This window comes from Aphelocoma coerulescens, chromosome 2, assembly GCF_041296385.1.
Source record: "Aphelocoma coerulescens isolate FSJ_1873_10779 chromosome 2, UR_Acoe_1.0, whole genome shotgun sequence".
NCBI lineage: Eukaryota > Metazoa > Chordata > Aves > Passeriformes > Corvidae > Aphelocoma > Aphelocoma coerulescens.
Window position 1 is genome coordinate 1,056,295 of NC_091015.1, and position 121,955 is coordinate 1,178,249.

At 55.8% G+C, this 121,955-nt stretch overlaps 9 protein-coding genes across 18 annotated transcripts; 4 read left to right on the top strand and 5 right to left on the bottom strand.

Moving 5' to 3' along the window:
* Positions 1-1,536: 1,536 nt before the first annotated feature.
* Positions 1,537-6,382, top strand: LOC138105566 (uncharacterized). Of its 4 annotated transcripts, none has more exons than XM_069005703.1 (5): positions 1,537-1,649; positions 2,841-2,967; positions 3,584-3,658; positions 3,855-3,953; positions 4,160-6,382. In XM_069005703.1, exons 1-5 carry the CDS (start codon positions 1,632-1,634, stop codon positions 5,188-5,190), a joined length of 1,350 nt encoding a protein of 449 aa, XP_068861804.1. In that variant the 5' UTR covers positions 1,537-1,631; the 3' UTR covers positions 5,191-6,382. The 4 variants fall into 4 exon arrangements, with proteins under 4 accessions (XP_068861804.1, XP_068861805.1, XP_068861806.1 ...); XM_069005704.1 differs by having other exon boundaries at positions 4,163-6,382; XM_069005705.1 differs by lacking the exon at positions 3,855-3,953.
* Positions 6,383-9,162: 2,780 nt separating this feature from the next.
* Positions 9,163-10,225, top strand: LOC138105567 (cathelicidin-B1-like). The gene is made up of 4 exons (XM_069005707.1): positions 9,163-9,405; positions 9,638-9,742; positions 9,839-9,922; positions 10,025-10,225. The coding sequence occupies exons 1-4, from the start codon at positions 9,163-9,165 to the stop codon at positions 10,151-10,153; spliced, it is 561 nt and encodes a 186-aa protein (XP_068861808.1). The 3' UTR covers positions 10,154-10,225.
* A 1,213-nt stretch (positions 10,226-11,438) lies between these two features.
* Positions 11,439-13,148, bottom strand: CAMP (cathelicidin antimicrobial peptide). The gene is made up of 4 exons (XM_069005708.1): positions 12,957-13,148; positions 12,298-12,405; positions 12,123-12,206; positions 11,439-11,579 (listed from the first exon to the last, which is right to left on the bottom strand). The coding sequence occupies exons 1-4, from the start codon at positions 13,128-13,130 to the stop codon at positions 11,469-11,471; spliced, it is 477 nt and encodes a 158-aa protein (XP_068861809.1). The 5' UTR covers positions 13,131-13,148; the 3' UTR covers positions 11,439-11,468.
* A 324-nt stretch (positions 13,149-13,472) lies between these two features.
* Positions 13,473-14,421, bottom strand: LOC138105569 (antibacterial protein PR-39-like). Of its 2 annotated transcripts, XM_069005709.1 has the most exons (4): positions 14,178-14,421; positions 13,987-14,091; positions 13,829-13,912; positions 13,473-13,723 (listed from the first exon to the last, which is right to left on the bottom strand). In XM_069005709.1, exons 1-4 carry the CDS (start codon positions 14,334-14,336, stop codon positions 13,550-13,552), a joined length of 522 nt encoding a protein of 173 aa, XP_068861810.1. In that variant the 5' UTR covers positions 14,337-14,421; the 3' UTR covers positions 13,473-13,549. The 2 variants fall into 2 exon arrangements, with proteins under 2 accessions (XP_068861810.1, XP_068861811.1); XM_069005710.1 differs by lacking the exon at positions 13,987-14,091.
* A 2,184-nt stretch (positions 14,422-16,605) lies between these two features.
* Positions 16,606-35,910, bottom strand: KLHL18 (kelch like family member 18). The gene is made up of 10 exons (XM_069006080.1): positions 35,863-35,910; positions 25,275-25,405; positions 24,957-25,097; positions 22,576-22,774; positions 20,472-20,632; positions 20,230-20,366; positions 18,908-19,130; positions 18,132-18,236; positions 17,825-17,936; positions 16,606-16,992 (listed from the first exon to the last, which is right to left on the bottom strand). The coding sequence occupies exons 1-10, from the start codon at positions 35,908-35,910 to the stop codon at positions 16,606-16,608; spliced, it is 1,644 nt and encodes a 547-aa protein (XP_068862181.1).
* Positions 35,871-55,853, top strand: KIF9 (kinesin family member 9). 5 transcript variants are annotated; one of them, XM_069006188.1, is made up of 23 exons: positions 35,871-36,198; positions 36,462-36,530; positions 36,970-37,106; positions 37,852-37,939; positions 38,505-38,670; positions 38,797-38,903; positions 39,775-39,999; positions 41,046-41,129; positions 41,263-41,355; positions 42,108-42,255; positions 43,023-43,087; positions 43,670-43,747; positions 44,992-45,060; positions 45,687-45,791; positions 46,082-46,137; positions 46,554-46,695; positions 47,444-47,571; positions 48,960-49,121; positions 51,663-51,871; positions 52,285-52,464; positions 53,907-54,022; positions 54,844-54,948; positions 55,745-55,853. In XM_069006188.1, the coding sequence occupies exons 1-23, from the start codon at positions 35,950-35,952 to the stop codon at positions 55,850-55,852; spliced, it is 2,889 nt and encodes a 962-aa protein (XP_068862289.1). In that variant the 5' UTR covers positions 35,871-35,949; the 3' UTR covers position 55,853. The 5 variants fall into 5 exon arrangements, with proteins under 5 accessions (XP_068862289.1, XP_068862290.1, XP_068862291.1 ...); XM_069006189.1 differs by lacking the exon at positions 48,960-49,121; XM_069006190.1 differs by lacking the exons at positions 54,844-54,948; positions 55,745-55,853 and having other exon boundaries at positions 53,110-53,997.
* Positions 55,854-65,876: 10,023 nt separating this feature from the next.
* SETD2 (SET domain containing 2, histone lysine methyltransferase) lies at positions 65,877-109,937 on the top strand. Of its 2 annotated transcripts, XM_069006194.1 has the most exons (20): positions 67,373-68,907; positions 72,542-76,938; positions 77,874-78,005; positions 78,825-78,953; positions 80,291-80,414; positions 81,462-81,539; positions 81,783-81,880; positions 83,275-83,401; positions 84,686-84,820; positions 85,179-85,307; positions 86,409-87,062; positions 95,430-95,478; positions 95,950-96,130; positions 98,463-99,138; positions 100,117-100,251; positions 100,370-100,509; positions 101,460-101,571; positions 106,106-106,186; positions 106,295-106,396; positions 109,280-109,937. In XM_069006194.1, exons 1-20 carry the CDS (start codon positions 68,866-68,868, stop codon positions 109,439-109,441), a joined length of 7,683 nt encoding a protein of 2,560 aa, XP_068862295.1. In that variant the 5' UTR covers positions 67,373-68,865; the 3' UTR covers positions 109,442-109,937. The 2 variants fall into 2 exon arrangements, 1 of the variants encoding a protein (XP_068862295.1); XR_011148911.1 differs by lacking the exons at positions 98,463-99,138; positions 100,117-100,251; positions 100,370-100,509; ... (2 more) ...; positions 106,295-106,396; positions 109,280-109,937 and adding an exon at positions 89,968-90,212 and having other exon boundaries at positions 65,877-68,907; positions 95,950-95,990.
* A 996-nt stretch (positions 109,938-110,933) lies between these two features.
* On the bottom strand, positions 110,934-113,930 carry LOC138106070 (tumor necrosis factor receptor superfamily member 16-like). Its single transcript, XM_069006081.1, has 6 exons — positions 113,786-113,930; positions 113,014-113,124; positions 112,875-112,934; positions 111,993-112,167; positions 111,779-111,918; positions 110,934-111,233 (listed from the first exon to the last, which is right to left on the bottom strand). The coding sequence occupies exons 1-6, from the start codon at positions 113,928-113,930 to the stop codon at positions 111,085-111,087; spliced, it is 780 nt and encodes a 259-aa protein (XP_068862182.1). The 3' UTR covers positions 110,934-111,084.
* A 907-nt stretch (positions 113,931-114,837) lies between these two features.
* On the bottom strand, positions 114,838-121,141 carry LOC138106131 (D-serine dehydratase-like). The gene is made up of 8 exons (XM_069006195.1): positions 121,027-121,141; positions 119,485-119,634; positions 118,054-118,334; positions 117,396-117,582; positions 116,126-116,247; positions 115,855-116,044; positions 115,677-115,782; positions 114,838-115,011 (listed from the first exon to the last, which is right to left on the bottom strand). Exons 1-8 carry the CDS (start codon positions 121,068-121,070, stop codon positions 114,922-114,924), a joined length of 1,170 nt encoding a protein of 389 aa, XP_068862296.1. The 5' UTR covers positions 121,071-121,141; the 3' UTR covers positions 114,838-114,921.
* Between the last annotated feature and the right edge of the window lie 814 nt (positions 121,142-121,955).

A 121,955-nucleotide genomic window follows, 5' to 3' on the forward strand; every position in this document is an offset into this window, starting at 1 on the left:
GATCGGGATCTGCCGGAGCCCGGGGCTGGGAATGCGGGCAGGACAGGGAGCTGCCCATGGAGCGGGAGCTGATGGGAAGCCCCCGTCCCGCCGCGTCCTCCCCGCTCCCCCCTCGCCATCCCCGTGGGATCCTCTCCGGCTGCGCAATGCCGCGAGGGGCCGGGAATGCCGAGCCCATCCTCTGCAGGACGGGGAGGCTGGAGAAGCTGCTCCCGTGCCGGGATTTATTCCGGGCGCTCGGGCAGGGTGCGGGGCCGGGGGCCGTGTCAGGCTGTGCCATTTCCCCTCCCGCGCTGCTCCCGGCATTCCCGGCCCTGTTATTCCCAGCTTTACCCCTCTCCCTGCACTACCGACCTCTCTCCCGCGTGCCACCATCCTGGAGCCGCCGTGGTCAGCTCGGGCTCCAGCCACGGCCACAGCGGCCACGGCCACAGCGCAGAGCAGCCACAGCCTCATGGTGTCACTGCCCCGGCTGGACCTTGGCCCCTGATGGCACCACGGTGACCCCGAAAGGTCAGTCGGAGCCGGGGCTGCCGGACACAGGGAGAGGAAAGGGCCGGTTCTGGATAAGGGCCGGAGGAAACATCGCCCCAGAACCGTGTCGGGGGGGTTCCTGCTCTCCCTGCACTCCTCTGGTGGAGTCCTGGAATCCTGGAATGGCCCGAGCTGGGAGGGAATTGAGGGATGATCCAGTCTTTTACCAACAGCAATTCCACATCCTGCTGCTGCTGCTCCAACAAACCCCACAATTCCGGATTCTGGGATTGTTCTGAAACCAAACCATGCTCGCTGTACCCATTTAGTGATCAGTGATTACTCCTGGCCACTCCTGCGGGTCCCTAGGATACGATGGAATTGGATTCATTCCAATTTTCTGGCTTTCAGTGGCGCAGGTGTGAAGGGTCCAGGCAGGACACAGGAATTCCATAGGGAATTCCAGCGGATAGATGGAGACTGCTTGCACGAGGTTGGTGGGAAGGGAATTAAGGAGAAGCTGCACACGGGAGAGGCAGAATCGCCGGGAACTTTATCCGAGAGAAGAGGGCAATCCAGAGGAGGCTCCGCCAGGAGCCAGCGCGGAGGGATGCGGGGGCAGCGGGAGGCACGGCCTCAGGTCTCAGGGAAGAGCATGGGAAAACCCGGAGTCTGGGTGGGATCTGAGATCATTTCTGGTGCAAAACCTGACACCTCTCCTGCTCAGTTTGGGATTTCAGGAGAACCGATGACTCTGGAGGCCTAGCGGGATGAGAGCGGCCTCGATGCCGCCGGGCTCGGGCTCTGCTGCCGGGGAACAGGGACGGGGCAGGAGGAAACGGCCTCAGGGAAGGGCCCGCTGGGACACCGGGAAAACCCCTGCAGGAAGGGGCTGTCCCGCCGTGCCCCAGCTGCCAGGGCCGCGCTGCCGCCCCGTTCTCGGCGCGATTTAAACGCCCCGGATCCGGGAATCACGTGCGGGGTCACCGCGGCGCTTCCGGGGCCCGCGGGGGGCCGCTTCCGGTACGGCAATGGCGGCGCTTCCGGCGTGGGCGGGGCCCGTACCGGAAGCGCGTGCGGGAAAGGCCGCGGAGCCGCCGGGACCCCCCGGAACCTCCCGGGCCCCCCCCCGAGACCCGCGGAGCCCCCCGGCCGCCATGGCGGGGCAGGCGCAGGTAGGAGCCGGGCGCTGGCGGGGGGAGCCCCGGGCTGCCCGCGCCGCCGCCCGGGCCCTCGATGTCCGCCCCCCCCCGAGCCCCCCCGGATCCGAGGGGGTCCCGCAGCGCCCCCTCCGATGCTGCTGGCGGGGCTTGGCCTCAAATGGGCAGGGACCCCCCAACCCCATCATCCCCCCATCACCCCTTCAGCCCCACCCCGAAAACCCAAATACCCCCCCAAATCACCCCCACGTCACACCCCCGATCCCACCCCATCACCCCCTCCATCGCCCCCTCCATTGCCCCCCACTCCCATTAAATTCCCCCCGAAGACCCCCATCCCTAACGCCACCCGTCACTCCCCACCCCGTCACCCCCCCAAAATCCCCATCACCCCCCAAAACCCCCCATCCCATTCCCCCAATCCCCCCCACCCCAAAACCCCTACCACCCCCCACATTTCTCCCCCACATCCCTCCCCTCCCCACTGGGATCGATCCCGGGGGATTTCCTGGGATGTGCTCTGGGGGGTCACAGGGGGCTGCCTGGAAGCTCCCCCCTGCCCAGCTCCAGGTGACCTGGGGGGGTCCTGGACTATCCCAGTCCCATGGGGATCATGGAGTGCTCCCAGTAGGAACGGTAAAACATATCCCGAGGAGCCGGATTCCAGTGGTTGGCACTGAATTCCAGCCTCTCCCAGATCCGCAGCTCCCCCCAGAGTGGGGAATGCACCTTCCTGGGATGGTGCCATCCACGGCCTCGTGTCCTGGGAGCTCCCCTGGCATGGGAGAGGCTTCTCCTGTGGGAGGGTGTGATCCCTGGGGAAGGTGTGATCCCTGGGGGAAGGTGTGATCCCTGAGGAGGGTGTGATCCCTGGGGGAAGGTGTGATCCCTGAGAAATCCCTGGGGAAGGTGTGATCCCTGGGGAAGGTGTGATCCCTGGGGGAAGGTGTGATCCCTGAGGAGGGTGTGATCCCTGGGGAAGGTGTGATCCCTGGGGGAAGGTGTGATCCCTGAGGAGGGTGTGATCCCTGGGGGAAGGTATGATCCCTGAGAAATCCCTGAGGGAAGGTGTGATCCCTGAGGGAAGGTGTGATCCCTGAGGGAAGGTGTGATCCCTGAGAAATCCCTGGGGAAGGTGTGATCCCTGGGGAAGGTGTGATCCCTGAGAAATCCCTGGGGAAGGTGTGATCCCTGATCCCGTGGCAGGAGCCGGTGACCTTCGAGGACGTGACGGTGTTCCTGAGCCGGGCGGAGTGGGACGCGCTCCCGGCGGGGCAGCGGGAGCTGTACCGGGATGTCGTGTCGGACACCTACGAGCTCCTGACCTCCCTGGGTAATCCCGGGAATCGCCCCGGGCAGGGGTCCCCTCGGGTGCCACCCCAGCGGGGCCGTGCGGCTTCCAGAACACTGAATCCCAGAGTCGAGGTTGGAAAAGGCCTTGGAGATGCCCAAATCCAACCGTTCCCCAGCACAGCCAAGGCCACCACTCATCCATGTCTCCAAGTGCCACGTCCACGTGGCTTTCCAATCCCTCCAGGGTTGGACAACCCTTTCCATGAGGAGTTTTCTCTAATAGGGGCTGATCAGGGAGTTTAGTGCTGGAAAAGGCAGGATTTGGGTCTGGGTTTGAGCACCCCTGGAAATGATTCCCTAAGATCAGGGAGCACGGTGGGATGTCCCACCCCTGGGAGCTGCTCCCAGGATGAGCAGGAGACATTCCCTCACTGGGAACGCCCGTCAGCGGAGCTGGGAGCTGACTCCCACATTTCCATCAGGGCTCTGCCTTCATCCTTGGGAGTAAATCCCTCTTGGGCAGCAGCTCTGGTTTCTCCCTCACTTTTCCCACATCCCAGAGGTGTTTCCATGCACGGTGAGGCACAGCCAGGGTGGCCCAGTCCTTGGTTTTCCCGTGATGAGGGACAGCACAAGGCTTTCTGTTCCATCCCCAGGTTATCCAGGCCCCAAACCCGACATCCTGCACCGGCTGGAGCGCGGGGAAGAGCCGTGGATCTGCCCCTCTCCAGGTGAGCAGCAACATCCCGACCCTGAGGGATGGAATTCACATCCAGGCTGGGCTCAGGGCTCCCTCCTCCATCCCCATGGCCAAGGAGCAGCTGGGATTCCTGGTGGGGACAAGGACAGGGCTCTTCATTCATTCCCATGGCCATGGAGAGTCAGGATTCCCGGCCTGGCCGGTGACATGCGCTGTTTTCCCTGCAGGACACGCCGGGAGCTGGCTGGAGGAGCCGTCCTCTGGCTGGTGGCCCAGAGCCAGTGGGTGCCAGGAGCTGGAGGAGGGGCCAGAGCCCTCGTCTCCAGGTGAATCCTCCTCCCTCCAGCCCCATCCCTGAGGAGCTCCAGCCCCATCCCTGGGCCACCTCCAGGGCCTCTCCCACTGCTGGGCTCTCCTGACATCTGGCAGAGGTTGGGATGTGGAGCCTAGGTGGTCCCGGACCAGGAAGAAGGGATGTTCCTCTTCCTGCTCCAGCCGGGAAGAATCCAACCCCTTCCCACCCCTCTCCCAGCAGGATGGAGCATGTCGTGCTGTCTCCAGGCCAGGAGGCTCCTGAAGAAGTTTGGCTGTCACGAGGGAAGGAGCAAATTCCTGTCGGAAGCGGACAGTGGAGTGGGGAGCCAAGTCTGGCCATGGCTCGTGAAGGAGGAAGTGGAGGAGAAACCTGAACTGATGGAAAACCTAATCCCGAGCGAGACGTTCCTGCTTCATTCCGTGACGAAGCAGCAGAGCGTGTGTCCTTGGGGACAGCTGTGGGATCGCGCTGAGGAGAGGAATCACGGCCACGCCCGAAACCACGGACACGCCTCGGGAGAGGCGACGCTTCTCCTGGGAAACCGGGAGCTGCAGGTGGAGGAGCTGCGAGCGGCCGTGGCCAGGGACCACAGCTACTGCCTGCGGTGCGAGCCAGGAACGCCCTGCGCTCCCAGGCCGTGCTCGCTGTGGGAACACGACTACTTCCAGAGGCCCCGGGCCAGGAAGATCTGCAGACCCCACAGGGGTGGGGCCGCGCGCTGCCGGGTGGTGCGGCCGCGGTCCCGCTTCTGCAGGATGGTCCGGAAAGCCAGGGAGATCCTGCGGCGCTACCGGCCCTACAGGAGGTTGGGGTTGCCGTGGGCAGGCTGCTCTGGCTGCCACGCTGCTGCGCAGGGGACAAACCCCGGGGCTTCTCTTCCGATGGATGCGGCTGCGCCGCGCGGCCTCCAGAGCGCCGGGAACGCCAAGGGGGCGACGTCGGAGGCGCGACGCTCCCCGAAGTGGATTTTGGGAACTGGGGCTTCACCCCCCGCCCCAATCCCGGCTGCAGGGGCGAGGAAGGGAGCGAAGCCTCTGAAGGATCCTGGAACCTCCTGGAAAATGAATGGACGTGTGGAATCCCAGGGGGGGTCGCTGAAGGCCGTGATCCGGCGTGCGCTGAGGTCTGTCAGGTACATGTTGAACTCCATGTGCCAGAAGTTCGAGCTCCAGGACTTCTCCCAAATGAAGAGCATCTGGCCCATCATCATCAAGATCGACAGCTTGGGGGAGATCGGAAAGCCCTGACTCCCGGTGGGAATCCTGGGATTGGATTCCCTGAGGCACAGCGCCCAATCCCCCACAGCCCCGGGGGCTTCAGGAGGAGAAACGTGGCAGAGGCGGATTGGGGGGGTTAAAACTTCCCCAGCCCTGAACTGGGATTGATTGAGAACCTTTGGAGAAAAGCAGTGGGAAAGGGGAGAATCAGTGTGGCTCGAAGGAGGAAAGAAGGAAAAGTGAGCAAGGGATCCTGAAATCCTGGACTCTGGGAATGGGATGGGCTGGAAAAGACCTTAAAAACCCACCAGGGATCGGGCTGTGCTCCCAGGGATCAAGGGACAAACGGCCTCAGGCTGTGCCAGGGGAGGCTCAGGCTGGGGTGGGTGTTGGGGTGGGTGCAGGGAAGGACAAAGGAAGGCTCCGTTCCAGTCGTGTGGAAGCATTTTCTTGGGACATCCAGGCTGCCTTGAATTCCCAGCAGCTCTGTGAGCCTCTGGAAATGGGTCATTAGAAGGAAAAGGTGATTTCTGGGATGTTCTCCAGTGCCCTTCCAGGGGGGCAGGTGCTGTTATGGGGACAGAAGGAGGCTCCAGGGAATTAAAGCAAACGGAACTGTGGAGTCCTTAATTCCCCCACTTTCCGTGCACATGGGGGCGGCAGGTGGAAAATCTGGGATGCTTGGATTAGGGATGCTCCCACCATGGCTGGTGCTGGTTCTGGCAGTGGGATGTTCCTGGCAGCTGCGGGGGGTTGACTTTGGGGCTTTCAGCATTCTTCTTCCAGCCTCCCAAATAATTTTGAGGGAGCTGGAGGGGCTCATCCTGGAGAAAAGGAGGCTCAGGAGGCACCTTCTGGCTCTTGGGAATTCCTTGGAAGAAAGTCGGAGCCAGGAGGGGTCGGGCTCTGCTCCCAGGTGACAGGACAAGAGGAAACGGCCTCAAGGGTAGGCTCAGGTTGGATATTGGGAAAATTCCTCCTGGGAAGGGCTGTCCAGCCCTGGCACAGCTGCCCAGGGCAGGGGTGGAGGCCCCATCGCTGGAGGGATTTACCAGCCCTGTGCATGTGGCTCTTGGGGACATGGGGCAGGGGTGGCCTTGGACTCGGGGATCTCTGAGGGCTTTGCCGACCTCGACAATTCCATGAGTCCGCAATTCCCGTAAGGACAGTCCCGCCTTGTCGGTGCCAGCGGACAGTGAAACGGGACTTTAAAGCCAATAAAACCGGCGAAGTATCTCAGAAGCCGCTTTGTCCTGGCTCCAGGTGTGGTTTCAGGGCCTGGGGGGTTCCCGTCTCCTCCCCCATTCCCCAGCTCCCCTCCCTCCCCGCCCGCACCGGGCGTGGAAGCGGCGGCACCGGCGCCCAATGGCAGCGGGAGCTTCAGGTCACGTGCCGCGCTCCGCCAATCACAGCGGCGCCGCGCGGCCCGGGTGCTGTGCGGCCTCCCAACATGGCGCCGCCCTGTAAGCGCGGGGAGCGCGCCACTTCCGGGTCGAGGCGCGAGGCGACGTTGGGGGCGTGGCCTAGCCCCGAAGCGCGCGCGCGCGTGTTTACAGGCGTGGCCACGCCCCTCGGCGCGGTTGCCATGGGAACCAGGGCGGGGCCGTTGCCGTGGAAACCAGGGACGCACCGGGGCCTGGAGCGGGAAACCGGGACACGGAGGGACCGGCAGGGACCGGCAGGGACACGGAGCCGCTGGAGAGAGCCCAGAGGAGGCCCCGGAGCTGCTCCAGGGCTGGAGCCCCTCTGCTCTGGAGCCAGGCAGGGACAGCTGGGAATGTTCCCCTGGAGAAGGGAAGGACACAGGGAGAGCTCAGAGCCCCTGGCAGGGCCTAAAGGGGCTCCAGGAGAGCTGGAGAGGGACTGGGGACAAGGGCTGGAGGGACAGGACACAGGGAATGGCTTCCCAGTGCCAGAGGGCAGCGATGGATGGGAGATTGGGAATTGGGAATTGCTGGCTGGGAGGGTGGGGAGGGGCTGGGCTGGAATTGCCAGAGCAGCTGTGGCTGCCCCTGGATCCCTGGCAGTGCCCAAGGCCAGGCTGGACACTGGGGCTTAGAGCAGCCTGGGACAGTGGGAGGTGTCCCTGCCCATGGCAGGGGGTGGAATGGAATGGGATTTAAGGTCCTTTGCAACCCAAAGCATTCCAGGACGATTCCATGATGGACCAGACGTGCCCTCCCTTCAGTATCCCTGAATCCCTGACCTGCTGGGTTGGAAGGACCTTAAAGCCCATCCAGTCCCTCCCCCTGCCTCGGACTGGGAACCTTCCAGGTCAGATCAGGGTCTGGGTGTGGGAACAGCTCCAAGACAAACCCGAGGGTGTTCCGGAATGAGGAGCACGTCCTGGGAAGGGCAAATAAAGCCCGAGTCAGATTTATGAGCAGGGCAGAGCAGATTTATGAACCCTGGCTCAGGGCTCAGGGTTTGGTTTTGGGGGGGATTTACTCCCCTTCCTCTCAGAGGTGGGAGATGCCCGGGGAGTCACAAATTCCCAAGGAAATCTCACTGAATTTTCCCTTTTTTAGTCCCAAAATGGCCTCCAAGGATTTCGTGGCTGTCTGGAGCCTGCTCGGGGCTGGCACAGGCACCTAAAAATGAAATTTAAATCTCTTACATCTATTTTGAAGCTGTTTCTCTTGCTGTTAAATCCTAGGTGGGATACATGGGGAAAACGGGAATAACTGAGGAGTTTGGAAGGAGCTGGGAGAAATTTGGAGGGAATTCAGAAGGAATTGAAGAATTTGGAGGGAATCTGGGAAGGAACGGGGACAAATTCGGAAGGAATTGGGAAAGACTTGGAGGGAAGCAGAGACAACTGGAAGAGGTTTCTTCTGATGGAAGAGTCCAGGGAAAACGGGCTCTGGGAGATGCTTTGTGTCCACTGAGGTTGTCCAGAGAGACCAGTCAGTCCCTGGGGAGGTGTTGGAATCCCCATCCCTGGAGGTTCTTGGCGTGAGCCTGGATGTGGTGCAGGATAATCCCACCCGAGGTCCCTTTTCCATGGAAGGTTGGACCTGGAACGTTCCGGGGTCAGGCGGGGTTGTGCTGTGGGGCTGTGACCGACACCGTCCCTCCCCGGGGACTTCCCGGTGCCACCCCCTGCTTTGTCCCCGTGTGATTTACGAGGGTGTTTTCCATGGCCTCCACTGATCCCAGCTCCGAACCCTCTGTGTGGCTCCAGGGGGGGCTTGAGCCGAGGGTCATCCTCCGGGCAGGATCCTGGGTGTCCTCCTGGAGCTTCCTGCTCTCCTGGGGGAAGAGCGGCCACTCCCACGTTGGTGTTTGGTGAAACCCACCCTGTTTGCAGAGAGGGACAGGCCATAAATCAGCCCCGGGCTGGAAAACCCCATCCGTCTCCAGAGAATCAAGGAATTGTTGAGGGGAAAAGTCCTCAGAGACCGTGGAGTCCACCCAGACCCCAGCACTGCCAAGGCCACCCCTGCCCCATGTCCCCAAGTGCCACATCCACAATGGCTTTTAAATCCCTCCAGCAATGGGGACTCCACCCCTGCCCTGGGCAGCTGTGCCAGGGCTGGACAGCCCTTCTGGGGAAGGAATGCTCCCAATATCCAACCTGAGCCTCCCCTGGCCCAGCCTGAGGCCGTTCCCTCTCCTCCTGTCCCTGTTCCCTGGGAGCAGAGCCCGACCCTCACCTGGCTCGGACCTTTCATCCCACCACGCCCTGGACCATCCACGGCCATGTCTGTCACCTCTGTCACCCCCGTCCTCGCTGTCACCCCCTGGTAACACATTCCCTGCCCTGGTGACCCCCATGGCACAGGGACCCCAAACCCTGTGACCTTCTGCTGACCAAAGGTGACCGAGACACCCATCCCCGCTGACCCGGGGACCAGAGCGGGCTGGGCTGGGCTGGGCTCTGGGCCCGATTCATCCCACCTGGAATGTCTCGGTGTCCCAGCCCCCTGGAACGCCCACGGCAGCTCCCATAAAAGCGCTCCTGGCCCGGTGGGAAGCAGGATCCAGGATCCAGGAGCCAGGATGGGGCCGTGCCGGGCGCTGCCACTGCTGCTGCTGCTGCTGCTGCTCGTGGGGCTGGCCGGAGCCTCCACGCCAGGGCCGCAGGGATCCACGCCCGGATGGGACGGATCCACCCTGTCCTCGCTGGGACCCCGGGCCCTGAGCTACGGGGACGTGGTGGCGGCGGCCGTGGAGCTGCTCAACGCCAGGGCCGTCAGTCCCCACGTCCTGCGGCTCCGGGAGGCTCAGCCCCGGCCCGGCTGGGTGAGTGCTGAGCTCTCCCTTTCCAGGAGAAGCTCCAGGACCGGGCAGTGCTGGATCCAACCCTTGTGCCCCGTTTTGGGTCTGACCCCCACGGGATTGAGCGCAGCCGAGTCGGGGCTGAGCCTGACCCGTTCCAGGCTGGATGTGGCCCCTCCTGGGGCTGGCTCCGGCCCGTTGCGGGGCTGGGCACTGGGGGCGGTGGGGCCCTGATGGGTTCTGTCCCCTTTCCCAGCCCTCGGACCTGCAGAGCCGGCAGGAGCTGAGCTTCACCGTGGAGGAAACCACGTGCCGGACACCGGGAATGGACACCGGCAACTGCAAGAGCCGCTGGCTCGGGGTGAGGCTTCGTCCTGTGGCAACTGGGGATTATCCGGTGGGGAAACTGAGGCACGGGGGGGTTGGGCTCGCCCGTGTCCCCTCTGTGTCCCCACAGGCGGTGACCTGGTGCCAGGGCTTCGTTTTCCTGGAGGAGCAGCAGCCCACGGTGGAGCTCTCCTGCGAGAAGGCTCCGGCCGCGGTACGAGGGGGCCGCAATGGCTCCGTGTCCCCCCGGCTGCCGGGGGTGCCCCCGGTCCCTCCTCATCCTCCCAAAGTCTGACACCGCTCCTTGTTTTCCCAGTTCGGCCGGACCTGGAAGTCCAAGATCAAGGATTTCTTTGGCAAGGTCAAGCAGCGCTTTCGGGGCTTCTTCCAGTGCGGTCGGATTTGGATCCGGGACAGGCTCAACCTCAAGGCACCCAAACCCTGAGGGGACCCTGCTGTGTCCCCTCCCTGTGTCCCCTCCCTGTGCCCCCCACGCGGCTGCTTCACTGCCAATAAACGTCCCTGCATCGCTCCCGGTGTCACCCTGAGTGTCCCTGCGCCCCAACGGGGACCCCCGAGCGCTCCCGGACCCCCAAAATCCCCCCTGTGCCCAGCCAGGGAGCTCTGAGAACTGGGGACACCCTGCGGGTCACGAAGTGGGGCTGTCACGAGTGAGCGGCACTCAGTGGGGCGGATCTGGGGTCCCCCCAACCCTTCAAGGCCGTGGAGAGGCAAAGGGACCCCCCTGCAGGTGCCGCCAGACCCCCCGAGAGCCCCTCCCCAAATCCAGCTGCTTCCCGGCCCTGCTGTGCCGCCTCCTGCCATTGTCACCACAAGGGGGACATGGCGCTGGGATGGGGACGGCGCTGATGGCAGAGGGTCCCGGGGATGGGGGGAGTGTGATCAGCCCCCCTAAAACGGGCACGACACCGTCCTGGCCCCATGGGCACCACTGGCTCCCGCGGTCTCATCCTGGCACCGGCCTCCTGCAGGGACTTGGACCCCCGGGATTGTCCCTCCATGTCCCCAGGACACCTTGGGGGTCCCCTGGAGTCTCTGGGGCCCCCACAGAGGTGTTTGTGGGGTACAGACCCACAGGAATATGGGGGAACAGGAGGGCCACCCCCAAGGGGCTGCAGCCATGACCCTGCTCTGGCCACTTTTGGGGCACAGGGGTCCCTGAGCCCCCCAACTCTGCACCCCCCATGTCCCTGTCCCAAACTGGGTCCATCGTGGGGGTCCCCTCGGGACCTGAAACCCCCCCCAGCCCCACTCTTGCTGCTCCCCAGGGGACTCACGGTGTCCCCTGTGTCCCCCCCACCTCCCTTTGCCATCACTGCTGGTTTGGGGGGGACAAGGTTCAGGGAGGACAGTGACACTGTGGGGACAGTGACAGTGACACTGTGGGGACAGTGACACCGTGGGGACAGTGACAGTGACACTGTGGGGACGATGGTGGCTGGGATGTGAGCGGCCCCTTTTATGGGTGGGCCCCTGTGGGCTCCCCAGAGCAAACCCATCCCTGTACCCAGTCTGACCCCACATCCCTGACCCCACATCCCCTTGGGGACAACGTGGGGGAGCAGCCCCGTGTGCCAGCCGTGCCTCAGTTTCCCTGTGTGCCAGCCGTGCCTCAGCTTCCCCGTGTGCCAGCCGTGCCTCAGTTTCCCCATGTGCCAGCCGTGCCTCAGTTTCCCCGCGTGCCAGAGACAGGAGGAGCCCGGTGCCCACACGGCCATTCCCGATGGCCCTTTTATTGCTCAGCCCAAGCCCACGGAGCCCTTCAGGTGCACGTTGAACTTGACCTTGGGCCGGAAGTGCCGGATCTTGCCCAGGAAGCGCCCGAAGCGGCCGCGCTGGATCAGAACCGGCTGCCGGAGGGATGGGGGTCAGGGGGTGTGCCACCCCCCCCTTCCTTGGGAGCACACCCGGGACCCCACCCAGGACCCCATAGCAGGGACCCCACCCGCAGGATCCCACCCAGGACCCCACACCAGAACCCCCACTCGTGTCCCCCCACCAGGGACCCCACACCGGGGACATTTGGGACCCTAAATCCAGAATCCAACACTTGGGACCCCACCCATGTTCCCACACTCAGGCCCCACGCAGGATCCAACATCTGGGACCCCACACCCAGCACCTGCCGGGTCACTGCACCCAGGACTCCCCCAGGGCCCTGCACCCCACACCCAGGGCCCAGGGCCCCGCCCCATGGACTCTGCACCCAAATTCCCCACCCAGGACCCCACACCTGGGACACCCCACCCAGACCTGCGAGCTCCCCAGGACCCCCCACCCTCCATCGCGGGGGACGGAGCCATCGGGGTGTCCCTTTTAGGGGATGCGGGGCAGGGGGAGGAACCCTCCCACCCCACCCCACCCACGGGTGCCCCCCGGGGCCCCCCACTCACGTCGGAGGAGGCGTCGGAGCAGCGCAGGTCGATCTCGGGGGAACTCTGCAGGAGCTGCACCGGCCCCGAGCACTCCTTGATGACCTGGGGGGACACGGGGACACGCGGCGTCACCCCGGGGATGGCACCGGGCCCCCGTGTCCGCCTTCCTCCCACTCCTCCCTCTCCTCCTCACCCCGTTCTCCTTGAAGTCGCAGTCGTCGGGGTTGACGCGGGCGCTGGCGGCACAGTCCGTCTCCATCATGGTGAAGTTGAGTCCCTGCAGCGAGCTCAGCTCCATGCCCTGGGGACACGCGTGGGCAGCGGGGTCACGAGCGGGAGGGGCAGGAGCAGGGGGTCATGAGTGGGGGGTGTCCGGTGGGGGTGTCACTGGTAGGGGGTCACCAGTGGGGCGGCAATCGCTGGCGTGGGCTCAGCGCTGAGGGCTCACGGGGTGGGGACCGTGAGGGGTGTGAAGGGAGTGTCAGAAATGGGGGGGGGTCACGAGTGGGGTGACACTGCCCGGGCGGGGCGTAGGGGTGGGCGCTGTGCACCCCGAGTGGGGTACCACGAGTGGGGGGGACAGGAACAGCGGGTCACGAGTGAGTGGAGTGGGTCACTCGCGGGGGGGATTCACAGGGGGGGCTCAGGGGTTGGACTTGGGCAGCCCAAATCAGGAGTCATGAGTGGGGGATCACGAATAGGGGGTCCCGAGTGGGGGGCACTCACCGGAGCGGCCTCAGGGTCGGGCTGGGCAGCCCAGGTCAGGCACCACGAGTAGGGGATCACAAATAGGGCATCCCGAGTGGGGTGGGGGTGTCACCCGTGGGGGGGTCCCGAGTGGGGGGCACTCACCGGGGCGGGCTCGGGCTCCGCGCTGAGCAGCCTGAAGGCGTTCCGCACCTCGGGGCGCTGGTTGTAGGAATCCACGGCCTGGGCCAGCGCCTGCGTGTAGGCGAGGGGCGCCGGGGCGGGGAGGGCGCAGGCCCCCCCCAGCACCGCCAGCACCAGCACCCACGAGCTCGGCATCGCTGTCCCCACGGCCACCCCCGGGCTCCTTTTATCCCCCACGGGAGGTCGGGGACCCGCCCCGGGGCTCGGCTCCCCCCCTTGGGAAAGGCCCGGCCCCATCCCGCAGAGCGGCCGTTGTTTGGGGGGGGACACGCGGGGCGGGGGGGGCCCAGTGTGTCCCCGTGGATGGGCGGTGGCATCTGAGCCCCTCGGGGGTCCCCACCCTTGGGAGCCCCTTGGCTGGGCACGGGGGGGATTTGGGGCGCAGGCCCCCTCGGGGTCCCCGGTGGGGCACAGGGGACACGTTGCCCGTGTCAGGTTGGTGCCCGCGGGGTTGCACAACCCCAAACTTGCCCCATCGCTGTTGCCCAAGGCCGAGGGTGCCCCCCGGGTCCCCCAAACTGTCACCCCCATACACGCACACGTCCGAAATCTCTTTATTCCAGCTCCGTTGGGGACAGGGCGCGGCGGGACGGTCCCCGCAGGGACGCGCTGGGAGGGGGCCGGGGCCGCGGGGGGGAGGATGAGGATGAGGATGAGGAGGAGGATGAGGATGAGGAATGACCTGGGTTGGTGCCAGGGGAGCGGGGCTGGGCGCTGCCATCGGGCTGCTGCGGGGAGAAATAAAGTGGGTTTTCACTCCAGAGCCAACAAACCCCCCCCAACGTGAGCGGGACACGCGTCCCACCCCCGGCGCGGGCTCCCGGCGCCCTCACCGGCTCCCGGCCGCACTCCACCATCGAGAGCGGCACGTCGGGCAGGAAGGTGAACACGGACACCTGGGCCGAGCAGCGCTGCACCTGGGGACAGAGCGGCCTCAGCACCCCGGGGACCCCCCGCGCCCCCGGGTCCGGAGGTCCCGCCCCACGCTCACCCTGCCCGGGCGGCCCCGGCAGCCGCGGGGGTCCGGGGGGGGCCGGGGGCAGGGCGGCTGCCGGGCCGTGAAGTTGATGCTGAAGTGGGTCCCCCAGTCGAAGCTCTGCCGGGAGAAAAGCTCCGTGGGGACCCGCACGGGACGGGTGCCGGAGCCGGGAGCACCCCCCGCACCCGCACCCCTTCTCCTACCGTCCTGGCGACTCCCAGCAGCCGCAGCAGCCGCAGCTCCTGCCCGTGCGTCTCCAGCACGGAGCGCGCCAGCTCGCGGGGCGCGGGCACGGCCGGGGGCACGGCCGGGGGCACGGCGGCGCCCGCCGCCAGCAGCACGGCCCCGAGCACCAGCGCCATGCGGGCGGCACGGCCGGGAATGAGCTCGGGATCGGCCCCGGGCTCGGGATCGGCCCTCGGCCCGGCTCCAGGACAAACAGCGGCCCCCGTGCCGCGGGAAGGGATCGGGTTGCCGGTGTTTTCCTTGGCCCGGTGCCGCGGGGGGAAGCGCGCCTGGACCTGCAGGAGATGCGGCGATGCTGGAGCTCGGCAGGGCCGATCCCCCCTCCGTGGCCCCTTCCCTGTGCCTGCTCCCAGTTTCTTAGCACGCTGGTCCCACCGAGATCCTGCTCCTCCCGAGCCGGGAGCGACAGCATCCTCCTGGCTCCCACAGAGAAAAAGAAGCAGGAGCCCTCTGCCCTCTCCCGATTTCTTTACGCTATTTTTGGTTTTTAAGATCCCTCTCACCCTGCTCAGATTCATCCAAACACCCTATGCCCAGGTTTTCCTTGGATTCAGGAACACAGGGTTTGGCGAGGACTGCACTGTGTGGATCCCGCTCTCCCAGTTTGCCTTCCCTGGGTGAGCAGGTCTCGTTTCCCCAAAATTCAGTCTTTTCCTGTCGCCTTTGGAGCCAGGAGCTCCCCTTTCTCTTTGCTTCATTCACAATGGAAAAGCAAAGAGATCCCTGGGGAAGGAGTCCCAGGAAGCACATCTGGGAGATACCTGAGTCTCCCAGGATCACCGTGCCTGGGAGCAGCGCTCTGGAAGCCCAGGGGCCATCAACAGCCCCGGTGACAGGGAGCTGCTGCTCTTCCAAGGGTATTTGATCCAATATTCCCATTCTTACGGACACGAGCCCCAGGTGGGAGATGGTGGGAGGGAGAAGGGATAACAGAACACCAGGAGAGCAGCTCATCAGAGCCTCCTCTGCCCATGGAGATGGTCGGGATGGGTCCTGGAGAAGATGCCACAAGCAACAACTTCATTCTGATCCAAGTATTCCTGTTTTTTGTTTTTGTTCTTTTTTAAAGTCTGAGCAGCACAGAAAAGTCCAAAGGATTCCCATTCCTGGGAAGCCAGCAGTGGATAGGTGTGGAAGAAATGGATATGTGCTGATAGATCACATTTATAGCCAGATATGCTCATTATAGACCCTAATATATACACAGTACCCCAGTATAGACATCCACATGTACAGCCAGAGTCAATCCCAGGGATGCTGGGGAGCAGGAATGGACACGGGGAGCGGGGCTGGGGGGCACATCCCGCTCCTCCCAGCTCCCAGCCCCTCACAACGCCGGGATGGGGCCGGACACAGGGGGAGATCCCCATTCCCCGGCAGCTGGCATCAGGTCACATTCCTGCTGCCTGGCCCTGCCTGCCCGGAGGAGGTATGGCTGTGCCCAGGATGGCACGGGAAGAGCCGGGCACGGAGAGCTCCGGGGGGGATGGCGGATCACGGATCATGCAGGAGGAGGGCTGAAGGGCTGATGCAGGGAAGATGCTGCCAGGCAGCTCTTTGGCTCTGCCAGCATTCCAAAGTTTCCTGGCACAAAACCCACGGCAAAGACCTTTCCCAGCAGAGCACGACAAACTCACGTGTTTTCCTTGCCTCTCCTAAAATATCCCGGCCTTTCTGCTACAGCTGCCTCTTAGCCTTGGAAAATACCTCAATATTTAATTTAAAGGACATCCTGATAATCTACTTCCCATTTTGAAACCCTCAGGCTGTTGCCTGGAGTCGTTTCCAGCCATCCTTCTCCAGAGCTTGCCCAAACAATCCTGGTTTAACCGACCTTTTCCTCTTCCTGGTTTCTCCATCCTGTGGCTCTTGTGGAGAAGTTTTCCACATCAAGCTGAGAAAAACACGAGAAACTGGGGGGGGGTCTTGTGTAAGAAGCTCCTGGAAGCAACAGCACTGTTTGTCCCATTTGGAGACCCCCCTGTGTGACCAGGACCCCCCAAATCGCTGCTGATGCCCCTGGGGGGGCTCAGGTGGTTTTGCTGCTCCAGAAGATGCCGATGGATTTTCCAAGTCCTTGAAGTGGCTGTTTTTATGTCACAATGAAGCCTGTCCCCCTCCCTCAGCCCACAACGGTGCTTCCCAAAGGCGCAACCGCAGGAAAACCGATGAGGGATGGATGGATGGATCTGCTCGGCCACGGCTCCGGGGGAGGCCGAGGGGTCTTTGCTCGTACATAAACTCACCATATTTGACCTTTCAGGACCTTCAGCCCAAAAAGTTACAGGCGGGGGATTACTCTGTCAAGTTCCTTTGCGTTTGGATCGAGCACCTGGAAATCGTGGCACACTCGCTGACGACGAGATGCCCCCAAAATCCCCCGCGTCAGATGGTGAGCAGCGGCACGCAGCCCACGCCCACCCCGCCCTCGTGGCACACCATGGGCGCCATGAACGTCCAGCGGTTGGTCTCGGGGTCGTACATCTCCACGGAGCTGAGGTTGGACTGGCCGTCGTAGCCGCCCACGGCGTAGAGCCGGCCGCAGTTGGCCACGAGGGACACGCGGCTGCGGCGGGTGTTCATGGGCACGATCAGGTACCACTGGTCGGCCATGGAGCTGTAGACCTCGGCGGCGCTCAGGAAGCCGGAGCCGTCGTAGCCGCCGCACACGAACATGCGGCTGCCCAGCGCGGCCGCGCCGTGCCGGCACCGCTTGTTCAGCATGGGCGACACCGCGTGCCAGCTGGACGTGTGAGGGTTGTAGTATTCCACCTGGGATGGAGCACAGAGGGAGTTAGGGACGCTGCCTTGGGAATCAGCCCGGGACAGTTTCCCGCTGTGGTGGCACTGCTGTGGCACCTCCAAACTGGGGGTAGTTTGGGGTTGCTCGTGACAAGGCAGTGAGGGGCTTCCCAGGGAAGGGAATGGGGCTGGGGAAGGGTTCGGAGCACCAGGAGCAGCTGGGGGAGCTGAGAGGGCTGAACTGCCTTCAGTTAAAAGTTCAGCTGCTATGGGATTGTGCCTGAAGAGTTTGGGTTAGAAGAGACCTTAAAGCTCATCCAGTGCCCCCCCTGCCATGGGCAGGGACACCTCCCACTGTCCCAGGCTGCTCCAAGCCCCAATGTCCAGCCTGGCCTTGGACACTGCCAGGGATCCAGGGGCAGCCACAGCTGCTCTGGGCACCCTGTGCCAGGGCCTGGCACCCTCCCACCCAGCAATTCCTTCCCAGTATCCCATCCATCCCTGCCCTCTGGCACTGGGAAGCCATTCCCTGGGTCCTGTCCCTCCAGGCCTTGTCCCCAGTCCCTCTGCAGCTCTCCTGGAGCCCCTTTAGGCCCTGCAAGGGGCTCTGAGCTCTTCCTGGAGCCTTCCCTTCTCTCCCAGCCTGGCTCCATATCCGAGGGGCTCCAGCCCTCAGAACATCTCCACGACCCCAAGCAGGGAGAGTCACTTCTGTTCCACCTCAGGTTTTTCGGTCATGGGTGGAAGTGACACAATTTGGTGGCGCAAGCACTTGGGGCCGTTTGGGTGCACAGGGAAAGGACACGGAGCCTTCCAGCCCCAGCCTGAGGTGCAGCGGAGGAGCCCCAGCCCAGGCCCTTACACTGTTGAAGATCTGGAGCCCGTCGTGCCCTCCGGACACGTAGATCCGGCCCTCGAACACGGTGACTCCGGCAGCGCTGCGGTTGGAGCTCATGGGGGTCACTGCTGTCCACCTGGGAGGGAGAGGGGAGAGCTCAGCAAGACTCCCACAGATTATTCCATGGTTTTCTAGTGCTGGATTCCACCAACTCTCCTTTCCCCACTCCTTATTCAAACCATCCTCACAGCCCAGATGCCCAGCGGTGCCAGGGCACGGAACACCAGAGGAGAAGCTCCTGGGAAAGCTCTGGGACATGAAGGGCTCTTACTTGTTTGTTTCTGGAGAGTAGGACTCCACGGAGTTGAGGGATGAGTTTCCATCGTATCCACCGCACACGTAGATCTGCCCATCCAGCACCACTGTTCCCATGGCGCTGCAAGGAACAGCAGGGCCCCGTGAGATGGCTGGGGGTGCTGTCACCCTGTCCCCAACACTGTGACCCTGCACACTCTGCCTGTGTCATCCCACCAAACCCCCTTTGCCCTGGATTCACCTGCACACTGCTCAGTCCCACCCGAACTCTGAGCTCACAAAGGGGAAAGGTGCTCATGGGAGGAGCACCTTGAATCCTGGCTTTGGATTTGGGCCCATCACAACAAAAAAATGAAGACATTGAGGGGCTGGAGTGTGTCCAGAGAAGGGAATGGAGCTGGGGAAGAGGCTGGAGCACCAGGAGTGGCTGAGGGAGCTCCAGAGGTACCTGGTGAGGGGCACATACATCCTCCACCCCTGTCCTGGGCAGCTGTGCCAGGGCTGGGCAGCCCTTTCCAGGAGGAATTCTCCCTATATCCAACCTGACCCTCCCCTGGCACAGCTTGAGGCCATTTCCTCTTCTGTCCTTGTTCCCTGGCAGCAGAGCCCGACCCCCCCTCGGCTGCACCAGAAATTAACCAAGGAAATCCCAGCTGCTTCCACACTGCCCCACTCCTCCTTTCCCATTTTTCCCCCCCCACACATCCTGCTGGGCACCCACTCCCGCACTCTTCCTCCAACCTCCTTTTTCCCTGCTTTTCCAGAGCTCTCTTCCCTGTGAGCTGCACGTACCTCCTCTTGCTGTTCATGCTTTCCACTTTGGACCAGGAGTCGGTGTCTGGGTTGTAAACCTCCACGGTGCTGAGCCTCAGCTGGCCGTCGTAGCCGCCGATGGCGTAGAGCAGCCCGTTGACCACGGCCACGCCGACGCGGCTCCGCGCCGTGGCCATGGGCTGGCACTTCTCCCAGCGGTTGGCAATGGGATCAAACACCTCCACCACGTTCAGAGAGTCGCCTGCATAGAAATTTGCTACTCAAATTAAAAGAGGGAGACCTGATGAAGCCCTGGGATAGGGAGCGGGGTAGAGGGGTAATGGGGTGCTGCTGTGATCCTAAAGATGGGGTTGGCATGGGGAACCATGTTTAGGAAAACATCTGGGAAAAACATTACATCTGCTAGGGTGGGATGGCATCTAAAGGGACCTGGACAAGCTCGAGGAGTGGGAAGCTCATGAGGTTCAGCAAGGCCAAGTGCAAAGAGCTGCACCTGGGTCGGGGCAAGAAATTCTGCCCTGTGAGGGTGGGCAGGCCCTGGCACAGGGTGCCCAGAGCAGCTGTGGCTGCCCCTGGATCCCTGGCAGTGCCCAAGGCCAGGCTGGACATTGAGGCTTGGAGCAGCCTGGGATAGTGGGAGGTGTCCCTGCCCATGGCAGGGGTGGGAGTGGGATGATCCTTAAGGTCCCTTCCAACCCAGCCCATTCTGGGATTCTCTGTCCTATCCTGGGGTCTCACATCCCATTCCAGCCTACCTGCTCCCACAGAGACATTTCCCAGCCAGATAGCCCTGCTCTCCCACAGAGCTCCTGCTCTGAACAATTCCCATTGTTCCCACACTCAGTACCATCAGGGAACATTTCCAAGCTCTCCCGTGCTCTGCACCAGGAGCCCCGACAAGTTCCCTCTGTGGAAGTGGCACCTCCACTGTCCTCCGAGGGGCAGCAGAGACCTGCAAGTCCCATCTGTGCTGTCGCTGCTTCCCGGGAACGCAGCTCCTCCACAGAAGGTTTGTCCTAGATCATTTTCTGTTCCCTTTTTACAGCACGGTGAGGCTCATGGCACCACAGCGTTGTGATCCCACAATGTTGTGGAGATCCCTGCAAGTCCTGCTTGGGGCTCCAGCCAAGGACACCATCCTCAAAGTCTTAAACATCCTGAATAAGCCTCACCTCGGCAGGATTTAGATGGAAGACGTTAAACTATGGGCACAACCACCCCGAGGGTTTCACTGGAAGGGTCGAAGTGCTGCATGGAGGAGGAGAAACTGCTCCACGCTTCCACAGGGGGGAATTCCAGCATCCCACCCAGCCCCTGGTGGTCTTTCCACTGCAAGGTACCTGCTGAGTTGAGTCCCCCCACGGCGTAAATCAGCCCTGCGATGGACGTGCAGCACCGCGGCCGCGTCTTGAACGCCGGGAGGTGCGGCCGGCGCTCTGGCATGAGGTGGTAATCCTTGGCTTCGTCAACCAGATCCCTGGAATCCAATCAGGGAATCATTAAAGAGGAGATCTGACTGTCTGGAGCCTGAGAGTGAAGGATTTAGCTTTTCCAGCCTGCTGACTCCATGTCCCAGCCTCACCTGCACTTGTGGCAGCACCGGACCAGGTCATCCTGCTGCACGCGGTCCGTGAGGAACTGCGGCCGGCACAGGGGGAGCCGGATTTTGGACAGGAGCTCGGGCAGGAAGGGCTCCCTCTGGTCTCGGTCGTACCGGATCCAGGCCAAGGCAGCTTCAAACACCTGCCAGGAGACAGGAGTGGGAAGTTGGGAGTTTTGGGGTTGTGCAAGTGGATGGGAAAGAAACGACATTAAATCTTGGAATGGTTTGGGTTGGAAGGAACCTCAAGGATCATCCAGTGCCAGCCCTGCCATGGGCAGGGACACCTCCCACCGTCCCAGGCTGCTCCAGCCTGGCCTTGGGCACTGCCAGGGATCCAGGGGCAGCCACAGCTGCTCTGGCAATTCCAGCCCAGCCCCTCCCCACCAGGAATTCCCAATCTCCCATCCATCACTGCCCTCTGGCACTGGGAAGCCATTCCCTGGGTCCTGTCCCTCCAGGCCTTGTCCCCAGTCCCTCTCCAGCTCTCCTGGAGCCCCTTTAGGCCCTGCAAGGGGCTCTGAGCTCTCCCTGTGTCCTTCCCTTCTCCAGGGGAACATTCCCAGCTGTCCCAGCCTGGCTCCAAGAGGCTCCAAGAGGGAAAGAGGCAAGGAAACTCCATGCAGTTTCTTTCCCTGCCTCCAAGAATCCCGATCTGTGGTCCCGTGGGATGGGACATCCAGCAGAAGTGTTTTCAGAGAGATAAGGGAGCTGCAAGGAGGATTTTGGCAGAGGAGGTGGCACAGAACACAGAACTGTGTTTTTTTAGTGACAGAAATCTGCAAACTGGGAAAGAAGACAGGGAGTGGTGCTGCTCCATGAGAAACCAGGAGACAGGTTTGATGACAGGGATCCATCTGTTCTCTCTCTGGATAACCATGCTGGAGATGCCTGGAGCTGAGCTGGTCTCTCCAGGCTCCATCCCACACACTGGAAGGGACAGACCTCTCCGAAGCACCACTGGATGACTCCAGCTACAAAAGGATCCCCGGTACCCTGGTCCCAGTTTGATTTGGGACACGCATTCCTGGGTTCACAGGACTCCCTGTTAAAGTTACTGCAACCTGTGTCATCCACCAGAACAAAATCATCAGCTCTTTCTTGTATAGTGGCATCCAGAGTCTCTCCCAACACAATTCCCAAACTTTCCAGTGCAAAAATGTTTCTCCAACAGCACCACAGGGATTAAAAACCCCAAACCAACTTTTTTTCCACTCTACAGGGTGCCACTGGGATTTCTGAAGAGTGGGGCTGACAGGTGCCAGGGCACGAGGAAACATCCCCAGGATGGACTCTTTGGATCCTACCTGCTCTGGGAAAAACAAGAGTGAGAAATTCCTGGTATGATACAGGAATGTGGCTGGAATGTGAGGCAGGTTCCCCTCCCTCCCTAAGCCTGATTAGCAAAGCACATTTTTACCTTACAAGGAGGAGCTGGAGGTCTGCTCTGCCTTTGTCACCTCCTCTGGAGGCTCCTCAGGAAGAGCAGGATGGATTTCCTGGCTCAAGGACAGGCTCTGTCTTCCCTGCTCACTTCTTGCCCCCCCAAAACCCCTTGACAGGAGAGTGCAGCCAGGTGGGATTCCAGCTCTTCTCCCAGAGAACAAGGGACAGGAGGAGAGGAAACAACCTCACGTTGTGCCAGGGGAGATTTAGGCAGGAATTTGGAAAAATTCCTTCCCCAGAAGGGCTGTCCGGCCCTGGCACAGCTGCCCAGGGCAGGGGTGGAGGCCCCATTGCTGGAGGGATTTACCAGCCCTGTGCATGTGGCTCTTGGGGACATGGGGCAGGGGTGGCCTTGGCAGTGCTGGGGGATGGTTGGACTCCATGGTCTCTGAAGGCTTTTCCAACCTCAATGATTCTGTGATCCTAAAAAAGCCCTGCTTTTTTTTTTTCCCTAGGAACAAGTCAATCTAGAGTAGGCCCAAGGAACCATCACAGCTCTGTCCAGCACCTCTGAATGTCCCCCCTGTGCCAGGACATCTCAGCTTCCCTCAGCCCAGCAATAGGATCATTCCCACTCCCAAGCAACACAAAACCCCTCAAGGTCAAAGTTTCCTCAAAGTTTCCTCCACCAGGCACCCACCTGCTCTTCAGACTTCACGTTGAGCTCATCCCTGGAAACGAGCTCCAGCACGTCCTCAAAGGGCAGGGCCAGGAACTCCTCGGACATGGAGACCTCCACGAAGTGCTGGTGGATGAAGCTGTTGGCAGCGTCGTAGAGCACCGTGCACATCATGGTCTCGGCAAACTGCCGGACACCCAGGCAGTTCTTGGGATGGAGCCTGGGAAAAGGGGAAGAGGAGAGCAACAGGAATGTCAGGTTAATGGAAGAGCAGCTGTGGCTGCCCCTGGATCCCTGGCAGTGCCCAAGGCCAGGCTGGACATTGGGGCTGGGAGCAGCCTGGGATAGTGGGAGGTGTCCCTGCCATGGCAGGGGTGGAATGGGATGGGCTTTAAGGTCCCTTCCAACCCAAACCATTCCAGGATTCTGGGAAGCATGGAAGCCTTGCAGGACACGCAGTGTAGTGAGAGCTGTGTCCTCACCAGTGGCGGCAGATTCCAGCTCACCCATCAGCTGATCTGGACAGAGAGCTCCAGGTGAATCCACGGCACAGCCAGAGGATGGAAAACACAAATCTCCCCGTGTTCCTGCCAAGGAGCCATTGGATAGATCCAGGTGGCTCTGGGAGCATCCACAGCTTCTCTGGGCACCCTGTGGCAGCCCTTCCCCACCCTCCCAGCCAGCAATTCCCAATCTCCCATCCATCCCTGCCCTCTGGCACTGGGAAGCCATTCCCTGTGTCCTGTCCCTCCATGCCTTGTCCCCAGTCCCTCTCCAGCTCTCCTGGAGCCCTTTAGGCCCTGCCAGGGGCTCTGAGCTCTCCCTGTGTCCTTCCCTTCTCCAGGGGAACATTCCCAGCTGTCCCAGCCTGGCTCCAGAGCAGAGGGGCTCCAGCCCTGGAGCAGCTCCGGGGCCTCCTCTGGACTCTCTCCAGCAGCTCCAGGTCCTGGTGCTGTTGGGTGGGGAACTGTCACATGAGGGTGACTCTGAGGGCTCACACAGGGCTTGGTTACAACACAGCTGCCTAAAAATATCCCAATTCTCAACTCCACTTCAGAAGAAGAGCTCAGTGTCCATGTCCCAGCTCCCAGGGTGGCCAGAATCCACTAATTTTTAGTTATTAACCAAACTGGCAGCTGTGCACTCAAATGCAGGACTTCACTTAGGACACCTGGCTGCTCCTGGTGGATTTGGGAGGATTTTGGTAGCCAATCCCTGTACTTGGTGGGTGTATTTGATGTCATACCACTGAGCACCCTGAGCAGCTGCAGAGAAGCCAGGCTGGGAAAACTGAACACGTCAGGCTCCTGGCACGGGCTGAGAATCCATGTGGTACGTGGACAAGGAGTATCCCAGCTTTCCATTTCCAGACCCTGCTGCTGGAACAGCCTCGCAGCCAAACACCAGCGAGGAAATTGAAAAACCTGGGACCAATTTAAGGCTCTGCCACAGTTTCCTGTCCAGCTCCTGGGCTGAGGCATGGTGTTCCTCCCCTTTAGCACACACAGCAGCAGGAAGGGCAACTGTGGATACAAAAATGCTGCTAGCGAGGATTTTCTTGCTATTTTCTAAGTCCATGAGAGACTTTTCTCTCTCACAGAAGAGGTAGCAGGGAATGTAAACAACCAAGCCACCTGCAACCTTGAAAAGTCTTGTTTATGGTACAGTAGAAAAATATTTTGACAATGGATGTTTTAGGATTTTAGCCAATCACCCCCAAGGGGTGGCTGGTCCTTTGTCCAATTAGACTATGAAGAGAAAAGTCAACAAAAGAGTTTGTAAAATAATTAAATAAATCAATCTTGCTGCACAATTCCTGCCTGCTGGATCGTCTCTCCTCCTCCCTACGGCATTTTAATGGGCAATTCCTGCCAGGATGGGTTCTCAAAAACGGAGATGGTCCCTCAGTTTTGCTCTGGGTGTTAATTCCCATGGCTGGCCAAGGCCTTTTACTGTGTCCCAATGAAGGAGTGGTAAGTTATGCCGAAGGGAATGAGAATGGTAGGATAAGGGGGAATGGCTTCCCACTGCCAGAGGGCAGGGATGGATGGGAGACTGGGAATTGGGAATTCCTGGCTGGGAGGGTGGGGAGGGGCTGGGATGGAATTGCCAGAGCAGCTGTGGCTGCCCCTGGATCCCTGGAAGTGCCCAAGGCCAGGCTGGACATTGGGGCTTGGAGCAGCCTGGGACAGTGGATTGGGATGGGCTTTAAGGTCCCTCCCAACTCATTTTGTGATTCCATAACTCCACAGATGCCAAGTTTTGGGATGCACACTCCTCCTCCTCCTGCTAGAAGGACACATCCTGCTCCTCCCAAGCCAGACACAGGTGCCTGACCCTCGCTGCTGGGGAGCAGCTGGAATGCCCCCGGAATCCCCCAGGATCCCCCCAGGCCCATTCACCTCTCCCTGAGGAAGGTACAACAGGCGTCCTTGATGTTCTGCAGCTGAAGGAAGCTCGCCCCCATGAGCAGGGACTGCACATTCTGCTGGTCTATGGCCAGGTGGCCGTTGTAGGCGAAGTTGATCAGAGCCTCCAGAGCACTAAAAACAGGGAGAAAGGGCAGAAACCCCACTGAATTCCAGCTGGGATAGCACTGTGCCAGCAGCAGAATGCTCTGTGGGATCGCTCCTGCAGAGAGCAGGCTCTGAACCGCGCGCACACCGCACCAAGGCCCGCAGAGGACTCGTGCTCCCTCGGGCTCTCCCTAGGGATGTCACCTGGGATCCATGCCCTGCATGACGATCTCCTCCTGCTTGCACTCCATCATGTCGTTGGTGAACATGGCGTGGAAGTACGGGATGGAGGCTGCCAGCACGATCCGGTGCGCGCTGAACTTATGGTCCCCGACCTAAAGCAGCGGCAAAAGGGAAGGAGAAGGGATCAGCACCACCCACGGCTCCAGGTGATTCCCTGCAGCACAGCTCCACCAGCATCCAAGGATTCGAGTCAGGTCTTTGCTCTGATTACTTCTCTCAGAGCTTTTTTCCCTAATTTCCATGTCAACCTGGCTCATCCCAGTCCATGCCCACTCCAGCTTGTGCAGAACTGCCCTTTTTTCCTCTCTTAAGCCAAAATTCCCCGTTGGAGCTTTGTTTTATGGCCAAAGCAGCTGGCACAGCAGGGCCCTTCGCTCCAGGTTATCCAAGGAGTCCTTCTCTTGTCCTCTGCAAAACCCTGCCCCTGCTTTCATCTCCAGACATGCTGTTTGGATTCAGGACTTCCATGATTCCCAACAGTGCCTCCCCTCTCCCTCCAGGCCTGGAGTGCTCAGAGCCAGCAAACACAAACTTGCAGAGGGTTTAGAAAGCAAAATTCCTGCCAGATGGAAAAAGAGGAGGAACTTTTGAAGAGCCTTGTCTCTGTCCTGGGCCTGAATCCCTGTCCATGCTGTCCTCTGTGCTTGGATAATGCTGCACAAATCCTGCTCTCCTGGATTTTGCAGCATTCCTAATTCCCAGAGCAAAATCAGGAAGTGAAATGGTGGTGACTATGACAGCTCATGGAAAAACACCCTTCACATACATATTTATTTGCGTGTGACTTTACAGGGATGAAGGTCTGTATGGATCCCTTCTCCTGACCCAAAAACACCAGGAAAACATCCCAGAGGCTCCAAGACTCAAGATAGCAGCAAAATCATTGCCAGCCTCCTCCTGTGCACACAGCAGCATGGGGAATCTCTGGGAAAAGGAGTCAGGACTGCAGGCCCAGGCTCCGTGAGGGGATGGAGCTCGAGGCCACATCCCTGGCCCTGGAGAGGGAGGAATGTTGGCCGAGCAGGTTCCCACCCCGACCTCACACAGAGAGCACAAACTCCAGCCTGGCCAGAGCTTTAAACAGCTTTAAAAATACAAAAATGCAGCAAATTTCTTGAGGAAAGGCCAAACAGGGAAGTGATTCCAGAACCTGAGAGCCCACAGACCCTTCCCAGATCCCTGGGATTTTCATTCCCTCCCTCCCTGCCAGGTGAGCACACCTGGACTCTCGGTGTGCCGAGGGTCCGAGGTGCTGCTCAGGACAGGGGAATCCCTGAGGACACTCAGCTGCTGGAGCTCTTGCTTTGGGAATTCCCAGTGGGAATGGCTGACACACGAGCAGCCACAGCCTGGTTGACCAAGGTGACGAATTTGCTGCTTGGCCCGTCCACATTCCAGCCCGGAGGCTCAGGAACACCCGACCTGCTCGGCAACACCTCAGCAACTCGGGCAGCTCCCAGTCCATCCCTTCCCCATGGGTGAAGCCATCCCATCATCAGCTGCTCCTGGCCCAACCTACTGGTTTACCAGCAATAAGTCCCATTATTGACACGCCTTCATGCTGCTGGAAAACCCCTTCCTGAGTGCCTCAAACATCCCAAAACATAAAAAAGCCCCATTTTTGCTTTTGCTGTTTCTGAAAGGTGAAAGAACAAGGCCTCCTCTTATCTCTTAAATTCCATAAGGAATTCACTCCAACTGCAATAATCCATTTGGTTTGTTTGGATGAGTGCTCCCATTCAGGCTGAGTGTGCAAGAAAAGCAACATTTTACTTGACTTTCATTTCCCCCCAAGCCCAAGTTGCCAAAAATCACAACTGCCCAAATCTCATTTCAGCTCTTTAATAAATAAAGAGTGGTGCTAAAATTGAACAGGCACCTCTTAAAGTGAAACACCTGCTTCAAATGCATACAGTGACCTTCTATTTATAACCAAAATTATCTTTATAACTAAAGATAACAGGAATTTCAACACCAAGGTTACACTTACTCAAAACCTGAGCCTGTAGTGTGACCCAAGGAGGAGAAAAAGGCCCTTATTTCACAAAATAACTGTAAATTACAGAGCCCATGTGGCAGCTCTGGGCCCCTTGTGACAAGAGTGACATTGAGGGGCTGGAGTGTGTCCAGGGAAGGGAACTGGAAAACTCCTGAGGGAGCTGGGAAAGGGGCTCAGGCTGGAGCAAAGGAGGCTCAGGGGGGACCTTGTGGCTCTGCACAAGTCCCTGACAGGAGGGGGCAGCCGGGGGGGTCGGGCTCTGCTCCCAGGGAACAGGGACAGGAGGAGAGGGAACGGCCTCAGGCTGGGCCAGGGGAGGGGCAGGGTGGGTATTGGGAACATTCCTCCTGGAAAGGGTGGTCAGGCATTGAAGGGACAGCCCAGGGCACTGGTGGCTCCCCATCCCTGGAGGGATGTAACACCCATGTGGATGTGGCACTGGGGACGTGGGGCAGTGGTGGCCTCGGCAGTGCTGGGGGATGGTTGGACTCCATGATCCAAGAGGCCTTTTCCAACCGAAACCATTCCATGATTCCATGCCCTCTGCTCCAGTACAAGAGATTCCAGCCCTGTCCAAGGGCTGAAAGGTCCTGCCAAGCTCCAGTTCCAGGGATACATTGTGGTGACCTCAGCCCTGAGGAGCTGCCACCAAACAGCCTCATTATCTCCAACAGCCCTAGTCCTTGCAAGGGCAAACATCCCCAGGCATCCTGCAAGATTCCTGCCGGGATAATGACAGCAGGGATGAAATCACCACTGGGATGGAATCCCTTGGGTCTGGGCAGTGCTGCCCTTCCAGGTGGTCCCGGATTGGGAATGGTCCCTGTGAGCAGCGAGATCCACGGAGCTGCACCAGCAAAGAGCCTGGGAAATATTTCCTGGTGCTGGACAAGACACAACCTGTGATTCCTCCTGTCTGAAACTTGCTCCTGGAATGGCAGAGAGCCCTCGGGGAGATGGAGAAATTGGGATGTCTGCTCTCAAACTATCATTGTGTTCATTCCATCAGCACTCGACGGCGAGTCCCCAAGGACTGCAGTTCTTGCTGCAGGCAAAGGACAAGTTTTTCTCCTGGAATATGGAAAAGCCTTCCAAGGATGGGCCCGCAGCACGTGTCCATTCAGCTCATCCTCGTGTCTTCTTCCCCAAAGTGCTCCCCACCTGCAGAGCCAAAGGCTCTCCCTTTCCATGACTGCACTAAGGCGCTTTCCTGAGGGAGTCACTCTGGAGTCACCTAAGGAGAGAGTGGCAAAGAGCTCGTCCTCTTCCTGATACCATTCCAGCATGTTCTGTTTTACAGTTTATCACTTTAGGTCCTTTGCTTTGAAGGCGAAAGTTTCAGTTTTGCAGAAAAAAGCAACTTTGCAAGCGTCCCTCCTGACCCTGGGAATCCCAGAATTCCCTTCTGACGTGTCTCTGAGAGGACAACAAAGGAATCTGCTCCCGGACACCCCCAGAGCCACAAACATGAACAGATTCCAGGGCACAAGGAGCCCTTCTCCGGAGGGAAATGCTGTAGGTGGGGGAAAGGCATTCACTGTGTTCCTGACGTCACCACCCTGCCGAGCTGAGAACTTGCTGAGTTTTGAAGGTCTCAAAAAAACCCCAAATCCATCTTTTCTGAGGGGTCGGTGGCACTGAGGGCACGGAGAGGCCAGAGCAGAGGCAGAGCTGGTGTCCAATCCATTGCAGCCCCGTTTTGCCAGGAAAAGGTAATAATGGGATGCACCTGGATCAGGACAATGCCAAGCACAAATCCAGGCTGGACAATGAGAGGAGCACTGCAGGGAAGGATTTGGGGGTGTGGTGGATGAGGAGCTCTACATTCTCTGGCCAGAACTTGCCGTGCCCTGGGCTGATCCCCCAGTGTGGGCAGCAGGAAAGAGGGAATTCTGAATGGCTTCCCACTGCCTGAGGGCAGGGATGGATCGGAGATTGGGAAGGAATTCCCTGCTGGGAGGGTGGGGAGGGGCTGGGCTGGAATTCCCAGAGCAGCTGTGGCTGCCCCTGGATCCCTGGCAGTGCCCAAGGCCAGGCTGGACATTGGGGCTGGGAGCAGCCTGGGACAGTGGGAGGTGTCCCTGCCCATGGCAGGGGGTGGGATGGGATTTAAGGTTCCTCCAACCCAAACCATTCCAGCATTCCATGAGAATGGTGACCAATTCCTCTGAAGCAGAGGACACATCCCCTTGGATGTACAACAAAGCCACATCCCCAGGGAATTCCCTGCCAGCTCAGAGGAGCCCAACTGCTTTGCTGAATTCCTGTCCCTCCACTTCCCACGGGGACAGGGAGCATCCCAAGGGGATCAGCTCCAGCCCTGCCCTCCTTAAGGCTCCTGAAGGGACAGCAAAAAGACATTTTATGTTGTCCTAGAACTAAAAATCCTCATATTTTGTGTAAGGGAAGAGCTGAGGGCAGCGGAGAGCTCGGGGGAATCACCTCCAGTCAGAATCCCAAATAACTCCTGTCTGTTGTGTGACAAGGTTGGAATCACATCCTCATCCTGCAGCTCTCCTGTCATGGATCAGCTGCTTTTCCAGTCTCCCAGCTCCTCCAGTAAAACAGATATTCCCTCTCCTTCTGTCTGGGGGTGACTTTATGATGTTTATCCCATATTGCTGCCCTATGCCCAGAAATTAATTTTGTGCCTTTAAACTGAGCCTGAGAGGGGGGGAGAGGAAAAAAAACCCAGCAAAACTTTCAAAGCAGTTTGCAGTTTGTTTTCAAGGACACAGACTGCTCTGCGTTCTGCTGCGGTGACAGAGAGGAGCGGGAGGAAGCCCTGCTTGCTTTGCAGCCAGCTTTCGGCTTTCTTTTCCTCCGGAGGGAGACAGAGAGTTGAACCTTTGTTTTTCTGGGACTTTGATTTTTTTTCCCTTTTCTCTCTGCTGGGTGGTTTCAACATCAGAATGCATCAGGAGGAATTTCCACCGAGGCCTTGGCCCTGGAGGGGGGCCCTGAGCCCCATCCCAGCTCCAAGGAGGGGGACAGAGATCTAGGGAAGGACTCTGAACTTCTCCCAGGTTTCTCTCAGCAGAGAGAGAGGTTTCATTATTTAGCATCATTATCCTTTTCCTGTGTGTTTGTTAAATAAATAGTTTTTATCTCTTTCACTTTCCTTCGAGGAAAAGTTATTTCTTCCCGAACACGGTGGGGGAGGGGTGGTTGTAACCTTCCTTCCATCAGAGGATATATTTCCAAATTTGGCCAAACCGGCACACCTTCCAAGGCTGTTTTCCTGGAGGATCTCCCAAACATGCTCCAACACCTGCAGCACAGCCAGGCACTGAGTTCTCAAGGATCCTGCTGGAATCGGGCAGGCAGCCCGAGCTGTCTGGAATTCCACTTATCCAGAGGCTCCTCCACCTCTGCATCAGCTCTCAGGGGTGCAACTGCTCCAGTTTGGAGGGTCTGGAGTTCACAGTCTGCTCTGGAAAAACTGGGATCAGGATGGGAGAGAAGCCAGCAGGACTGTGACCTGTCAGTGCCATTGGGATTGAACATGGAGCAAACACTGTACCCTCTCCACAGCTGGGAATTATTTCAGTTTGCCAGACCTGGATCATATTTTAGGAGACTTTTCTAATTCGTCTTGGAGTCAGTCATGGAAAAATGGCATTGGAGCAGTTCAGATCCCGAGGAGGAGCAGCTGCAGCAGCAAGAGGAGCTCACGTCAACCCTGAGGATTTGGGAAGGCACAAACCTTCCCTCTCCTGACAGCTTGGCCAAGGATTTCTGGAGGTGCCAGCCTGGCACTTGGATCATTCTCCTCCAGCTCCAGTGGGAGCCAGCAGGAGCTCTGGAGAGATTTATTCCCTCTAAATTTGTAATGAAGAAATAGGATGGATACATTTTCCCTGTTTTACAGAGTGGTGCATTCCTCAGCTTGCAGCAGCCTCCGATGTGTCCCCGGAGAGCGTTCGGACCTTGGCCTGGAGCACAGGCAGCACATCCCAGAAAACAAAGCTGCCCGGGCAGCTTTCATCCTGGAAGGATGAAACAATTCCAAAAACAATGCTCAGGAAGGACACAAGCACTGAGGAGCCTCTTTTGTGCTGGTAAGAAGCAGCTCAGGGAATAACAGCCCCAAATGCCAGCACCTGTCAGCGAGCCAGAATTCTCGGGGCTTTTGCAGGGTTTAGTTGTGAGCTTTAAAGGGAGAAAGACTGGAAACCCACCAAAAATCGGGGGAAGGGTTCTGAGAGGGGGATTCTGCCCCTCTGCCCCTTGGCTTGTCCATATCTGGAGTTCAAAGCCTCAACCCCCCCCCCCCCAAATGAAAGGAAAAAAGGCTCAGAAGCCTCATTTCTGCTCTCTCCATGATTATTCCAGGCTTGGTGTTTCCCTGCCCTTGTCGGAACCTCTGTCAGCTTTTCCATCACCACCAACACTGGACAGCTTCACCCTCCAGAATGTGGCTGGGCTCAGGTTAAATTGGGAAAAAGGCTTGGATTGGTTATTTTATAACCAGACACGGCCACACCGACGCCCAGCCCGGTGATTTGCAGAGAAGAAAGCAGAAGTTTGGCTTTGCTAAGCAAAATCCTACTTTTTTTCCAAAGGAAAAAGGACTAACCACAGGCTGAGGTGTGTCTCCTCCCTCCCCTCCTCCCTCCAGTCCATCCATGTGTGTTCCTAGCAAATGAATCTTTAATTAAACATTTCGGAGAGCCTCCAAAGGGAGCTGAGATGGAGCATCAGGAGCAGCCCTGACCTGCAGCTGTTAAAGAGACAGGGAGAGAAAAGGCCTTTCCCGATCCATGGGCTCCATCCGTGCAGGAAAGGAGCTTCAGGCTCTCCAGGACACATCCTGAGCTGCTGGAAAGAGGTGCAGCTCCCAGGAAACCTCATTTTCACATGGACAACCATGAGCAGCAGCGACAGATTTCCCCGAGCCCAGCTGGGATGATCAGAGATCCAAAGGGAGCCAGGCAAATCCGCACTTCTGGCTTTGAATCCATCCAGCCCGGCCGCTGAGGCAGCGCTGATTCCCACAGGAAGGAGGTTTCTGGGAAAGGAGAACCCATCCTGCCCCTCCTGGCTCCTGAGGGAATGCTTGCCTCCCTTTCCGAGGGGAATAATTAAAACAAACAAACCGGAGTAGTGACAATTCCTTAATAATTCCAGGGCTGCTTGTGCAGCGAACACGGCTGGGGGCTGGGAGAATCCAACTGATCCCAGCTGAGAGTGGGAATGGGACCACTGCTGCTCCTGCTTCATCCATGAGCTGGAGCACTGGGCACATCCGGATCCAACTTCTGGGACAAAGGGGTGTGTGGAAGCCTTTTGTTTTAGAGATGGGGCTCACAAAAAGGAGCAGGAGTGGAAAGAAGGGGAATAAATTCACTGCGGTGGTGTGAGAGCATCAGGATCCACCTCGGGGTTCCTTCAGGATGGGCTTGGAATGTTTCTCAGAGCTTTTATCAGAGAATCCTGGAATGGTCTGGGTTGGAAGGGATCTTAAGGATCATCCCATTCCCACCCCATGGATGGGCAGGGACACCTTCCACTGTTCCAGGCTGCTCCCAGCCCCAATGTCCAGCCTGGCCTTGGGCACTGCCAGGGATCCAGGGGCAGCCACAGCTGCTCTGGGAATTCCAGCCCAGCCCCTCCCCACCCTCCCAGCCAGCAATTCCCAATTCCCAATCTCCCATCCATCCCTGCCCTCTGGCACTGGGAAGCCATTCCCTGGGTCCTGTCCCTCCAGGCCTTGTCCCCAGTCCCTCTCCAGCTCTCCTGGAGCCCCTTTAGGCCCTGCCAGGGGCTCTCAGCTCTCCCTGGATCCTTCCCTTCTCCAGAGGAACATTCCCAGCTGTCCCAGCCTGGCTCCAGAGCAGAGGGGCTCCAGCCCTGGGAGCAGCTCCATGACCTTTACTTTCCTCCCTTAATTTTGGGTAAGAATCATTCAAACTCTGTCCCTGCTGGAAACCCACCCTGGATTTACAGAAAACGTTCCCGAGCCAGCTCACGGCAGAGACATTTTGTGCTGGCTGAGTTTGGGATTCCTGAGTGACCCAAAGCCACCCCCAACTTCGAGCTAAGAAAAACCCCTGCTTAAAGTGCCAGCAGCTGGAGCAGCCAGCCTGCTCTGGGAATGGGAGGGAAGGCTTGGCTGCCCTGATTCCATCACCACGGGGCACTGGGAAAAGGGATGTCCAGGGCCAGAAGCAGCACAAGGTGGGAGATTTTCACAGGATGACCCGAGACAACAAGAGGAATCAAACGAACGAAATGCTTGGAATTCCAAGCTGTGGGTGTAGGAGGGAAAGCTGGAATGTTTGAAACAACATGGATGGAGGCCTGACAGGGACAGAGGACTGACAACGTGTCAGGCGCTGCTGGCATCTCTCTTTGGGATTTTGGGAAGGAATTCTTCCCTGTGAGGGTGGGCAGGCCCTGGCACAGGGTGCCCAGAGCAGCTGGGGCTGCCCCTGGATCCCTGGCAGTGTCCAAGGCCAGGCTGGACATTGGGGCTTGGAGCAGCCTGGGACAGTGGGAGGTGTCCCTGCCCATCCATGGGGTGGCACTGGGTGTTCCATAAGGTTCCTTCCATCCCAAACCATTCTGTGGTGTTTGTGAGCTTTCCTAGCACCTTTTAAACCTCTGTAGGGACAAAGAGGATTTAAACAGCTCTTTGCCACGGAAAATCCACAGAAATGGATCATGAATAATGATCAAAGGAATTTTAGAAACAATGGTGAGGAATTTATCCAAGATAAGACTGGGATCATAGACCTCCTCCTATTGACTCCCAGAAACAAGGGACTGCCAGGACCTGGTACTCTTCTCCTGCCACACCAATACTCAGTTTAATCCTAAAACCACGGCGCTCTCCATCCCAAACTGGCTTTGTCACGGAATTCCCTCAGGCTGATGCCTTGGGTTTGAACTTTTATATATTTCAAATCCCGTACTGCCTGGTGTGTAACTCTGGAGTTTCACGTGGCCCTTTAGCCGCTGTTCCCCCACGTTGGTCAGACATAACAAACCCTCTCTGCGTCTGCACTTCAAGGACACCTTGCTGTCCCCAAGCCCCAAAATACCTAAACCAAAAGCCTTTGAGAGGAGGGGCAAACTCGGGGTAATTACATCATTAACCAAAGTTATAATTGCAGAACTAACCCTGAAATACAAATGGGCCAAAGTTATAAAAGTGTGAAGAACCTGTGAGCCCGGGTCCATCTTGGGTGGAGGCTTTGGGCTGCCTGGGGGGCACCTTGGAAGGCCCTTCCAATAAATACCTGCCTTTATTCTCCTCTTCCTGCCTGGCCTCTGTTTTCAGGTAGCCACCTCGAGGCACCCAGGTTCCAGCCCAGACGGTCACAAACGTCACCCTCCAGCAGGAGCAACCGCTTCCAAGGAGGATCACAACCCTCAGCCCCTCTTCCCAGGGCACAGCTGCTCCAAAGGGATGAAGCCGTTCCCGTATCCATGGAATGCTCCCCGTCCCACATCCCGTCTCCCTGACGGGCACAGCCCTCTCCGGCTCCTTCCCCTGGAAGGTTTCAGGGTGAGTAGGCTGGGAACACCTTCCCGTTTAATTAAACTGCAGAGTTAATTCTGCAATGACTCAGAGCTGCGTGTGGCTCCCACCCCACCAGCTCCTCCGAGTCTGGAATCCTGAGGGATTCCAGCAGCTCCTGCCTGGCACAGGGCACTCTCCGAGCCCTCCCAGCCATTCCCTGCAGAGCCAGGGACACAGTCCTGAGGGTTTACCACACTCATGGGTGTTAAAAAGTGGATATTCCCATAAGGGAATGGTTTCCTAGAGAAAGGAGTCTTCCCCCGTGGGTTGGAGCAGAGCTTGGTCCATAAGCCTGGACCCACAGGCCCTCGCAGACCCCCTGGCACCCCACTAAGGGGGTCTGGGGGAGTCTCGGCGCTGTCCCTCTCCTCTGCCAAAGCTATGGGAAGGGGGGACCTCAGCTCCCGCTCCTCTCTCCACCAAAGGGGTCTGAGGGAGCTCCAGCTCCTCCTTCCCTCTGGGAAGTGGGGTGTCCCTCAGCCCCCTCCCTCAGGGGCCTGGGGCTTCCTCAAGTCCCCCCTCCACAGGCTGAGGTCCCTCAGCCCCCCAGGAATGGGGGGGTCCCCCTGCTCCTCTTCGGGGCTCGATCTCCCTCGGCTCCCCCTTCTGAGGCTGGGGACCCTCCTCTTCCCCCAGGGGCTGCGGGGGTCCCCCAGCCCCCCTCAGGGACCAGGGGATCGCCCAGCTCCCTCCTAAGGGGACTGGGGGAAGTCTCCTCAGCGTCCTCCCTCAGCCCCCACCCCAGAGACCGTGACCTCCTCAGGGGCCGAGGTTCCCCCTCAGTGTCCCTTCAAGGACCGGGGTCCCCGCTCAGGAGCCGGGGGTCCCTCACTCCCCGCCGGGGGCTGAGGTCTCTCAGCCGCCTCTCAGCCCCCTGAGGGGTCGGGGTCCCTCATTCCCCATCAGGGACTGGGGTGCCCCTCTCTCCCCCTGAGGGGTCGAGGTCTCTCAGGCCCCCCTCAGACCCTTCAGGGCTCGGGTGGTCCCTACGCACCCCCCCGCCCCCGGGGGCCGGGCCGCACCTTGAGCGTCACATCGCAGAGCTTTCCCTGCCGCCGGATCTCGCCCATCACTCCATACCCACGGCTGGGCAGGTCTCCCACCGAGAAATGCACCAGATCCTCGGGATCCAGCTCCGGGTCCGCCGCCACCGCCGCCGCTTCCAGCATCGTCCCGGCCACTCCCGTGCCGCTGCCGTCCCGCTTCGCCCCCGCCGCGCGCTGGCCCCGCCCGGCCGCCGTATGCGGAGCCACTTCCGGGCTCTCCCGGAAGTTGCCGTTGCCATGGAGAACCCGGAAGTGAACGCTGCCATGGCGACCCCGGACGCCACGCCAAGCCCAGCTGTAGAGGGGTCGCAGGTGGGACAGGGACCGGGGGGTGCCCGGGGGGTCGCCCTCCCCTCCTCAAGGGGTGATCGGAGGTCGTATCCCCGCACAGGCGGTATCAGCCCTCCAGGCATTGCCCCCCTTCCCCCGGGCATCACCCCTCACACACCTCGGGAGGTGCCTTGGAAAGTCACAGGATGGTTTGGGTTGGAAGGGACCTTAAGGATCATTCCGTTCCCACCCCGTGTCTCCGGGTGCCCTTCTCACGTGCAGTCGGCTTTGTTTCTCACTGGCAGGAGGAAGATGAGCAGGAGGGGCTGGAAGAGAGTCAAAGCTCCACATCCAAAGCAGAGACCGAACAAAGGGTAATTCCAACCGGGCCCAGCCAGAATCCTGGAATGGTTTGGGTTGGAAGGGACCTTAAAGTTCATCCCATCCCACCCCTGCCGTGGGCAGGGACACCTCCCGCTGTCCCAGGCTGCTCCCAGCCCCGACCAAGCTCCCTTGGGCACAGCCAGGGATGCAGGGGCAGCCCCAGCTGCTCTGGGCACCCTGTTCCTTCCCATCTCCTCGTGTAAATAGCCCCTCCCAGGAATAGTTTCTTTTGTCCTTGCGTGTCCAAAGCCCCCCACAGGGCCTTGCTGCAGCAAGGGAAATGCCACTCGCTCAGAATTGGTTCTCTCCCTGGCTCATAGCGGAGTTTTCCCCCCAAATTTCCCCTTCCTCCTTTCCCTGCTGTGTGTCTTGCTTTGAAGAAGTCATTCACAGCTGCTCCAACACTTGGTTCTGGGTTTTTTCGGACAGAGTTCTGTGGCCTCTGTGAACTCCCAAGACCAGGAGCTAGACCAAGACCAAGAGCAGGAGAAGGAGCAGGCTGAGGACGAGGAAAGCATCATTTCCTCACGGCTCTCTGACACGGAGCCCAAGGGTGACGCCCCCAGGTATCACCCAAACGTTCCCCTGGTTTAAATCCAACAAGTCCTGCCTCAGCTCAAACCTCCACGTTTCGTTTTAGAGCAGTCCCAGCAGGTGAAGTGTGAGAGGTCACAAAAATCCTGAATGTACCAGAAATCCCCAAGATTTTGTCCCAAGCTAGAAGTTGTCACTACACAATTATTGAGCACGGGCTGTCTGGAGGAAGTGACTGAGGGAAAACGTGGGATCTACGCATTCCAGGGGTTTAAAAATCCTCAGTGCACGTGGCTGTAGCAGCTGGATGGTCCCTGTGCCCTCCTGGGGTGGGTTTTATCCTCCAGCCTGTGGATATTTCCTGCAGGAAATTGCCAATCAGCTGTTTTTTGGGAATTGAAATGACTTTAAAAAAGGCTGCGTGTGACCAAAGAAAATCCCTCTCCTACTCCTGCAAACATTTTGCTTTCCAAGGCTAAGAGGAAGAAACCCTGTGTGTATCCAACACTCCTGGGCCTGGTACACATGAGGAAATCAGGAAATCAGGATCAGTTTGACCCTCCTCTTCCCACATCCTCCGTTTTCCAAGCAGGACAAGGCTGGAAGGAATTTTCAGCAACCCCTTGCCCGCAGCTGCTTTTAGTGGGGAATAAAAACTGCAGCTGCATAATGGCCAACACTTGATTTTTAAATTTGACTCCTCTGCCTCACCTTTAGCTGACAAACACTATAAATTTCACTTTAGGCAATGCAAGATTCTCCTTTTCCTCTCCTCAGAGCACCAAAGCGAGTCCAGGCGTTCGTGCGGGTCAAGCCAACAGCTCATTTTGCCCAAAATATGATCAAGCTCGGGTCAGACAACAAGGTAGAGTAAAAGAAGTTGGAAGTGGGAAAGATTTGGGGTTTGAGGCCAGCTTTTCCCATGGGAAAACAGGATTTTTCCATCCCTTGAGGCCACGGGTAACAGTTTGGGGGGTGCTGCTTCACGTGTTCCTGCTTGGCAGTGGTTGTGTCACGGCGAGGGTGAGCATGGAAAATGCACTTCCCGTGGTACAGTCACCAGGAAAACCCTCAACAGGACTGGGACTGGCTGATCCAGGAGGAATTCCCAGTGATAACCACAATTTGGCACAGTCTGTTTCTATCCCCTCATATGCAAATCCCTCCCTCTGCCTTCTCTTGCTTAATTAAGAATTTCCCTGAGGCACAGGAAGTTAAACAGATGAGCTTAACCACATTTCCTTTTTATTGGTGATATTTATCACCAGAAATCCAAGAGCATTACCAGATATTTTTAGGACATCTAGAACTATCCAAGGCAGTAAAATAACCCTGTTATTTGTGCTCCCTCTTCTGCTTAACCCCAGGCCCTCGACTGCTGAAAATCCTCAGGGCTGCTGAGTTGATCTTCCTCTCTTTTTGGCTTGCAGAGCATCGATATCTACATCCGAAAGAGTCCCAGGGGAGGAGCTGTGAATAACTCTCACACTGACTGGTCCTTCAAGCTGGATGGGCTTCTCCACAACACTTCCCAGAAAATGGTTTATGAGACCGTGGCCAAGGACTTGGTGGCCAAAGCTTTGCAGGGCTATAATGGTGATTTATTGCAATTTTGATTATTTTGATCATAAAAAGAGACTGGATTTGAGGAGAGATCCATTTGTTCTGTTGGAGGCTCCCTCCCCAGTTTATTCTTTTGCTTTTGAATTTTTTTTTTTTTAGGCACCATCATGTGCTATGGGCAGACTGGTGCTGGCAAAACCTACACCATGACTGGAGTGACCTCTGACTACAGACGCCGAGGGATCATCCCCAGAGCTATCCATCAGGTATCCAACTGGATCTGGGTGGGAAAAGAGGTGGGAGAAACACCAAGGAACACTCTGGCATCAGCTCTTGCTGATATCCAAGTGTTTTAACACAGTGAATATGTTTTATGTGGTTTTTTCCCCCTCATTTTACCCAAGGGATGATGGTTAAAGAGTGAAGGAGTTTTATTGGCATTCTCACAGGTTGTTCCTCTTTAGTTGCTGTTTAAGTTCTTGCTGCTCCCCAGATGTCACTGAGCCTTCGGAAGAGGTGTTTTCCAAAGTGTCCTTTTGTGAAATCAGGTTAAAACTGATCATAAAATTGTTAAAAAAACACCTCTAAGGCACAGAGACACTGGCACAGAGCAGCTGTGGCTGCCCCTGGATCCCTGGCAGTGTTCAAGGCCAGGCTGGACATTGGGGCTGGGAGCAGCCTGGGACAGTGGGAGGTGTCCCTGCCCGTGGCAGGGGTGGGATGGGATGGGCTTTAAGGTCGTTTCCAACCCAAACCATTCCAGAATTCCATGATTCTATAGGATCATTGAATCCAAATCCAAGCTGAGCCCTCAGGGACCACAGCTCAGATTTAGCCCCACACAGCCCCAGCTGCACTTGGAGCTGTTCAGAACTATCTCTGTATAAATATCTATATTACATAGCTTTAGATCTTGTATACATCTTAGTGTGTTTATTTCCATTTTATATCTATTCATACTTTATGTCTATTTATATTTTTACCTGTTTCTATTTTATATCTATTTATATCTTGCACCTATTTATATCACACCATTTATATCTCCTATCAACATCTACATAAATATCTCCTCTGAAAAGCCACAAATACCTACAAGTTCTGCCTGTGAACGGACACAAACCCTTTGTCTTTGTGCAGATCTTCAAAGCAGCTGCAGAATTCCTCAATGTCATGGTCACTGTCCGAATTTCCTACCTGGAGATCTACAACGAGACCTTGTTCGACCTCCTGGCGCCGGGGCTGGCCCAAGGGTGCAGGGACACCCAGCTGGTGGTCAGGGATGGCCCCCAGGGGGTTTATGTCAAGGGGCTCTCCATCCACCCCGTCAGCCGTGAGGAGGAGGCCCTGCACCTCCTTTTTGAGGCAAGAGAAGCCAAATATTCCATTGGATCCCACGGTTGTGGGTGTTGGCTGAGGGAGGAGGCGGAAAAGCGGGAGTGGGTGGCCAAGATGGTGGAAGGAGGTTCAACCGCCCCTCTTGAGTGTGGGTAGAACGACTGGGAACTCTTGATCTTGCAAGGAAAATGTCCCTGGCTCAGGGATTCTGGAAGATGCTCCAAGAAAAGGTGATTTGGGATGGTCCTGGCACTGCTGGAATTCCCAGCAGGGCTGTTCAGGGTGAGAGATTTGTGAGGGGTCTTTGATTACTTAGATCAGCATCTGTCTTTCCCTCATGGCTGCTTCAGTTCTTGAGGAAATCAGGGATAAATAATTGGATCTGGATGCAGGAATTCTCAGCCAGGGCCATCTGGTGTCCTTAAAGTCTTTCTCTGGCCTTTTAAATGACACGGTGCTGTCCTGGGCTCTGGAATGTGCAGGGACTGCCTTTTTCTTTTTAAAGAGTAGAAGGAATGTGATGATGGCTGGGAAAGCTGGGAACATCCAGCCTGGAGAAGAGAAGAGTCCAGGGAGAGCTGGGAGCCCCTTGCAGGGCCTAAAGGGGCTCCAGGAGAGCTGGAGAGGGACTGGGGACAAGGCCTGGAGGGACAGGACCCAGGGAATGGCTTCCCACTGCCAGAGGGCAGTGCTGGATGGGAGATTGGGAATTGGGAATTGCTGGCTGGGAGGGTGGGGAGGGGCTGGGCTGGAATTGCCAGAGCAGCTGTGGCTGCCCCTGGATCCCTGGCAGTGCCCAAGGCCAGGCTGGACATTGGGGCTGGGAGCAGCCTGGAACAGTGGAAGGTGTCCCTGCCCATCCATGGGGTGGTAATGGGATGATCCTTAAGATCCCTTCCAACATCCCTTTGTGTTCCTGTCAGAGGTTCAGATCCGTGGCCATTTGAAGCTTGGGGAGCTCTTTGCTTTTCCAGTCATCAGGAAATGGGAAGAGCCACAGAGATGTTGCCTGGCTTATCCTCAAAAAGCCACAGTTCCATGAGCTGAGCCTGGAATTTTCTCTCCATTGGCAGGGTGAGACCAACAGAGTGATAGGAGAGCACACCCTGAATAAGAATTCCTCCAGATCCCACTGCATCTTCACTTTGTACATTGAGGTGAGAGCTCCAGCCTTGTTCCTACTCACTGAAATGCCTTCCTAGGATTCAAGAGGACCTTTGCAGTTCTGGTTTTTCCTGTGTTTCAGTTTTGTCTGCTCCTAAGTGCAGGTTCTCTTCTTCTCTCCCTCAGTGTCGTTCCAGAGATTACACAAATCGCAAATGCCTTAAATCTAAAATCACCTTAATTGACCTGGCAGGATCCGAGAGACTGAGCAAGACTGGGGTGAGTGATGGGAGCTGCTCGGGTCCCTTTGGAGCCCACACTGTGGAAAAACAGGGAAGGGAACGGAGCTGGGGAGGGGCTGGAGAATTCCTGAGGGAGCTGGGAAAGGGGCTCAGCCTGGAGCAAAGGAGGGTCAGGGGGGACCTTGTGGCTCTGCACAAGTCCCTGACAGGAGGGGGCAGCCGGGGGGGTCGGGCTCTGCTCCCAGGGAACAGGGACAGGAGGAGAGGGAATGGCCTCAGGCTGGGCCAGGGCAGGGTCAGGTTGGATATTGGGAGCATTCCTCCTGGAAAGGGCTGTCCAGCCCTGGCACAGCTGCCCAGGGCAGGGGTGGAGGCCCCCCCCCTGGAGTGATGTAACATCCATGTGAATGTGGCACCTGGGGACATGGTCAGGGGTGGCCTTGGCAGGGCTGGGGGATGGTTGGACTCGATCTAAGAGGCCTTTTCCAACCTCAGCAATTCCCTGATTCCATGCCATTCCGTGTTGATCAGAACCAAAATGGCATCAAGCCTGTGACAAACACACAGTTTACCCTTTGGGAAGGAAATGCAAATCCTTGTAGACTTGTAATGGAAAACCGTGGTTTAGGAAAACTCCTTTCCAAACTGAGGAAAGCTCCAGATGATGAATTTTTGGGGCCTGAATTAACTCCTGACCCTCGGAGTCAGCACTTTCCCCCTTGACAGGGAATATCCTCTCTCCTGTTGTTTCCCCATTATGGAATCTTTTCCTGTTGGTCTCCGTTGCAGTCGGAAGGGCAGCTCCGGGTCGAAGCCTCCTACATCAACAAATCCCTGTTGTTCCTGGAGCAGTTCGTCATCGCCCTGGCCGACCCCAAGCGGGAGCACATTCCCTTCCGCCAGAGCAAACTCACCCACGTCCTCAAGGACTCGCTGGGTAAGAGCTGGGAATTCCAACAGCTCCTGGGAAACTGGGGTTTCAGGCAGCAGATCAAGTCCTAAGGCTGTAATTCATCATGGAACCCTGGAATGGTTTGGGTTGGAAGGGACCTTGAAGCTCACCCAGTGCCACCCCTGCCATGGCAGGGATACCTCCCACTGTCCCAGGCTGCTCCAAGTGTCCAGCCTGGCCTTGGGCACTGCCAAGGATCCAGGGGCAGCCACAGCTGCTCCGGGCATCCTGAAAAACAGAACCTTCATAAACACCTGGAACTCAGAGTTTTCATTCCCATCTTCTCCCTGCATCCTCATTCCGTGAGACACAAATTTCCCCGTTATTTTTAAGTCACTCTGTGTCTCTTTTTCTGTGCCCTTTAGAGGGACAGTTACACTCTGGCTGTGTCCTCTGTGCTTCTTCAAACTGAAAGTAGCCTTGGGTGGGATACTGGGAAGGAATTCCTGGCTGGGAGGGTGGGCAGGCCCTGGCACAGGGTGCCCAGAGCAGCTGTGGCTGCCCCTGGATCCCTGGCAGTGCCCAAGGCCAGGTTGGACACTTGGAGTACCCTGGGACAGTGGGAGGTGTCCCTGCCCATGGCAGGGGTGGCACTGGATGATCCCTGAAGTCCCTTCCACCCCAACCCATTCTGTAATTCCTCTCCTCTGATTTAATCAGCACATCCTATCAGACACTGCAGAAAAGGAAACAACAAAAACATCACCCCAAATTGTGTTATTTGCTTTATTTTTGTTATCATTTCTTCCCAGGGGGAAACTGCAACACTGTGCTGGTGACGAACATCTATGGGGAAGCATCTCACGTGGAAGAGACTGTGAGTTGAGGGGATTCCTGCAGAATCCAAGCCTTGCTCCTGCTTGGTTTTAAGGAACAGTCTTTGGAGGCTTTTGGCAGGGAAACATCCCAAACTTTGGAGAGCTCCTCTTATCCCAAAGGCTCAAAACCAGACTCCTGTCACATGAGAGCCTGCAGCACAGCAGGCAGGAGCTGCTCAGATTTAAGCTCACTGGAGAGTTGTTGTTATTATTATTATTATTATTATTATTATTATTATTATTATTATTATTATTATTATTTGATGTGTTTCCATGGGACATCACATCACGGACTCACTGGAATTGCCCCAGTTCCCAGCAGAGCTGAGCTGGCTCCTTGCTGGAGCAGGGATCAGGAGGAACCTCCCAGGAGGTTGTTTTTTAACCTGTGAAATGATAAAATAGGTGAAAATCCCCCTGTGGGAACTGGATCCGTAGCAAACAGGAGGGAATCACCTGGAGCAGTTCATACCTTTTAGATTTCTCTGCTCCTGGATCTGATGGAATTAAGTAGAAAATACTAGGAAAATGATATCTCTGCCCAAATCTCTCTGATTTCCTTTAAATCCATTGTTTTCCAGCTGTCTTCCCTTCGCTTTGTCACCAGGATGAACTGGGTGACAGCTGAGCCTGTCCCCAACGAGCCCTTTTGCCAGGAGGTATGGACAGCAGGGGCTGGAGGAAGGGGGATTATCCCAGATTCGTTCATATTTAGGATAACACCCTTAAAAAGCAGAGGAAAATCGGGTAGTTTCATAAACGACCCTTCCTCAGCCAAGCTGACACTGCTGGTTTTAGGTGGGTGATGAAAGGGATCAATATTAATCCCTTTTTCTGGGGAGTGAATGACAGTTCCCTGTTCTGAGGCACAGCCATGCAGGTGCTCACATCTTCCCTGACACCTGGGAATTCTTTCTCCTGCATATCCCAACTTTTTCTGATGGGATTCAGCTCTCAACTGAGAGATTTTATTGTGAATTATTCCTCTGATATGCAGGGAAATCATCTCCAGTCCTCCTGCAGCTTTATCCCTGTTGCTGCTGGTAACAGAACAGCTTCTCCACAATTAGAAAACTTGGTTAATCAAGGAAATCATTTAAAAGAAAAGGCCCACAGGATTTTAGATGCCTCGAGTGCACTTTCAGAGTGAAAAACAAACTGGAGGAGCTGGAATTGGAAGGGAACTTTTGTGCTTTGGTGCTCCAGAGGTCACTTCAAAGCAGCTCCCCCTGTCCCAGGCTGCTCCAAACCAAGTCCAGCCTGGCCTTGGACACTGCCAGGGATCCAGGGGCAGCCACAGCTGCTCTGGGCACCCTGTGCCACCCTCACAGCCAAGAATTCCTTCCTTAAATCCAGCCTGAATCTCCCCTCTGGTAGTTTAAGCTCAGTGTCCACTTCTCCCTGAATCCCAAGATTTTTTTATATTCACTTTTCTGGAAACACATTTGAAATAGTGAATCCTTGGAGATATTCCATGGATATGGAGAAATTCAGTCAAACACAGCACAGGGAAGTCTCTCCTTTGTCCCAGTTCATGTCAGAGCTGCTGAGTTCAGGGCAGAGGTGAGCCCTGCACAATGTTTGGCTTCCAGGATAATATCCCAGAGCCCGGAACTCGATGGTCCCTGCGGGTCCAGGTCAGGAAATCATCACTTCATAAAGCAGGTGGCCCTTCTTTGGTGGCTTGGGCAGACTGTGCAGGCAGGACCCAGCAGAAACCATCCTGTTGGGAGCTAATCAAAGGCAAAATGATTTCCAGACCCACAAATTCCCTGCTGCAGGCCCTGAGGGAGCTGGGATCCAGCTGGGATATTGTCCAGCAGCCAATTTCGTGCTGTTTTTAGCAGGGTTATTTTTTCCCCGATATAATTCAGTCATTTGCTCACCCTTTTTTCCCTGTTAGGTGTCAGTGAAGGCTTTGGAGGAGGAGATCCAACTCCTGAAGCAGGAGCTAAACATGCAGAACTTCATCGTAAGGAGCACTGAACTCAGTGTCCAGGGGGGTTGTGTCCTTCCTTCTGCTTCCAGCACCATCCTTTGGGGCTTAGGGAAACCTCCCAAGATCCCACACAGAGGGATTGTGTTGGAATCTCAATCCACTGGAGGTGGTTTCTTTCCAGGCTCCTGATGCCTTTCTGTTGGTTGGTTGCTCCCAAATTCCATCTCCTGGCAAGTCAGGTGATGAGAATCCCAAGCAGAACTGGGCACAGCAATGCCAGGTGTTTGCCAGACCAGTGGAATCCCAGAACTCTGGAATGGTTTGGGTTGGAAGGGACCTTAAATCCCATCCCATTCCACCCCCTGCCGTGGGCAGGGACACCTCCCACTGTCCCAGGCTGCTCCAAACCAAGTCCAGCCTGGCCTTGGACACTGCCAGGGATCCAGGGGCAGCCACAGCTGCTCTGGGCACCCTGTGCCACCCTCACAGCCAAGAATTCCTTCCTTAAATCCAGCCTGAATCTCCCCTCTGGTAGTTTAAGACCATCACTCCTTGTCCCACCATGGCAGGACCTGCTCAGAGCTTTGTCCCACTGTTCTCACAGGCCCCTCAGCTGTTTGTAACTCCCTGATTCTCACTTTTCCAACTTTTTTTTTAAGGCAAATCATTCCTTCATAAGTTACAAGCCCCTGACTGCAGCCCAGAGAGAAGAAATCAGATCTCAAGTGCAGAAATACCTCAGAGGAGTCATTAAGGAAATCGATGTAAGTGGTGAAAAAAGGACTTAAATCCTGATTCCACCCCATTTTCCTCCAAGAGAGGAGCAGTGAAAACGTCTTTGGAAGAGGCTGTTTTCCACCCCAAACCCACCACAGAACTGTGATTTAATTCCTTTTTGCGTGTTAAGTGTGTTGCATGTTTTCATTCCATTTTTGCTGGTTTGGAAGCTCCAGGAGACTTTCCCTCAGTCTTAAAAACCCTTTAAATTGATTTATTTGAAACTCCTTTACAGAATTGATACCGAAATTGATGGCTTTGTACCTCTCTTCCTCAGATAGTGAATGTCAGGCAGATCCAGGAGGTGTTTAGGCAGTTCAAAGTGATTGTAAGGTAAGTTCATAGAATTCCAGTCTGGTTTGGGTTGGGAAGAGCCTTAAGGATCGTCCCGTTCCATGGGATCCCATTCCATGGGCAGGGACACCTCCCACTATCCCAGGGTGCTCCGAGCCCTGTCCAACCTGGATTAAAGGTTAAAATGAGGTGATGGCACTGAGCAGAGTTGGTATGGCTTGATGTCGACCATCAAAAGCTTCTGGGAAGCATTGAAATAACCATCAAAAAACTTTAATATCCAAGATCCCTAAAGGAATGTCATGGAAAAGGAGAGGAAGAGAGCGGACAACAGGATGGGTGTTGAGGGATAAAACCACGGGGAAAAGGTGTTTTTCTTTGGGAATCCGACCTTGGCAGGGATCCCAGGTGTGTCTGTGTGGGACAGGATTCCTGAAGGGCTGGTTTTTCCTCAGCCAACAGGAGGAAGAAGTGGAGTTCAGGCTCCGCAGCAAGTACGGGCTGGGACACGGAGACTTCGCTGCTGACTCTGAGGCCAAGGCTGAGTGGAGATCTGCTCTGCACACTGAGGAGGCTCAGGACAATCAGGAGGACACGGTAATGCTGGGGCTTGACCTGGCCCAGAATCCACCTTAGAACTGGCTCCTTTGCTGCCAAAATGGGAATTGCCTCCAGTGCAGCTTTTCCCTGTTGAAATCAAACTCAGAAACCTCAGTGGGGTGAGCTTGCAAAAAAAAAAAAAAGTGTCCAGAGCAGAGATGCAGCATTAAAAAAGGAATTCCTGTCAGCAGAGGGATTAATTTGGCCCTTTATCTGCACAGAATAATTTATAGAATGGGAATTAGAATGCCAGAATGATCTGGGTTGGAAAGGATGTTAAAGATCATCCTGTTCCATTGGGTGGGACACCTCCCACTATCCCAGGGTGCTCCAAACCAAATCCAACCTGGCTTGGACACTTTCAGGGATCCAGGAGCAGCCCCAGCTTCTCTGGGCACCCTGTGCCAGGGCCTCCCTTCCCTCCCAGCCAGGAATTCCTTCCCAATATCCCATTTAAACAGGCCCCCTTTCAGTTTAAAGCCACCTACAATGCCATCTACAAAGTGACCTGTCCAGCACTGGTGTGGGGTAGGTGAGGTCCTGCCTCCGCTGAGATCCCTTTGTTAATCCTTATAATTTCTGGAGCCAAGTGTAGAAATCACACATAATCCATAAATCCTGCCCTGGGCCCTCACAGAGTTTTTAATTCCCAGATGAGGCCGTAGCAGGGGAGGGAGGAGCTGCTGGGTGAGGCCTGGACAGTTTCCATGGTGCAGACACAGGGGTTGTTCCTCTCTGCTTCCAGGGAAGGGGAGATGAAGGGGATGAGGATTTGGAGCTGGAAGAGGATGAGGAGGCTCTTGAGGGAAGTCCTCCTGTATCCCCCGTTCCTGATGGGAAGAAGGAAGCCAAGAAGGGCGATGAGCAGCTCGTGTGAGTTAAGCAGTCAGAAAGTTCTCCTTTACCTCTGACAATCACAGAATCATGGAATTGTCAGGATTGGAAAAGCCCTCCAAGGTCATCGAGTCCAACCATCCCCCAGCCCTGCCGAGGCCACCCCTGACCATGTCCCCAGGTGCCACATCCACATGGATGTTACATCACTCCAGGGGTGGGGACTCCACCCCTGCCCTGGGCAGCTGTGCCAGGGCTGGACAGCCCTTCTGGGGAAGGAATGTTCCCAATATCCAACTTGAGCCTCCCCTGGCCCAGCCTGAGGCCGTTCCCTCTCCTCCTGTCCCTGTTCCCTGGCACCTGCTGTCACCCCCAGGGCCTTTCCCAGCTGCTGTCCCCAATCCTCGTGGTGCCCCAAGTGCAGGACCCAGCAGTACCCAGAGCCCAGCTCTGGTCAGGCAGGAATGTGCAGCCCACGGAGGAAGGAATGGAGGGAGCTGGGAGAGCAGCAGAGAAGGAGAAGAGATTTGGGGAGGGAAGGGGGAACAGTCAGTTCTGAGCAGAGCAAGAGCCTTCAGTTTACACAAATAAATCCCTGCTTGGCTCTTCCCTGACATTTCCCTGAAGTCCTCGTGTCAGGGAGCAGAGGAAGCACCAAGGCTGTGGTGGCCACATGAGCCCTGGGCTCTGCTGGGCTCTTCTGCTTTTAGGGAGGCACCAGGGGATCTGGCCAACACTCTTCTGTCTGTGTTCCAAGCCCCACTCTCCTCTCACACTATTCCTTAGGAAGGAATTGTTCCCTGTGAGGGTGGGCAGGCCCTGGCACAGGGTGCCCAGAGCAGCTGTGGCTGCCCCTGGATCCCTGGCAGTGTCCAAGGCCAGGCTGGATTTGGTTTGGAGCAGCCTGGGACAGTGGGAGCTGTCCCTGCCCATGGCAGGAGTGGGATGGGATTTAAGGTCCCTTCCAACTCAAACCATTCCAGGATTCCATGATGATTCTATTCCCTGCAGTTGAGGCTGGAGGGGTTTGTGGAGGGAAAGGAGCAGGGAACCAGGCTTGGTGTAGATGTGGGGTTGGATCAAATCCTTGGAGATTTCTTTTGGAGAGGGTTATCCTTTGTCCAGGTGTGCCCAGAGCTGGACAGGGTGGGACTGTTGTCCTTGAGCTCCTTCTCAAGAGAGCTCATCTGGCCTGGCCTGTATTCCATAGGATCCAGGGCAGTTCCTCCACTCTAAGAATGAAGGACTTTGTGGGAACAAGGCTGATTTTATTCCTTGTCACTGGGTATTTCCCTGGAAACTCTGGCAGCAGCTACCTCAGATCACCAGTTTTGAAATCAGCAAAGCCAAACCCGCTGCATGTTTTGGTTCCAGTTCCTCTGGTGAGGAAATGAACAAATCTGGTTCACCTTTTCCCCCTTTTTCAGGAAGGAAAGAGGTGGGAGCCCTCCTCCTGAGCCAGGCCAGGATGAATCCTCACCTTTAGAAAGTTCCACCAAGGATGTGGATGAGGAAGAGGAAGGAAGTGTGCAGGACAGTGATGAAGAGGTCCCAATCTCATCTTCAGGGGAGGATTCCCAGAAGCCCGGGTAGGTTTTCCCTGTGAGGGAGTAAATCCCCTTTTCCAGAGGGTGTTTTACACTGGAACAATTGGATTGTGTTCCCTGAGTGCAACTACAAGGGAAGGGGGAGAGCTCTGGAGATCTTCAGGGAATACAGGACAGGAGCGGTGCTGGGAACACCCTGAGCTCCGGATGATGGTGGTGAGGGTCACCTCTGTGCTTCGAGCTCTGCCCTGGCCAGTTGTTGTTGAATTCTTTTGAATTTTAATTAATTTAATTTCTTTAATTTAATTTTATTTAATTAATTTAATTCTTTAATCTCTGAAAATTTCAGCATCCCTTTGGTGAGTGGGAAAATTGCAGGGAGTCCTCATATCCAGCCAGAAATCCCCACAGGCGTGGAAATGGGTCAACAGAATCATGGAATTCCAGGCTGGCTTGGGTTGGAAGGGAACTTAGGGATCATCCCATTCCCACCCCATGGATGGGCAGGGACACCTCCCACTGTCCCAGGCTGCTCCAAGCCCCAGTGTCCAGCCTGGCCTTGGGCACTGCCAGGGATCCAGGGGCAGCCACAGCTGCTCTGGCAATTCCAGCCCAGCCCCTCCCCACCCTCCCAGCCAGCAATTCCCAATTCCCAATCTCCCATCCAGCCCTGCCCTCTGGCACTGGGAAGCCATTCCCTGTGTCCTGTCCCTCCAGGCCTTGTCCCCAGTCCCTCTCCAGCTCTCCTGGAGCCCCTTTAGGCCCTGCCAGGGGCTCTGAGCTCTCCCTGTGTCCTTCCCTTCTCCAGGGGAACATTCCCAGCTCTCCCAGCCTGGCTCCAGAGCAGAGGGGCTCCAGCCCTGGGGCAGCTCTGGGGCCTCCTCTGGGCTCTCTCCAGCAGCTCCAGGTCCTGGTGCTGTTGGCCCCGGGGCTGGGGCAGCTCTGCAGGTGGGGAATCACCTCAGAGGGGCCAAGGGGCAGAATCCCCCATCTCCTGCTGCCCACGCTGGGGCTCAGCTCAGGATGTATTTGTGGATTCCAGCAGAGCAGCGAAGCTGTCACAGGAGAATTCTCTCCTGGAGCTCCCCAGCCGGGTTCCGTTCCCTCCACGCGGGATTTGTGTCCCTCTGGCACTGCCGGGGCTGCCAGGACAGGCTGCAGCTGCAGGGGGCACATCCCAGAGCACTCCAGCAGCTCGGAGCTGGCTCTGGGAGCTGCAGCTGTGGCACTTTGCCCAGGGGCTGTTGTTTACAGCCCTGTGCCAGTGCTTTGGCACGGGAACAGCGTCACACAGCCCTGGAGGAGCTGGAAAATGCCCTTAAGAGGTCACTCAGGGAAGGCAGGAGTTGGAATCTGGCTTTGCCCAGGCCAGAGTGAGGAATGTGGAGCCTTTGGGTGGAATGAGATGAGCTTTAAGGTCCCCTCCAACCCACATCATTCCATGGTTTTCTGTTCCTCCCTGCTGCTCCCAAATCCATCCTGCTCTCCAGGAACATCAGCAGCATCTGTGGGCTGTGACATTCTCCCTTGCTTTGCCGGGAGTGCTTCCCATTGGAATAACACCAGCTGTTCACAGGGGCACAGTGGCATCAAAGCCCCTTCATGGAAAAGTCGGGAATGGCACTTGGGATTCAGACTGGGAAAACAGGCAAGACTTCCAAGGCATGGCAGCAGCACTGTGGGGCTGGCCAAGGCCCGGAGCCATGGGGTTTGGCTGGTGGAAGGGACGGATCCATGCTGGGAATCCAGCACAGGAAGAGCACAGGCATTTGTTTAACAATGGGGAGGAACAATATCCATTCTTTCTGTGAAAATTCAATCCATGAAAGGCTGGCTTTCCAGGGAATACTCAGCTCTGAGGCATCTCCTGAGGAATATGGTATCTGTGTAAAGGACTTTGTTCTGGGAGCAGCCTGGGGGACAGTGGGTGTTGGGGTTGGCACGGGAACGGTGCCAGGGAGCAGCCAGCACAGAGAGACCCCAAAGGAACCCAGGGAAATCCCATCCAGCCTCAGCTGTGGCCATTCCCAAGGACTGGGGAGGCCACAGCTCAAATCCTGTGTCCAGCTCTGGACCTGTCGTGACAAGAGGGACACTGAGAGCTGGAGCATATCCAGAGCAGGGAATGGAGCTGGGAAGGGGCTGGAGAATTCCTGAGGAGAGCTGGGAAAGGGGCTCAGGCTGGAGCAAAGGAGGCTCAGGGGGGACCCTGTGGCTCTGCACAAGTCCCTGACAGGAGGGGGCAGCCGGGGGGGTCGGGCTCTGCTCCCAGGGAACAGGGACAGGAGGAGAGGGAACGGCCTCAGGCTGGGCCAGGGGAGGCTCAGGGTGGATATTGGGAGCATTCCTCCTGGAAAGGGTGGTCAGGCATTGAAGGGACAGCCCAGGTGGAGTCCCCATTGCTGGAGGGATTTACCAGCCCTGTGGATGTGGCACTGGGGACGTGGGGCAGTGGTGGCCTCGGCAGTGCTGGGGGATGGTTGGACTCCATGATCGTGGAGGGTTTTTCCAAGCTGAGCCATTCCATGGTTCCATGCTGTGGGGCAGGACAGAGTGACCTCCCGTGTCTGTGCCTGCTTTCAGGTCCCCTTCATCCAAGGAAGAGGCATTTGAGCTGTTTAAGAAGGAGGCTGGAAGGGAGATCCACCAGATCTTCAGGGAGAACAAGAGAATCCTCATCTCCAGGAAGAAGAGAAGCTGTTCCGTGGCACACAGGATCAACCACAACAAGCAGCAGATGGAGGGAATCACGGAGGCTCTGGAGGCTTGGAAGCAGAAGCAGAGTCAGAAGGGTGAGGAGGCAGCATGGGACAGAGGGATGGAGCTCTGGGCTTCAGGGAATTTTGGGTGGTCATAGATTCCAGGATGGTTTGGGTGGGAAGGGATCTTAAGGATCATCCCATTCCACCCCTGGATGGGCAGGGATACCTCCCACTGTCCCAGGCTGCTACCAGCCCCAATGTCCAGCCTGGCCTTGGGCACTGCCAGGGATCCAGGGGCAGCCACAGCTGCTCTGGAAAATCCAATCCAGCCCCTCCCCACCTTCACAGCCAGGAATTCCTTCCCAATATCCCATCTAAACAACCCCAGGGATTTTTCCCCTGGGAGCCACGTCAGACCGTCCATCAGGGTGTCACATCTGCAGAGCCCTGTCCCTGCCTCTCTGCCCTCACCAGAACCTTCCCTTCCTTTCCTTCCCCTCCAGGAGAATTGGTGGATGAGGAAGGAAAGATGATCATCAAGGGGAGGGAGCTTTCCCTCATCCTGAAGCTGAAGGAGCTGAAGGAGGCGCACAGGGCTGGCTTTGCCGAGCTGCAGGACCTGAAGGCAGAGATCCAGTACTGCCAGCAGCTCGTGGATAAGTGCAGGAAAAGGCTCATCTCAGGTGGGAGCACCAGGGCTCAGCAGCCCCCAGGTTATCTGGGATAAATCCAGGCTGGAGCACTCACAGACCTCGGAATCCTGGAACGGTTTGGGTTGGAAGGGACCTAAAAGTCCACCCAGTTCCAATCCCCTCCCACTGTCCCAGGCTGCTCCAAGCCCCAATGTCCAGCCTGGCCTTGGGCACTGCCAGGGATCCAGGGGCAGCCACAGCTGCTCTGGCAATTCCAGCCCAGCCCCTCCCCACCCTCCCAGCCAGGAATTCCTTCCCAATCTCCATCCATCGCTGCCCTCTGGCAGTGGGAAGCCATTCCCTGTTCCTCCATCCCTTGCCAAAGTTCCCATCCTCTGTTGTCCTTTTTCCTGTTGCCTTCCAGGCTGGGTTTTATCCATGCTCAGGTGGGGTTTTCTGACCTAACCCTGAACTGCTGCAGATCCTTCCTCCCAGACAATTTCCCTCTGCTCCCTGGGCACACCACGACATGGGGGAAAGAGCCTCCCACAAGGAATTTTCCAACAGTGCTCCCACTGCTGGCCCTGGATCTCATCCCTGATTTTATTTAATAGAGGTGGTGGTTAAGGAATTGCCCTGGGACAGGGCTTGGGCTCTGGATTCCCGATATCTCCTTTGTCCCTGTGTGATTTCCAGGTTCCAGGCAGCCTTGTCAGGAAAAAGAGCTTGGCCACAGCTCTGCCGGGGAAATCCCTGCAAATTCCTGGTGGGCTCCACCTTGGAATCTGTGGATTCAAACTACCCCTGCTGTATCCCTGGATTTGCCTCTCTGATGGAAGCCAGTCCATGTCTGAATTCCAGAGCCCCAAACATTTGGATGCTGTGCACATGGCAACGTTTGCCAGGGGACAGCTTGGATCCATCAGAGCATCCCACGCTGGAAGAAACGCACGGATCATCCCAGGGACAAACAGGGCCCGATCCCAACTCTGCACTGCTTCCTGTTGGATCTGGGTTTGGCATTTTTGGGTGCTCCAGATGTTTGCTGTTTGTTCAGACATCCAGGACTCACCCGGATCAGGAGGGGAGTGCCTGGGAAATGCCCAGGATTGATAAGGACGTAATTCCCACGCGCTGCGTGTTCTCACTGGCTATTATGGGATGGCAGGCGGCTGTGCTTGAGTGTGTGGGATTGAAATCCGAGTCCCAGGCGTGCTGCTTGTTCCAAAGGGATTCTGAGGGCTGCAGGAGCGGTGCCTTCTCACTGCCAGGGCACTGTCCCCAGAGCTGGCCACCACCTCCTGGCCACCTCAGCACAGCCATTAGCCTCCTTAAATTAACTTTTCCAATTGTTTAAACTCAAAATCCTGGAGTTCTGAGCTGTCTGAGGGTTTAAGAGCACTGAGATCCCACCTGATCCATAGGGAGAACCAGCCCATGATGTCTTCTGGGTCATTAATTACAGCCATTAATTGCCTCTCTTTGCTTTGCAGAGTTTGAGATCTGGTACAACGAATCCTTCCTTATCCCTGAACATGTGAGGGAAACTCTGAAGCCTGGTGGGAACACCAGAGCAGGAATGATTCCCATAAACAGAGTCACGTGCCTGGTGAGTTATCCCGGAGTTCTGCTGGTTCTCCTTGGGAGTCACGCGGGGGGTGGTGAGGGAGCCCGTGGAAGGAGGGGGAGGAGGAGGACAAGGAGAAGGAGGAGGAGGAGGAGATGGAGCTCTGTGAGGCACAGAGGGAATATCTGTAGCCACATCCTGCTGCCACATTCCCTGCACTGTTTAGAGGCTAAATCAGGACAGTGACTGAGGCACCTGGGCGTCTGTGGAATATCAGGAACAGGACAAAGTGCCCGGGGCTGCAGGGATGGTTGGGAGCCTGATTCCCAGCCTGTGGGATCCGAGGTTTGCTGCCAAATCCTCGTGGCACTGGTCGGTACCAGTCCTGTGGTAGGAGCCACCACTGTGGGGGCCAGGGGCTTATTCATTCTGAAAAAACACATTTCGGTTCAAATCCCCATTTCCCAGAATTCTTGCATCCAAAAAAAGCGTGGCCAGAAGGAAAGGGAGGAATTCTGCCCCTCTGAGGTGATTCCCCACCTGCAGAGCTGCCCCAGCCCCGGGACCAACAGCACCAGGACCTGGAGCTGCTGGAGAGAGTCCAGAGGAGGCCCCGGAGCTGTTCCAGGGCTGGAGCCCCTCTGCTCTGCAGCCAGGCTGGGAATATTCATTTTCCCTGTGGGAAAATCCCAACCCTTGCAGGTTTTTGCCCAAAGCTGCTCCTCCAAGGTGTAGGAAGGGGAACCTCTCACTTCCCAGGCTTTTCCTGGCTGAATCAGTGTTCGGTGCAGCAAACAGGATCGTTATCCCAGGTCTCCGGGGGTGTGCTTTGCACATGGAATGGGGAATGCTTTTCCTGGCAGGATGAAGATGAGCAGGACAGGTCTGAGCGGATGCAGGAGACGGTGCTGCCGGAGAGCCCGGGCTCTGAGTCCTTCTACAGGGCCAGGATGAAGACGGAACAAAAGGTAACCCCAGCTGGGCCAGGGAGAATCCCACAATGGATTGGGATGAAAGGGACCTTAAGGATCATCCAGTGCCACCCCTGGATAGGCAGGGACACCTCCCACTATCCCAGGCTGCTCCAAGCCCCAGTGTCCAACCTGGCCAGAACAAATTCCACCAGAGAGAGCTGGGAATGTTCCCCTGGAGAAGGGAAGGACACAGGGAGAGCTCAGAGCCCCTTGCAGGGCCTAAAGGGGCTCCAGGAGAGCTGGAGAGGGACTGGGGACAAGGCCTGGAGGGACAGGACACAGGGAATGGCTTCCCACTGCCTGAGGGCAGGGATGGATGGGAGATTGGGAATTGGGAATTGCTGGCTGGGAGGGTGGGGAGGGGCTGGGCTGGAATTGCCAGAGCAGCTGTGGCTGCCCCTGGATCCCTGGCAGTGCCCAAGGCCAGGCTGGACACTGGGGCTGGGAGCAGCCTGGGACAGTGGGAGGTGTCCCTGCCCACAGCAGGGGATGGATTGGGATAATCCTTAAGGTCCTTTCCAACTGAAATCATTCTGAGATTCCATGGAAACACCTCAAAAGCAGCTTTTCAGTGTTCCAGAGAATCTCCCAGGGATTCTTGACCCTCCTTGGAGCCTGCTGGGATCTGCTATTGGCAGAGCAATGCTGCTGTGATGGGGATTTTCCCAGCTTTTCCCAGCACCACTTGGAAAGGCCGGGAAGGTGGTTGGGTTTATTTTTCAGGAAAAAAGCTTTTCCAGGTGAGAGCTGTGCTTGAGGTCAGTGATCCCTTTGTGTTCCTTGTTCCCAGCACACCTTCAACAGGACCATGGCGGCCCTCCAGAAAATGAGCAGGAAACCCGGCCTGGTCACGGCTGCTGGGAAGAAGAAAGCCCTGTCCTTCCTGCCCATCACATAGCTTGGATCCCAGCATTCCCTAAGGAATGCCACCTCAGGAAGTGCCTCCTGCTTGCGTCCACCATGGATTTATAAGAATAAACAGCAGGAAAAGAGAACCACGCAACCTTTGGGCAGGCAGGGAGTCCCTGGGCATCGATCCCGCTGTTTGGACAGGACACGGGCCAGGCAGCTCCAACAGCACCACTTGTTTTCCTGAGCCTCTTGGAAAGGCAGGGTCATGGCAGAGAGGTTGCTGTGGACAACCCAGGCTGCTCCTGATTCCCTCTTTCCTGGTGCTGGAGCCGCAGGATTCCTGGGCTTGTTCCCTCTGGAGCAACAAGTCATGGCTTGGCCTGTTGGATCTGCCTGGAGAAGGGAACGGAACAAAGATTAATTTCTGGGTAATCATGGAATGGTTTTGGTTGGAAAAACCCTCCAAGATTGAGTCCAACGATTCCCCCAGCACTGCCAAGGCCACCCCTGCCCCATGTCCCCAAGAGCCACATGCACAGGGCTGGTAAATCCCTCCAGCGATGGGGCCTCCACCCCTGCCCTGGGCAGCTGTGCCAGGGCTGGACAGCCCTTCCCAGGAGGAATTTTCCCAATATCCAACCTGAGCCTACCCTTGAGGCCGTTTCCTCTTGTCCTGTCACCTGGGAGCAGAGCCCGACCCCTCCTGGCTCCGACCTTCTTCCAAGGAATTCCCAAGAGCCAGAAGGTGCCTCCTGAGCCTCCTTTTCTCCAGGATGAGCCCCTCCAGCTCCCTCAAAATTATTTGGGAGGCTGGAAGAAGAATGCTGAAAGCCCCAAAGTCAACCCCCCGCAGCTGCCAGGAACATCCCACTGCCAGAACCAGCACCAGCCATGGTGGGAGCATCCCTAATCCAAGCATCCCAGATTTTCCACCTGCCGCCCCCATGTACACGGAAAGTGAGGGAATTAAGGACTCCACAGTTCCGTTTGCTTTAATTCCCTGGAGCTTCCTTCTGTCCCCATAACAGCACCTGCCCCCTGGAAGGGCACTGGAGAACATCCCAGAAATCACCTTTTCCTTCTAATGACCCATTTCCAGAGGCTCACAGAGCTGCTGGGAATTCAAGGCAGCCTGGATGTCCCAAGAAAACGCTTCCACACGACTGGAACGGAGCCTTCCTTTGTCCTTCCCTCCACCCACCCCTCCTCTGCTTCCCACCCCATCTCTGTGGGTCCCTCCTGCCCACACCGTGCTCCCGAATCTGGGAAAATCCCAGAAATCTCAATATTGGAAGCTGTAAATGTGGTGCCAGTGTCTGGGAGTGCCGGTGATGCCAGGGGTGATGCCAGGGGTGTTGACACTGGGCTGTGGGTGATCCCGGGGCGCTGGTGCTCCAGGGCATGGGAGATGCCAGGGAAGCAGCTGATCCCAGGATGGTGTGCCATGGGTGATCCAGGGGTGCTGGTGATCCCAAATGTGACACCAGTGAGATCCTGGTGTGGTCCCGGGGACATCTCAGTGATCCTGGGGGTGATCCCAGTGTGATGCTGAGGAGATCCCGGTAAGATCCTGCCTGTCCCGTGAGTGATCCAGGTGTAGCCCTGGTGATCCTGGCAGTCCTGCAGCTCATCCAGGTGTGGTCCCAGTGATCTCCCATCGGATTCTGGCGAGATCCTCAGGATCCCAGGGGTGATCCCAAGGAGATCCTGCGGCCAGTCCTGGTGCGGCCCCAGGGGAATCCCACTGAGATCCCGGGAACAGTGTGGCTGAACCTGGTGCGGCCCTGGTGATCCTGGGGAGATTTCAGTGATCCCGTAGCTGATCCTGGTGATCCTGGGAGTGACCCAGGCGTGATCCTGAGGAGATCCTGGTGGTGCAGTGGCTGACCTGAAGCAGATCCCGGCAGTCCCAGTGTGCCCCGCTGACCCCTTCCTGGATCCCGGTGGGATCCCAGTGACACCCAGGCTGCCCCCGGCGATGCCTGGAATGATCCCAATATGGTCCCAAGAAAATCCCGGTGGTGCTGCGGCTGATCCCGGCGGGATCCCGGTGGCACCGCGGCCGATCCTGGCGTGGTGCCGGTGCCCGCTGTGGCCTCGGCGATCCCGGGGGCGATCCCGCTGTGCGCCGAGAAAAACCCCGGCGGGGCCGCGGCTGATCGCGGCGACGTCCCGGGCCCGATGCCGGCGCGTCCCGGGGCTCGGCGGCCGCTCCCGGAGGGATCCCGGTGCTGCGCGGTGCCGCGGGAGGAGGAGCCGGCGGCCGGGGCGGATCGCGGCGGGGCCGGGCCGGGCTGGGCGCGGGTGGCGGGGGGGCCCCGCCGGACCATGTGAGGAGCCCCGACGGGGCGAGCGGGGCCTCCCCGGCCAGGGGGCACTTGCGGAGCCCCGCGCCCGCCCACCCATCATGGGGGATTTCTACGACCCGGAGCACCCCACGCCGGAGTAAGCGCGGGCCCTCCGCGGCCTCGGGCCCGCCGGCACCGCGCGACCGCCGGCAGCCGGGCCGCTGCCCCTTCCCCTTCCCGTTCCCCTTCCCATTCCCGTTCCTTTGCCCCTTCCCTTTCCCTGTCCCGCCGCCCTTCCCCTTCCCTCCGTCCTCCCGCTGGCCCGGGGTAGGCCGCGCATCCCCGGCCTTGCGTGATGGCCGCGGCCGGGGCGGGCGCGGGGAGGGCGGGCAGGGAGCGCGGGGAGGGCGGAGAGCAGGCGGCGGGAGCGGCGGGAGCGGCCGCGCCGGGGGTGGCGGGTCGGCTCGGGGGCCGTGTCCCCCCTGTCCCTGCCCGTGTCCCTTTCCCTGTCCCTGTCCCTGTCCCGTCCCTGCCCGGGGGTGCGCGGGGGGAGCCGGGCGGAGCGTGCGGACGTGTCCCGGCCTCCCCGCGGGGCCATTTTTCAGTACCTTCTTTATTATTATTATTATTATTAATGTTATTTTGTCTAGTTACCGAACTCCGTCTTGCTTTTACCCCTGGAATTCTCTCCCCCCGGGCGGCCCCTGCCCTGACCCCATTTTCTGCCAGGAGGAAGGAGCCAGGGAAGGGGGAGCAGCCTAATGGCCGGGAACTCTGGTTCTCCTCTGGATGGGGAATTTCACCAGCTCACCCCCCTCATTCCACCAGGGCCTCCGGCTTTATCGCCTCTCCTGAGAAGTCACTCTGTCCCTGCTGGGTTTCTCCCCCCCACCCCTTTCCCGCTGCTTCTCAACGTTATTTTTACAATTTTAGACTTTCTTGGCGAAGGATTCAGGGGCTCCATAAACTTTGCCGGCTCTGGGGTTGAAGGAGCAGACATCTGGCATGGAGCACCCCTCGAGCGACGGCCAGATCGGAGGCAAAGCTAAAAATGGTGGTTTTTTTGAGCAGGGACAACAGAGCAAACCTTTTTTGAGCGATTTCTGTCTGTGCCCACCTGGAGCAGTTGAGGAACAGCTTCCCCTTGTCGCAGCTGAAACGGTGCTGGTGGCTGAGCCATCTAAAATTAGTGGGGAATGGAGGATTTCATTTGGAACCCAGGTTGTGTTTTGCCAGACGTGGCTCCCGGGATGGGAGAGCCTGGAGTAAAGCCTGGTTTACTTCAGCTTAACCCTGCTGGGACGGTCCCTTCCCGAGAGCCCCTCTGGGTCCAAACCACTCTCCTGTTCATCCCAAAACTTTTAGGCTAATTTAGATGTTTTGCCTCTGTAGTTTGGAGTGTGTGGAGGGATCTTGGTGCCCGGCGTTGGGCTGGCACTTGGAACTTGGTGTCTGAAAGTGTCCAGGTTGTCCCACGTCACCGTTTGTTGTCTAAAAGTGTCCAGTGGCGCCAACCCGGGCTGCTGAAAGGAGCCGGAGCGGCTCCTCTAACGACTTTTTAATGGAATTACGGATTAATTGGCCTGATTTTGGGGTTTCCTTGGGGCGTGTTGGGACTCAGAGTTTTCAGGAGGTGTCCTGGTGTTTTTAGGGTTGTTGCTCCCCCGTCCCCACCCGGAATCCCGGCGTTCCCTCCGTGCCCCAGTCGCGTTCGTTAACGGCGTGCCTTAATTTGGATGTGCTTTTCCCGGCACAGAACTTCTACCTGGAGCAAAGGATTGTCTGGGAAAATTGGCTGAAGGTTGTTGGAAATGTCTGAGGATCTGTTGGCTGTTTGGGATGACGGGAATTCAAACCAAGCCGTGCTGGCTGGGGGGTGTTGGTGGCTTGCCCCGCTCCGTACCCGCCGCGGGGTGGGATGAGCAAGGATGCACAGGCTTCTCCTCTGGGATGAGTTGCTTTTGTAGCTTGGACCGTTGGGATTGTGCTGCTTGGAGAGGGTTGATCAGAGACTGGTAAATCATCAAGCTCAGCCTTACTTTTCCTGGGAATTATTCACAGGATGGTTTGGGTGGGAAGGGGCTTTAAGATTATCCCATTCCACCCCTGCCATGGGCAGGAATCCCCTTCCACCATCCCAGGTTGCTTCAAGCCCCGGCCAGCCTGGCCTTGGACACTTCTAGGGATGCTGCTGAGCTGGAGCTCCATGCTGGCTGGAGAAGGTGGATGCTGAGCTGGGAGCTGAACAACGACTCGTCCGTGCCCATGGCTTTTACTGGAATTTCCCTGTGGGAAAGAACCTCTGGCTCGCTTTTACCTCGCTGGTCGCTCTCTGTGTCCACTCGTCAGCCGGAGCTCGGATTCCTGGGAACTTCGGTATCCAGCAGAACCAAGTCTCCTTGACTCTTTGGATGCTTAAATTTGGGCCAACCCAATTCCCTGAGCTCGGAGCTGCCACCAGATTCCACATGGAGCCTCTCCACAGAGCTGCCCAGTGCTGGCCTGGACCTGCTTAGAATCCCAGACTGGTTTGGGTTGGAAGGGACCTCAAAGCTCATCCAGTGCCGCCCCTGCCATGGGCAGGGACACCTCCCACTGTCCCAGGCTGCTCCAAGCCCCAGTGTCCAGCCTGGCCTTGGGCACTGCCAGGGATCCAGCGGCAGCCACGGTTTCTCCAGACAAGCTGTTCCTGATGGATATTGATGGGTGTTTGTATCCTGCCATGAGCAGGAGCCACTTCATCTCTTGGTGCTGTTGTTTCCTGGGAGAAGATTCCACGATCGTCCCCATCCCGAGGGTGCAGGAACCTCTTGGACCGGTGACATCTCCGTGGTGGGACGGAGTCAAGGCTCCAAGGATTTATCTCCCTCGTGTCCTTCTGTGCTAATGGAAACTGCATTTATCCATCTGCTTCTGGAGACGTCCCCAACGGGAATTCAGCTCCATTTGGGGGGAGGATGCTTTTCCAGCCATCCCGGTGATGCCGGTGGGGCTTGGCGTGTCCGTGGGTGGGTGGGAGGGTTGGGATTTAGGATCAGAGCGTGGAACATTCCGTTGGTTTTGTTAACGTGACCCGGCAGGGATTCAGCCAGTCTGGAACTCCAGGTTCTGGCTGTGGCTGTTCCCCAGGATTTTTTTGGACGTTCATTGGAGCTGCAGAGTCTCCCAGGCTGTTCCCTGGCAGTGTCACTTTGGGACTTGCTGGTTTTTTCTGGGAATCTGGATTCTATTTTCTGCCCTTCCCTGGGCACAAGCTCCTGGCAGATGTGCTATGGTTAAACACCCAAATTTACACCCTGGAGCCTGTTCCAATCCACCTGAGAGATGCTGAGGGGAGAGCAAGGCTGGGTTTTCCACCTGCGTTTCCTTTGGAATGCTCCTCCCCTTTATTAAGGCAATTAATGGTGGTCCCACAGGCTGTGGGATGGAGAGAGGAGAGGGAGGAACTTGGCTCTCACTGCCTGAGTGTATCCATGGGGTTTCCAGCTCCGTGTTTCAGCTTTAATGTGTCTGGAAAGTTGGATTATTTAGGGAAAATTCACTTTATGTGTTTGGCTTTGGGAGCCTGAATGGGGAATTTGGGATCCTGGCCTGGGGCATTTCCAGGAATTGGGCAGCTGGAGCTCCTCGGGGCAGCCTGTTCCCAGATGGGCTGATGGAATTTCAGATAGGATTTGTTTGAATATATAGGAGGGAAGAGAAGATCTATAAACACCGATTTTTAATGGGCATTTTTCCTTCCAGGATTTTAGGACTCCTCGAGGAAAAGTCTTGAGGAAGCCCAAGTGTGGCTCTGGGTGATGGATGTTGGTAGAACAGGTTATTTTCCTTTTCCTTGACTTTTTTTCCTGACTTTTCCTGTTTTTTTTGGTGGTAAACCTCCCTAAAAATGCTCCATCCCTGCAGCTGCACCTCTCCTGTGAGCTTCAGCTTTTTGGGATCCACCCCAGAGGCTGCAACCCCCAGGAATCATGTGGAGCTGGACCTAAAATTCAGGAGAAAATGAGCCAGGAGTCAAAACTTGATCCCAAAATATTGATGTGAGGAGGAGGCGTCAGGCTGGATCGGGAAGGAGCTGGAGCTCCAATTCCCAGTGGATTCCTTCTGTGTCCCTCCAAGATTTTACAGCTTCCCCAGCATCTTTGTAGTTCCAGTATTTCCTTCCTGTTGGAAGAGCACCAGCGGAAGTTTTCCAGCTGGAAATCCAAAGTGTGTCATTCCCAGGCAGCAGAAAATCCTTGTACATTTTATAATTATAATTCCCAGCTTTTTGCAGCATGGAAATCCAACAGGGAAAACTCCGGAGCCTGGTGCTTGGTGTTCACCTGCACAACCCATTCCCAGTTTGGAATTCTCTGGCAAATTTGGGGTGTAAAGGAGCATGGGAGGGATTTATTCTCTTCTGTGGAATGGGGAGCAATTCCCAAGGTGTCCCTGCTCCCTCCCACTGGGCAAAATCCCAGGACATTAAACTTCAGCTATAATTAGGTAAGAAATAAATCCTTGGAGATTTTACATTTCTTTATATTTATTTTTATTTATTGTTTTTTATTTAGATTTATTTATATCAAAGGAGTGACTCTGAGCCCGGCCAGGGCCTTGCAACGTTTTACTTTCTGTTTTTTGGGATGCAGGTTGCAGTTGCTCCCCTTTGGAATGTGGTTTTAGGGTCACCTCGTGATTGGGAAGTGCCTTAGTTTTAAATCTGGGATGAGTTTGGACTAAGAATGGGCTATCTGGGGCTTTGCTGTGGTGAATTTTGGGAGTATTTGGTGGCACACGTGTGTGAATTAGGAGGTGGTGACACTAAAATTCCAAGGTTTTGCCTCAGTGTGAATCTTGGGATGGAGGGGGCAGGATGGCTTCTAATTTTGGGGATGTTGGGAATGGGTGCCACGTATCCAGCTGTGTCCCAGCAGGACAAGAGCCCTGGAGCAGAGAGAATTCCTTGTTTTCCAGGCATTTTGGGAGACAAAGGTGCCGTGCAGTGCCTGGGGGGGTGATGTCATTCAGGCTCCTTAAGCTCCCGCTTGGAATTTGCTGCCCCATTCAAGGAAAATCCCCCGGGATGGCGTTACCTGATAGGTCAGGGAGGGGATGGAGGGCTGGAAATCCCTGGTTTTCCCCGGAAGGCAGCGGGGTGGGAGAAGCGCTGGATCCTGGGGGCCATTCCCAAATCCTCCCCCTCTGAGGGAGGAGCGTTGCTTTGCTGCTCCGAGGAGATTTCCCCCCGATTTTTAGCACAATCCCAAATTCTTCGCTGAGCCTCAGGTGGAGCCTCAGCACCTCTGCGTGTCCAGGTGCTGGGAATGAATCCTCATGCCTGGGAATGAATCCCTGTGCCGGTCCCTGGTAGCAACAATTGTAAGTAAACTGGGGTTTTTCTGATTATTATTTTCATTGTTTTAAAATCCCTCAAGTTTCCAGGTTCCAGGACTTCCTCCCGAAGTCCTTTTCCTGCTCAAACCTATTTTAACTTAAATCGAGGAATTTACAAAGAGCAACTTAAAAAAAGCAACTTAAACAGAGGAACTTCCTCTGGGCACAGATAATTTTGGGTTTTGAGCAAAATGATAAAAATCGGTTGGTTTTTTTTTTTCCCCCACTATTCCCACTAATTCCAACATTTTCAGTCCTGGAAGTGGCTTTGTGCTGGCAGGGGAAATGTTTCGGTGGTGGAACTGAGCCTGAGCTTTAAGCCTGGCCTAACCTTGGCTTTAGGACGGTTGTAATTTGAATTAGGAATTGTTAATGAGGGGGGAAAATCCGGAGTGAAATGATGCCCTTGGCTGCTCTGATCCCAGGAATGCTCCAAAGTGTCCACGGAATTTTGGATTTACTGTGGGTTTGGGGGTTCAGTGCAGTTCCCACCCGTCCATCCCTCCTGTGCTGTTCCACAGGGACAGATCCGTGGGAAACCCTCCTGGAGCTGCTAAACTGCCTTGGTGTGGTGGATGCAGCCTCACCCTTCCCTCTGCATCCTGGATGGGCTCAGGGATGTGCCCCAGATTTTGGGATTTAAGTGCATCAGGTTGGGAAAATGCAGTTGAAGTTCCCTTTTCCCGGTGAGATTTTTCCTTGGAAGGCTCCTCGTGGCAGAGGAGGGATTTGAGGCAGGCTTTACCCGGACAGTGATCCATGGCCATGTGATTGGTGGGAGGAAGGTGCTGACTCTGGGAGCTGCTGCTGGAATCTCCTTCCCTGCTTCCAGAGGCAGAGGGGGACGTTTTCCAAGAGCTGTGCTTTGAATTCCAGTGGGGATCTGTGCCTCTGCTTTGGGTTCCATTCCACTTCCACCCCCATCCTCATCCTCACCCTTTCATCCTCATCCTCTCCCTCCCTGTGCCAGGTGAATCCCTTTCCTGGCTTCCCTGGGAGCAGCTTTGCTTTTCCTGATCCCTGGCAGGATTTCAAATGGAATTTCTTCCTTAGGTGTGCCCCGAGCAGAAGGGGAAAAGCAGGATTTGGGGGGAGTTTGGGAATTCTCGGGCAGCTGGGGGAAGGAGCACAGAAAGTGGATGTTTTTTTCTTAACTGGATCTTTTTCCTGGAGCAGATCTTGACTTCTCTAAAATGCTGGAATTATAACACAGAAAAATGAAGAAATGAAGTCACTCAGCCCCTCCTCATTTTTATAAATGAAAGGATAAATCCTGGTTTGCAGTATGTTCAGCTCCTTCTTTCCCTGGAATCTCCAGTCCTCCCTGTTCTTTCCTATTCCAGCACAGGAGAAATGCTGTCACTTCTCTTGCTCCAAACTTCCAGCTCCAAACCCTTGGTGGAAATGTCCAAGGCAGGAAATGGGGATTTTGGGAAGCAGGAGAGCTGGATTTGGGGATGTGCTGCAGGTACAGGTACCTTGACCTCATTTTCCAGGCAGCTCGGCTTGGATTCCACCTCCTGGTTAAATCAGGTTTTTTTTCCAGGGATTTTCCTCCTCATGTGAGTGCTTTTGCCTTTCCACTCTCCAAGGATTGCCTGTTCCCTTCCCAGCTCTTTTCCTGCTTGTCCATTTTCCACTGGCAGTGCGGTGTTTTTGGGAGCAGGGACACGTTGCAGTGCTAAATCCCAGTGCTCTGCACAAAAGGCTTCCCAGCAATTCCTCCCAGTATTCCATCCGTATTCCATTAAATGCAAGGACAGCTGTGCTTCTGTCCTTGTTTTTTATCCCACGTGGGGGATTCATAAACGGAGGAGCAACGACACTTCAGTCCAGCAAATCCTTCTGTTTGGAGGGTGGGAATTGAGGGGAAATTCGGGATAGATGTGTGGAAGGAATTCCTGGCTGTGGGCAGGGTGAGGCACTGGAGCAGTTTTCCCACAGGAACTGGCTGTTCCATCCCTGGCAGTGTCCAAGGCCAGGCTGGACGGGGCTGGGGGCAGCCTGAGGTAGGGGAAGGTGCTCATGGCAGGGGCTGGAATGGGATGAGCTTTAAGGTCCTTCCCGTGCTGGAATTCTGGGATTCTGTGAATGAGAGCAGCAGAGAGGGAATTTCCTCCCCAGCATCCAGGGAATTGCATCCCCAGCACCAGAAGCCCACGGATGCAGCTCTGCATCAGCATCTGGGACAGATGGTAAAGCCTGCCTGGATAATTCCTTTTGGGCTCCAGGATCCTGTTGGAATTCCAAATTTCCACCTGAGGGCTTGGTTTGTTTTGCTGCTTCCCTGTTTCCTTAGCCCTGCTGTGGATGAGGGTGATGATCCATGGAGCTCCAGCTGCATCCAGGATACTTGTGGCTAAACAAAACAGGTTAAATCCCAATTTCCTGAGCTGGAAGTTGGGATTTAAGTGCTGAGCTTTTGCATTTGATTCCCTTTCTTTGACAGCAAGGTGGCTTTCAGATGGATCCCTGTGGAATTCCTGAGCTGAATTCCTGCTGGGAATGGGCCTTTTCAGCTCCCAGGGCTGTTAGGCTGCTGATGTTCAGATAAGAAAAGCTCCAGGCTTCCAGATTTTCCTCTTTTAAAGGGAAGAAAATAAAAAACCCCCAGGATTTAGGGGAGATGAGGCTCCTGAAGTTTTGTCTTTTAGACTTCAGAAGCCCGAGGGCATTTTTAAGCTCCTTTTGCATAAGGAAAACCGAAAACTGGGATAAAATTCCAATTATTGTGTGGGTTGCACTTAAGAAACAGAAAAATCTCCTTCAGCTCAAGCTCTTGAAGCACCAAGAAATGCTGGAGCTGCCGAACCCCAGGATTAAAATCCAATTTTATTTTCTATCAGCATTCTCATGATGAAATTGGGATGTTTCCGAGAGGAGCTGATAAAGTTTAAATGTAAAGAATTTTGGTCAAAATGTGGCTCCATACAAGGAATTTTGGTAGAAATGTGGCCCCCACATAAAGAATTTTTATATAAATGTCGTTCTTCAGCCTTACAAAAGCTTTTCCTGGAATTTAATTGGAGTTTAATTTTTGTTTTTTAACAAAATTAACACACCAAGCTGCTGGAAACGGATCAAAGGTGGTAAAGTTTCCTGGTGCTGGGGTTACTTTTTTGTTATTTGGTTGATTTTGTGGATTTTTAGGTTCTTTTTTGCATGTATTCACCACTTCTCAGGGTGTTCGGTTTTATTTTGAGCCTTATTTTGGATGTTACCAACTCTTCTCTTCTGCCTTCCTCGGAAAGGAGCCACAAAGTGCAGGAATTCCATGGTAATTTTCATCCTGGTTTTATTTCTGGTGCCTGCAGGCAGCAAGGTGCAGGTGAGGGAATTGCTCCAAACCTGTGGAGCTGGAAAAGCTCTGGAAAACCCCTGGGTTGTGTCTTGGGATGGATCCTGAGCTTGGAACAGGGGGATTTTATGTAACTTCATCCCAGCGTGGGAGGAATTTGGCACAAGGTTCCTGAGGGAACGGCCGCGCGTTCCCTAAGTTTGGAATTCTATTTCTGTGGATTTTTTTGGGGGGAGAAGGAAGAGGCTGGGAAGGAAAATGGGATCCATAACCTTACTTTTAGGAAAGTCAGCACATTCTAATGCCTGGAATCCCAGAATTCCAAATGGTTTGGGTTGGAATGGGATCATCCAGTCCCACCCAGGGACACCTTCCACTATCCCAGGTTTCTCCAAGCCCCGTCCTTGGACACTGCCAGGGATGGGGATCATCTGTTTCCTCTCTTTTTCCTGCAGGATTTTTCTGGGAATTGAAGGATCTCGACTCTCTTTTCTCCCTGACATTAATTATTCCCGTTATTAATGATAAACACAGAATTTAATTACCTCTCTCCCGATGCACAGCTGATTAAAGGTGGATTTTTGTGTATAAAGAGAGTTATTTTTGCTTTAGAACCCTCAGCTTCCACCTGGTGGTTGTGATTCCCTGCTGCAGCTGCCTGTGGAGGTCTGGAAAATCTTCCTGGAATCACAGAGCTTGGGAAAGGCCCTTCAGTCATCAAATCCAGGGGTTTTGTTGAGAGTTGACTCCACCAACCCCCAAACCACGCGAGGCTTCCTGAAAGTCCCAAACTCCTCTTTTGGTGACCCTAAAATTGAAAGCTCTTTTCAGGCCTTGATTCCAATCAAAGTGCCTCTTGGAGAGCTCCTGAATCTGCGGGATTTGGAATTCCTGGCCTGCTTGACCCCATTAAATCCCGTCTGTGCCCTCGTGTGCTCCGCAGGCCAGAACTCCTGGCTCGGGTTTCCTTGATGGAATCAAACGCCGTTCGTGCTGCTCTGGGAATAATTTATAGTCTTTTAATAAGCTGCATCAATTGGATGGGAGCCTTTGGAGAGGCAGGAGAGTATTCCTGTGGGGATAGTTCTCCCCAGCACTTCCTTTTGCTCCCACTTCCCAGTCTGTGATGGTTTTGATGGGGACATGGGTGGTTCTTGTGCTGTCATCACGTCCGGGTTGCTCCAAAATGGAAAATTTTGGCTTTTTCTTCCAGAATTGGGATATTTCTCATTGAGCTGATGCTTGAGGGGGAATCTGGGAACCTTTTCTGTGGGAAATCTTTGGCTGTGTCACCACAGTGGTGCTGAATTATGGTTTAAAAGCTGATAAAAAGGAGGAAAATTCCAGCTCTCAGCTGTGTTGGAGCGCTGGAAGGGGATTTTGGGATCTCTGGCAGATCCGTGACAGAGAGATGGGTGAACTTTTGATGTCTTGGCTGAGGTGTGTTGGGAGGGCCGAGAATCCCTGACACTCTCCAAGGAACCAAGCAAAGCAAGGAGAGGGAGTTGTGTCCTTGTTCCTTCCCCTTCCTTGAGGAGAAACAACTTTGCTGTGGGATCGGAGCAGAGAACTTGGGAAGAATGAAAAGTGGGCCTTTCCCGTTGGCTCAGCATGGAGAATGGTCCTAATGAGTTCATGATCAAGCTGCCACAATAGTGATTAATTATGCAAATAGCCAGGGCAGAGGCACAGCAGTCAGACGTTCATTAATATCTTTAATTTCTGTCAGTGAGAGGCCAAAACTTTCAGTTATTCAGGAAAACATTCAAATGGAAAGAACCTCAAATCCACCTTCTTCCATCCCGTTCCTGAGGGTTTTATTCCTGCAGCCTGTTGGAATAACTGGAGACAGCACCAAGCCAGCAGTTCTCTCCAAAGAGGTTTGCTCTGTCCCAATCCATGTGGGATTTTCCAGGGAATTTTGGAGCCTCCCAGCTGTGCCGTGCTCCCCTCCGGAGCCGGGTTTGCCTCCGGGTGCCGTCGGTGTTTCCCTCCCTCCGTGTCCCAGGTCCATCCCATTCCACACCCAGATGTCCAGTGTGACATTTCTTGTTCCTACTTGGTGTTCACACCTTCTCTCCTGTTCTTTTTTCCATGTTTCCCTGGCTGGATTGCAATAGAGAAGAAGAAAATGAGGTGAGTGAAAGCGATTGCAGCGTTTCTGGATCTCCTGCGAGCTTGGTTTGACGGAGACATTCCATGAATCCAGAGCAACTGAGGGGCTGGATTAAGCAAATGGGTGCTTTTCTGGGATTGCTCTGATTAGATTTGGGAAGGAGGGGCAATAATTCTCGTTAAATTTGGGAGGGGGGCAATAATTCCTGTTAAATTTGGGGAGGAGGGCAATAATTCCTGTTAAATTTGGGGGAGGAGGGCAATAATTCTCGTTAAATTTGGGGAGGAGGGGCAATAATAATTCTCGTTAAATTTGGGGAGGAGGGCAGTAATTCTCATTAAATTTGGGGAGGAGGGGCAATAATAATTCTCATTAAATTTGGGGAGGAAGGGCAATAATTCTCATTAAATTTGGGGAGGAGGGGCAATAATTCTTGTTAAATTTGGAGAGGAGGGGCAATAATTCCAGTGCCACTTGTGCCATAAGCACACGGGATGTGATGGCACAGCTCGGTGTGGGTTGGTGTGGATTATTTAAGGACTTAATTTGTAAAAATAATGAGTTTTGCTGCCTGTGACTCAATGAATTTATTGAAAAAAGAGAAAACTTGCAGGCCTGGGATAGATTTTAATATCCTGCCTTCGGAATGAGGGCTGTTAATCATTTTGGATGCACTGTTTTTTCCATTTTGGGGAATATTCCCTGTCTGTAAAACGTGAAAGGAAGAAGAATTCCTCTTCTCCCGGACAGCTTTTCCAGTCATTCCCACCTATTACATTTCCCAAGTTACCTGTGGAGTGTGAAATTCTGGAAGCTGTGTTTTGTTCAAATTGCTGTTATTTAAGGAAAAAATCCCTGGAAGGGTGAGCACATGAGGGGGAAATAGCCTGGAATGTGTCAGCCCTGCTGAACTGGCTCTGGGAAGGGGAGTGATGGAAATGTGGCAGCTCTTTTTTGCCCGCAGATCCCATATTTGGGAAAAGGTGGATCTATCCAAACCCCCTTCTTCCCATTATTTCAAAGCTGTTGTGCTTGAAATTAGGAGGATTTTAATCAAAACATTGGCACGATTTCGGCACATAAAATGATGGCACCAAAGCTGGAGTGAGAAGGAAAACTCCGAAATGCTGATTCTCTGAATTTCCTGTGTTTTTAAATTGATACTTATTAATTTATCATTTATAATTGATATGATTAAAGAATCCAGTCTCTGATAAGAATTTGGGTTTAGATTTGTGGAGATCCTTCAGGGTAAGGTTGGAGAGGAACCTGCTTGCTTCTGTTGTCCCAGGTTGGAGTAAAAAAAGTGTAAAAAAAGGGAATTTCTGGTTGTAGGGATAATCACTGATCCAGGAATCCCCCAAAATGCTGTTCCCTCACTCTTCAGGAGACGGGACCTGGTATCCTACAGGAGGGTGGTCTCAGTAGTGTTCATTTTGTCCTTCATTCTTCCCTGAAATAATTGGTATAAATTTGTGGGTTAATCCCAGGATCACTTCTGATGTGTGGGCTCTCTGGAAAACAGGGGTAGCATTTTCAGCAGGACTTTGTGGAGGTGGTTGTGAGCAGTGGTGAGAGGAGCCCGTTTCTGAGCTGGAGATGCCCTTTCTTTCCCGGCTCAATGTTTTGGGTGCCCTTTTAGCCGTGAAACTCCTTTGAAATCACCCCTGAAATGTCCCCTCATAAAAAACCACCTATTTCAAGGAAATGCTTTTGGATTTTGCTCCCAGTTTTCCCACAGCGAAGGGAATTTGCTGCTGCCAGCTCCAGAGTGGTGCTGGGTTGGGTCACCAGGACGAGCCATGTACAGACTATTGAAAGGTTTTCACAATGAACCCTCTGATGTGTTGAAAACGAGGATTTTTTGGGATACATGATGTCCCAGGGTGCAAAAAGCCAGGATTTCCAATGCACCAATGTCTCATTTAATCATTTACTGCGGTGCCTTGAGCCTGGGCAGCTCCACGGTGCTTTCCATGAGTTAAAGGATAACAAAATCCTTAATAATTCACAGGGGGCTGCAGGAAACTGCTGCTCCTGCCAAAAATGTGCTCATGGCACAGCTATGGGAGCAAAACCTGCCTCTGGACAATTTGGATACGTCTCTTTCCACTGGAATTAGGCTTAACACACAAAATGGGATTACACCAATTCCCAGAGCAGCTGTGGCTGCCCCTGGGTCCCTGGAAGTGTTCAAGGCCAGGCTGGATTTGGTTTGGAGCAGCCTGGGATAGCGGAAGGTGTCCTTGTTCATGGCCGGGGGTGGAATGGGATGATCCTGAGGGTTCCTTCCCCCCAAACCATTCCAGAATTCCATGATTCTGATGCAGTTTGGATTTTGGACGTAGGGACTGTTGAGAGCAAAGCCCTTTTCCCACTTTATCTTCTCCAGGATTTTATTCCTGGGACACAGATGAGCTCTAAGATTTAAAATAGAGGGAGAAATGCCCAAATGGGTGAATATAGGGTGCTCTGTGCTCTGAGAACTCCTGGGTTTGGGCTCGGAAGGTGCTGAGTGAGCTCCTGGGCAGGAGGCAGCCGGAACCTCCTGGTGGGAAGGACGTGGAGCAGAGAACAGTCGGTTGATCCAGAGGTGACGGAGTCATCACGCACCAATGGGTCCTGATGGGAATTCTTGGGGAGTTGTTAATTAATGCAGGTCTAGGCCTGAGCCTGGGAACTTGCAGGAGTTAGTAATGACTGGGAGAGGGCTGTTGGAGGGAGGTGGGAGAGCACGGGGTTTAAATTCCTGCTGGAATTGTTGTTGGTCTGATTTGTGCTGGAACCAAATCACAGAATCCCAGACTGGTTTAGGTGGGAAGGAACCTTCAGGATTATCCCATTCCATTCCATTCCATTCCATTCCATTCCATTCCATTCCATTCCATTCCATTCCATTCCATTCCATCCTGCTGTGGCCATGGACACCTCCCACTATCCCAGGCTGCTCCCAGCCCCTATGTCCAGCCTGGCCTTGGGCACTGCCAGGGATCCAGGGGCAGCCACAGTTGCTCTGGGAATTCCAGCCCAGCCCCTCCCCACCCTCCCAGCCAGCAATTCCCAATTCCCAATCTCCCATCCATCCCTGCCCTCTGGCAGTGGGAAGCCATTCCCTGGGTCCTGTCCCTCCAGGCCTTGTCCCCCGTCCCTCTGCAGCTCTCCTGGAGCCCCTTTAGGCCCTGCCAGGGGCTCTGAGCTCTCCCTGGAGCCTTCTCCAGTACTGGAAGGCTGCATCCAGGTGGAGTCACATGGAAACAAATGTACTTAAAGCTTAAAACTCAGGATATTTTGTAGCCTGGGACCACAGAAGCAGCATAAGAAAAGCAGAGTTCTGTCATCAATTAACTTCATAAACTGAACGCTCTTTTTTTTAAAAAATAAGGATTAAGTGATCAAAGGACTTGGAGCTTGGTCATTAATAAGTCAGATAAAAAGTCTCAGCCCAAACCTCAGAGGAGGTTTTGTTCCAAGCTGGAGAAGTCTGAGGAATTGATTTTTTTCAGGACAGATCCGGGCACCAAAGGCAGACCCAGGGTATGCGTTTCTCTTTTATCATCATGAAAAATTCACCAGGTGAAAGAAAATGCTGCCGAACTGAGTTCAAACCCCCCAAAAATCCAATTCCTCCAACTGCATCTTCTTTTTCTTCCGCAGGGCAAACCCGAAACGGTGCCGAGAGCCGGTTTTATCAAAGGCCCCGTGTTCAAAGGCGTCGCCTCGAGCCGCTTTCTGCCCAAAGGCACCAAAACCAAGGTTAACCTTGAGGAGCAGGGAAGACAAAAAGTGTCTTTCAGCTTTAGTTTAACCAAGAAAACTTTACCCAATCGATTCCTGGCTGCTCTGGGAAACGAGAAACAAAATGAAAGTCCCACCCCTCCAGCAGTTCCCCTCCCGACTGATTTTAACCCCAAAAATAAACTGGACTTGGGGGACGCCGCTGGTTCAGCCGAGGAGTCTTCGCCCCCGAAACCGAAGGTAGAATTGGGGAAGATTCATTTCAAAAAACATTTACTGAACGTCACGGCAAAACCAGCCCCGGCTCCGGCGGCGCCGCTCCCGCCACCAGTAACGGAACCGGTAGCCTTGGCTGTGGATTTCCCCCCCACGCCGCCGCCTCCCCCGCCCCCGCCGCCACCGCCGGCGTCACCGATGCCGGTCCCTGGAGCCACGGCCCCGCCGCCGCCGCCGGTGACGCCGATGTCGGCGCTGCTGCTGTCGCCGCCCGGAGAAGCCGAAGCCCCCGCGCCGAGGGAGCCGAGCCACGTGCTGCCCAGGGAGGCCTTGGAGCCCGATGCCAAGCAGGATCCGGCGTCGCGTGTCTCCGAGGAACGTGTGGCTCAAACCGCGCCCGAGCAGACGGAGAGAACCCCGCCGAAGGAAGATTCCCATATTGGGAAGGAGGATGAGGTTTCCGACGGCTTGAAGGGTGCTCCCGCTTGCTCCCGGAGGCAGGGGGCCAAGAGGAAGTTCTCCCAGTCGGATGGCGCGCCGCAGGGCTCCGAGTCCGACGAGGATTCCGTGAGGACCTCCTCCAGCCAGCGGTCGCACGAGCAGAAGATATCCAGCACGGAAAAGGAGAGAGATCCCAGACGGAGCTCTGCGTCCCTCCGGGGTGACGACCTGGGCAAGTCCTCGTCGCGCTCCAAGTCAGACAGGGATGAGAAGTACTCGAGCTATTCCAAATCGGAGAGAGACTCGCGGTACTCGTCCTCCCGCTCCCGCTCGGACAGAGAGAGGAGGCGAAGCCGGTCTCATTCCCGTTCCCGCTCCGATCGCAGCTCCCGAACCAGCTCCTCTTACTCGAGGTCGGAGCGCTCGCATTACTACGACTCCGACCGCCGGTACCACCGGAGCTCCCCGTACAGGGAACGGTCGCGATATTCCCGGTCGTACGCGGACAGCCGGGCGCGAGAGAGCTCGGACTCGGAGGAGGAGTACAGGAGGACACATTCCAGGTCCAGCGACTCCCGGCGTACGTCCTCCCATTCCTCCTCCTCCTACAGAGACTCGAGATCCTCTTACTCCAAGTCAGACAGGGACAGCAAAGTGGAGTCGTCTCATGCTGACGTGGACAGGAGAGGGAGGTCGTCTTCGAAAGCGGATCGAGATTCCAGAAGGACTTCTGAAAGTGAAGTATCCAAAAGGTGCTCTCCCCTCGATGAACTGGGCTATCGGAAGGGGACATCCCATTCCAAGCCCGACAGTAATGTGAATTCCTCCCGCTATAAATCCAAGGCCCCCGCACCAAAGCCTGATAAATTTAAGAGTTCTTTCTGTTGTACAGAATCGATCGAAGAAATCAAGTCCAGGTGTAATTCTCTAGATTTAGAGACCTCTTGTGTAAAGAACAGTGAGATCAGGGTGTCCAGCGTGAAAAAGTTGGAACGGGAAAAGACACTTTCTCCGTTAAATCAGTTCAGCGATTCTCCTGCTTTGCCGAAGGCCGACGAGTCCAAGGCGGGTTTGGCGAACTCAAAATCCGAGGAACTTGCAGCAAACGAATGCCACGGCAGTGCTAAGGAGCAAGAAACGTTCTTAAAGGCAAAGCATGATCCCTTAAGAATGTGTTTCCCCATGGAATCGAGTGTGAACGGCTCCCCGGAGGGTCAGCATGAGGGTCTGGCAACTCCCAGTGCCTGCAAAGCAGAGGACATCGCCGCGTTCTCTGACCACGGCCCGGGTTGGTCGGAAGCGTCGCCTGCCGTGAAGACAAGCCCGTCATATCCGTTGCCATCCAATGGGTTTGAGAGCAGGGATGTGTCCCAAGAGCAAGAGCCGGATGATTCCCGGGTCCAGTCCAGCGAGTGCAACAGCCTGTTCCAGGAAGCGGAGGCTCCGGAGCCGCAGCAGCCGGAGGAAGCCGCCCCTCTCCCTGTCGTGAATGTAGATCCCACTAAAACTGTCCTTAAGAAGGTGGATGAGGAGGTGACTCCCTGTGACAAAACCAAAGAACCTGTTTTTTGCTACATTTCCGATGATGCCACCCCTGACTTGTACCACTCGGAAGTAGAAATCGAAGCGGAACCTGCGGATTTGAAGGTGACATCCGAGACTTTCCTGGATGTGCAGGTGGAGCCACAGACGGTGACGTGTGATTACGAGAGCACGGAGGATGCCCATTCCAAGTCTGCTGGGGAGGATGAGCATGGCCATGCTTCCCATAAAATCAGCCTGGCAGTGGAATGCTCAGACAGGGATTCCTCCCAGGATGGCGGTTCCCAGAGGCTCCAGTCAGATCATCCTGTGCCAGAGGAAAGCGTTTCTTCCAAATGGGACGTGCCCCCTCCGGGTGTGTGCCAGGAGCCGCTCCAGCGTTTGGAAGCTGAAGAGATGCTGGAGTTGGATGCTCAGCACGTTGGTCTTGGCTCAGCAAAAGGCAAGTCGTCGTTCCAGAATGAACATTCCTACTATTCGGAAGTGCCGCTGGAACACCGCGGCAGAGAGGTCGTGGAAGCAAGTGCTGTTTCCACCGAGGGAGCTGAGCCGGAGGAGCTGAGGGTTCCGTGTCCTGGCGTATCGGCCGAGAGGGATGAGGGAAGTGAGCCCTTGGTGGCCTCGGCTTTTCCAGATGCTTTGTATCCCTCCTCCGATGTCATCGTCACTGCAGAGGACACCGAGACGCTGACCCAAGCCCCGACGTGCGACAGCAGCGGCAACGCCGCGGAATTCATTCCCGCCGGCCACGACGATTATTCCGACACGGGGGACAGCGACAGCGAGGGGGGCAGCGAGGACAGCGACACGGAGGACTCGGATTCTGATGATGGGACGCCACGGAAGCGGCTCCAGTCGGTTGTGGTGGTTCCCAAGAACTCCACCATAGCCACGGAGGAGAACAGCCCGGGCTCCTCCCGGAGCAGCCGGCGCTTCTCTGACCACTGGGACGACGAGCGGCCCGAGCCCAGCAGGCCCTACTATGAGGAGAGGTCAGAAAATATGGGCAGTAAAGGTGGTGCTCAGGTGGAGAGCAGGTGTTCTCCCAGAGGGATGGAGAAGAGTCCAGCAACTTCCACGGAGCTGAGCAGGAAGGAGCCGGAGGAGCTGCGGGTGGATCCGTGCCAGGCCCAGAGTGACGGCGTGGACAGCACGAGCCAGGCGGACCTGACGGCCGATTCCCACAGCAAAGCCGGCGCGGAGGAGAGGATGGTGCTGACGGATGTGATGGGCATGGGAAGGCCCATGGTTCGGCCAGAAGAGCAGTCCTTCTGTGTCCCGGAGAGTTTGGAGAGCACCGACGCATCCCGGCACCAGATGAGCTCTTCCAAGCCCGACAGTCGGCAAGGGCAGGGCGGGCTGAACCAGTCCGGCCTCGGAGACTACTCCAGGCTCGATGGTTTCCGTGCTCCGGAGGAGATGGGTGCGGTGGGCTGGGACTTTTCCCAGCAGGAGAAGCCCAGCAGCACCTACCAGCAGCCGGACAGCAGCTTCGGGATGTACTCGGGCTACGTTTACCAGCCGGGCTCGGGAGCTTATCCCAGCTCCCAGAGCTACTGGCAAGGCAACGGTTACTGGGACACGAGGGCAGCCAGCAGACCCTCCGTGGTTAACTACGAACGCATCCAAGGGCAGGTGCCTGATTCCCTCACGGAAGACCATGAGGAGTACGAGGAGGACGAGCGTTGGGATGAGGACTGCAAGCCCCGCTTTCCCAGCCCCTCTGGAAAATCCCAGGTGCCTGGGCAGAAGGAAAAGGGCTCGGTGCAGGCACACGAGATCAGCAGCAATTCCACCAAGGAGCCGGTGCCGGGTGGGGAGAAGAAGGAGGAGGTGAAAGCTTTGGACAAAAACGATGTGAAAGAACGAGGCCCACCGAAGAAAAGGCGCCCGGAGCTGGAGAGCGACTCGGAGAGCGACGGGGACGCTGGGGAGAAGAGGAAGGGGAAGCTGGAGGGGGAGCAGGCGGAGCCGGCGCCGCAGGATTCCTCCATGGTGGGCAGGCTGTGTATCATGGATGACTTCAGGGACCCCCAGCGCTGGAAGGAGTTTGCCAAGCAGGGGAAGATGCCCTGTTACTTCGACCTCATCGAGGAGAACGTCTACTTGACAGAGAGGTAACTGCTGCTTCATCCTTGTTTTAATTCCTGGAGCAAGTTTGGGATTTAACTTCCATTTGGTTCCAGGATGGTTGGGTTTTTATGGCCAAATTGGCATCCTTTGGAGGGAGGGGAGGGGATGTTGCATTCCCAACATCTGGCAAAGCCACCGTGGGGGCTCTTCTCCTGAAGAGAATCCCCCAGTTGGGCCCAGAGAGTCCCAAGTGCTGAGAAGAGATGGAAGATGGAAGGATCTGAGGGAAAGGTTGATTTATTTATACCCTTTTTTATAGCTTTACCAGATCCTGCCTGTTCAATATCCCAAATGCCAGGTCACTCCCTCTCCGTAGGTACAGGGAATTCTCTCTGGGTGTGGGAAAAGTTTTGGACAAACAAGGCACATTTCCAAAGGTTTTGGTTACTTCCGTGTCTATTTATCATCTCAGAGGAGCTGTTTTGGATCTAATGCCCATAATTCAAAATACCACTTTTTTTTTCTCGTGGATTTTTTTGCCTTGTTGGGATCCACGCTCCAGAGCATTCCCGAAATCCTTTATGGAAGCTAAAATGTGAATCAGTGGATGCCTTTTGTATAACTCTGATTTTCTCCTCTTTTTCATCCTCTCACTTGACAGCAAGGCTGAAGTAACCACACCCTCCACTTTGCCTATTAAAATATGGATGTCCAAATAAACATGGACAGGGAGGAGAAAGGAAAACCAGCTAAACATCCTGGGAATTCTCTAGGAAATCACCTTTTGTTGTCACAAAGCATCACTGAGCCGAGTGTCCTTGGTTATCCCTGTGCCTCCCAGTGGTTATCCCAGGGTTATCAATCCTTATGTCCAGAAATCAGTTTTCCAATTTTTCCAGTAACCACTGATAAGGATCGAGGAGGAATTTCTCCTGCTGGCTGCTGTCTCACCTGTATTTCCATGACTTGGCTTCCCCAGGAAGAAGAACAAATCCCACCGGGATATCAAGCGGATGCTGTGTGAGTGTCCCCCTCTGTCCAAGGAGGAGCGGGCGCAGGGGGAGGTGGCCTGTGGAGAGGATTGTCTCAATCGCCTGCTCATGATCGAGTGGTGAGTAGGGTTCCGTGGGCTGGCCTGGAGATGCCTTGGGAATCCCTCAGATAAGCCAGGAGTTCCTGGGAGGTGGCAGTGAAGTGTCTGTGCTGGCCTGGAGTGACCTTTGGAGCTGCCACCAGGAGCTGTGGCTGCCCCATCCCTGGAAGGGTTCAGGGGTTGGGTGGGGCTTGCAGCACCCTGGGGTAGTGGGAGGTGTCCCTGCCCATGGCAGGGGGGTGGAATGAGATGATGCTTAAGGTCCCTTCCAACCCAACCCATTCTGTGATGCCATGATGTAAATCCTTGGATGATCTGCAGGTCAGCCCTCACAACCTCCTGGGTCTTCTCTCCCTAGAGCCTCTCCAGCCTTTGGCTGGTGTCTCCTTGCCCCTCCTGGAAGGGGTTTGCTGCTCCATGGAGCTGGAGGCAGGGACAGGGTGCTTGGTGGGATTCTTCCCCGGCATGTGGAAGGATTGGAATTACCTGGTAGAATCTCAATTTTTGCTTTTCTCTCATAGCCCAAACCTAGGGCAGGGAATATCTTGAAGGAATAACTCCCAAAACAAGGGGAGAAGAGCCCAGTTCTCCCCGTTGGGATGCCCTGATACAGAAATACAGCGGGATCAGCATTCCAAGTGTTTTTACCTTCCCAGAAAGAAATGATCTGCATTTGCATGGTGACAGTCACGTGGTTGTGCTTTTTATAGCAAACCACATTGGAAGGTTTCACATGGGGTTGATGATGATTATTTGGGATTTATTTCCCATCTGAGCTCTTTCTGTTGGCGCCGTTTCCCTGCTGGGAATTGATTTGCTCCCCTTCCCTTCCCTCAGCTCTTCCCGGTGTCCAAACGGCGACTACTGCTCCAACCGGCGCTTCCAGAAGAAGCAGCACGCGGATGTGGAGGTGATCCTGACCGAGAAGAAGGGCTGGGGGCTCAGAGCTGCCAAGGACCTGCCATCGTAAGCTTTCCCTCTTCCCACGGCCTTTTCCTGCTCTTTCACTCCCTCATGAAGGGAGAAGGGCCTGGGGGCTCTTGATGTCCCTGACAGGAGATCGGCCGAGGTTCTTCCAGCTTGTCCTTGTCCCTGCTGGGTGTCCCTCTTCCTCTCTGCCATCTGCCCGTCCATTGTTTGATCTCCCAGTCTCCAGGCTTTCCCAACAGCCTTTCCATGGTTTATTCTTGGGATGAATCTGCCTCCCCTTTCTCTGTCCCTGCTGCACTCTGGTTGTGTCCATTCTTCTCTTCCCACCTCTGCAAAACTTCTGCACTTCCTGAGTCCTCCTCCTCCTCCTCCCCTTTGGACAACAAGAAGATCCCGAGGGGATCTTTCCTCCTGTTGTTAACTCAGGATTGTCATTCCCAGCGCTGCTTTGGGTGAGGCCAGGAGAGGAGAGAGGATGCTGAGATCTTGTGAGGCCTGAGCAGGATGGGGGAGACCAAGATGAGGTTTACTGGGAGAAGGGACCATGTTGGAATGTGTCCAGGGCAGAGAATGGAGCTGGGAAGGGGCTGGAGAATTCCTGAGGAGAGCTGGGAAAGGGGCTCAGCCTGGAGCAAAGGAGGCTCAGGGGGGACCTTGTGGCTCTGCACAAGTCCCTGACAGGAGGGGGCAGCCGGGGGGGTCGGGCTCTGCTGCCAGGGAACAGGGACAGGAGGAGAGGGAACGGCCTCAGGCTGGGCCAGGGGAGGCTCAGGGTGGATATTGGGAATATTCCTTCCCCAGAAGGGCTGTCCAGCCCTGGCACAGGGTGCCCAGAGCAGCTGTGGCTGCCCCTGGATCCCTGGCAGTGCCCAAGGCCAGGCTGGACACTGGGGCTGGTAGCAGCCTGGGACAATGGGAGGTGTCCCTGCCCATGGAATGGGGTTGGAATGGGATGATCTCAAAGCTCCCTTCCAACCCAAGCCAGCCTGGAATTCCATTAATATATAAGATATATAGGATATATGGAATATACAGGATATACAGGATATACAGGATATATAGAATATATAGAATATACAGGATATACAGGATATATAGGATATATAGGATATATAGAATATACAGGATATATAGGATATATAGGATAAACCCTGCTCAAATGGGAGCTTCATCCTTCTGTCACCTTCCCATGTGACAGCATAAAATCCCAAATTAATCAGAATTCCCAGAGGTTAAGGCAATTAATTATTGCTGCACCACCAGGATGGCCAGGCTGGGAGTTGTGTTCAGAGAATCCCCCTGAACAGGGATTATTCTGTGTTTCTTGGTGGTTCTTTGTTAAGAAAGTTGATGGTTTTTTTCCCCCCTTGCAGCAACACTTTTGTCTTGGAATACTGTGGGGAAGTGCTGGATCACAAGGAATTCAAGGCTCGGGTGAAGGAATATGCCCGGAACAAGAACATCCACTATTATTTCATGGCCCTGAAGAACGATGAGGTGAGCAGGGGGATTGCTGGGATTGGCTCTGGGAAAGGCTGGATTGAGGTGTGTACAGCCCCAGCTCCTTGGGAATCCACGGAGCAACGTCCTGAATCCGTCAGGAATGTTTTCCTGAGGAAAGGAAACCTCAAGCCTCGGGATTTTTTAACCCATTGCTGAGTCCCAGCAATATTTGTGGCACCTTAAATGTATCCCAGTGTCCCTTAGGGAGGGGAAAGTGTCCTTCCAAAGGAAAAGATGGCTCATCCCTTCCATGAGCAAACATCATCCCTGGGAGAAAAGTTGTGTTTGGGAAGATGCTCCAGGCCAAACTCGCCCTCCCTGGGTGCCCAAATACACCAAAAATCCACATTTCCTTTCCTGTTAAACTCCATGAAATTGGGATATTTTTAGCTGGCAAAGTCCCTCCGTGCAGGATTGCCTCTGGAATATTTATATATTGGATATCCTTAATTATTTATGGCTGCTTCAGCTCCGTGGGATGTGGAGCTGTTCCCTCTGCCTGAGAACAAGGGGGATAAATAGAAATTCCATCTCAGACTCTCCTTGTCTCTCCTGTCAGGACTTTCTGGGTCTGCGGAGCTTGAGAGAAAAGGAGCTAAAAATACTCAAGAGTGGTTTTTCCTGTTTTTTTTTTTTTCTTCCCAAAATAAGGGTTTTGGGGATTGTTGTGTGATTTGAAGTGTCACAAAGGAGCATTTCCAGTTATAAAAGGAGTTTTTATTTCTGGAAGTGATCCAGACTTTTCCCTCGGAGTGTGAGGCGTGTGGGAGGAAAAGTCACTGTCCCAGCCCCTCAGGGTCTCACCAGAAACAAAATCCAGGATCCACACCCAGCTGGAGAACTGGGAAATGAAGAGCCGTGTACCTAAGAGCTCTTTTTGGGGGGAACTTCATGTGCCAACAAACCCCAATCTCCAGAATAAAGATGGGGAATATCAAATGAAGAGCGGGAAAGGAGCTGATTCCTCCATGAGTTGTGTTTGTAGCTGCTTCCCATTCCGAGGAATGAGCCTTTTCCCTTGGATTTCTGGTTCCTTTCCAGATCATCGATGCTACCCAGAAAGGAAACTGCTCCCGTTTCATGAACCACAGCTGTGAGCCCAACTGTGAGACCCAAAAGGTAAAGTGCTGGATCAAATCCAGCGGCTCCTCCCTCTGGAGAGCTCAGAGTGAAGCGTTTTCCTTCTTTCTTTTGGGAATTCTTGTTGCTGTCGTATCAGCGACACGAAAACAACTGGATTTAAACCAGGCAGTGCGCCCGGTGTTAAACTCCCCCGTGCTGCTTTTCCAAGGATTAATGCAGTTCAGGGAAAGCCAAGCTGGACTCAGGCTTGGAATAACTCCTGGCATCTCTTTTCCATAGTGGACTGTGAATGGGCAGCTCCGGGTTGGATTTTTCACCACCAAACTGGTCCCGTCGGGCTCGGAGCTGACGTTCGATTACCAGTTCCAGAGATACGGGTACGTCCCATTTCCTGGCACAGGAATGCCGTGCTCCCCTCGTCTTCCCCGGGGTCACTTGGGTCCCACGCCATCCCTTTCCCAGATAATTCCCTTCCCTGCTTCTTCCTGTCTGATTATTGATTAGCCAGGATCCAAGCTTTGCAGTATTCCCCAGGAATTCCCGTTCTTCCCTTCCCGCTCCTGTTTTATGGCTTTGCAGGTCCTTGAGGAGCTGTAAAACCCCCTCGAGAGCACATCCCGTCTTCCTGGCCTAATCCAGGGGTGCAGGGAAAGCTCCAGCCTGGAATTTGGATCCCTTTGCTAAAGCTGAGCCTAATATTGCTCTGTCACTGTGTGGTGAGGTGTAACTTAAGGAGCATCCCTTCCTTTTCCTTCTGGATCCTTCTCCAGGCCCTTCCTGTAGGCAGGAAGATCAGGACTGAGTTTTTAGTTGCATTTTAAAATCATTCCTCCTTCCTGAAAATTCCTGGAATTGAGCTTCCCTGGTTTTTACCACTGCAGAGCCACGTTCCTCCAGTGGATCCCACATGTTTAAGATAAAACCCTGCCATATTCCCAAGAAATTGTGGAATGGAGCTTGAAATGGATGGTGTGTCTAGTGGGAAATACAGGGGTTTGGGAGAAATATTCCTTGGGAATTGTATTTATTATATTTATTATATTTATTATATTTATTATATTTATTATATTTATTAAATGTAATAAATTTAATAAATTTATTATATTTATTACAGTTAATATATTTATTATGTGTTAAATTTATTAAATTTATTGCATTTATTGCATTTATTATATTTATTATATTTATTACATTTATTACATTTATTACATTTATTATATTTATTGTATTTATTATCCACGGCTGTGCATACAGAACAAATTTTCCATGTGGATTTTGCTGCTTCCATGAATCCTGAGCTCGTTCTTTATCCCATTTTGAGCTTTACAATTCAATATATGAGCCATAATATATCTATAAAAGAAATATATTATAAAAATAAATCATAAATAAATATCTAAAAAATGAATATATATAAAAAGCTATGAACTGCAAGCTTTTCCTAATGGATGTATAATCCTGAGGATAAATTCCTTAGGAATAGTAGGATATCGGTGGCCATGTGGGATAAGAAATTTTCAGCCCCACCAGCTCCACCTTTTCCTCTCTGGTTCCTGGTTCTGGACCTGCAGAGAGCCTGGAAGTGAGGCAGGCTTGGCTTTGCAGCTGCCACAGCTTGGGCTCACGGGAGCTGTGTCAGGAGCAAAGCCTTTGTTTGCATTTTCGGTGGCTTTTCCATGCAGAGCCATTCCCAGCCCGGCTTCTGGAGCTGGGCGAGTGCCTGTGGCTGGGGTGGAGCTGGTGTTGAACCTCTCTTTGTGTCCCCCCACAGCAAAGAGGCCCAGAAATGTTTCTGTGGCTCCTCCAACTGCCGGGGCTACCTGGGGGGGGAGAACAGGGTCAGCATCCGCGCGGCCGGCGGCAAGATGAAGAAGGAGCGCTCCCGGAAAAAGGACTCGGTGAGTTCGGCTCTCCCGGAATCCCTGAGGTGGGAAAAGCCCTCTGGGATTGAGTCCAGCCATTCCCCAGCACTGCCAAGACCACCCACGTCCCCAGGTGCCACGTCCACTCGGCTTCAATCCCTCTGGGAATGGGGATTCCACCACCAGCAGCCCTTTCCATAAAGGAATTTCCCCAGTGTCCGACCTGACCCTCCCCTGGCACAGCTTGAGGCTGTTCCCTTGGAGCAGATGACTCCTGATGACCTCAGGGTTCAGTCTTTCCTGTGGATGTGTCGTTAAATGTTGGATTGATCATCTTGGAGGTCTTTTCCAACTTCAATGATTTTATTTCACAAGGCCCCTCAAGATTTGTGTTTTCTTGGAGCTTCAGTTAAATCCATATTTCCTTTCTCCTGGTTATTTAAAGTCCCACCAGAGAGGGACTTTCCCAGGTCCAGTATTTGCTCATCTGTAACTAAACCCTGCCATAAATTCCACATGGATTAAAAAAATTGGGTTGTTTTCCACGATTTTTAAACATCCATGAAAGATGAACAATATTGGCTCCACCATTTAGGGCATCACCTGAAACTGGGCAGCTCTGAGGGCAGAGTTCCAGGTTGGGAGGTGGAATTTGAGTCTCTAAATTGTTTTGGCTTAGAGGCAGCACTTGGAATTGCAGGGATGGGTTCACACCGTGTGGAAAAAGTGCAGAGAATCCAGAGCAAAAGGGATTTTTCTGTGTGAAATCATCTGCAAGAACCTGCACAGGCTCTTCTTTAATTCCTACAAATTGTAATTATTCCATCCTTGAAGATAGAAACCTCTATTCCTATGGAGAAGGTTTATTCCTAATTCTTTTGAGAAGTTTAAAAATGACAGTTTTCATTTTTATTTGCTGTATCAGGGAGTGAGGAAGGCAAGAAATAATTGATACATCGTTTAGAGGGTGTGTTAGAACATTGATTAGTCACAAAATGATGATGGGGGATATTCCAGTGTCCATGTGGAGAAGGGAGCCTTTGGTTGTAAGGATTATAAAATTTATAATCCATGAATCTGTTACAGGTTTATAAAGGATTTCTACAATTCAGAATATAAAGAATAAGTTTTACTTGCAATTAAAGATCATTTGTTAGTTTGTTTTCCTACCTGAGACGATCAACGGGGAGGCTTTTGGTGCGGCCACCCGGAATTTCCACCTGTCTGGAGCTAAAACGTGACATTCCTTAGGGAAAACGGAGGTTGGAGTCAGGGAATTCCGTGGCCTGGGGCTGAGGTTGTTCTCCTTTGGCTGTGCAGGTGGATGGGGAGCTGGAGGCGCTGCTGGAGAACGGGGAGGGCCTCTCCGATAAAAACCAGGTGCTGAGCTTGTCCCGGCTCATGGTGCGGATCGAAACCCTGGAGCAGAAACTCACCTGCCTCAAGCTCATCCAGGTGAGGAGCAGCCCTGGGAGCGGGAGGGATCCACGTGCTGTTCACGTGGCATCCTCAGAGGAAGAGGGGGGTGTGGGAGGCAGGTCTTGCCCTTGTTCCAGCATCCCCAGCTCAGCCGAGCGGCTCCAGGATCCATTGCCCTTAAATTTTGTTCCCCAGTACGAGCTGTGCAATGGTTATCCTGGTCCTGCTGCTGAATCCCTGCTCCAATCCCAGCACTTCCAGCCACTTGAATCCGGTTGGACGTGCTCAGGTGCTGAGTTCTGGCTCTGCCGTGGGTTTCACCATAATCCCAGTGGAGCAGTTTTCCATGGTTTTGCCCGGAAGTCTCTGACTATTCCCACATTTGGCTCTCCAGAACACTCACTCCCAGTCCTGCCTGAAGTCCTTCCTGGAGTGTCACGGCCTGTCCCTGCTCTGGATCTGGATGACGGAGCTGGGCGATGGCAGAGGAAGCACCGCCAACAACCTGAAGCTGCAGCTGGAGGTCAGCAATTCCCTGGGGTTGGGAGCTCCCACGGAGTCCTCAGGGTGGGAAAAGCCCTCTAAGATCAAGTGCAACCATTCCTGATCACTGCCGAGGCCGCCACTAACCCAAGTGCCACATCCACAGGGCTGTTGGATCCCTCCAGGAACGGGGAGTCCAGACTTCCCCCTTTTTGGGGAACAGGGTTTCGGCACCTTTGCTGAATGTTCGGGATCACGAGGATTTTCTTTTCCTTCTGTTTTTTTTTTTTTTTAAATACAAATCCATGCCAAGTGTTCATGGAAAACAAACTCAGGTGCCTCAGAACTACAGGCCTGAAACTTCTGCCCTCAGGCACATCCTTAATGAACGGAAGGAATTTGCTTCTGTGGTTTTCCTTGAATTCCTGAGGTAGATTCCGTGAGCGAGACTTAAAGGTTGTTGCTGTTGCTGTTTATTCCATGCTGAAGCACAGGGAATTGGAGATCCTCACAGTCTGAAATGGAACTGGAATGTTTTGGTTTTCCATAAGCAGTTTGGGATTGGATGCCCAAAGGCATCTGGAAGTTCAAGGTCATTGAGTCCCAGCTGTGCCTGATGCCCACCTGTCCCCAGCCCAGAGCACCAAGTGCCACCTCCAGGCTTTCCTGGGACCCCTCCAGGGTGGGGACTCCAACACTTCCCTGAGTGGCCCATTCCAATGTGTAACAACCCTTTCCACGGAGAAATTCTTGCCGAAATCCCTCACCCATGACCTGTGACCATCATTAGATAGATTAGATCAGATACTTAGATTTTAGATGGGATATTAGGAAGGAGTTCTTGGCTGTGAGGGTGGTGAGCCCCTGGCACAGGTTGTCCAGAGAGATTGTGGACTTCCCATCCTTGGGAGTGTCCAAGGCCAGGCTGGACAGGGCTTGGAGCAACGTGGGATAGTGGGAGGTGTCCCTGCCCATGTCAGGAGGTGGAGTGGATGATCCTTAAGATCCCTTCCCACCCAAACCTTGATATCACCTTGATATTCCAGACTGAATTCTTCCTGACAAAAGGGAATTATTCCAGGTTGGACACAACTTTAAATCCTGATGGCTCTGACAATGCCCTGCTTGTCCTTGCCCTTAGATCATGAAGACCCTGGAGCTGCTGCCCATCCCTACCAAGAACATGCTGGAGGAGAGCAAGGTGCTGCCCATCATCCAGCGCTGGGCTCAGACCAAGACGGCGGTGCCGCAGCTCAGCGAGGGCGACGGATATTCCAGCGAGAACACGTCCCGGGCCCACACCCCGCTCAACACCCCGGAGCTCTCGGCCAAGCAGAGCGTGGAAGGTGACACGGACACCCCCAAGAAGTTGGTGTTCCGGAGGCTGAAGATCATCAGCGAGAACAGCATGGACAGCGCCATCTCGGATACCACCAGCGAGCTGGAAGGGAAGGAGGGCAAGGAGGACCTGGACCAGCTGGAGGCAGCCCCCATGGAGGTGACGGAGGAGCAGCAGCAGCAGCAGCAGCAGCAGCAGGACATCAGAACTGCTGTGGAGGCGCCGGTGGAGAGCAGCAAATCCCAGCCTGCCGAGCTGGAGGCCGAGCCTGAGGCAGAGGTCAAGGAGAGCAACGGAGCGAAGCTGGAAGAGCCCATGGCCATGGAAACGCCGTCGCAGGATGAAGAGGAAGGAGTTTCCGACGTGGAGAGCGAGAGGAGCCAGGAGCAGACAGATAAAATCGTGGATGTGAGCGACTTGGCCACCAGGCTGCTCGACAGCTGGAAGGAGCTCAAGGTAAGAGACAGCTCCGTGCAGCTCCAGCACCTGGAGCTAAGGAAAGCATGGATTTGGTGGTGGTGTGGTGCAAATGGGGCTGGTTCGATGTCTTTTGGTCAATATTTGGTGACTAAAACGGTCTTTTCTACACAAAAAGTGCTTTCTGTATAAATCCTCTGGTGCAAACTGCCCTGGGTGTGACCTGAGTCCGGGTGTCACACGCTGAGATCATCAGCTGGTTGGGTTTGGGCACACAAGGACACCTCAGTCATCCCGTTGTTTTTTAGGCTGTCCAGGAAAAGGGCAGCTCTGAGGGATTGAGATTCCCTTCTCAACCCATCAGGAGAGGAGGCCAGAGATGCCATGAGCATTTTGGGTGGAAGTGGCTCATATCCATCAGTGTTGAAACAAACTGATGGACTGTCTGCTCCTGAATTCCATCCCTGGAAGTGTTCAGGGCTGTTCCTAAATGCCCCATCCCTGGCAGTGCCCAAGGCCGGGTTGGACAGGGCTTGGAGCACCCTGGGGTAGTGGAAGGTGTCCCTGCCCATGGCAGGGGGTGCAGCTGGATGATCTCAAAGGTCCCTCCCAGCCTAAGCATTCTGGGATTCTCTGAATTCAGTAATCCCAACATCCTCAGCTTTTCCTGTCCTTTCAACATCTGCTTTCATCTGCACCGTGTGGAGCCTCCAGAGGAAGGGTCTGTTGGCCACAAAGGTTCTCTCAAAGGCCATGTTGGATCAACCCCTGGGTGTTTGTAGATGGAAATGCCCAGATTTGGGTGTTATTTGGGACTTCAGTGGTTTCACTCCCACCAAGGTCTTCTGGAGCAGAAAACCTCTTCAAGAGAAGGGATTGGTGGCTCCCTCTGTCCTGTGGAATCATGTCCCTGTCCCATAGGCGGCCAGTGGGATCTTCGGCCAACAGCTCCTTTCTGATGGGATGTAGGGTGACATTCCAGTAATGGTTTTAAACTAAAAGAGGAAAGATTTAGGTGAGTGGTTAAGAAGGAGTTAATTCCTGCTGTGAAGGTGGGCAGGCCCTGGCACAGCTTCCCAGAGCAGCTGTGGCTGCCCCTGGATCCCTGGCAGTGCCCAAGGCCAGGCTGGACAGGGTTTGGAGCAGCCTGGGACAGTGGGAGGTGTCCCTGCCCATGGCAGGGGTGGCACTGGATGGGCTTTAAGGTCCTTTCCCACCCAAACCATTCCATGGTTCTATGGATCTTGCTCTCCACTCAGCACTTCAGTCATTCCTGGGTTTCTTTAGCTCTTTGGAAGCTCCTCACCGAGCTGCTGCTTCTGTAGGATTGCGTTCCATGTATTCTTTTATATTCCTTATATTCAAGGGCAGGAGGGGTGGGAGCCTCTTTAAGAAGTCCAAACCCAGTGATTCCTGGGGATCCAGCAGGAATTGAAGGTGCTGCTGCAATTCCAGCTTCCTGTGGGCTTGGTGGCACTTGGAGGCTCTTCTGCCCTTCTCTCAATCAACCACCAGCCCAGCTTTAATTACTGGAAGTAGTTTTAAGCAAATTCATGTTTTCTGATGCATCACAGAGCTAAGGAGTTTATTTACCCATTGGCTTTGATAATGAGTAATGATTGAAGGAGGTTAATTAAAATAACGGGTGTTAATTGTGCTGCGGCGCCAGCGCAGGTGGAGGAGACCTCACCTTAAGCTTTGCTTGTGCCATTCTGTAGCTACAAACATCAGGATTTAGAAATGCAGAGATTCCCAGGAGAATTCAGGGACATTTTGCCTCAGTCTGAATTTTTCAGGAGGATCAGACACTCTCGGGTAATTGAGAGTTTTGGGCACAATCATTTGTGCCACAAATCTTGTGGGGGGGGGGGAAGAAGCGAGGTGACTGAAATACATTTCTGCAGAGAGGCTGGGTTGTGGTTTGGTGTTTTCCTCCCCTTTGTTCCGAGTGGATCCGATCCTTTACCAGCTTTGAATTTGCAGACTCTTGGTGTGCTTTTCCTCTTGAAGCGACACCGTCAGGTTGGATTTGTGGTTAAAGAGGAAAAAGTCCTTTTCCGTCATTGCCAAGAGAATTGTTAAGGTCGGAAAAGACCTCCAAGATCAAGTCCAACCTGTTTTAAACTGAAAGTTGAGGCAGGCCTTAGTCCTGCTCTGCTTTGGAGACTTGTTCTGGGTATCCAGACGGAGTTTTTCCTTTGGAACCGCTGTGTTCCCTTCCACGCTCACGGGACAGCACAGAGAAAATGATAAAATACTGGTAAAATGTGTGAAATTTCACAAAACTCCCCCAAAACATTGGTCTGAGACCAGATTTGATCTGACGGTGTCGTTTTATCCCCAAGATTTGTGTTTTCTTTGGAGCTTGGAGAAGCTCAGCTTGGGAATCCACAGAATTTTGTTGAAGTTGTGGTTGGACCACGGAGTCCTGCCACATTCCCGGATTTTAGAGATGGATCCTCATCCTCTCCGTGTATTTATTAGTGAGGTCGTGGTCTGCTTGTAGGGATGGGGTTGGATCTCACGAGCTTGGAGTGTAATCCCAGCAAATCCATCCCAAAAAAGCCGGATCGTGACACGGGGCTGTGACAACTCGTTTCTCTCTAAAACAATTGTAGGGAAGCTGGGAGCTGGGAATTTATCCTGTGCTGGACTTTTTCATGGCTCGGGGAGTTAACTGCCTCTGTCCAACTCTCACCTCATGAGGTGCCACCAAAGCCCATCCCGGATGTCTAAAAGACAAATCCAAGCTGGAAGGGGGATGGCTCATTCACCCCCAGGTGCCTTTCCCGGCACATCCAAGCTTTGGAAAAGCCGGGTTTTTGGGGCGGTGGAACACCTGGCCTTGGCTGGGGGGCGGGAGGGTCGGAAACGTCGTGACTTAAGCGCTGTCCTCTCCAGCCTTGCTGATGACCCCCTTGTAATTTCCACCGTTTCCATCCAGCTTCTCCGGGCAGCCAGAGCTGACCAAGGGGCTCCTTTTCTCCAACTCCGTGCGGAAGAAGGGAGAGGACATAGCGTGAAGAGCCGGGAAGATGGTTGGGAAGCTGGATGATGCATGAGCAGTGTGATAGGTGAAAGGAGGACAGAGGTGGTTAACTCGGGGATGCCGACGTTATTTTGGTGCGTCCATTGCCGGCAATGGACGTCGCTCCGGGGAAATCCCAGCTCCTGGCCTGAAAGGATTAAGTGAGCTTAATTTTTTTCTCTACCTCTACACACAGGACTTTTAAGTCCTTCCAGGGCTCCAACACTCCGACTCCGTGAGGAGTGCTGGCCACGGCCACACCCCCACCCCCGGCACAACAACACACACACTCACATTCCCAGCGGGATGAGTTTTCAGCCCGGGCTCGTGGGCGCCGTTCCCGCTGTCCGAGGAAGCGCCGCATGGCTTCTCCCGGGCTGAAAACTCCCTCCCAGTGCCAAAGGCTGCCTGCTGGGCACCCGGCAGGGGCACAGGTGCTGGTTCCACGTGGTTCCTCCGGGTGGATCGCGCTCAGGTAAGGCTCCGTGGGCTGATCCGTGTGGAGAGGCCCGTGCTGGAGGTGACACGTGGTGCGATGGCCAACAGACCTCTTGGAAACACCGGAACACACCGTAGGGCCAAGCTTGGGAAGCTCTTCCCAACGTCTACTTGATGGCTGAGGTTGAGTAGCTGAGCTGAGGGAAAGGAGAGGACATTTTGGTGCCACTCTGCCTCAGGTGGGACCGAGTTTTGGGAATCTTCCTCCACCCCAGAGGAGGCCCTCACCTTCTGGGAAAGGGCGGTTGGGAGTTGTGGCTCTGAGGGTTCACAGGTCCTTTCCTTGTGAGTTGGAGAAGGTCTTGGTTTTAGGAAAAGTCTTTTGGAAGAGCCAGTCTTGGGTTTAAGAGGTTTCAGTTGGACGCTTCTGACCTTCCAGGGGTTTGCGGTGACTTGGAGCTCAAGGCTGAGCCCTCACCCTGACTTGGGCCAAAGTGGACTTGGTTTTTTTTTGCTCCCATCTGGGAGCTTAATAATCATGGAATCAGGGAATTGATAGGGTTGGAAAAACCCTCTGAGACCATTGAGCCCAACTCTTCCCCCAGCACTGCCGAGGCCACCCCTGGCCATGTCCCTAAGTGCCACATGCACAGGGCTTTGAAATCCCTCCAGCAATGGGGACTCCACCCCTGCCCTGGGCAGCTGTGCCAGGGCCAGACAGCCCTTTCCAGGAGGAATGCTCCCAATATCCAACCTGAGCCTTCCCTGGAGGCCACTTCACCCTGAATGGGACATCTTGGGTGACCAAGGCCAAAGGTGCTTCCGTCTTCCCCTGGGATGATCTTTCCAAGTCTGCTCTGATTTATCCTGGTAATGCCCTGTGAAGCTGCTCTTGCCTGTCCCTTTCCCAGTGAAGCCTTCCTGGAGTGCCTGGCTCTGGCTCTGGCACGCGCATCCCATGCTTTAATGGGGAATTTTATAATTTGCTATAACTTAGAGCAAGGAATAGTTTGGGAAAACAATAGGATTGGGGAGCGGGCAGGCCGGGGTTTGCTGTGGGATTTTCTGGCCTTCCAGCAGGGATTTCGTGGTGTTGTTCCTTCCTCTTGCTCTGCCCCATCCCTTGGGATCACGCTGGAGCTGCAGAGGGAAGAGAGGAGAGGAGGGAGGAAGGGAAGGAAGAGCATCCAGCCACGTAGGGGATGGATTTGGTTGAGTTGTGTTCCTTCAACAAGTCAGCAGAAGTTCATAGAATTGTAGGATTAACTCCTGGAATCCTTAAGGTTGGAAAAGACCTCTAAGATCATCAAATCCAACCGTTAATTCAGGAGTGATTGGCAGCTGAGGGATGGATTCATGGAGGAGGTTCCATCAAGGCACAATCTTCCTTTCCCGCTGCTGCATCTTTCGAGTCCGGACTCCCTCCTGCAGCTCTCTTCCCTTTCCCAAGCCAAGGCTGGGTTGTGCCTGAGGCTGGACAGCCTAAATCCCATTTTATCCCCCTCTTTTGTGTTGAACAGACTCGTGTCACTTTTCCTTCTGCGTTTAATTTTCCGTGCAATCCCTTCAAAGCTGTGCTGGAAGCTCGGGAGCCATTTGGAGCCCGTTAGCGGCGGTCGCGTTGATTGAGGAATTCTGCAGCTCTGAGCCAGCAGCTTCCGTTTCCCAAAATAAAATCGGCTTTTCTTGGGAGTTTCCCCAGCCTGGTCTGACCACCATCTGCTTCTCATGGAGCAATGTGGACAAGTCCTTCCGTTTGTTCCTGGTTCAAAGCCTTTGCCGTCTCCATCTTCCCACATGGATGCTGGAGGCTCCACCGAGTAGAGCTGGAGTTGCTCTCCAACAGGATGAGAGCTCACTCCCTGCTCATAATGACCTTGGATTTTGGGCTTCCTGGACTTTTTAGGGCTGGCCAGTTGGTTGGGATGGATCCTGGAAGGGGCTCCCCCAGTGCCCTGGTGAACCTCAAGCGAGGTGTGGCAGGAGCGGCAGTGCCGGGGGTGCCGAGTCCCCTTACTCCAGGTGCTCCTTGTCCTCCTTCTCTTCCCACCGAGCCTTTTCCCAGTAATTTCCCATTCCCCATGCTGCTCTTTAATGGGACAGATCCTTTTTAGGAGTTGGGAGCTGGTGTGGTTTAGCTCTTCCCAACACTCGTGTTGTCCTTCCCCTCTGGGCAGTTCATCCACGATCCCGTTCCTTGATGGCTCCTCATTCCCTCTGGGAACAGCCCTGGGGCAGATTTGGGGGAATTTTTTGGATGTGCTGCTCTGAAAAGGAACATTTTTAGGAGTTTAGTGTGGAAAAGAAAGAAATGAAATTGGGAAACCCATTGTTGGGAGGTGATCTTGGGGCTTCAGGACCTGCCCCTGTGGTCACTTCCATCCCACACGAGGTAGTGAGAGGCAAGATCGTCCCTGCCATCCACAGCCATGGAATTCTGTGGGAAAATAAAATCAAATCCATAAATTATGGCTGGCTGGGGCTTGGAACACCCTGGGCTGGTGGGAGGTTCCCTGACCATGGTGGGGGTTGGAATTGGATGAGCTTCAAGGTCCCTTCCAGCCCAAACCATTCCATGATTCCATGATATGGGACATTGCAGAGATGACATCATTCATAAATACATAAATCCTGCATAATTATGGGCTCCTCCTGCATCCCTCCCCGCCCCAAACATGGAGCTGCTGCTTTGTTTCTTTACTTTTAATCTGAAAACCCCTGGATTTGGAGTCTTTTAACCCATAGCAAACACACAAACAAATAAAAACAACTAAAAAATGTCATTTTAATGCCTCTCTTTTTTGTAGATCCTTCAAACTGCACGTGCTGTGTCCAAGCTCTATGGAAAAGCAAAAATGTCTTTAAAAACCTAAAAAACTTGGCCCAAATCCCTTTTATTTTTAACCAGCAGCAGCACTTTTGAAGTGGTTTTGCCTCGTGGACAAACCACAACGGGGTTTCTTCTCCTTTCCTTTTATTCACTAAAGGAAATTCTCATTTTTAGCCCATCCAGGCCTGGGGGTGGACATGTTGTTAATGAGCCCCCTGAGCCACCCGTTAATTAATTCCCAAACAGCTTTAAAAACTCAAGGAATTAAAAAAAAAAAAAAAAAAAAAAAAAGATACTCTTTAAAATCTGAGAGTCAAATCAAGGTAAACTCCACATTTCTGAGCTCATGGGAGCTTTAAATTCCCACCTGGAGCAGCCTTCTCCCCCCAGGAACAGTTGAATCCATCTTTTTTCCCACTCTGCCTCATCCAGGGCCTAAATGAAAGGATATTTTCGGGAAGGTGCCCTGGGAAAGCTGGAATGTCAGCAGAGCTCCCGACAGCAATTTCTTTGTGTGGAACTGAGCATCTCCTTCATGATTCCGTGGGGTTTGTTTTGGGATGCAGCTGCAGCTCCATCAGGGATGCCCCATCAGGCACAAAGCAGCTGGAAACAACTGGGAATTCTTGGGAGTGCTGTATTCCTTCAGGAAGGGAACAGAGCTAGGGCTTGATAGAAGCTGGAATGAAACAAAAAATGAGCTTTTTATTCCCAGCTTTCAGGACTTGGACAGTCAGGAATGTAAATGTAAAACCTCTGTAGGATCATGAGCGTCGCTGAGATAAAATGGGATTTACACTGAGAGTGCCAGAAGATTCCAATTAAAAATACAGCAGAGCATGGGAAGGTGCTAATCAACCTCATTCCTAATTGTGGGGGTGCACAGTTGCTTCCAATGACATGGGAAGAGTCGGTGCTGCACACTCCAGTGGGGTTTAGCAGGGCTGTTGTGCTGAAGCTGGGCTTTAGGGAAGTTCTGATCCTCATTCCCAACTCTTCTTCCCTTCCTTCCCACGGTGCCATCTCCACCAGACCTTTGTGATCATCCCATCCTACCCCTGGATGGGCGGGGACACCTCCCACTGTCCCAGGCTGCTCCCAGCCCCAATGTCCAGCCTGGCCTTGGGCACTGCCAGGGATCCAGGGGCAGCCACAGCTGCTCTGGCAATTCCAGCCCAGCCCCTCCCCACCCTCCCAGCCAGCAATTCCTTCCCAACATCACACCCCAAGCTCCCTTTTCCCAGTGGGAAGCCATTCCCTGTGTCCTGTCCCTCCATGCCTTGTCCCCAGTCCCTCTCCAGCTCTCCTGGAGCCCCTTTGGGCCCTGCCAGGGGCTCTGAGCTCTCCCTGTGTCCTTCCCTTCTCCAGGGGAACATTCCCAGCTGTCCCAGCCTGGCTCCAGAGCAGAGGGGCTCCAGCCCTGGGGCAGCTCCAGGGCCTCCTCTGGACTCTCTCCTGTGCTGAGGGAGGAGCTGGATGAGCAGAGGGTTTGGACTTTGCTGCCATTGAAGGAGTGCTGGACGCTGGGGTCTGATCTCAGCAGCTTCAGCAGGTCCTTGGTCGAAGGGGTCGCTTGGAGCTGGCCCTTGGCCTCCTGCTCATTTCCCTTGGGATGCTCCAACATCAAACACCAGACCTTGGGAACATCATGGAAACATGAACCCTGTCCCCAGTGAGGCTGTCGGGAGCTGGGAGAAGCCCAGGGATGGTCCATGAGCAGATGTTGGCCACCAGAGCTAGGATCACAGACCCATGGAATATCTGCAGTGGGAATCACCAAGCCCAACTCCCTGCTCCGAGCAGGACAATCTGAAACTGCCCTGGAGACCAGGACAGGGACAGCAGGAGGTGCTGGTGGGACACTCTTACCTCCCCACGGAATGTGTAGCACCCTACAGCTCTGCCCAGAGCTCTTGGCCCAAAATTCCACCTAAATCCATCAAAAATCAGACCCTGAGCAGAGGAAATATGTGGAGAGCACCACAAAACCCCCAGAACTTTCCCTCAAGAGATCCTTTTTTGGTGGTTCCCTGTCAAGGATTTGTGCGGTTCTCGGCTGTTTGGGGTGGTTTTGGGAGCAGCTGGAATTCTGACCCTGCCTTTTCCACAGGAGGTGTATCGCATCCCGAAGAAGAGCCAAGCAGAAAAGGAGAGCAGTGGTAAGTCCTCACCTTTTCCATGTTCTCCTCTTCTCCCATGGAAATGCTTGCTTTTCCCAGTTGGGAATGCCAAGGGATGCTCTGCCTGCGTAGCTCCTGGGATAGGGAGGATAACCTGAGCGGTGGGTGGTGGGAGATGGAGCCCTGAGGGTGGTATGGGGCAACCTAGAATTAAAATCATGGAATTGGTGAGCTTGGAAAAACCCTGCAAAATTGAGTCCAGCTGTCCCTCAGCGCCTCCAAGGCCACCCCTGAGCCACGTCCCCAAGTGTCACATCCACGTGGCTTTTAAATCCCTCCAGCAATGGGGACTCCACCCCTGGACAGCCCTTTCCAAGAGGAATATTCCCAAATCCAACCTTGAGCCTTCCCTGGTGCAACTCGAGGCCGTTTCCTCTTGCTCTAAGAGATGGAGACTCTAAATACTCCAAATAATAAAAGTTCCCTCCCTCTTCCCTGTTTTCCCAACAGCTGACCGTGGGAGAGAGACAGCTGGGCTCCGGGATCAGACCCCTACTCCCAAGAACCCCATCCTGAGCCGGGAGCGGGATCCGGAGCGGCAGAGCCAGAGCAAGGAGAGGAAGAGACGCAGAGATTCCCTGTCCCCGCCATCCTCGGGCTACGAGCGGGGGACAAAGAGGCCGGAGGACAGGCAAGTGCTGGCAGGGATCCACCGTATTCCAGGGATCTGCTGTATTCCTGGGTAAAATCTGCAGGAAAAATGGTCCTGGAGATCTTTGGAATCGCCCAGGGCTGGGGAAGGGAGTTTTCTCCTGGAGCAATCCTGGTGGTGAGATCTGTTCCCGGGAGCTGGGTGGTTCTGTGGTGTTGGTGGCTTCTTCTCTGGGATGAGCTGCACCTCCATCTTTAGGTGTGTTCTGGGAATGAGGTGGGAAATGAGGAAAGCTGTGCCAGCTCCTGCACAGAAATTAGGGATCATGGAATGGTTTGGGTCAGAAGGACCTTAAAGCCCATCCAGTGCCATGGGGACACCTTCCACTGTCCCAGGGTGCTCCAAGCCCCAGTGTCCAGCCTGGCCTGGGGCACTGCCAGGGCTGGGGAATCCAGGAATTCCAGGATGCAGCCCTCCTAATGCAAAGGGCTCCCTGGGTCCTTCAAAACCCATTCCCTTCTCCTCCTCCTCCTCCTCTTCCCCGTGTGCTGGGAATTATTCTAAACTTGGAGCAATCCCTACCTGAACAGGAGGGAGCAGTGCCCAAACCAGGACTTCTAACTCCAAAACTTCCTTGTCTGAGTAATTATTCCCTGCATATTCCTGCAAGGACAACAATCCGGGGAGCTGTGATCCCAGCAGGCCGGTGCCGTGTCTCCTGCCTTTCCTTGGGAACGGTGGCATCACTGCCAGGGCAGAGAATGCGACTCCTAATAAAGAGAAGGAAAATATTCCATGTCTTGGAGCTCAGAGTGACTGGAGATCGTGTTAAAGGCAGGAAAAATACCACGGAATTTCCTTTCAAGAATTCCGTTCTCTGTTGTCCCTCTCAAAGCCGCTCCGTAATTAGGGAACAATTGGTGCCGAGTCAGCCAGACGAGGAAACCTCGCGTTGAGCTGAGCCGGGAAAGTTGGAAACATCTGGATAAAAAATACAGATGTAAATCTATCCCCCTGGAACGAGGCTGGAAACATCCCCAGGAAGTAAATCCTGGATTTTCGGGGTTGTTCTAAACAGAACAAGCGGTTCTTTTGGGTGAGGAGTTGCTGCTCTGGCTCTTCCTCCTGTGCCGTGTCCGTGAAGGAGCAACATCCTTCTCTGGGAATGTTCTCCCCACTCTGAGCATCCCCCTTTGTTATCCCAAGGATTTAATAAGGAAAATAACCGAATGGATGGAGAAGGGAACGCTAAACCCTCGGTTTCCTTCTCCCCGCTCCCTCCACGCCGGCTGCTTCTCCTCCAAACTCTGCAGGCAGTGCCAGGAAAGACTTTAATTAGGGAAACCAAACTCCTCACGACAATGAGGTTCCCATTAACGGATCCTGCAGCTCCTCTGGGAATGCCAGGAAACAGCTCCAGCGGATCTGTTGGTAGCAATGTGCTTTTGATATGTAAATGGATCCCAGGGACACGGAATATGTGGAGAATATCCTGGATGCTTTGTAGAATCCATTATGTTCAGGCTGCAAAGCATTTTTCCTTGTGATCCCTGTTTTACCACACTCGTAACGTCTGGAAATATCCACCTTTGATCTGAAATTTTCCTTGGTTGGGCTTTGATCAAAGTCCTTAGGCTTTTTCTTTTTTTTCCCCCTCCTTCTTTAATTCCCTGGAAAAATCCCTCCAGCTGCTCCGTGTTTTGGGATGAAAACTCTTAAGGAATTAAAGCCCCATCCACACCATTATTTTTTGAAGCTGAAGTTGTGGTCTGGGAAGGAGCAGAATTCCCAACAGGAATGTGCTGTTTGTGACTCCCTTGTTCTCTGCCGTGTCTGTAGCTCCCGTGTCAGGGTTCCAGACTGGAAAGATGGAATTCTCATTCCAGCTCTGGAATTTGAGGGGGAAGGTGCCGTGGTGTGAGTTGCTCCTGTTTGGGAGCCTCTTCCAAATTCCTTGTTGGTCCTGCTTTAGGAGAACACGGCAGAATGTTTCCAGCATTTTGGGATGCCCTGCTGATTGTGACCTTTCCTTGGGTTCTCTTGGAGATGTTCCCTCGCTCTCCAGGTATCCCAGAGCAGCTCCTCCAGACAACTTCTCTGGCAACTTTGCGTCTCCATCAGCACCAGGCTGATGTTGGCCAATCCATCGGGATTGCTGACCCCCTGCCCTGGCTCCCTGTGGGGGAGCAGGACCAGCGAGTGTTGGTGTTTTCTCTTGAGTTGCTCAAACAGCCGGAAAAAAGGGAATGCTTTTAGGAATCGCCACTGTTGTTGGGCATTCCAGGTTTCCCACCCTCCCTTTTGCTGCTGGAGCCCTGGGCCTGCAGCTTCCTGAGGCCTCACAGCCCTTTCCCTGTTCTCTCTCTCCCAGGTATGACACGCCAGCATCTTCCAAGAAGAAGGTCCGGCCCAAGGACCGCAACAAGCTGTCCACAGAGGAGCGCCGCAAGCTCTTCGAGCAGGAGGTGGCCCAGCGGGAAGCCCAGAAACAGCAACAGCAGCTCCAAAACCTGGGAATGACGTCCCCGCTTCCCTACGACTCCATGGGCTACGGAACGCCCCACCACAGCTTCATCGGGTACCCGCCGGGGTACCCCATGCAGGCCTACGTGGATCCCAGCAACCCCAACGCCGGCAAGGTGCTGCTGCCCACGCCCACCATGGACTCCATGTGCTCTCCGGCGGGATACGAGCATTCCCAGACTTTGGTGGGGCACACGGTGGAGCCCGCCCTGAGCACGCCGCAGCCGGTGCCCGTTGTGCAGCACGTGGCCACCACCATGGAGGTGACCACCCCGCAGTACGTGGCCCAGAGCGACACCGTGGTGCACCAGGAGGCCAACGTGGCCGTGCTGCCGGTGGCCGCCGCCGGCGCGGTGCAGAGCCAGAGCTACGGGGTGTGGGATTCCAGCCAGCAGCCCATGGCTGTCCAGCAGCCCTATTCCCCGGCCCAGTCCCAACCGGCCATCTACTACCAGGGCCAGACCTGCCAGACCGTCTACGGAGTGACCTCTCCCTACTCACAGACCACCCCACCCATCGTCCAGGTAATTCCAGCTGGGAACACCCGTGGAACCAGGGGAGCCAGCTGGGAGTTGAGTTACTCACTGTTGCTTCTCTTGTTGGAGCATCTTCTTAGCTCTTCTCAGGGAACTTCCTGCCCAGGAGTAGGAAAAAAGCACATTCCAGGGCATTTTCCATCTACAAATGGCATGAATTAGAGAATCATGGAATCTGGGAATGTGTTGGGTTGGAAGAACCTTAAAGAACATCCCAGTCCACCCCCTGCCATGGGCAGGGACACCTTCCACTGGCCCAGGGTGCTGCAAGCCCCAATGTCCAACCTGGCCTTGGGCATTCCAAGGGATGGGGGATACTGAGAGCATCCAGGGATGGGGGATATTGAGCACTTCCAGGGATGGGGGATATTGAGCACTTCCAGGGATGGGGGATATAGAACACTTCCAGGGATGGGGGATGGGATGGGGGATATTGAACACTTCCAGGGATGGGGGATATAGAACACTTCCAGGGATGGGGGATATAGAACACTTCCAGGGATGGGGGATGGGATGGGGGATATTGAACACTTCCAGGGATGGGGGATATAGAACACTTCCAGGGATGATGATTCCATAGTCCTTGGGGCAAACCAGGAGCTTGCAGCTTGCAGGAATGTTTCAGAACCTCTTTAGAGAAGTTGTGTTGGTTTCTTGACTGTTGAAGGGAGGTTTGTGGGCAGGAGCTGAGTAAACGAGTAAAACGTGGATGTGGGAGCTCAGCTTCCACTGGCTTTTGGAAGTGGGAGTCTGGAGCTACCAGAATTAATCACATTCCAAAAATCTAAGGATAATATTGGGAAGGAATTGCTGGCTGGGAGGGTGGGGAGGGGCTGGGCTGGAATTGCCAGAGCAGCTGTGGCTGCCCCTGGATCCCTGGCAGTGCCCAAGGCCAGGCTGGACATTGGCACTCCTCTAGCAAAGTTTTTTTTGGGAAAACCAGCTGAGTGTGATTCCCTGTTCCAGAGCTATGCCCAGCCAGGTCTGCAGTACATCCAGGGCCAGCAGATCTACACGGCTCATCCACAGGGAGTCATCGTGCAGCCCCCCACGGCCGTCACCACCATCGTGGCAGCCGGACAGCCCCAGCCCATCCAGCAGGTGAGGACTGCTGGATCCAAAGGGATGGGGAGGGTTTTCCCATGGGATAAAGAGCTCTCAGGGCACCTCTCATGGCCCCTCATGACTTTCCTCTTCATCCCTTCCATGCTGTTTCCAGCCTGAGCTGGTGGTCACCAATAACCTCCTGGATCTGCCTCCGCCGTCCCCTCCCAAACCCAAAACCATCGTCCTCCCTCCCAACTGGAAAACGGCCCGGGACCCCGAGGGAAAGATCTACTACTACCACGTGGTCACCAGGTGAGTGTGGGCATCGCTGACCCCTGTCCCCAGGTGCCACGGCCACAGGGCTTGGCGATCCCTCCGGGATGGGCACTCCACCACTGTCCAGGGACAGCCATTTCCATGAAGGAGTTTTCCCAGTACCCAACCTGAACGTCCCCTGGCACAACTTGAGGCCGTTCCCTCTTGTCCTGTTGCCTGTTTTGGGGGAGAAGAGCCCGACTCCCACCTCCACAGCAAGGAACGCGATTTTCCCAATGTTTTCCCCACACCTTTCCCATTAGTTTTGGGAAGAACCAATTTTGGATCAATCCCTATGCATTTACCTGGAATTATAACGAATTTTAAGCTTCTAAAAAGGATTTTTTTTTACATTTCCAACGCCATGGGAGGTGTGGATGGGGATCCACCTCTGAAGGGATAAGCCAGGAATATTTTCTCCCATATCCATTTCCTGCTGTCAGTTCTTGTTCCTGGCACACATTTCTCTGCATCCACTAAACTTTTCCATCTCCCTTTGGATTCCTCCCTGCTTTCTGGCACACCAACAGCAGGGCAGGAGACCTTCAAACACCTGGAACTGAAACCAGTTGAGCAGGAACTGGTGAACTGTGTTGGTTGGAAGTCTCGGGATGAGATGAGGAGGCCCAGCTGGGGTCTCTGCTGGGACATTCCCACCTTTCCCTGCTGGGAATTTCATCCCGGTGATGAACATCCCTTGATCCCACAGCGTCACCATGGTGAAAAATGGTGCAAATTCCCTTTTTTCAGTTCTTCCTGCTTGGTTTTAACCTTCTCCAACTTAGAAATCCTCAAACTCACCATCAGGAGCAAGACGAGGCCGCGAATTCCGTGGGTCGGGAATTCTGATGGCTGGTGGAATCCGGATGTGCCAGCTGATGGGATAATCCATGAGCAGGTCCTGGTTTCTTTAAGGAGGTGACAAGGCTCTGTCTCCCTTCCTCCAGACAAACCCAGTGGGATCCTCCAACCTGGGACAGCCCCGGGGACGACGCCAACCTGGAGCACGAGGCCGAGATGGACCTCGGGACCCCCACGTACGACGAGAACCCCATGAAGGTGAGGGAGACAAATCCTTGGGAAGGACCAAGGGATGGGAGGTCAGTGTGGATTTGGGGCGTGGCAGGGGGACAGAAGTGACCCCGGATCCTCTGCAGTGGCTCTGTTGGGGCTCGGCCATTGTGGCCACAGCTCGAGTGGACACCGGACTTCCCTGAAGTTCTGCCCTGGATTCCAACCTCGTGTGTGGAGCTGGCCAAAAAAATGGGAATGAGGGGGAATAACACTGAAAAAGGACAAACTGAGGGTGTAGCTTAGGAGCCTTTCCCGTATCTTTCTGATTCCTTAAAAAGCTGGAGAAGATCCATGGAAAGAAAGGAATCAATCCTCCCACTGCTCCGGTGCTCCCGCATTCCCGGGAGTGACTTTCCTGGAGGTGGTGTCCATCCTGCAGCACCCAGGAACATCCCACACGGCTGCTGTTGCTTTTCCATGTGCTGCCAGGATCCCAAGGGTTAATCCCATTCCCGGAACGCCTCCGAGTGCTCCAGCCAGGATTCCTGGCGAGTTCACTCCAACAAAATTGTGGACAAATATTTATCTCCCTGGAAAGAAATTAATTGGAAAATGAGCTCAGAGCTGGCACTCCCCTCACAGCCAGGGGCTGTTGCTTCCACAGGGGAATCCAGGGAACCCTTTACAAGGATTCTTACCCCTGGATCACTGTCACCTTTATCCCATGGCATTCCCTGGAGATTCCGGGATCTCGGGATTTCAAATACTGTTGAAGGATGTTGGGATTGATGAAGAAAATGTTAATTTGAGGCTCTGAAGGGAGATTTGGAGCTGGAATAGCTGGGAATTGCATCCCTGTGGAGGGATGAGCTGAAGTTCAGTGGTGCAGAGCAGCTTGGAGGTGTCTGGGAGCATCCCTGGGATGGGAGCAAGGTGCTGAGGAGAAGGTTGGGCTCTTCCGAGCGAGGGAACAGAGCTGTGCTGGTGCTTTCCAGCTTGGGAATTGTTTTCCTATGGAATTTTGAGGGTCTCAGTGCTGCCTGAACAGCAGAGGGAGCAGCAAGGAATGATGCTCCCATGAATGTGGGGGTTTATCCCATAAATTGGGATGAGGAGGAGCTGAGGGCTGAGGTGACCATCCAAGGGCTTCACCTTGGGCCGGACTTGAACCCCCTGCTCCCTCCAGGTTTTGCTGCTTGCTCCAAACCCCAAATCCCTGAATTTCCCTGAATCCACGAATCCCTCATTCCTAGATGAGCCGTGGCTCTGGCTGACCTCAGGGTGAGGTGGTTCCAACTCACTCCAGAGCTTCAATTCCTTTTCTTCTGGGCCAGGATGGCCGGAAGGTTGAGTTTTTCCTGGCACTGAATTCCCATGGTCACGGCTCCCGCCTCTGACGCTTCCACCCTGAAATTACAACCGCATTCCTTGGATTTTTCACCCTGCTCCCCACCCCACACCTTTCCCAAGTGGATTAAACCCACCCAGAAGGATTAAACCCACCGGCACCGCGGCTCCGGCGTCCGACAGCTGCGGCTGCTATTCCCGGTGTTCCTGGGCCGTGGGGGAGGATTTTGATGGAAAGGCACAAGAGGAGTGGGAAGCCAGGGTCGCCATTCCCTTTAAAACACCCTTGGAATCCTGTTTTTCCCCTTGGAAAACGGCTTTCTGGAGGGAGTGGCTCAGCAGGAAGGCTGGCAGGGACGCTGGGCTGGATGCCGAAGGTTTTGCATCCTTTTAGATGGAAAAAGCTCGGAATTGGGATGGGTTTGTCCGTGCCCGTTGGTTCTCCATGGAAAGGTCGGTGTCAATGGAGCAGATCCCAGCTGCTGGAGAAGACAATCCCAGTCAGGCTCCTCCAGCTTTTCCCAAACATTTGGCTTCCTGATTCCATCCCAGGCTGGTTTTCCCACTGTCTTTGTGGCTCCTCCATTCCCGTCTCCTCCAGAGGCTGAAAAACAGGGACAGCACCATTTTGGGGCATTTTTCTGTGTTAATTTTCCAGGCAGGCTTTGGATTATGGGATTACACTTCGGGGAGGGGAGGGAGGAAGGCCTTGATAAGGAGGTTTTGATATTAAAAGAAATTTAAAATGCAATTTTAGCCTAAAATTAGGAAAAATTATCCGAGGAGGAATTGGCACCTTGGCACGAGGAGGAGCTTGGAAATGGAGCTTTTATTTCTCCTCCTCATCTTTCCCTGCCAGTTTTAGACACTGATTTTTCCTCTCATCCCACACGGAGAGGGGTTGGATGGGGAAGGGTTTGGGGGTGGAGAAGGGTTTGGATGGGGAGCAGGGTTTGGGAGTGGAGAAGGATTTGGGAATGGAAAAGGGTTTGGGAATGGAGAAGGATTTGGTGGTGGAGAAAGGATCGCTGATGGAGACGGGATTCGTCATGGAGAAGGGTTTGGGAGTGGAGAAAGGATTGGTGGAGAAGGATTTCAGGATGCAGAAGGGTTTGGAGAAAGAATTTGGGGGTGGATAATGGGTTGGTGATGGAGAAGGATTTTTGGGGTTGGAGAAGGATTTCATGATGGAGAAGGGATTGGTGATGGAGAAGAGTTGGGGGATAGAGAAAGGGTTGGTGGAGAAGGATTTTTGGGGTTGGAGAAGGATTTCATGATGGAGAAGGGATTGGTGATGGAGAAGAGTTGGGGGATGGAGAAAGGGTTGGTGGAGAAAGATTTGGGGATGGAGAAGGATTTGGGGGTGGAGCAGGCTTTGGTGTAGAAGGCTTTGGGAATGATGAAGGGTTTGGGAAGGGTTTGGGAATGATGAGGGGTTTGGGAATGACAAAGGGTTTGGGAAGAACAAAGGGTTTGGGAATGACGAGGGGTTTGGGAATCGCGAAGGGTTTGGGAATCACGAAGGGTTTGGGAATGATGAAGGGTTTGGGAAGGGTTTGGAAATCGCGAAGGGTTTGGGGAGGGTTTGGGAATGACAAGGGGTTTGCCCACGGAGCACTGCAGGCTTTGGTGCCAGAGCCATCCGGAGCCATCTGCTCCCCATTCCCGGCCTTTTGAAGTGGCAGCCGAGCCTGGGGCCGGAGCAGGAGCTTTGATGTCCCTGCTCCGGCCAAGCCTCGGCCATAAAACCTCCCTGGCACGGCTGATTTACACCCTGTCCCTCTGCTCCCACGGGTCTGCAGCTCTGCCCTCCAGCCTCCAGGCACGTTTTTAAGGATTGAAAGGGATGGGATGGCTCCTGCTTTCTTCAGTGTTAAACACTTTAAAAAAGTGGGATTTTTTTAATTAAGAGAAATGTTGGGACATCATCAAAGAGCAGAAGGAGAAGGAAAACCTCCCCTGGCTTTCCAAACCTTTAACAAATCCTTTTGCTCTTCCCGTCCTTACAATCCAAGTCGGGATGAGCTGGATCCCAGACCTCTCCCAGAAAATGGTGCTGGTGCAGGGATTGCTGCCTTTCCCTCCCTTAGGCTCCAAGGAGATGGCAGAGCTTGGGATGGGAGCGCGTGGGAGGTGGGTGTGGATCCAGCAGGAAGGGATGTGCTCCGGGATGCAGCCAGAGCGGATTCCACTCTGCTAGTGAATCAGGGATCAGTACTCAGGGAAGCAGCCAGAAATTCCTAGAAAATTCCCTTCATCTTGACTGTAGCTAAAGTTAGTCCGTGTGAAGGCTTGTGGGGGGCCCCAGCCCTCCCAGGGAATTCCTGAAGGAAAATCCACCACCACACGCCTTGCTCCCACTCTGGACCAGCCTGGCTGCCCCAGGACCCGCTCCTGCTCTTTTTCCAGCCTTTTTTCCAAAGCAAACAAGAGCAAGGAGTGGTCCCTGTGCTTCCCAGCCCAGGAGTATGACCGGGGTGTGCTGGGAATTGTGCCAGGATTGGGCTGGGAAATGTGTTGGGACCAGGCTGGGGAGTGCCAGGAGCAAGGCTGGGAAATGCTGGGCCTGGACTGGGATCAGACTGGGAATTGTGCCTGGATTGGGGCGAGGAGCATGCCAGCGTCGGGATGGGGAGCTCACTGGGATTGGGCTGGGAAATGCCTGCTTTGGGGTGTGGAGCGTTCCGGGACTGGGCTGGGAAGCCCAGCAGGAATGAGCTGGGAAGCATGCCTGGATCGGGCTGGGAAGTTCACTGGGATGAACTGGGAAGCTCACCTGGACTGCCAGGATTGAACTGGGGAGTGCACCAGGACTGGGCCGGGAAGTTTGGTGGGATCGGGGTGGGAAGAGCAGCAGGACTGGGTGGGAAAGCTCATGGGACCAGGCTGGGAAATGCCTGGCTTGGGGTTGGGAGTGAGCTGGAATTTGTCTGGGAAGTGCACCTGGATCAGTGCTGGCCTTGGGCTGGGAAGTTCTCTGGGACTGAGCTGGGAAAGGTGTTGGGAATGGGTTGGGGAGTGCACTGGGATTGGGCATGGAAGCTGAGCAGCACTGGGCTGGGAAGCCCATCAGGATCAGGCTGGGAAGACTGGATTGGGCTGGGGAGTGTGCTGGCATGGGGCTGGGAAGCTCCCTGGGAATGGGCTGGAAGCGCGTGCTGCCCCCCTGGCTGTGGGACTGTTCCCAAGGGGGAACAGGGAAGCGTTGCCATCCCCGTGTTCCCCTCTCCAGTCTTCCAAGAAGCCCAAGACAGCGGAAGCCGACACGTCCAGCGAGCTGGCCAAGAAGAGCAAGGAGGTGTTCAGGAAAGAGGTGAGCGATCCCTGTGCCAGCCCAGGGATGGGGTGGGTTGGGGTGGATGGGGTGGGATGGGATGGGATGCTGGGAGCGGGGAGCCGGATCCAGCGCTGTGTCCCGCAGATGTCCCAGTTCATCGTGCAGTGCCTGAATCCCTACCGGAAACCCGACTGCAAGGTGGGCCGGATCACCACCACCGAGGACTTCAAACACCTGGCACGCAAGGTGGGAATGTGGGAATGGAGGAATGGGGGCTGCAGGGACACTGGGATGCGGGAACGTGGGGACATGGAGGGTACGGGACATGGGAACAGGGGAACACAGGGATATGGGAATGTGGGAACTTGGGGACATGGGGGGTACGGGGACATGGGGATCTGGAATGTGGGGGCAGTGGGACATGGGAACACGGGGACACAGGGATATGGGAATGCAGGAACATGGGGACATGGAGGGTACGGGGACATGGGAACACGGGGACACAGGGATATGGGAATGTGGGAACTTGGAGACATGGAGGGTACGGGGACATGGGGATCTGGAATGTGGGGGCAGTGGGACATGGGAACACGGGAACACGGGAACGCTGAAACACGAGGGTACAGGGACATGGGGACACAGGGACACGGGGTAGAGGGACGTGGGGACGTGGAGGGTAAAGGGACATGGGGTACAAGGACTTGGGAACACGAGGAATATGGGAACACGGGGACACAGAGACAGAGACACGGGGACGTGGTCACACACGGGGTACAGGGACACAGGGACACGGGGACACACGGGACACAGGAGTGTGGGGATGTAGGGACACAGTGGGTGCAGGGACACGGGGATGTGGGACATGAGGACACAGAGGGTACAGGAACATGGGGATAAAGGGACGTGGGGACACGGGGACACAGGGACATGGACATGGGGGTGTGGGACATGGGAACACGGTGCAGGAACGTAGGAACACAAGGACATGGGAAGTACATGGGAATGTGGGGACACGGGGACGTGGGGGCTACAGGGATAGGGGGTATGGGGATATGGGGACACGGGGTACAGGGATATGGGATGTGGGGACATAGGGGGTACAGGGATATGGGATATGGGGACATAGGGGGTACAGGGATATGGGATGTGGGGACATAGGGGGTACAGGGATATGGGATGTGGGGACATAGGGGGTACAGGGATATGGGATATGGGGACATAGGGGGTACAGGGATATGGGATGTGGGGACACGGGGTACAGGGATATGGGATGTGGGGACATAGGGGGTACAGGGATATGGGATGTGGGGACATAGGGGGTACAGGGATGTGGGATATGGGGACACGGGGTACAGGGATATGGGGACATAGGGGGTACAGGGATATGGGATATGGGGACATAGGGGGTACAGGGATATGGGATGTGGGGTATGGGGGCACAGGACTGGCCCCAGGAAGGGGGATCATGTCATTCCAAGTGCCTCCAGCTGCCTCGAGGAAGAGGGAAGGAGAAATGGTGGGGGGATAACAGGGAAGAGTGGGGAATAACAGGAAATATTTGGGGGAATAACAGTAAAATAGTGTGGGGAATAATGTGGAATATCTGGGGGATTTTCAGGTGATAGTTGGAGAGTAATAGCAAAATAGTTTGGGGAATATTTGGGGAATATTTGGGGAATAATAGTAAATAATTGGGGAATAATGGAGAAATAATATGGAGGAATAATAGGAAATATTTAGGGAATATTTGGGGAATGCTATCAAACATTTAGGGAATATTTGGGGGATAATAGCAAATTCATTGGGGAAATAATAGGAAACGCTTGAGGGTAACAGGGAACATTCAGAATATTTGGGGGAATAATGGGGAATATTTGAAGAACGGGGAAATAACAGGAAAATATCTTAGGGGATATTTGGGAAATGATAGCAAATATTGGGGGAACAATTTCAAATATTAGGGAATATTTGGGAAATAACAGCAAATTGATTGGGGGAAAAATAGGAAATATTAGTAGAGTATTTGAGGCAGTATTTGGGGAATGGCTGGGGAATGTTTAGGGAGTAATAGGAAAATAGCTTGGGAATGTTTGGAAAATAATACATATTGAAGGAACACTACCAAATATTTAGGGAATATTTGAGAAATATTTGGGGAATAACAGAAAAGATTTGGGCAATAATAGGAGAGTAGCTCAGGGAATATTGGGAAATAATCGAATAATTGGGGAATACCAGGAAAATAGCTTGGGGAAAGTTTGGAAAATAACAGCAGGTATTGGGGGAACACCACCAAATATTTGGGGAATATTTCAGGGATATTTGGGGAATATTTCAGGGATATTTGGGGAATATTTGAGGAATATTTGAGAAATATTTGGGGAATATTTGAGGAATATTTCAGGGATATTTGGGGAATATTTGAGGGATATTTGGGGAATATTTGAGGAATATTTGGGGGATATTTGAGGAATATTTGGGGGATATTTGGGGAATATTTGAGGAATATTTGGGGAATAATTGGGGAATATTTCAGGGATATTTGGGGAATATTTGGGGAGTATTTCAGGGATATTTGGGGAATATTTGAGGGATATTTGAGGAATATTTGGGGGATACTTGGGGAATATTTGAGGAATATTTTGGGGATATTTGGGGAATATTTGAGGGATATTTGGGGAATATTTGAGGGATATTTGGGGAATATTTCAGGGATATTGGGGAGTATTTGAGGAATATTTGGGGGATATTTGGGGAATATTTGAGGAATAATTGGGGAATATTTCAGGGATATTTGGGGAATATTTGGGGAGTATTTCAGGGATATTTGGGGAATATTTGGGGGATATTTGAGGGATATTTGGGGAATATTTGGGGGATATTTGAGGAATATTTGGGGAGTAATATGACAGTAGCTCAGGGAACATTTGGAAATCAGCAGAAATATTTGGGAAGTAGTAGCACAGTGGCTTGGGGAGTGCCCGGGCCTCGGCTCGCTGGGAATTCCGGGCCTGACTCCGGCATTCCCGCGCCATTCCCGTGCCATTCCCGGGGCATTCCTGTGCCATTCCCATGGCATTCCTGTGCCATTCCCATGGCATTCCCGTGCCATTCCCGGCCTCTCCGCAGCTGACCCACGGAGTGATGAACAAGGAGCTCAAGTACTGCAAGAACCCCGAGGACCTGGAGTGCAACGAGAACGTCAAACACAAAACCAAGGAATACATCAAGAAGTACATGCAGAAATTCGGGATCCTCTACAAGCCCAAAGAGGACACGGAGCTGGAATAGCCCCTGGAATGACCCCCCGGCTCTCGGGAGCCCCGAGTCCCACCGGGATTCGCCCTTCCGAGCCACCAACCTGTGAATTGATGATGATGATGATGATGAATTTTTGTTTTTTTAAGGAAAACAAACTCCGTTCCCGCCACCGCGGACGAGCCGGGCTTTCCCAAGCCTGCTTTTCCCAATCCAGGCTTTGCCGAGCCCGGCTCTCCTCCCAAGCTCTGTATTATATTTTAACGTATATGTGAATATATTGATAATAATTTGCTTTTTTCCCGTTGCTTTCAGCCCCAAACGTGCCGATCCCACGGGAACGTTTGGCAGGAGACTTTGGGGGTTATTCCCAAGGTTTTTTTGGTTTTTTTTTTGGTTTTTTTTTTGGTTTTTTTTTTGGGGTTGTTTCCTTGGTTTTCCTTTTGGTTCCGCGAGGTTTTCCTCCCATTTTCCCTGTAAATACTGCGGATTTCTGGCCATGTTGATAAGATTGATTTTACTGCTTCGAGCATTTTACTTTATCCAATTTTTACGGAACTTTTTATGTAAAAAAAAAAAGGAGCAAAAAAAGAGAAAAAAATAAAAAATCAAAAGAAAAAAACAAAACAAAACAACCAAAAGATCCCAAACCCCAAAACCGACGCCGGGTGGGGCCACAAAGGGGACGTGGCTTGGGATGTCCCCTCTCCCCTGGGGACCTCCTGTCACCCTCAGCATTCCCGGGAATCCGGACCCCTGGGAAGGGGAAGGGAGGTTTGGGGTGACACAGGAGCATTTTGGGGTTAAAAATGGCTCTTTCTGTGCCCAGTGCCACCTGCCTTGGGGACTTTGGGGTGTCTCCTCCTCCTTCTGGGGCCACCCACGCCTGGGGTCTGTCTGGGACACCCCGGGACACATCCCAGTGACACACGTGGGGACACACAGGGATGGCCAAGGACACAAATCCCAGGGACACACGGATGCCTGAGGGGACACAGCTCCTGGGGACACACGGACACCTGGGGACACCCACCCCGGACACCCGAGGGGACACATCCCAGGGATGCAGGGACACCCCAGGACACATCGTGGGGACACGTGGGGTACATCCCAGGGACACACGGACACCCGAGGACACAAATCCTGGTGACACACGGACACCTGAGGGGACTCGTGGGCAGCTGGGGACACTTGGGACACCTGAGGGGACACATTCCATGGACAGCTGGGGACACTCAGGACACCCAAGGGGACACATCCTGGGACACACGGACACTTGGGGACACTTAGGGGCACTCAGGACACCCAAGGGGACACATCCTGGGGACACACGGACACTTGGGGACACTCGGGACACCCATGGGGACACATCCTGGGGACACACGGACACTTGGGGGCACTCGGGACACCCAAGGGGATACATCCTGGGGACAAACAGGCACCTGGTGACACTGGGGACACCCGAGGGGACACACCCTGGGAACACGCACGGACACACGGACACTTGGGGACACAAACTCTGGTGACACGTTTAATGCCCCCACCAAAGGTCCCTGTCCCGCCCCCCAGAATCCCTAAAAAAGTACAAAACCCACGTAAAAAAACCCAGGAATCCATGGGGAAGCGGGAACACCCCCGGGAGCAGCCACCGGCGCGGCCCCGGTGTCCCGGGGGGGTCACACGGCGGAGGTGATGTCCCCCGGTGCCACCCCGGGGCCGCGCCGGTCGCTGCCGGGTGTCCCCAGCTCCAGGAGCCGCTCCAGCTCTCCCGGCTCTTCCTGGCGCCGCGGGGACCCCGGGAGCGGGGAGGGACCCTCCGGGGGGGCTGCGGGGAAGGACGGGATCAGCATCCCGGAATTCCACACCGGGACAGAGGGACCGAGGGAGGGATGGGGGCGATTCCCGAGCCCCACCGGGAGGTGTAGGGGACCCCCGACCCCATCCAGGTGCTCCCTGATCCCATTGGGGGCTTCCCAACCCCATCCAGGTGCTCCCTGATCCCATCCTATCGCATCTACCCCAAAATTCTCAGGTGCCCCCAAACCCTCACCTTCCCCAGGGCTGGGTGTCCTCGAACCCGCGGATGTCCCCAAACACCCCCCGGGGCTGGGTGCCCCCAAACCCTCGGATGTCCCCAAATCCCCCGCAGGGCTGGGTGTCCCCGAACCCTCGGATGTCCCCAAATCCCCCCCAGGGCTGGGTGTCCCCAAACCCGCCGATGTCCCCAGACCCCCCCAGGGCTGGGTGTCCCCAAACCCTCGGATGTCCCCAAATCCCCCCCAGGCCTGGGTGTCCCCGAACCCGCCGATGTCCCCAGACCCCCCCAGGCCTGGGTGTCCCCAACTCCCCCCCCGATCCCGGGGCGCTCACGGGGCTGGGGGGGCTCCAGGCCGGGGCTGTCCGGGCAGACGCCGCTGTCCCCCCGCAGCTTCTCCCCGTCCGCCGCCACCCCCGCGTCCCCCGCGTCCCTCGCCTTGTCCAGCTGCCGCTTCTTCCTGCAGGTGTCCCAGCTGGGGGGACACGGGGGGGGGTCACCGGGGGTCCCCAAATCCCCGCGTGTCCCCCCCGGGGACCCCCCACTCACCACTTGAAGGCCACGTAGGCCACGAGCCCCACGACGAGCGCGGCCAGGAGGGCGCAGTAGAGGGGGATGATGTCCCCGGGGGGCGGCTCGGGGGGGGCCCCCGACACCGGCGGGGTCACTCGGGGGTCCCCCGACACCGGCGGGGTCCCCTCAGGGAGCGGCGCCGTGGCCTCGTCTGTGGGATCCCCAAAAAAGGGGAAGGGAATGCGGACGTTCCCGGCCGTGCCTCAGTTTCCCCTTGGAGAGGGGAGGGGGGGGGGCAGGGGGTGTGACCCTCGGTTTTGGGGACACCTCCCGCCGTCACCTCCCCCGAGGGACACGGGGGGAAACTGCGGCACAAGGAGGGGGAATGAGCGGAAAAAAGGGGGGAAACTGAGGCACAAAAGAGGGAATGGGGTAAAACCAGGGAAACTGAGATAAAAAAGGGGAAACTGAGGCACAAGGGGGGTGAGATAAGAAAGGGAAAGTGAGGCGTGAGGGGAAACTGAGGGAGAAAAAGAGGGAATGAGGGGAAAAAAGGGGGAAACTGAGGCAGGACAAGAGGAACTTAAGGAACGATGTGGGGAAACTGAGGCACAGTGTGGGGAAAATGAAGCAGGACAGGGGAAACTGAGGCACAAACAGGGAAACTGAGGCACCACAAGGGAAACTTGAGCCATAATACAGGGAAATTAAGGAACGACGAGGGGGAAACTAAGGAACGAGAGGAAACCGGGGCAGGACATGGAGGGATTGAGGAGCAACGTGGGGAAACTGAGGCACAAAAGGGAAACTGAGGCACACCAAGGGAAAACTGAGGCACAAAAGGGAAACTGAGGCACAAAAGGGGACCCGCGGCCCAGCCCCCCTCAGTCCCCCCGCCGGGGTCCCGGTGCCACTCACGGGTGCACGGCGGGCAGGGCGGGCACGGCTCCTCCGGCTCCTCCTCCGCGGGGCTCCGCGCTGCGGGTTTGGGGCATTTTGGGGTTTTTGGGGTTGTTTTTGGGTGTCTCTGGGTGCGGGGTGTTTTTGGGGTACTCACTGCGGGCGCAGGGCGGGCAGCGGCTGTCGCAGGGCTCGGGGACACCGGGGGGACACGGGGGGCACCCCCCGCCCCGCCCCGGCACCTGCGGGCACAGGGGGGAGGGGCTGCCTCAGTTTCCCCTTAATTCGCTCCAGGGCCCCGCGAATTCCCGCTGGGATCCCCCCAAAAGCAGGGAAAAGAGGAAAAAGAGTGGGAGGAGGGATTGAGGAGCAGCAAAAATAAATCATGATGAGAAAGGGAAATAAATAGAAGTGGGGAATCAAACGGAAAGAGTAAAAAGGAAAGGGAATAAATAGTAAATAAAAAAGAGATAAAAGGCATTGAAACGGACGGGAATGAAAATAAACGAAGTGAAGGGAAAGCAAAGGAAAAGATGAAGTAAATTAAAATGAAAGGAAGGAAAATTACTTGAAATAAAGGAAAGTAAAGTAAAATAAAGGAAAATAAGTGAAATAGGATAAGAGGAAATAAAAGAATGAAGATGAGATAGAATTAAAAAGGAGAATAAAAAAATAAAATTCAAAAAAGAATGAGATAAAAGAGGAAAACAAAAATAAGAGAAGAAAAGAGAAAATGTACTAAAAAGGGACGATAAAAAAAATTAAAAAGGAAAAGAAAAAGAAAATAACCGACGGAAATAAAAGAGAATAAAGAGGAAAAAATGGAGGAAAACGGAATAAAATGAAAGAAAAGGAACTGAACCGAAATGGCCCAAACTGAACCGAATCCAACCCCAAAAACTTCAACAAAAGCCACGGAGCGAAGTGACCCGGAGCGCCCCGGGGGCAGCGGGAGACCCGGCCCGTCCCATCCCGGCCCGGCCCGTTCCCAGTCCCGGCCCCGCTCCCGGTCCCGGTCCCGTCCCGCACCGGGCTCAGCAGCAGCAGCAGCAGCGGCACCGGGAGCGGCCGCATCGCCGGCACCGGCCCGGGACCCCCGCACCGGGCCGGGCCGAACCGAGCCGAGCGGGGCCGAGCCGCTCCGAACCGCTTCGGCTCCGACCGGTTCGATCCCGTCCGGCACCGCTCGGCTTCGGTTCGGCTCCGTTTAGCTCCGCTGGGTCCCGGTTCGGTCCCGCCGGGTCCCGCTCGGCCCCGGCTCGGCTCCGTTCGGCTCCGCTGGGTCCCGGTTCGGTCCCGCCGGGTCCCGCTCGGCCCCGGCTCGGCTCCGTTCGGCCCCGCTGGGTCCCGGTTCGGTCCCGCTCGGCCCCGGCTCGGCTCCGTTCGGCCCCGCCGGGTCCCGGTTCGGTCCCGCCGGGTCCCTCTCGGCTCCGTTCGGCCCCGCCGGGTCCCGGTTCGGCCGCGCTCGGCTCCTCTCGGCTCCGTTCGGCCCCGCCGGGTCCCGGTTCGGCCGCGCTCGGCTCCTCTCGGCCGCCCCGTCGCGCCTCGGCCGGGCCGGGCGGGGCGTGGCTCCCCCGGGCAGGGCCGGGCGGGGCGCGCTCCCATTGGCTGCGCGCGGCCGGGGGCGTGGCCAGAACTGGAGCTCCGCCCCCCGCAGCTCTCTGGGTGCCGGGTTCGAATCCCGCCCGGGGCGCTCCCACCGGGACGGGCCCAACTTGGGCCGGACCGGTGCGAACTGGGATCGAGGGCACCAAAGAGGCGGTGCCACCCCCTCCGCCTCCCCACGGCCCTTCCCCGAGGGAATAAGTGCCTGGAAGCAGGAGAAGCATCTTTATTGAGCCCCGGTGTGGGTGCAGCACCTGGGGTGGGCGCAGGGCGTGGGAGCGTGTGCGGGGTCTTGGAGTGGGCACGGGACCCGGACAGGGCCATGGGACCCCAGCGGGGGTGCACAGGGTCGGAGTGGGCGCAGGGCCTTGGTGAGGGTGCGGGGTCTCGGTGCAGGGTCCCCGGGCGGCTGCAGGGTCTGGGCGCGGGTGCATCCCCCCGAATCTCCTCTCTCTCCCCTCTACCAGCCGCGCACGGGGCGCCAGAGCTCCACCACCTTCCCGGCAGCGTGCACGAAGTACACGGGGTGCATGGCAGCCGTGGCACAGGCCTGCGACAGAGGGGACACCGAGCCGTGGCACAGGGCTGTGACAGAGGGGACACCGAGCCGTGGCACAGGGCTGTGACATAGGGACACCGAGCCGTGGCACAGGGCTGTGACAGAGGGGACACCGAGCCGTGGCACAGGGCTGTGACATAGGGACACCGAGCCGTGGCACAGGGCTGTGACAGAGGGGACACGGAGCCGTGGCACAGGGCTGTGACACAAAGGGACACCGAGCCGTGGCACAGGGCTGTGACAGAGGGGACACCGAGCCATGGCACAGGGCTGTGACACAAAGGGACACCGAGCCGTGGCACAGGGCTGTGACATAGGGACACCGAGCCGTGGCACAGGGCTGTGACAGAGGGGACACCGAGCCGTGGCACAGGGCTGTGACAGAGGGACACCGAGCCGTGGCACAGGCCTGAGACAGAGGGACACCGAGCCATGGCACAGGGCTGTGACAGAGGGGACACCGAGCCATGGCACAGGGCTGTGACACACAGGGACACCGAGCCATGGCACAGGGCTGTGACACAAAGGGACACCGAGCCGTGGCACAGGGCTGTGACAGAGGGGACACCGAGCCGTGGCACAGGGCTGTGACACAAAGGGACACCGAGCCGTGGCACAGGGCTGTCGCACAAGGGACACGCGGGGCTGACACTCACATGGTACGGGATGAGCGCCAAGGTGCTTCCCACTGGGAACTGCTCGAAATCCAGCTCGCCATCCACAGCCGCCACCTGCCCGTGCTCCTGGGTCAGCCCCACCAGCCTGCGGGGACACGGGGCACACGCGTCACCCCCCGGCCCCCCCCGCTCCCGCCACCCTCCCCAGCGCTGTCACCTGAGCCGGGGGTGGCCCTCGATGGCCGCACAGCCCGGGGGTCCCTGGTCGCGGCCGTGCAGGCTCAGGGCGGCCCAGCCGCAGTCCACGAGCAGCTGCCCGCGGTGGGGGTAGTGGCCGATGACCCTGGTGAGGACACGGATGGCCACCTCCTCCGGCCGGCACGAGCCCAGCTGGGTCTGCTGCAGGTCTGCGGGGGACAGGGGCTCAGCCTGGGGGGGTCCCATCCTCGGGGGGTCCTACCCGGCCGGGGAGAGCCCGTCCCGCTCACCGTAGAAGAGGTAATTGCCCGGGTGCACCTCGGTGAGCTGCGACATCTCCGGCACCGGGTGGCTGCAGGACGGGGTGGAGCCGATGGTGGCCTGGGGACACGGGATCCCCGCCTGCCGCAGCCTGGGGACACACGGGGAGCACCCTCTGGGTGATCGTGGCGGGGGACGTCACCCCCAGGTGACCAGAGGTGGGTCTGTCACCCCTGGGCACCCCCGGGAACAACACCGGAGGTGGGTCCTGCACCTTTGGGTGCCCCAGATGTGCCAGGGAGCCCCCCCCATACACTCAAGGGAGCCATCCAGATGTGGCAGAGCCTCTCTCCGGTGTGCCAGGGAGAACTCAAGATGTGCTGGGCACACATCCAGATGTGCCCAGGTGCCAGCCAGATGTGCCGGGGAGCCCCCTCAAAGGCTCAGGGCCGGTGTGGGTCCCTCCAGATCCCCCCCAGATGTGGCAGAGCGCCCTCCAGATGTGCCCAAGCATCCCCAGATGTGCTAGAGATCCACCTATATGAGATGGAGATCCCCCAGATGTGTTGAACCGCGCCCAGATGTTCCAGAGACACCCCCCAAAATTGTGTCAGAGCACCCCCAGATATGCACAGGAGCCCCAGATGTGCTCCAGCACCCCCCAAATTGTGTCAGAACACCCGAGTTATGCCTGGGCCCCCTCCCGGATGTCCCAGAGCACCCCCCAGATGTCCTTGGGACCCCTCCCAGATGTTTCAGGACCCCCAGATGTGCCCGAGCAGCCCCCAGATGTGCTCGGAACCAGCCCCAGATGAGCCTGGGAGCCCCCAAATTTTGGGGCGGGGATCTGGGATTTCCCCGGTGCCACCAGGCGCTGGGCTGGGCCGGGCACCCCCAGGACGTGTCCCCAGGTGGGCACATCCCTGTCCCTGGCGGGGTGGGGGGCTGGAGGTCCCTCCCCCCTTTTCCCAGCAGGAGCCATCCGGCCGCAATTCCCTGCAGGATGCGAGCCCCCGCCGGGATGAAAGGGTGGCGGGGAGGAGGGAGGGGACCCTGCCCCGGGTCACAACCCGCCACCACCGCCACATCAAAGGCGAGCGGCGCCGCCACCACCCCCCGGCGCCCCCGGGGGGGCTTTGAGGGCCCCTTTATGGGGGCGATTCACATTTACAACCGACAGCCGCACTTTGGGATGTGGGGACAGCGGCCGCCTTGACCCTTCCTGTCCCCACATCCCCGGAATCCCCACATCCCCGGGGTCCCCACATCCCCGGGGTCCCGCGCACCCCGGGCACTCACGCGGTGACGAATTCCAGCACGGCGGCGGTGGTGGCCCTGGCGATGGCCTGGATGGCCGCGATGTCGCGACAGCCGTAGGTGTTCCCGCAGTGGGCGTAGACCCCCACCAGTGTCACCAGCTCCGGGGACCCCTCGGCGATGGCGCGGGCCAGGGCCAGGGCCTCGGGATCCGTGGGACGAATCCCGGCTGCCCGAGGGGATCACGAGCGTGGGAGGGGGTTTGGGATCCCCCGCGTTGGGGGAGGGGGATGGGTGAGGGGACACGGGGACGCCATGGAGCATCCTGGCGGTGGGAATGAGGGAATGGGGCTGGGGAGGGAAGGGAAGGGGTTAAAGGTCCCGTTGTGGGGCTTTGGGCCACTTCTGCCCCACTTTTCAGGCGTGGCCGGGAAAAATGGCTTTGGGGTGGCTTGGACTCTCCGTCCTGCTTGGGATGGTGGATCTGGGAGCTTGGAGGGACACGGGACACCATTCCCCAAGGAACGTCCCTGAAGAATGACTTTCTGGGGGGCTTCAATGCCCCATCCTGGTTGGGATTCTGGATCCGGGGGGGCACACAGAGCATCCCACCCCACGGCCCATCCTGGGTGAAACCCCCTCGGGACAGGACACGCTGCGCCCTTGCCTGCACCCCGGCTGGGATTTGGGGGTCACCTACCCCGGCCATTCCCGCAGTCCAGCTTGAGCCAGACGAGCCAGCGCTTCCCGCCGGGAAGGGGGTTCTGGAGCAGCATTTCCAGCCCCTGGGGGCTGTCCAGGAGCAGCTGGAATGCCTGGAGGCGCTGGGCCAGCGCCGAGCACTCGGCCAGGCGCCAGGCGGGCACCGGGAACGCGTACAGGATGTCATCGAAGCCCCCGGCCGCGAAGAACCGCGCCTCGGCCAGCGTGGACACCACGATGCCCCGGCGGGTCCCGCCCGTGGCCAGCTCCGCCCCTTCCCTGGGAATCAGGGACTCAGGGACTCAGGGATTCAGGGCTTCAGGGATGAGGAGGATGAGGAGGATGAGGAGGATGAGGAGGATGAGGAGGATGAGGAGGATGAGGATGAGGAGGATGAGGAGGATGAGGAGGATGAGGGGCGATGTGGGAATGTGCTGGGGGAGAGGTGGGGGATGCTGAGGGTGTGCTGGGAGGGGTTCCGGGAAGGTGCTGGGTGCTAAGGGAGAGTTGGGGGGTACTGGGAGGATGGGGGGGATACTGGGGGATACTGGGGGGAAGGTGGGGCTGGTGAGGAAGTGCTGGGAGGGATCCCGGGAAGATGCTGGAGGGATCCTGGGGGAGAAGCTGGGTGCAAGGGAGTGGATGGAGGATGCCGAGAGAATGGTGGGGGGATACTGGGGGATACTGGGATGAAGGTGGGGATGATGAGAGGGAGGGTGAGGAGGAGCTGGGAGGGATCCTGGGAAGGTGCTGGAGGGACGTTGGGTGCTAAGGGAGAGCTGGGGGGTACTGGGAGGACAGGGGGGGATACTGGGGGGAAGGTTGGGGGATACTGGGAGGATGAGGGGGTGCTGGGAGGGAAACTGGGAAAATGCTGGAGGGATCCTGGGGGGGAACTTGGGTGCTAAGGGAGAAGATGGGGGATACTGGGAGGATGGTTGGGGGATACTGGGGGATAGTGGGAAGGATGGGGGAGATACTGGGGGAAAGGTGGAGGTGATGGAAGGGATCCTGGGAAGGTGCTGGGGGGATGCTGGGTGCTAAGGGAGCGGATGGGGGGTACTGGGAGGATTCTGTGGGAATAATGGAGGGATACTGGGGAGGAAGGTGGGGGATGCTGAGGGGGGATATGGGGAATGCTGGGAGGGAGACTGGGAGGATGCTTGAGAAACTGGGGGAATGCTGGGGAGGAAACTGGGGGATGCTGGGGGGATGACGCAGAGGGGCCAATGGGGAGAGTGGGGGATGCTGGAGAAGGATTTTGGGGTAAGGATGGGGGAGGTGCCAGGGGGAAAGCTGGGGGAAGGTTGAGGGGTGCTGAGGTGATGCTGAGAGGGATGCAGGGAAGAGGTTGGAGGGATGAGGGGTGATTCTGGGGGGACACTGGGTGGCTACTGGGGATACTGGGTGATACTGGGGTCACACTCACAGGGTTTTGTGTGTTTTGACGTGGGGGCGCAGGCGCAGCCCCAGGGCTCGGCAGCGTTCCCGCATCCGCTCCGCGTTCCCGCGCAGCGTGGCCTGGTCCAGGGTCAGCGCCGGGGTGGGCAACTGCTCCAGGGGGGCTCCCAGCCACGAGCTGGGAATGTGGGGAGGGGGTGGGAGAGGGGGGAACCTGCTGGGAAACCCCCCCCTGCACCCTCAAAAACCCCCTGTGCCCACCTGATGTCCACCCAACAGCACCCTACACCCACCCTACACCCACCCTACAGCACCCTACACCCACCCTACACCCACCCTACACCCACCCTACACCCACCCAACAGCACCCTACACCCACCCTACACCCACCCTACATCCACCCTACATCCACCCTACAGCACCCTACACCCACCCTACAGCACCCTACAGCACCCTACACCCACCCTACACCCACCCTACAGCACCCTACAGCCACCCAACAGCACCCTACACCCACCCTACATCCACCCTACATCCACCCTACAGCACCCTACACCCACCCTACAGCACCCTACACCCACCCTACACCCACCCTACACCCACCCTATACCCACCCAACAGCACCCTACGCCCACCTTACAGCACCCTACAGCACCCTACATCCACCCTACAGCACCCTACATCCACCCTACACCCACCCTACAGCACCCTACACCCACCCTACATCCACCCTACACCCAGCCTACACCCACCCTACACCCACCCTACACTCACCCTACAGCACCCTACACCCACCCTACACCCACCCTACACCCACCCTACAGCACCCTACACCCACCCTACACCCACCCTACACCCACCCTACACCCACCCAACAGCACCCTACGCCCACCTTACAGCACCCTACAGCACCCTACATCCACCCTACATCCACCCTACAGCACCCTACAGCACCCTACACCCACCCTGCACCCACCCTACAGCACCCTACATCCACCCTACACCCACCCTACAGCACCCTACACCCACCCTACATCCACCCTACACCCACCCTACAGCACCCTACACCCACCCTACACCCACCCTACACCCACCCTACAGCACCCTACACCCACCCTACACCCACCCTACACCCACCCTACACCCACCCTACACCCACCCTACACCCCCCCAGGAGGGGGCTGGGGGCTCCTGGGGGCTGAGCTCTCCCAGGGACCCGGCACTGGGGGGGGGATTTTGGTGCTGGGGCAGCCCCGGGGTGTCCCCCCCTCCTTGGGCACAATCCAAGGGTTCCTTGGAGTCAGGTGGATGCTGGGATTGGGATATGGGAGAGTGGGAAACTGAGCAGTGGGACACCTGGGGCGCCGAGGATGGGGACACTGGAAGCAGGGACTGGGATCTATGGAACAGGGACACTTGTGACTGGCAAAGCTGGGACTGGCAAAGCTGGGGCTGGGTTGCTTGGGACGGGGCCACCTGGCCCGGGGACAGGGACACCAGTCCAAGCTCCGGTGGGACGGGAACAGCCTCCAGCAGCGTGGCCTCGTGTCCCCGCCACCCCCGGTGTCACCTGTCCGTGCGTCCGTCCATGGCTCCGTCCATGGCTCCGTCCATGGCTCCGGCCGGCGCCGCGGCTGCTCCGGGCTCGCCGCGGTGGCTCCGGTGGCCCCGCGGGTGCCCCGTGCCCCACGTGACGCCGTGGCACCGCCGCCAGAGCGGGGACAAGGGTCACTGCCAGCCGAGGGGCCTCGCCGGGGTGGCAGGGCCAGCGGAGGACACGCTCCGGCGCCGCGGCCGGGACACGCTGCCAGCTCCGGGGACAGCGCCGGGACACGGAGGGGACGCCGAGAGCGGGCGGGGGCTGCCGAGACCCCCCGTGCTCGTGACACGGGACAGGGGCCGCGGGGGCTGAGGCCACTCGTGCTCGTGACACGCGACAGGGGCTGCTGGGGACCCACTGGCCCCGCCTGGGACATGGGGGGGACACAGCTGCTGCTGCTGAGACCCCCCCAAACTCGTGACACACACAGGGAGTGATGCTGAGACCCCCCCCAAACTCGTGACACACACAGGGAGTGATGCTGAGACCCCCCCCAAACTCGTGACACACACAGGGAGTGATGCTGAGACCCCCCCCAAACTCGTGACACGCGTGGGGAGTGGTGCTGAGACCCCCCCCAAACTCGTGACACGTGTGGGGAGTGGTGCTGAGACCCCCCCTAAACTCGTGACACGCGTGGGGAGTGGTGCTGAGACCCCCCCAAACTCGTGACACGCGTGGGGAGTGATGCTGAGACCCCCCCAAACTCGTGACACACACAGGGAGTGATGCTGAGATCCCCCCAAACTCGTGACACATGTGGGGAGAGCTGCTGAGACCCCCCAAACTCGTGACAGGCGGGTACAGGGCTGCTGAGAACTCCCACACTCATGACACGAGTGTGTCTGCAGCTACTGAGACCCCACAAACTCGTGACATGTGGGTACCAGGGCTGCTGA

What these genes read in the sequence shown, in the direction of transcription:
- LOC138105566 (XM_069005703.1), top strand. An exon ending in CGAGCTCCTGACCTCCCTGG is followed by an intron (nt 2,968 to 3,583) that starts GTAATCCCGGGA and finishes TTCCATCCCCAG; the next exon opens with GTTATCCAGGCCCCAAACCC. An exon ending in GTGGATCTGCCCCTCTCCAG is followed by an intron (nt 3,659 to 3,854) that starts GTGAGCAGCAAC and finishes TTTTCCCTGCAG; the next exon opens with GACACGCCGGGAGCTGGCTG.
- LOC138105567 (XM_069005707.1), top strand. Translation starts at nt 9,163, where the DNA reads ATGGGGCCGTGCCGGGCGCTGCCACTGCTGCTGCTGCTGCTGCTGCTC. An exon ending in CTCAGCCCCGGCCCGGCTGG is followed by an intron (nt 9,406 to 9,637) that starts GTGAGTGCTGAG and finishes CCCCTTTCCCAG; the next exon opens with CCCTCGGACCTGCAGAGCCG. An exon ending in GCAAGAGCCGCTGGCTCGGG is followed by an intron (nt 9,743 to 9,838) that starts GTGAGGCTTCGT and finishes GTGTCCCCACAG; the next exon opens with GCGGTGACCTGGTGCCAGGG.
- CAMP (XM_069005708.1), bottom strand. Translation starts at nt 13,130, where the DNA reads ATGCCGAGCTCGTGGGTGCTGGTGCTGGCGGTGCTGGGGGGGGCCTGC. An exon ending in CGGAGCCCGAGCCCGCCCCG is followed by an intron (nt 12,406 to 12,956) that starts GTGAGTGCCCCC and finishes GCGTGTCCCCAG; the next exon opens with GGCATGGAGCTGAGCTCGCT. An exon ending in GCTCCGACGCCTCCTCCGAC is followed by an intron (nt 11,580 to 12,122) that starts GTGAGTGGGGGG and finishes TCCCTCCGGCAG; the next exon opens with CCGGTTCTGATCCAGCGCGG.
- LOC138105569 (XM_069005709.1), bottom strand. Translation starts at nt 14,336, where the DNA reads ATGGCGCTGGTGCTCGGGGCCGTGCTGCTGGCGGCGGGCGCCGCCGTG. An exon ending in TGCTGGGAGTCGCCAGGACG is followed by an intron (nt 14,092 to 14,177) that starts GTAGGAGAAGGG and finishes TTCTCCCGGCAG; the next exon opens with AGCTTCGACTGGGGGACCCA. An exon ending in TGGAGTGCGGCCGGGAGCCG is followed by an intron (nt 13,724 to 13,828) that starts GTGAGGGCGCCG and finishes TTCTCCCCGCAG; the next exon opens with CAGCCCGATGGCAGCGCCCA.
- KLHL18 (XM_069006080.1), bottom strand. Translation starts at nt 35,910, where the DNA reads ATGGGCGAGATCCGGCGGCAGGGAAAGCTCTGCGATGTGACGCTCAAG. An exon ending in TCTGCGATGTGACGCTCAAG is followed by an intron (nt 25,406 to 35,862) that starts GTGCGGCCCGGC and finishes CCGCTGCTTTAG; the next exon opens with GTCGGGGACCATAAGTTCAG. An exon ending in ACGTGAAGTCTGAAGAGCAG is followed by an intron (nt 20,633 to 22,575) that starts GTGGGTGCCTGG and finishes GTCTCCTGGCAG; the next exon opens with GTGTTTGAAGCTGCCTTGGC.
- KIF9 (XM_069006188.1), top strand. Translation starts at nt 35,950, where the DNA reads ATGCACCAGATCCTCGGGATCCAGCTCCGGGTCCGCCGCCACCGCCGC. An exon ending in TCCCCAGAGCTATCCATCAG is followed by an intron (nt 38,904 to 39,774) that starts GTATCCAACTGG and finishes GTCTTTGTGCAG; the next exon opens with ATCTTCAAAGCAGCTGCAGA. An exon ending in GAGTCATTAAGGAAATCGAT is followed by an intron (nt 45,792 to 46,081) that starts GTAAGTGGTGAA and finishes TCTCTTCCTCAG; the next exon opens with ATAGTGAATGTCAGGCAGAT.
- SETD2 (XM_069006194.1), top strand. Translation starts at nt 68,866, where the DNA reads ATGTTTCCCTGGCTGGATTGCAATAGAGAAGAAGAAAATGAG. An exon ending in ACAGCTGGAAGGAGCTCAAG is followed by an intron (nt 87,063 to 95,429) that starts GTAAGAGACAGC and finishes CCTTTTCCACAG; the next exon opens with GAGGTGTATCGCATCCCGAA. An exon ending in AGCAGAAAAGGAGAGCAGTG is followed by an intron (nt 95,479 to 95,949) that starts GTAAGTCCTCAC and finishes TTTTCCCAACAG; the next exon opens with CTGACCGTGGGAGAGAGACA.
- LOC138106070 (XM_069006081.1), bottom strand. Translation starts at nt 113,930, where the DNA reads ATGCGGCCGCTCCCGGTGCCGCTGCTGCTGCTGCTGCTGAGCCCGGTG. An exon ending in GCCCTGCCCGCCGTGCACCC is followed by an intron (nt 112,168 to 112,874) that starts GTGAGTGGCACC and finishes GGGATCCCACAG; the next exon opens with ACGAGGCCACGGCGCCGCTC. An exon ending in GCCTACGTGGCCTTCAAGTG is followed by an intron (nt 111,919 to 111,992) that starts GTGAGTGGGGGG and finishes GTGTCCCCCCAG; the next exon opens with CTGGGACACCTGCAGGAAGA.
- LOC138106131 (XM_069006195.1), bottom strand. Translation starts at nt 121,070, where the DNA reads ATGGACGGAGCCATGGACGGAGCCATGGACGGACGCACGGACAG. An exon ending in GTCAAAACACACAAAACCCT is followed by an intron (nt 118,335 to 119,484) that starts GTGAGTGTGACC and finishes CCTGATTCCCAG; the next exon opens with GGAAGGGGCGGAGCTGGCCA. An exon ending in GGGCAATTACCTCTTCTACG is followed by an intron (nt 116,045 to 116,125) that starts GTGAGCGGGACG and finishes TGTCCCCCGCAG; the next exon opens with ACCTGCAGCAGACCCAGCTG.